Source organism: Xenopus tropicalis, chromosome 5 (assembly GCF_000004195.4).
Source record: "Xenopus tropicalis strain Nigerian chromosome 5, UCB_Xtro_10.0, whole genome shotgun sequence".
NCBI classification, from domain to species: Eukaryota; Metazoa; Chordata; class Amphibia; order Anura; family Pipidae; genus Xenopus; species Xenopus tropicalis.
This window is the reverse complement of record NC_030681.2, coordinates 147,164,927-147,309,105: the sequence shown is the minus strand read 5'-3', so window position 1 is coordinate 147,309,105 and position 144,179 is coordinate 147,164,927. Positions and strand designations below refer to the sequence as shown.

Genomic DNA, 144,179 nt, shown 5'->3' with positions numbered 1-144,179 from the left:
CCTGTGACCATTTTCAAGTCTCTCAGACCTGAACCCCAGTTCGTGAGTCTGTCTATTAAAAACCAGTCTCTTGCTCAAGTTCCTGCAGCCAAGCTTCCAGTGTCTGCTCCAGTGCCAGCTATCTCCCTGTCTGCTCCAGTGCCAGCTATCCCCCTGTCTGTTCCGGTGCCGGCTGCCCAGCTTCCAGTGTCTGCTCCAATGCTGGCTATCTCCATGCTACCTGCTCCAGGGCCGGCTGCCCAGCCTTCAGCACCTGCATATTTGTCAATTTTTCTGGTTCCTGCTCTCAGGCGGCTTGGTCCCTTGCCAGCTTTCCCACGGATTGGGTCCCTACCAGTCCTCGGGCAGTCCAGCTCTGAACATTCATCAGCTTCTGTGCCTGAACTGCAACCCTCAGCTTCTGTGCCTGAACTGCAACCCTCAGCTTCTGTGCCTGAACTGCAACCCTCAGCTTCTGTGCCTGAACTGCAACCCTCAGCTTCTGTGCCTGAACTGCAACCCTCAGCTTCTGTGCCTGAACTGCAACCCTCAGCTCCTGTGCCGGCTCCCCGAAAGCTGTCTGCTCCTGTGCCGGCTCCCCGAAAGCTGTCTGCTCCTGTGCCGGCTCCCCGAAAGCTGACTACTCCAGTGTCAGCTGACTCCCTGCCCGCTCCTGTGCCAGTCTCCGCTCCTGTGCCAGTCTCCGCTCCTGTGCCAGTCTCCGCTCCTGTGCCAGTCTCCGCTCCTGTGCCAGTCTCCGCTCCTGTGCCGGCTCCCCGAAAGCTGTCTGCTCCTGTGCCGGCTCCCCGAAAGCTGTCTGCTCCTGTGCCGGCTCCCCGAAAGCTGTCTGCTCCTGTGCCGGCTCCCCGAAAGCTGTCTGCTCCTGTGCCGGCTCCCCGAAAGCTGCTGCTGCTGTCTGCTCTAGCACCTGCTGTTAACCTGCCGGTTCCTGCATCCGCAGTCCAGTCTCCGGTTCCTGCATCCGCAGTCCAGTCTCCGGTTCCTGCATCCGCAGTCCAGTCTCCGGTTCCTGCATCCGCAGTCCAGTCTCCGGTTCCTGCATCCGCAGTCCAGTCTCCGGTTCCTGCATCCGCAGTCCAGTCTCCGGTTCCTGCATCCGCAGTCCAGTCTCCGGTGTCTGCCATCCAGCCAGTGCCCGCTCCGGTGTCTGCCATCCAGCCAGTGCCCGCTCCGGTGTCTGCCATCCAGCCAGTGCCCGCTCCGGTGTCTGCCATCCAGCCAGTGCCCGCTCCGGTGTCTGCCATCCAGCCAGTGCCCGCTCCGGTGTCTGCCATCCAGCCAGTGCCCGCTCCGGTGTCTGCCATCCAGCCAGTGCCCGCTCCGGTGTCTGCCATCCAGCCAGTGCCCGCTCCGGTGTCTGCCATCCAGCCAGTGCCCGCTCCGGTGTCTGCTACTCGGCCTGTGCCTGCACCCCGACGGCTGCCTTCTCCTGTGCCTGCACCCCGACGGCTGCCTCCTCCTGTGCCAGCAGTAAGGTCTGTACCAGCTCCAACCTCCGTGCCTGTTCTCCAGCCATCAGCTCCTGAGCCGGTTCTCCAGCCATCAGTTTCAGCTCCTGTGCCAGTGGTCCTGCCAGCTCCCATGCCAGCAGTTGTGGCTGCTCCAGCCTCTGTGCCAGCGGTCGTGCCTGTTTTCGCTTCAGTGCCTTTGTTTCTGCCACCTGCCTCTGAGGACAAAATTGCTTCCGGGCCTACCTTCCCTGCTACTAGATCTGGTGGTTCTGTTGTCACAGGCACTGCCAGTTCTGTTGCAGTGAGTGGTGGTCTTGTTGCTTCCCTGGGCATCTCTCTTCCACCTGTAGTGGGTGTGTATGATGGTGCTTCACCTGTAATGGGTGTCTATGATGGTCCTCCACCTGTAATGGGTGTGTTTGATGGTGCTTCACCTGTAATGGGTGTTTTGTGTGGCGTCTCATCCGCTGTGGCTCCTGACCCTGGCGTCTCATCCGCTGTGGCTCCTGACCCTGGCGTCTCATCCGCTGTGGCTCCTGACCCTGGCGTCTCATCCGCTGTGGCTCCTGACCCTGGCGTCTCATCCGCTGTGGCTCCTGACCCTGGCGTCTCATCCGCTGTGGCTCCTGACCCTGGCGTCTCATCCGCTGTGGCTCCTGACCCTGGCGTCTCATCCGCTGTGGCTCCTGACCCTGGCGTCTCATCCGCTGTGGCTCTCGATTCTGGCAACTTCTCTGTTCTAAATCCTGACCTTGGTGGCCTACCTTGTGTTAATGATCCTCTGGCTTCGGCTCCTGACTCTGGCAACACTCCTGTTCTGGCTCCTGGCTTTGGCGACCCTTTGGCTTCGGCTTCTGTTCCTGACGACCCTCTGGCTTCGGCTTCTGTTCCTGACGACCCTCTGGCTTCGGCTTCTGTTCCTGACGACCCTTTGGCTTCGGCTTCTGTTCCTGGCGACCCTTTGGCTTCGGCTTCTGTTCCTGGCGACCCTTTGGCTTCGGCTTCTGTTCCTGGCGACCCTTTGGCTTCGACTTCTGATGACCCTCTGATTCCGGCTTCTGTTCCTGACGACCCTCTGGCTTTGGCTTCTGATCCTGGTTCTTTTCAATTTTTTGCAGTTCTTTTGTTTTTGGTCTCTCTGGACTTGAAACTTTTGGACATTTTTTGGACTGCAAGCCTTAAGGACATTTTTGGTAGGAAAATGTTTAAAATATGTCCACCCGATCCTGGGATCGCCCAGTGGTCGATCCTCAAGGGGGGGGTAATGTCAGGATCAGCGGGATTCGAACACCACTTGTGGTGTTCCTGGCGGCATGCATTAGCCTCTGTAGCCACTGGAGGCATTTGGGCTCTGTCTGTTTCTTCCCTTGTCTCCTACTTTCTGTCTGCTCTCTTTCCTCCGCCCACCTCATTAACCTCATGTGTTTCCCATCTCCTAATCTTCACCCTTTATAAGCCTTTCCCTGACCATTGCCCCTGGCTTGGTCATTAATTGTCTTTCGTGACCCTGCCGTCCTGTTCCTGTTCCTGTGTCCTTGTTCTCGCTGGTTCCAAGCTCCAGTTCCGTGTCCTGATCCTGCCTTCTGCCTTGTTCCTGAGTCCTTTCTAGTTCTGCCTTGATTTCCCGGTTTTGACCTTGGCCTGTCCTTACTTCGCTTGACTGCCGCTTGCCCTGACCTTTTGCCTGTTTTGGATTCTGCCTCTGCCTGCCGTTCAAGATTCAGTCTGTATATCCTTTGTGTGCACTGTTAAGTCACTAGTTTATTAAAAGTTCTTCACTATCAACATGGCCTCTGACACCAGTTCTGTGACCTATGGTTACACTCCGGGTTACCCCGTCTTCAGGCTCCCACCTTCCTGGTACTCCATGGTGTCTCCTCAGGGAGATCGTGACACCCACTCTTTCCCTATAATACCCTATAAATCCCCACCCTTTCCCTGTAATACCCTATAAATCCCCACCCTTTCCCTGTAATACCCCCTCTGCCCTGCCTCATTTGCATTTCTCCGCCCACCCCACCCATTTTCCTGCCCCTTACATCATAGTCCGGCCCCCCAAACAAAGTCACAGCTAGCCCCCAACCCAAAGCTTGGTATAAATAATAAAAAGAGGCAAGTCTAGTTGTACTACGGTGGCACTGGGAAGAGGCACAAGGGAGAAAATGGCTCCAAAGGGGATATAGATAATAATTACAAAGATCTGGCCAGGTGATAGCGCTCAGAGTTGGGCCTGAGTGGCACTGAGCTCTATCACTCTATAGAACAGAATGGCACTGCTTTGGAAAGTTATGATACATTGTAAACTAGATGCAGAATGCACGGCAGTAACCGACACCTTCAACAGCAGTGCAGCCTTACTGGTGGGCTCTGGGGGGCACAACGTTTCACAGACTGGGGGGGGGGATACATTTTCCAGTCTGTGTACAGAAGAGAGCAAGTCCGGGACGTGATTGAAAGCACCAGCTCAGCGATCCTGAAACATGTCAGCCCCGAGGCCAAACAGGTTTCTGGAACATTCCATTGGGAACTGGCGGCACCAGTGGCATTATTAGGGCCCAATAAATACTCTCTGCCCAAATCAATCTGTTCCCTAAAGCAAACAAAGCTTTGTGTCCCAGAATGCAGCTGTCGTGTCCGGGTCCACAAGGACTTTGCATCGTTCCACCAGGGGCCGGTGGTGAACAGAGACCAATTAGGGAACAGCATGAAAGGACATGTAAACCCCCCACAAAAATGTATCAGTGAACAGCCTCTTTGAAACCTTTAAATAGGTTAATAGTAAGGCTGCAGCATCCCCTTAATCACTTGGGATTCCTTCTCCTCCTCTAACCCACTCAGCCCCCTCCCTCTTTTGGCTCTTGGCTACTGAGCATGCCCAGTTCTTGTCAACTCAGATTACTGAACACACCCTCCAGTCTAGCAGCCAATGAAGAGGTGATGTTGCTGGTTCTCTTTACCTCTCCTGAGCTCAGCTTAACCAGTACAGTGCTCAATCCAAGCAGAACTTTTTATCAAAATAAGTTCTGCCTGTGTAAGCCTGCATTGCATGAACTTTACAGCGCACATGTGCTGTTTGCAGATGTAAATGTCACTGATGATGTGTGAGAGGGAAAATGGCCGCCGGGTGAAAGCTGCTATTTGTTTTAGGAAAATGTGATGGTGCTGGCAAACAGAGGGGTATACGCAGTACGCATGGTGCCATTTGGGTGGGGGTATTCTTGTTTATCTGGATTATTGTGAATTGAAAGTAACACAACTGCAATATTTCAAATACATTTATTTTGTATTCATATAAGGCACCCTTACCCTTGTTAAGTACACCCAACGGGTATATTCTGGTACAAACCTCTCACATCCCTGTGCTTCGCAGGGCCATACTTACTAACAATCTGGAGCAGGGATAGGACACCTTTGGGCTGTTACAGAACCCCCAGCAGGTTCCAAACTTACCCCAAGGCTACCCGAGGCCCTATGGCAGAAGGTTGAATATTGACAGGCTCTTAGCCTATAGCAGTGTTGGCCAAAAATGATTTTAATTGAAATCCAAGGTGAATCTCTGCCTGGAAACGTACAGACATTTTGGGCCAAAATACACTGGTTCTAGTGATTTGAGGACACCAAATGAGCCTACACAAAGTGTATCATGGCAGATGTGAGCAGTTCCTGGAGCTCCTTCTCCCTATATTTCCCAGCTGACGCCCAAAGACCTTGTTGCTTTTGTTGTCTTCACTCCCCGGCCCTCTCTGCACAGTAGCAGCTTAGTGCTTGCCGGAATTATCCGCTGCCGGGGAGTCACCCTGGTGGCCGTAGCTGCTTCATGTGACCATAACCAGACAATGGTGCAGTCCCTCAGCTGCTCAGGGGCAATAGGGCAATAAACATACACCTGAGGCTCTGGTATAGGCAGATTTCACCCTGAAAATGTGCATTGGATTTCAGGCCAACACCTGCCTGTGCCACGAGCCTAAACGGGTGCCACGGAAGTTCCCCGGCTCCTTCCCTTCTCTATTTACCATTCTTTCAGCGTCTCTTTATCATCTCAGCACTTAATATCTCTCTCTTTATTTCCAACCTTTCAAAACATTTCCATCCGTCCTTTCTGATTCTCTCCATCTTCAGTTTCCATGTTACACCGAGGCTGCCGTGGGGTAAATCCAGACCAGTCTCTGCCCCCCCAGGAGTATATTAACCCCAACTAGGAGAAGCTGCTCTACCATGAATAACTCTACTATTAGAAGAAAGCATTCTCCCGGTTATTAATATTATTATTATTACTATTATTATTAAGCTTTATAGAATCACTAAGAATATACATTCCCTGTGAAATAATACATTTCATAAATCACTGATAAAGGAATCAGCTTCCAATACAAAAATACTTTATAGATAGCGCGTGTTGCCTTAAGATTTGATTGGGTGTCAGAGATATCGGGGTTTTTTTCTCATTCTGATCAACTTTTCCCTTTAAAAAATAACATAGTTCGCCACCTCTCAAGAGCAAGAAATCACGGCTTGGTTTTCAATGCAGTCGGCGGCGACGTATTTCAAAGTCACACACACAGCCGGCCTATCCAGAAGCAGAATTGTTCAACCCATTTGGTGTGTAGATGGATCCTAAGGCAACAAGGAGATCAGTCTGTGAGTGTGAGAACACTTTAGCGCCGGGGAATTTCGCTTCCAGAGCTGAATTACTTGGAGAGCCTTTTCGCCACGTCGGCGTAGGCTAGCTCTGTCTCTTTATCCGCGGCGCACGTGTTGGTAAACTCGTCTCTGGCGTAAGCGTTCTTCAGGTACCGCCAGATGCCACTCATCTCCGCTGGGATTTCATAGTTGCGGTATTTCTTTGCGACAATCTACGAAGAAAGCGTCAAAGCGTTAGAATGGGCTAGTAGAACTGGAATGAACTCTGTACTTGATTATACATTTACCCATAGTTCTCTAGCATGGCGCCATCTTTAGCTTGTTAGGGGATGGGTCTGTGCTGATGAAACCTATCATACATATCTGCCTGTGACTATAGCCTAGAAACATGCTGCCTGTTCTGCACTTATAGATTATCCAAGGTGTTGCTTAATGGGAGCTGCCATTTTGATGTCACATGGTACATACTGTATATTATGCCAAGGAGGAGGAGTATGTTTTCTTACCTTTTCTAATTATAAAGCAGTATGGGAGCACTGTTTTGCTTTTGCACTTACTACATCCTATGTCATTAGCTCTGTATAAACAACCCCTTCCTTTTAGTCCTTTTACAGATAAGCAAAAGTCAAAAACAGATTAAAAACAGATATTTCGGGATTCATGGTAAGGATATCCAGCCAGTTACTGTACAGTCCAACTGCCCCACCAATAACTGGTCTGGTGTCTGCCTGGGCTACCTGTGCTAAATGGCTATTCCCATATATATAGATAAGCTGCCCATATCACCATTCATATAAGCCATAGGTTACCCCTTTGGGCAGTATACCCGTTACCCCATCAGGCAATATACCCTGTTACACCTTCGGGCAGTATACCCGTTACCCCTTCGGGCAGTATACCCGTTACCCTTTCAGGCAGTATACCCCGTTACCCCATCAGGCAATATACCCCGTTACCTTGACAACATGGAGCTTGGGCAGGAGGTTGCAGTCAGCCAGGGTAAACTCATCCCCATCTAGAAACTTCCGCTTTGATACTTTCTCTTCCTCTCGGCTGTTGGCATCGATCTCTTCAGGCAGCGGCGAGTTCAGGTATGTGTCGAGTTTCTTCAGGGCTTTTGTCAGACCCTTCTCTAGGCCTGTGGGTACAAGAGCAGCGCTCAACTGTAACTGCCTCAGTTACATACTATAAATGTTCCTAATTGATCCCTACAATGGCTGCCTTGCACCTTTTATCCATAACTGCTCCCTGAATGAGTGCTATGCCCTTAGGGGCACCTCTGTCCAGGGTATTTATGCATTACCCTACAGACTGCCACTACACTGTATTATACATCCCTGCAAAACAGAAATAGTAATTAAAGGTGAACTCCAGCTTCTGAAGCAAAATATGTTACAGAAACCCCTAATATCCCTATCACTGTAATCTGTTTCTTCAATAAGTAGGAATAAATACCATTTTATATGCTGAAATCCAACTGCAAAACAGTTCTTCTCTTTCTGCATCATTTGAAATCCTGGCAGGGGAGGAGGGACTAAAACATTGATGTTACAGATTGTAACAACTTCTCAACAGCTTACAGACAGCATGCAGGAACTACATAACCCACAATGCATTGCACTGGGATGTTCCTTTCCTTATTGACATCACGTGTGCAGGGAATTGTGGGATTGGGAGGATGCAGGCTGAAGGCAGGCTGAGGACAGGCAACTACTATTACATTTTATTTGAGTCTCAGTACATAGTTACATAGTTACATAGGGTTGACAAAAGACCAGAGTCCATCAAGTTCAACCCTTCCAAGTAAACCCAGCACCCACACCCTATACTTACCTATCTATACCAACAAATACATAACTATATATACGTAGTTACATAGGGTTGAAAAAAGACCAGAGTCCATCAAGTTCAACCCTTCCAAGTAAACCCAGCACCCACAACCTACTTTACCAATCTATACACTCACATACATAAACTATATATACAAAGTTACATAGGGTTGAAAAAAGACCAGCCAGTAGGGAACTGTTCCAAACCATATTATTACATTAAACATCATGAAAAGGCTGCATATTTTTGACGTTTGATTAATGGTTGATTGAAATTATGTTGCGTTTGGTTGGAGTTCCCCTTTAATGGCAAGTGTATCTACATAAACTTAATGACACCTTTTTTTCCTGGGCCACAAAATGCTTCCATTCTGTGAAACTCGTGAAATTCTCACGCCTCCCACGTAACAATCGATTTATTTAGTGCGAGCTTTCATTCATGCCAGCAAATCAAGGGCCCTCGGCCAACGGCAAAACAAATAAGACAAGAATTGGAAACTTGTCAAAAGATTTCTCTTTATTCCCCATGGCTCTGCCCTATCAGGGATCCCTTTGCGCACCTCTGTATGCGGGCAGATACACGGGGCTCAATAGGCCAAGCCCTAACGCTCTGATTACAAACATCTCATTTACAGCTTTCCAGATATGCGTCGGATGAAGACGCGCCCGTTGATGACAATAATTGCCCGGGTCAGACAATGCCTACACTGTGCCTTCACACGTGCACACACAGGAGCTCAGTCTAATTACCTATAATTAGGGCTAAGCAAGGATTTTGAAGTCGCTCGCATTTTTCAAGTCTCCCGGCGCAGGCCCGCAATCATCCGCATTCTAATGGTTAGACATAATTACCCGTAATTGCGAGAGAAGGAGAATTTCAGGAGAGCAGACATACCATAAAGCAAGGGAAATGCTGCCGCGCACGTTCTATCACACGGGGAGATAAATAAACATTGTTTCGCTCCGGAGGGAACAAAAATCACCTGTTTTTTTAAAAATTTCTTTGCTGAATTGCATCCTGCCCCAAAATGGCAAACTCATAAAAAGAAGTTCAGGTTTTACAAGGCAATAAAAAGAGAGAAAATAATGACCCGTTATGGGATGTACAGCCGGATATTTCAGCCGTTTGTCTCTGTAGGTCACGGATCTTTAGATGTTATGGTAATAAGGATACGGATGTACAAAATATAGATTGTAAGCTCTACGGGGCAGGGACCTCCATCCTCTTGTGTCTTTGACTCTTATCTTATTGCAACTGTATCTTGTATTTATTTGTATTTATTGTTATACTTTGTATTTATCTATTATCTTATTAACCCCCTGTTTGTATTAATCTATTCTACTGTACAGCGCTGCGTACATAAGTAGCACTTTATAAATAAAGATATACATACATGTAGAGAATAGAGACTAGGATAATGACCCATCCACATCCACTTATTTGGGCCTGGGTTTGTGGAAAGGCCACAAAGGCCAGGGCCTAGGGCAGCAGAAAGCCGGTGATGACTCTGCCCTATTAGCATCATAACCCCACCCCCTAAATCATGGACAAGCCCCCTCATAATCCTACCCCCATCCCAGCTGGTATTATTATTAAGGTGGCAACCCTATTTGGGCCTCTGAGGTGGGGCCAGCACCATAAGTTGGGAAACACTATCTAGGGGATAGTCCCTAATGACTTTTTCAAGTCAAGCTCCCCTTTTGTGCCCAAAATCTGGACATAGTCTTTTGTAATTGTTCAGTGGGTTCCATCATATAAATATGGGGCATGACCACCAGTAACCAGCCAATAGGATCACTGCCTGGATGTCCAGTCAAAAGGGACCAAATGGCCAGAATGAAGACATGATGATGAGGAACATGGATGGAGAACATTAGGCTTGATGTCCCTGACTCACTTCTAGCTGCAACCCACGTTCTTTTGTAATTGTTCAGTGGGTTCCATCGTATAAATATGTGGCATGACCATCAGTAACCAGCCAATAGGATCACTGCCTAGATGTCCAGTCAAAAGGGACCAAATGGCCACAATGAAGACATGATGATGAGGAACATGGATGAAGAACATTAGGCTTGATGTCCCTGACTCACTTCTAGCTGCAACCAAGGGATTTTATGAGGGTTATACAGTAACATAACCAACAGCAAACAATTCCAGAATGGGGGAACCCCTTTCCTCCTGTGTCTCTGAACATGTAATTGTTTTTTTTTATTAAAATTCCGCAATTTCTACGTTAATTCCCTCTAAATTCTTGGGGAGTTTTTTGTTTTGTTATGTCGGTGGCGGAAGCAAAGTCTTTGTGCCTCGCCTTTGCTAATATTTCTCATGTTCGATACAAACAAAGTCTTCTTTTTTCCCAAAGATTACTACATTCTAGGTGTCTCCCAATATAATCCAACAGCAAATCTCAGAATCATTTAGATATTTTAGAATTATCTTGGTGGTGTTAATGGTCGATGATTCAACTTCTGAGCTCGGAATTGGCAAGAAGCACTAGGTTTCCATTTCATTCCCATCATTACCGGCGCTGATTTCACACACCCCTGAGTCAGAGACTTGGGCAACCAACAAGCTTCAAGACTGAGGGTTTGTCCCAGAAATGACTATAGTCGATGGAACATTTCTTTTGTATTGTGTAAGGGCGTATCTATGGGGTGATCAAACCTAAGAAACATATCTTATGCAACTGAGTTCATTCTGGATTCATCAGGACTGGAATTAACTTAAAGGAATACTGTCATGGGAAACCATATTTGTTACAAAACCCATCAGTTATTGGAGCTTCTCCAGCAGAATCCTATAATACTCAGCATCAGCTTCTGTGACAGACAAACCCAATTTCTGCTTGATAATTAGCAATAACCCCTAAGCTTAGATTCCCAACAGCTGCCCACTGAGCATGTGCAGAGCCACTGACACTCCTAACAGAATCCAAGCTCCAGTGACAACTGTGAAAGCCTGGATCATTCCTGCTATAGAGATGCTGAACCTTTAGACTGATGAAGTAAGTTCAGTTCAGTTTATGGCTGCCAAACGCATTTGTAACACTGGAGCTTATTTTTCTTTAACTCTACATCAGATTGGTTAAGAATATGTGCACAATATAATGATTATTATTATAGCCAAACAGTTAGAATGAAACCGACTCAGTAAAGCCCTGTACTCCCGTTTATGTTCCAGAATCCTCACAATTGGTTTATAGTCACTCGCCCCCCCCCCCCCCCATTCTGCCATTTATCATTGAGCTTTAATTATTTATACTTCCCTTGGGTTCCACCATATTTATTTTAACAACACATTGGGTCTATTGAACAATGGTTGTGTTTAACTAACACAAAAAGAAAAGCGAATGATTAGAAACACATTTGTGTGACGCCAGTGCCGCAACCCAAACCCAACGTTTCACATGATGTGACCTCAGAAAACAAGGCTGGCTGAGGATGATGGGAGTTACAGTACAGCGAGAGCTGTAGGACTCTTCATGTCATCCAGTTCCCATGCATATGGACTAGGGGGTGACTGGTTACTGCGCCCCTATACTGATACGATTTCTTCTTTTTAATTTAAGCCAGGATTTACTAACTGTAGGGAGAGTTTCCCATAGGGAGGGGTTTGTTTATCCAATAACATTACAGTGCACATATGCATTTCATCTTTAAGGCTTATGGCCCAATCAGGCTGCCTATCTTCAGCAAAACCTAAGGGTAAGATGTAGGCCAATATGATTAGGCCGTACCCCTATAATCAGCTTGCCAATAAGATTGGGTGAGATAAAAATGTAGGCCAATACAACCCAGCCCCCCCAAAAATGATTGGGCACCAAAGTTACATGGCAATATAATAAAGTTCCAATCCTGCCCACCAACATGTAAAGGTAGAGAAGTAGGCTCTTACTTTGAACCCCCCCCCCCAAAAAAAGATAAAGATTTAGTCTAATATAATTATGTCCCAGCCCTGACCCCCCAAAAATTGGTTGAGAACTGTAGGCCAATATAATCAAGTCCCAATCCTGTCCCCAAAAATGATGCGTCAAGATATTTAGACCAATATAATTAATAAACAAGCCTGCCCCCCAAAAAAGACAAATGTATCAGGTCCAAACTATGCCCCCCTCCCCCCCCAAAAAAATTGTTGAGATATTGATATAGAGCAATTTAATCATGTCCCTAATATGCCCCCCAAAAATCAATTATGTCCCAGCTGTGGACCCTATCTCTATCTATCAATCATCTATCTTTGTGTCTGTATCTATCTATTGTAATCTATTGTTCAGCCCAATAGCTGCCTTCCCGGACTAGTACCAGTAGAACATGGGTTACACTGTACTCTCTCACCCAGAATGGGCCTTCGCTAAGTGGAAGAGGAAGGTGAGGGTGTTGTGCAACTACACCTCCCTTGCTGCTATACAGAATAAACAGAGGGCGCCGGAGGTTCTTGCAAACAACAAAATGATTAGAAGTGATTAAGAGGCCAGTGGTACAGGCAACACCCCATACAGAGTGTAACCCACACTGACACTCCCCTGAGCACAGACTGGCAGGAATCTCACTGCCCCTCTGCCACACCCCGCAGTGGATCCCCTCAGGGAATTCTCTATCCTGATTCCCTAGTCACTGGGATCCCTACAGGCAAATCTGCAAGCCCTATGTTTGAGCTCAGAACTGCTCTTTCTAGCTCAGCCCTAACTGCCTTACAGCCCTAGAGGGTACTATACAGGGAGCTACACCTGCCTCTATCTAATGCCTCATTCACTGGGCCCTGTTCCCTGACTTCACTGGGCCCCAGCTCTGGGCTCACAGCAGCACCCACCCTGTCCCTCAGTTGGAAGCAAACAGGAAGGTGCCACTCCTTTCCCAGGACTATACTAAAGTGAGGCAGGAAGTGGTCACCATCCCTGCTAGCCAATAGCACACATATGTTACTGAACTCACTTAGATACATTCCCTTCCGCCCAGCAACTAAGGGAACTGAACCTGTAGGGATTTAACCCTATGGGTCCCTACACTATCTATCAATCGTCTATCTATCTGTGTGTCTGTATCTATCTATCTATTGGGGGGGGGGTTAACTCTTGACACATAATGATATTTGGCCTGAGATCATTTTTGCAGCCCGCGGATCTCCCCTTCAAGGAACGGGCCTCCCCCTGAGATTACTAGCCCCCAACAGGCAAACAAGCCTTTATGACAATTCCAATCTGGATTTCACAGCCACTTGTGTTGACACTGATCATTAAGGCTGGCAAATAATCATGATTAATAATAATTTCAAGGAACCAAAATATTTAAATTGAAGTGCTCACCTCTTTCCCGCCTCGATGACATCACTGCTCGCCTCTTCCTCACCCCATGACATCACTTCCTGCCTCTTCCCCGCCCCCATGACATCACTGCTCACCTCTTCCCCACCCTATGACATTGCTGCTCCCCTCTTCCCCGCCCCCATGACATCACTGCCTGCCTCTTCCCCGCCCCCATGACATCACTGCTCACCTCTTCCCCACCCTATGACATTGCTGCTCCCCTCTTCCCCGCCCCCATGACATCACTGCTCCCCTCTTCCCCGCCCCCATGACATCACTGCTCACCTCTTCCCCACCCCATGACATTGCTGCTCCCCTCTTCCCCGCCCCCATGACATCACTGCTTGCCTCTTCCCCGCCCCATAACATCACTGCTCCCCTCTTCCCCGCCCCATGACATCACTGTTCCCCTCTTCCCCACCCCATGACATCACTGCTCCCACTTCCCCGTCCCCATGACAACACTGCTCACCTCTTCCCCGCCCCCATGACATCACTGCTCACCTCTTCCCCGCCCCCAGGACATCACTGCTCCCCTCTTCCCCGCCCCCATGACATCGTCACCCAGAGAAAAAATCTGGCAGAATTGGCAACCCTAGTTGGGAAGGCCCATCAGGGACCCCATACACGGGCAGATAAGCTACCCAATAAGTTTGAAGGACCTGAATCACCAGGTATGGCCCCCTTAACAAGTGGAGGTAAGCAACATGGAGCTAAACCGCTGATACTGATTTAAGTTCTGTCCCTACCCTGCCAGCAAATAACATTTCCCAGAATCCCCACAGCTGGGGGACTCAACGCATTTCACTGTAAGACATTAAAGGAGAAGGAAAGGCTAATAAAGAGTTAATCTCAAGCTGCAGGCATACCTTCCAAACAGGAAGAAAAAACACTGAGCTGTGTAAAGAAAGTTCCCATAATGCCTCACTCCTGCACAGACACCCAAACCTAGTGAACATGCTCAGTTAGTAAGACTATGAGGAAGCTTCCTTCTGATTGGCTCAGATCCACATTCCTAAGGGGGGAGTGAGTTCTTAGCATTCTTGAGGGGGGGGGAGCAGGAGAGGGGAGAGAACAGAAAGCTGCGTGTCTCTGGCACAGGAATTACAGACACAACAAATCTTTTTTCAGAGGACTCAGTGCAGCGTTGCTGTGAGTGCTTATGGCTGTATCTACATAGACCTTTCTGATAAAGCTTACTTAGTTTGTACCTTTCCTTCTCCTTTAGAGCCAATTCCTGTCTCTTGAATAAACTGGAGAACAGTTTGGGGATCCCTAGGCCATTGTGTGATGTCAGTAGCCAGAACAAGGTGGTTATAGTAACAGAGAGTGACTAACTCTGGCCGCTAAGTAAGTGAGAGCTGACATGTCAATTGGAGGAAGTCTGCTCAGTCGGCGCCTTCATCTGCTTTTATTTGATACAGTATAGACATGGCTGCCGAGCTTGATAACGGGATTCTCACATCCTGGGGTTAAACTCTGGGAACTGAATTCATTGCAGAAACATCTCCATCCTATTAGTGGCCTGTTAGTGTCCTATTAGTGGTCTATTAGTGGCCCGTTAGTGGCCTATTAGTGGCCTGTTAGTGGCCTATTAGTGGCCTGTTAGTGTCCTATTAGTGGCCTGTTACTGGCCCGTTAGTGGCCTATTAGTGGCCTGTTAGTGGCCTATTAGTGGCCTATAAGTGGCCTATTAGTGACCTGTTAGTGGCCTATTAGTGGTCAAAGGTAAGGGGGCAGCAGGCAGGGCATTAGATATGATACTTGGCACACTTTACACTAGGTAATATGGGCAATGTAGTCAGGTCCTGCTTTGGGCCCATTAGTGCTACTGACAGGTTTATAGTCGGGACAACAAGTTTTCGGGTAGGGTAACCCAGACATGCATTAGCCAATCAGAATGAAGCAAGTGGATTTTATAGCTTCTCTGGGTATAAGGGAGTAACCCTGGGTACAGACACTGCCCACAGCAATGTTACCAACCACACAAAGGAACTGAAACATTGAGCTTAACCTTCCAGGATAAAATAGGGAGAACTGTAGAACAGGTATGGGATTCCTTATCTGGAAACCCATTTTCCAGAAGGCTATCTCCCATAGAGTCCATTTTAAGAAAATAATTTTTATAAATGATTTCCTGTCTCTCTGTACAACCAAAATTAAGTAGCCTGTACTTGATGGTAACTAAGCCACGTGAATCCACATTGGTGGCAACACAATCCTATTGGGTTTATTTAATGTTTCATAATGATTTTTAGCAAACTTACAGTATTGTGATCCAAATTATGGAAAGGTCCCTTATAGGGAAAACCCCAAGCACTTTGGATAATAGATCCTATTCTAGCACAACAACAGCTGGGGTATGGCCCGTTGAAAAATCCTTTTTATACATATATTTACTGTTGCTGAGCTCATCCCCATGCCGCCCTGACCTGAACCCCAGTGCAAATACAGAATTCAGATGGCAATTAGCAAACCCTCTGGCTCAGAATTGCTCTGGTCTGTGCTATTTCATGATACTCTGCTGCCCTCTAGTGTCTAAAATGACAGACTGCAGTTTGAAACACAAAGTAAGCTTCTATATTTCCTTAAATAAAACCCTCTGCTGTTACAGGTATGGGACTTATTATCCAGAATGCTCGGGACCTGGGGTTTTCCGGATAAGGGATCTTTCCGTAATTAGGATCTCCATAGCCTAAGTCTGCAAAAAAATCATTTAAAAAATGAATAAACCCAATATGATTATTTTGCCTCCAATAAGGATTGATTCTGTCTTAGTTGGGATCAAGTACAGGTACTGTTTTATTATTACAGAGAAAAGGGAATCATTTAACCATTAAATAAACCCAATAGGGCTGTTCTGCCCCAATAAGGGGTAATTATATCTTAGATGGGATCAAGTACAGGTACTGTTTTATTTTTACAGAGAAAAAGGAATCATTTAACCATTAAATAAACCCAATAGGGCTGTTCTGCCCCAATAAGGGGTAATTATATCTTAGTTGGGATCAAGTACAGGTACATAGTTACATATACATAGTTACATAGTTACATAGGGTTGAAAAAAGACCAGTGTCCATCAAGTTCAACCCATCCAAGTAAACCCAGCACCCACAACCCACACCTACCAATCTATACACTCACATACATAAACTATAAATACAACCACTAGTACTAACTGTAGATAGTTAGTACTAGGTACTGTTTTATTATTACAGAGAAAAGGGAATCATTTAACCATTAAATAAACCCAATAGGGCTGTTCTGCCCCAATAAGGGGTAATTATATCTTAGTTGGGATCAAGTACAGGTACTGTTTTATTATTACAGAGAAAAGGGAATCATTTAACCATTAAATAAACCCAATAGGGCTGTTCTGCCCCCAATAAGGGGTAATTATATCTTAGTTGGGATCAAGTACAGGTACTGTTTTATTATTACAGAGAAAAGGGAATCATTTAACCATTAAATAAACCCAATAGGGCTGTTCTGCCCCAATAAGGGGTAATTATATATTAGTTGGGATCAAGTACAGGTACTGTTTTATTATTACAGAGAAAAGGGAATCATTTAACCATTAAATAAACCCAATAGGACTGTTCTGCCCCCAATAAGGGGTAATTATATCTTAGTTGGGATCAAGTATTATAATGCTTATAATGGAGTCTATGGGAGACAGCCATTCTGTAATTCGGAACTCTCTGGATAACGGGTTTCTGGATAATGGATACCATACCTTTATTATTCTTTATTTGTATAGCAACAACATATTCCAGAGCACTTTACTGACATTGTGCATCAACAATTCTACAATCTACATTCACGTACACACTATGGCCAATTGTACTGGGGGCCAATTAACCAGCCTGTATGATTTTGGAGAAATGCAGAGAACCCCGGGGATAACACAGAAACTCCTTGCCTGGCTGGAATTGAACCCAGGAGCCCAGCAATGCTAGCTTGCTAAATATTATACCCAACTGCCCTGGTTTAAATTTCTCTGTTTGGCCACCATGTTCCCTTACAGTTATGATCCTGTATCTACATACTGCATATTGCCCAGTGAGACACAGAGAATGCCCCATTATTCCCACCAGCCCTTGCACCACTGGAGCTTACACTCTACTTTCTACTCAGTGGGATGAGATGTGTGCAAGGCCTTCAATTCCTTCTCCTTAAGGGTGAATACACACAGAGCTACTAGTAGCAGCTACTAAAACAGACAATGCTGATCATTTACTGATAATTGTCTCTATGTGTGTTTTAACAGAGGCAATTCTAAGTATTGTCTATGGCAGGGGATTTTCTGGTGTTTAGTAAGTGTGAAAAAGTAGCTGCTACTAGTAGCTCTGTGTGTCTTCACCCTAAGGGATATAACAGAGATTCCTTCAGTTATACTATCTGTTAGGGTCGTGATATTTCTGAGCGCCCCAGGTTATACCTAATGATGGAAGCTCATCACAGTTAGTTGGCAGAGTGTATCTACGCTGTCAGATAGTTTGGGGGGTGCCTGGGCCAGTATGGGCTGAATATCCGAATCCTACCCATGGCCACTGAGGAACCACAGTTAGGGAGGTGACAGACGGGGACTCCAGGAAAAATCGTAGCGACACGTATACCATCCCACCGGCGATTTACATTCTTGCTGATGATATGGCATTGGGGGGAGATTAGTCACCCACGGCAACGAAGATTTGTCATGGGGCGACTAACCTCTCCGTCTGTCACCTCTGTTGTAGGGGAAAGGAAAGTGTTGCAATACCTTGAACACTTTGCTTTATAGCTTCACTCCCCAGGGTTAAATCTAGATCCTTCTAGAGCACGGTTCCCCAACCTTTCTTACTCGTGAGCCACAGTCAGATGTAAAAAGACTTGGAGAGCAACACAAGCACCATAAAAGTTCATGGAGGAGCCAAATAAGGGCTGTGATTGGCTATTAGGGGCCTCTATGCACCCTATCAGCTTACAGGGGGCTTTATTTGGTAGGAAATCTTGTTTTTATTCAACCAAAACTTGCCCCCAAGTCAGGAATTCAAAAATAACTCCCTGGTTTGGGGGCACTGAGAGCAACACCCAAGGGGTTGGGGAGCAACATGTTCCCCCCGAGCCACTGGTTGGGGATCACTGTTCATGGGGGAGCACCCTGTGGTGGGGCCTACCTGCGCCCATAATGTGAAACTTTGGGCTTGTTGCGGCCCATTCGTGCAGGTAGGTAGGTAGGATTTTACCGACTCTCGAATGATTAGAGTATATAGTAATTGTATTATTCCTATCTGTGCAATAACGCTCCATGTCACCTTTACAGCCAATAGGAACTCACTTCATTGTGATAACTAGAAATACCTAAATCTACCCTACAATATTGGAAAAGTAATGTGTCTGTCTCTATGGAGTACGCACCCCGGCCAGGCAGCGCAATTTACCTACTAATGTAAGATTGTTAGAGCATAGGGGCGGAATCCTGCGTTTGTCTAAAGGCTGCGAACCCCCCCCCCCCCCCCATGTGGCAGTTCCCTAAGGTATCTGACATTTGTGATTCTTTCTCCCCTTTCACTTGCAATATTGTCCGGGTGGGGGGGCGGGTTTGTATAACAGTCAGAGAGCTTAGACATCCCAAACAGGTGAGCTCTAAGGGACATTTATAATAGAGTGAAATACCCCATAATGACCAGCAGGTGGTGCCCTATAGCTAAGCTACTCATGTAACCTGTTACAGGGCAGCTAAATAGGCTGAATCAGCCTTAATGAAAAAAATATTGTTTTTCTATTGTCTTGGAAATCCAGCATCTACTGGCCCCACATAACTGTCATTTATACTAGGTTATGTAACAGCCCCTTGTCTCCATTATACCTTATACTACTGTGAACACTGTCACAGTTACACACCCCTCCCTGATACCTCATGCCTTACTATACACACTGACAGTTACAGTTCCTCTCCCTGGCACCATCTTGCCTTACTATACACACTGACAGTTACACACCCCTCCCTGATACCTCATGCCTTACTATACACACTGACAGTTACAGTCCCTCTCCCTGGCACCATCTTGCCTTACTATACACACTGACAGTTACAGTTCCTCTCCCTGGCACCATCTTGCCTTACTATACACACTGACAGTTACAGTCCCTCTCCCTGGCACCATCTTGCCTTACTATACACACTGACAGTTACACACCCCTCCCTGATACCTCATGCCTTACTATACACACTGACAGTTACAGTCCCTCTCCCTGGCACCATCTTGCCTTACTATACACACTGACAGTTACACACCCCTCCCTGATACCTCATGCCTTACTATACACACTGACAGTTACAGTCCCTCTCCCTGGCACCATCTTGCCTTACTATACACACTGACAGTTACAGTTCCTCTCCCTGGCACCATCTTGCCTTACTATACACACTGACAGTTACAGTCCCTCTCCCTGGCACCATCTTGCCTTACTATACACACTGACAGTTACACACCCCTCCCTGATACCTCATGCCTTACTATACACACTGACAGTTACAGTCCCTCTCCCTGGCACCATCTTGCCTTACTATACACACTGACAGTTACAGTTCCTCTCCCTGGCACCATCTTGCCTTACTATACACACTGACAGTTACAGTCCCTCTCCCTGGCACCATCTTGCCTTACTATACACACTGTCACAGTTACAGTCCCTTCCCTGATACCTCATGCCTTACTATACACACTGACAGTTACAGTCCCTTCGCTGATACCTCATGCCTTATTATACACACTGACAGTTACACACCCCTCCCTGATACCTCATGCCTTACTATACACACTGACAGTTACACACCCCTCCCTGATACCTCTTGCCTTACTATACACACTGACAGTTACACACCCCTCCCTGATACCTCATGCCTTACTATACACACTGACAGTTACAGTCCCTCTCCCTGGCACCATCTTGCCTTACTATACACACTGACAGTTACAGTCCCTCTCCCTGGCACCATCTTGCCTTACTATACACACTGACAGTTACAGTCCCTCTCCCTGGCACCATCTTGCCTTACTATACACACTGTCACAGTTACAGTCCCTTCCCTGATACCTCATGCCTTACTATACACACTGACAGTTACAGTCCCTTCCCTGATACCTCATGCCTTACTATACACACTGACAGTTACAGTCCCTTCGCTGATACCTCATGCCTTACTATACACACTGACAGTTACAGTCCCTTCGCTGATACCTCATGCCTTACTATACACACTGACAGTTACAGTCCCTTCGCTGATACCTCATGCCTTACTATACACACTGACAGTTACAGTCCCTCTCCCTGGCACCATATTGCCTTACTATACACAGTCACAGTTACAGACCCTTCCCTGATACCATCTTGCCTTACTATACACACTACCTGCCAGTTACACTCCCTCCCCCTGGTATCATCTTGCCTTACTATACACACAACCTGACAGTTACAGTCCCGCCACCTTATATCATTTTGCCTTACTATACACACAACCTGACCCAGAGACCTGCCTGGTACAAAGATATGGAGATTGCCCTTTGCCCTGCGCTTAGTACATGACCCCTGGGCCCATGTAGCACCACTCACCCTGTACCTCCCCTATTAGTGGGGCCGACCTCTGTTTCCAACACATGCAATGGAAGCACCAGGTGCCAATCACCAGTACAGGCTGATGCTGCAGGCTACAATGGTTTAAACATGCCATTACATTCAGCCATAATTAGCTGTTCAGCATGTGGAGTCTATGGGAGGCCGTTGTTGCTATGGGGGGGTCCCTGTCAGCGCCGTGTCACTTCACACCATGCCCACCCTTATCAGCCACTGGACAAGTTCCCTGCAAACACGGAATGTTCTACACAAACACTGGCAGAGCTAAAGGAAGGGTGCGGCCTTGGGGAGAAGGAAATTCCGGCCTTTCCAGAGTGATAACTTGGTGAAACAATGTTCCCTGCACTCGGGGCCCCTGTAAACACCACAGTTGTTATAGGTCACAATTGGGCGGGTCTGTCAGAGCCAATGGAAAGCCCTGGTTTTACTGAATCCTGGTTATTATTTATACAGAGTTATGGGCCCCCCTCCTACCCATGCCAGTAACTAGGGGGGGCAGCAATAAGGTGTGCAGCCCCCAGTGCTGTCACCCACGGTGTTCCCTCAGTAGCCACTGGCACTATGGCCTGTAATTGGGTGCAGTTGTCCTTTAAAGGAGAAGAAAACCCATTAAGCTATGACAGGGGCACAGGCTTCCCCCCACCCTAACTGATAAAACCTTGCTCCCCAGAATGCCCTAGGGCAGAACTCTTAGCAACAACCATGTTCTGACTGCCAGAAAGGAGAAAGCACAATAAAAGCCAATCTAGTCGTGGCCTGTAGAGTGCAAGCTCCTGGCCGGCAACTGACACAGAACAGGCAGATGCCATAGATGCCACGTCCTACAGAAACAATGCACCATCTTGGTGTTTCCTACTCCAGCACCTTAGTTTACCTATAACACATATATCAGCCACACCCACATGGGCGGAGTTTTCATTTGGTTCTCGTCTTAATGCCCCTTTAACCCCTTACTCTTCATCCAAGCAGAGTATACAAACACAGCCAGCTCCACACAACTGTAAATGACATTAAAGGCATCATAACAAAATGCCTCTGGTACAAACTGACCCCCTTTAAAGCCAGTAAGTCACTGTGTGTGGTCACATAACACCCCTGTCACTCCTTTAGGCGGTTTCTCTGCCAGGGGAGAGAAGGCCAGCTGTGATTGGCCGAAGGTTATTGGCACAGCCCTGTTTTCCAGTCCCTGCTGTTATGTATGGTACCTACAGAGGGGGGAAAGGCAGTCCCCGCTGTTATATAATGCCAGTGCCCTGGCTGGTACCTACAGAGGGGGGAAAGGCAGTCCCCGCTGTTATATAATGCCAGTGCCCTGGCTGGTACCTACAGAGGGGGGAAAGGCAGTCCCCGCTGTTATATAATGCCAGTGCCCTGGCTGGTACCTACAGAGGGGGGAAAGGCAGTCCCCGCTGTTATATAATGCCAGTGCCCAGGCTGGTACCCACAGGGGGGGGAAGGCAGACCCCCATGCAAGAAAATGGTCCATTGTGTGTTTTGGGCCTGAGGCCCGGTGTCACTGCTCTGTGGGTGCCAGCCTGGGTGCTGCTCACCTTGCATTGCACAAAGAGCAATAATGGGTAGGTACGGGTGTTTTTCACTGGGACAGGGTGGTCAGAACCCCCCCATGTGTGCCATTGGCTCTAGGTATATAATGGCATTACAGAAGGCTAGTTCCTGTGAAACAGGCAGGGGCACCGAGCAAACCACTTACCGGCATTGTCCTGCTGCTTTGTGTTTTTAATGTAGGCTGAGAATTTGGAGAAGATATCAATCCCGGCAGTGTTGGACTCGCGATGCTTTGCAGCCAGTTTGGGGTACCTGCAAGGGTTAAACACTGTCTAAATAAACACGGCAAAGCAGTTTCCAGACATTGAGCCCAGTATAATGATTACCTTTAGCATAATGTGGTTGTTAAACTACAAATCCCAGAATCCTCCAATAAACAGCAGCTGTTGGATGATGGTGGGAGATATTCCATCAGGTTACCCATCACAAGGCTAGGGAAGGGGAAAGTGACACCCTGTGCCCCAGTGGCGGAAGTGAGCTCCCTAATTTATGATGTCATAATCACCTTGTATGATGTCAGGTGGCAGCTGCACCAATCAGTTAATAACTGACCCCCACTGCCTCTCCCATTCCTCTCTCCTCCCTTCATTCTCTCATTATTAACATCAACATGAGGAAATGCCGGCTAAGCACTGAAGCCTCATTATCTCCTGCCAGCGGCTTCCCAACCCTCACAAGTGTTTAGTTTCCCTCGCTGCGTGCCAAAAGGCTGCGTAAATAATCAAACATTAAGGGAAGGGCCAGAAGCGCTGAATAAAAGAAGCCAGGCCGAGTGATAGATTCCTATAGGCACCGGGTCCATCATTTTTCTAGTTGGCCAAATTCTCCAATAAATATTTGGCCAAAAACTGAACTCAGATTTGAGGGAATTCCCTAAGCCAGTGATCCCCAACCCCTTGGATGTTGCTCCCAGTGCCCCCAAACCAGGGAGTTATTTTTGAATTCCTGACTTGGGGGCAAGTTTTGGTTGAATAAAAACAAGTTTACTTCCAAATAAAGCCCCCTGTAAGCTGATAGGGTGCATAGAGGCCCCTAATAGCCAATCACAGCCCTTATTTGGCTCCTCCATGAACTTTTATGGTGCTTGTGTTGCTCCCCAAGTCTTTTTACATTTGACTGTGGCTCACGAGTAAGAAAGGTTGGGGACCGCTGCCCTAAAACATTGAATAAGTTAATTTCCTACAATCCTAACGGTATATAAGTGAAGTCATACACATGACTAAGCACCAGTTCCAACCCCTGACATCACTAAGGGGCTGATTTACTAACCCACGAATCCGACCCGAATTGGAAAAGTTCCGACTTGAAAACGAACATTTTGCGACTTTTTCGTATTTGTTGCGATTTTTTCAGCGTCTTTACGAATTTTTCGTTACCAATACGATTTTTGCGTAAAAACGCAAGTTTTTCGTAGCCATTACGAAAGTTGCGTAAAAAGTTGCGCTTTTTTCGTAGCGTTAAAACTTACGCGAAAAGTTGCGCCTTTTTCGTAGCGTTAAAACTTAAAAGGTGCAAAGTTTCGCGTAAGTTTTAACGCTACGAAAAAAGCGCAACTTTTTGCGCAAGTTTTAACGCTACGAAAAATCACCAGATTTTACGCAACTTTCGTAATGGCTACGAAAAACTCGCGTTTTTACGCAAAAATCGTATTGGTAACGAAAAATTCGTAAAGACGCCGAAAAAATCGCAAAAAATACGAAAAAATCGCAAAATACCGGTCATTACGAAAAAAACGCAAGCGGACTCATTTCGACCCGTTCGTGAGTAAGTAAATGGGCTCCTAAGTGTGGGGTATAATGTATATATTACAGGTAATGAATGTATTTTGTGTACAGGTATAGGACCTGTTACCCAGAATGCTCGGGACTGAGGGTATTCTAGATAAGGGGTCTTTCCGTAATTTGGATCTCCTACCTTAAGTCTACTAAAGAATCAATAAAACATTAATTAAACCCAATAGGACTGTTCTGCCTCCAATAAGGGGTAATTATATCTTAGTTGGGATCAAGTACAGGTACTGTTTTATTATTACAGAGAAAAGGGAATCATTTAACCATGAAATAAACCCAATAGGACTGTTCTGCCCCAATAAGGGGTAATTATATCTTAGTTGGGATCAAGTACAGGTACTGTTTTATTATTACAGAGAAAAGGGAATCATTTAACCATTAAATAAACCCAATAGGACTGTTCTGCCTCCAATAAGGATTATTTATATCTTAGTTGGGATCAAGTAGAAGTTGTTGTTTTATTACTACAGAGAAAAAGAAAATCAGTTTTAAAATTCTGAATTATTTGATTAAAATGGAGTCTATGGGAGACGGGCTTTCCGTAATTTGGAACTTACTGGAGGGTTTACAGATAAGGGGTCCCATGCCTGTATTACATACAGACTGTAAGGGAACTGGTCCTCTCTTTACTGCCTGCTGCTTACTTGCCTGTTCCTTGCCCCTAACTGGCGGCCCTGTGTTACATCAAGGGGTTAAAAAGCCCCCCTAATTAAATAAGCATATCATGCTCTTATGAACACTTTTTGTAATTCAATTAAATTTTGGAATTGCTGCATTTTTGAGAAATAGAGCAATGAAAAGGTGGTCTTGCCTTGGCAGCCCCTGCAGGGAAATCCCCGGCCAACTGGACCATACATTTGAGGGATGCAGAAACCTTAAGGGTAAGAACCCACTGAGCATTTTTTGGCTTTTTTGCCTTTTTGTTTGGCTGACTGTCTTATAGAAATGGATTTTTATGTGGAAGTCAGTAGGAAACTGGCCGTGGGTTTTCTGGGTGATTTATGTTTCTCTGAAGCTGCATATGGGATACTGAGGAGGGACTGCCAGCGAAATAAGGAGACAATAGTCATTATAATGACAATAATCAGGTATTATTTGCGGCACTTACTTTGATAGAAATCAACAGCACAAGTGTCAGTTCAGCTGAATACACTGCCAATGCTGCCATAAGGGGGGTTCAATGCTCAAAGGGAAATCTCAAGTGTTTCTGACTTTTCATTCTGGCTTTTCGTTCTGATTGCCTTTGTTTTCTCTATTTATGATACTGGTTTTAATAAAGAAAAAATCCCTTCACCCAGGAAAAATAGGTGACCAGTGGGCTAATTGGCGCCCTATTAATTTAGTAGTATGGGGCCCCATTATTACTAATGGCAGAAGCAACTTTACTGTAAGTGCTATTCAGATTTTTCAATGGGTTAATAGAGTTGGCTGAACTGAATGTAAGGGAGTAGTAAAAGCAAACTGCTATCTCCTACTTTCTGGGAATCAAACGCACATTGGCAAGCAGATTTATGTACATGTGGGCAACTAGCTGCCGTGCCTCTTCCAGATATTAGTTCCCAGCATCCTGTGGGAGAGGCTCTGATACAGGACCCCCCCAACTCCATCCAATAAGCCTCGGCTGCACCCCAATATACAGTAACCTACTGGGCAGGCTGAGGCACTATCAAACCTTTTGTGCTCCCCGATATCTCCTGTTCATCATCAATGTGCCCAGGTATCTAAATCTTCAGTTTTTGTGTAAAGTTTATAATTACGGTCCAAAATGAAAATTCTTGTGACTGACAGGGAGGATGAAACTAAGGTTTTTGTGCAGTGCGTGTTACTATAAGCATTTAAATAAAGAAAAAGAACATAAAATTGGAAAGTGCACAAATTATATTTCAGAAATCCCTGTTACAGCTGTATAAGGCAGCAGCCCTAACACAACCTGTGACATATAGTCAAAGCTAGAATAATGTGATTACCTTGGGGGTGCCAATGATTCCTCCAGGAACTCTTCTATCTTGTTCACGTCCGTCTTTACTTCCCCATTGAAGGTCAGGAAAGGTGGGTGAGTCCCGGGAGCTAAGTTATGGAGGTCGGCCGGTTTTCTATACAGGAAAAAACACACAACAATTACAAATTCAGCCCATAAATACAAAGGATAATTTTTGTATTGGTTCCCATTACAATTAAAAAAAAAAGGGATCTATTATCTGAAAACCCATTATCCAGAAAGCTCATACATGAGGGAATACCATTTCCCACAAGTCCTGCTTAATCAAACAATTCTTAAGCTGGCCATATGCCGAAAGATTGCTTATTTGGCCATATACAGGTATGGGATCCCTTAACTGGAAACCCGTTATCCAGAAAGCTCCGAATTACGGAAAGCCTGTCTCCCATAGACTCCATTTTAATCGAATAATTCAGAATTTTAAAACTGATTTCCTTTTTCTCTGTAATAATAAAACAGAACCTGTACTTGATCCCAACTTAGATATAATTACCCCTTATTGGGGCAGAACAGCCCTATTTGGTTTATTTCATGGTTAAATTATTCCCTTTTCTCTGTAATAATAAAACAGTACCTGTACTTGATCCCAACTAAGATATAATTACCCCTTATTGGGGCAGAACAGCCCTATTTGGTTTATTTCATGGTTAAATGATTCCCTTTTCTCTGTAATAATAAAACAGTACCTGTACTTGATCCCAACTAAGATATAATTACCCCTTATTGGGGGCAGAACAGCCCTATTGGGTTTATTTAATGGTTAAATGATTCCCTTTTCTCTGTAATAATAAAACAGTACCTGTACTTGATCCCAACTAAGATATAATTACCCCTTATTGGGGGCAGAACAGCCCTATTGGGTTTATTTCATGGTTAAATGATTCCCTTTTCTCTGTAATAATAAAACAGTACCTGTACTTGATCCCAACTAAGATATAAATAATCCTTATTGGATGCAAAACAATCCTATTGGGTTTAATTAATGTTTTATTGATTTTTTAGTAGACTTAAGGTATGGAGAGCCAAATTACGGAAGTACCCCTTATCCGGAATACCCTTGTCCCGAGCATTCTGGATAATGGGTCCTATACCTGTACCTGCCCCACAGACCAAGCTGATGGGCTCCTCACCTCGCTGGGATTTGTAAACCTGTCCAATTATCAGCTAGATATTGGGAGGTTAGGCCCGTTTTTGACTGGTTTAATATATTATTGGGGAAAAACCTCTAATTCAGAGTATGAATAAAAGGGAACTATGTGGTCTAACAACCCAGTACATTCTCTTGTTAATCATTTTCATATACTTTTTTATTTTACAGAACTGAATGCTGTAGTCCAACTCTCCCTTTGCACTAGGATAGAACAGCATGGCTGATTTAATTCCCACTCCATTCGCTATGCTGTCGGGATTGGGGGGGAGAGCAAAGTCTCTGTACTCCGCAGAGGCAGTTAGTCTAGTTAATATGATTGGAATTTGCACGCAGGGAGTCTCACTGAGTTACTGACAGATTATGAACTGTATAACTGGGCTGTGAAAAAAAGTAACTCATTTCTAGAAGTTTCCTTTAGCCATAAACTGTAATGTTTAATATCACATTAAATAACTGACTAGCCTTATGGGGGTATTATCACACTACACAAGGGCTTCTGGGAAGAGATAATAAAGGCTGCAGCAAGAAGAAAGAGAACAACTAAGTTCCTTGCAAAGCAGGTCGTGTATCAGTCCCAGAAACCACTTGCTAGTCTCCTAGGCCATATACCTGCCCCCTAGACCCGTTACCAAAACTCCAGGATTTGTATTGGTCTCCAAAACCATGTATCAGTCACATGTGTACTTGCCAAGCATGCAGTGCACCACTCCTCAGGACCACATACCAGACCCCAAGACAAGTTACCAGTACCTACATAGCCAGGCCCCAAGACAAGTTACCAGTCCCTACATAGCCAGGCCCCAAGACAAGTTACCAGTCCCTACATAGCTGGCCCCAAGACAAGTTACCAGTACCTACATAGCCAGGCCCCAAGACAAGTTACCAGTCCCTACATAGCTGGCCCCAAGACAAGTTACCAGTCCCTACATAGCTGGCCCCAAGACAAGTTACCAGTCCCTACATAGCCAGGCCCCAAGACAAGTTACCAGTCCCTACATAGCAGGCCCCAAGACAAGTTACCAGTCCCTACATAGCAGGCCCCAAGACAAGTTACCAGTACCTACATAGCAGGCCCCAAGACAAGTTACCAGTCCCTACATAGCGGGCCCCAAGACAAGTTACCAGTCCCTACATAGCAGGCCCCAAGACAAGTTACCAGTCCCTACATAGCAGGCCCCAAGACAAGTTACCAGTACCTACATAGCAGGCCCCAAGACAAGTTACCAGTCCCTACATAGCGGGCCCCAAGACAAGTTACCAGTCCCTACATAGCCAGGCCCCAAGACAAGTTACCAGTACCTACATAGCAGGCCCCAAGACAAGTTACCAGTACCTACATAGCAGGCCCCAAGACAAGTTACCAGTCCCTACATAGCAGGCCCCAAGACAAGTTACCAGTCCCTACATAGCGGGCCCCAAGACAAGTTACCAGTCCCTACATAGCAGGCCCCAAGACAAGTTACCAGTCCCTACATAGCAGGCCCCAAGACAAGTTACCAGTCCCTACATAGCAGGCCCCAAGACAAGTTACCAGTCCCTACATAGCAGGCCCCAAGACAAGTTACCAGTCCCTACATAGCGGGCCCCAAGACAAATTACCAGTCCCTACATAGCGGGCCCCAAGACAAGTTACCAGTCCCTACATAGCGGGCCCCAAGACAAGTTACCAGTCCCTACATAGCAGGCCCCAAGACAAGTTACCAGTCCCTACATAGCAGGCCCCAAGACAAGTTACCAGTCCCTACATAGCAGGCCCCAAGACAAGTTACCAGTCCCTACATAGCGGGCCCCAAGACAAGTTACCAGTCCCTACATAGCGGGCCCCAAGACAAGTTACCAGTCCCTACATAGCAGGCCCCAAGACAAGTTACCAGTCCCTACATAGCAGGCCCCAAGACAAGTTACCAGTCCCTACATAGCAGGCCCCAAGACAAGTTACCAGTCCCTACATAGCAGGCCCCAAGACAAGTTACCAGTCCCTACATAGCGGGCCCCAAGACAAGTTACCAGTCCCTACATAGCGGGCCCCAAGACAAGTTACCAGTCCCTACATAGCAGGCCCCAAGACAAGTTACCAGTCCCTACATAGCAGGCCCCAAGACAAGTTACCAGTCCCTACATAGCAGGCCCCAAGACAAGTTACCAGTCCCTACATAGCAGGCCCCAAGAAAAGTTACCAGTCCCTACATAGCAGGCCCCAAGACAAGTTACCAGTCCCTACATAGCAGGCCCCAAGACAAGTTACCAGTCCCTACATAGCAGGCCCCAAGACAAGTTACCAGTCCCTACATAGCAGGCCCCAAGACAAGTTACCAGTCCCTACATAGCAGGCCCCAAGACAAGTTACCAGTCCCTACATAGCAGGCCCCAAGACAAGTTACCAGTCCCTACATAGCAGGCCCCAAGAAAAGTTGCTGTCCCCAGCACCATGTACCAGTTCCTAAGACCATGTATCTTGCCCAAGGCCAACTGCTAGTCCCAAGGACCATGACTAAATGGCTAGAAGACAAGCTATCAGTCTCTAAGACCACATTGCAGAGCTGAAGGCCACTTGCCAATCCCCAAGACTATATACTAATCCCTAGGACCATAAACCAGTCAGCAAGACCAATGTTCTTACATGATACATACCTTTTCAGATCTACTGTGGTAACGTTGAAGACTACTCCCTTCAGCCAGAGGATCATAAACAGGCGCTGGGAGAAGGGGCAGTTCCCTATGCTCTCTCCATCGCTCCCAGCCTGAAAAAAAATCACAAGCAACAGTCATGACATTGTGCCAAATGTGCAGAGCTAAATAGGTACCCAGCTGCCAGTTAACTGTTCAAGTCAGATTTTGTATAAATTGCAAAAAGACATTTTCCTGAATTTAAATGGGAGTTATTGGATCATGGAGGGCTAACCTGAAACTCTGTAAGGGCTCATTGTTTCTCCTTGGAAAAAACTTACAGTGCCATCTGGTTGGTAAGGTAATGGGAATTGTCACTATGTGCCAACAAGGAGCACTGGCCAACATGTAAAGCTGAATAACAAAACCAAGACTAAAGCAGTAGGTTGGATGTGTAATTCATTTGAGTGTCATTGCTTTCATCTTTCAAAAATGTATTATAAGGTTTATTTGCTGAATTTGCTGACTAGACAAGGAGAAATTGTACTGGGGTACAAACATATGATCAAAAAAGTAAGCAGCGTGATTGGTGTGTGAGGCCAGGACAGACAGGGTGCGTGATTTGGGTCTGAATTTGGATTCAAAATAGGCCCTGGCATTTTAAGTACAGGTATGGGATCCATTATCCGGAAACCTGTGATCCACAAAGATTTGAAGTTTGTTATGTTTATCTGCCATTTGAATTATTTGCCTTCCTCAGCTTTGAAATGGGGGTCACTGACCCCGGAAGCCAAATACGATTGCTCTGCGAGGCTCCAGTTTTATTGTTATTGTTACTTTTTATGACTTACTTTTCTATTTAGGCCCTCCTCTATTCATATTGCTGTCTCTTATCCAAACCACTGCCTGGTTGCTAGGTTAAATGGGACCTAAGCAACCAGATAACTGCTGAAATTCCAAATCCTCTGGCATTTGCCTGAATCCACAGATTGTCAGTCGGGGCCCGGGGGTCTTTAATACATTCCCAGCTATATAAATGGAAGTGATTTGTATAAATAAAAGAATTGATGCCGTTGGGGATATTTCCTATATTAAATGTCCGGCATTTCATAAATTGTAAGTGATTTGTGCGGAGGATTAAGTATTACAAACCATCCATTCACTCTGAATAATAGGAGGATTATGTGTTTATTGTAACATATAGATAAAGTTACATCTGAACAAGTGAGCAAAGTACACACTGTTCTGTTCAGCCCCTCCCCTATTCATATACCAGTCTCTCATTCAAACCACTCTCTGGTTGCTAAGGCAATTTGGATCCTAGCAACCAGATAACTGCTAAAATTCCAAACTAAAGAGCTGCTGAACAAAAAGTAATATAACTAAAAACTACATATAATAAAAAGTCAAGACCAATTGCAAATTCTCTCAAAATATTGCTCTCTACATCATACTAAAAGTAACGTCAAAAGGTGAACAACCCCTTTTAATTTCACATGGCGACCATGGGGCATGAAGAATGATAACAGTAACTATAAGTATATTAGGGGCGACAAGAAGAGGGAGCGTTAAGGAGTGAAAATGCTGCATTGTGGGTAAAAAACATGGCGAATTGCACCAAACTGCACTTGGAGCCCTGTAGTGTATTTATTGCATATTGGGTGGGTGAGTGTTCATGTAGTTTGATACATTTGCCATGTTTGGGGCCCCTGCTCACAGTCCCAATGGTACATTCCCATGGTATGGGCTTCCGGCGTCACACACAGAACGGAGCCACTGAAAGTTAAACCTGCGCTGAAACACAAGCCGGGGCTTAATAATTCATTTAAATTCCATTAGTGGGACTTGCACAAGGCAATGCCGCCGCTGTGCCCATTACTACGGATTTCATACAGCCACGTACTGGGAACAGACTCGATGTGATGCACAAGAACAAATACGGTTTTCTATAACTTTCAGAGTTCAAAGGGCAACTAAACTCTATAATTAAAATCCTTTGAGTGTTGGGTTTAGCAGACGCTACTCTCAGATTGCCATGTGTACTAGACTAGATAACATTTTCTATTCTGGAAGAGACAGGGATTCCCCTCTACAATGGGTGAAGATACAATAATCCTGATTGCAGGCAATGTGCCAGTGTCATAAGTCTGCTACACAAGCCCACAAGTTCAGCAGCTCCACTACACTCAAGATCTGGGCCCCTAAATGCATCCCCTTTATACCAGTCACACTTTGTAAGTTGCCCATACACTGGCAGATTTAGGCTGTCTATACGGCCCATTCAGACTTATTCAGGAAGTAGTGTTCTGGCTATTATTTTAGACATCTGCCCACTCCAGCCTTTATAGATTACATTTCTGCCTAACTAACTATATTACAAATATTTTTAATTTTGCACTGAACTGTTCCTTTAAGGTACTTCTTGCATGCCTTACAAGGCTTAACCATCCACATGTTAGCAGCACAGCCCTGAATAGCAGACAACAAAAGTGTGGAACTAATGGATTTTTATCTGCACCGGCTCCGGTCCCCATAGAGAAGACTGCGGTCAGTTAACTCCTTGTCACAGCAGCTAAACACCAGAAAATACCTTGCCATAGACAATACAGAGAATTGCCTGAGAATTATCAGCATTGTCTATTTTATTAGCCACGACAAGTAGCTGCTACTAGTAGCTCTGTGTGTCTTCACCCTAAAGGCCCCCATACACGGGCCGATAGAAGCTGCCGATATCGGTCCCTTGGCCTGAAATTGGCCAGCTATCAGCCAGGTTAAAAGATTCAGTCGGATCGGGGGCCGCATCGGCTCGTTGACTGAACCGACTGCCCCATTGCCACCTACATAATCCGGTCTTTGGCCCCAGGGCGAAATGATCGGATTATTTTTTTTTTTAACTTCAAGCTCCCCGATATCGCCCACCCATAGGGCCAAGCGAGCGGATCTTACCGTGTATGGGGACCTTAAGGGCTGTGACAGACGGGGAGATTAGTCACCGTGGGTCAAATCTCCCTTATTTCGGGCGACTAATCTCCCTGCAATGCCATCCCTCTGGCTACAATGTAAATTGCCGGTGGGATGGCATACCCAGTGCGACGAAATTGCCTTGAGAGGAAACTTTGGTGATTTCGACACCGCGTATGCCATCCCACCGCCGATTTACATTCTATCCAGTGGGATGGCATTTTGTGGAGATTAGTCACCCACGACAAGGGAGATTTGATGCGCGGCGACTAATCTCCCCGTCTGTCACAGCCCTAAGAGTACTTCCAGCTGATTACAATGGTAAGATTTCCAACAGAGGTGGATGCTAAAGGTAATGCTTCGACAGTCCAGTAATTGTTGTTTGTTAATTGCAATACCTGTTCATAAAGGGATACTAACACTCTTTCAAAAAGTATGCTTTGGCAACCCCAAAACCTAATGAGGACTGAGCAGAAGCCCACCTTCCTAAAGCACCCCTTAAAGGGACAGGATAGGATTTTCAGGCTTGCACACAGCACATATGGCTGCCAAGTACCCGCTGAGCATTATGGGTAAGTTCTAGAAGTATCCCGTCCCATATTGATCTCTCCAATAACTCCGGCTAAAAACCCACGGGCAGACAATAGGCTGTCAGTAGATGGGTACAAGACTATAATTTCCAGCCCTGATACCCTATCTCATGTGTTTGAATTAAGCTTTCCATTCAGCCGGGGAGCACAGAATGAAAGCGGTAACATAATATGCAGCCAAACAGACAAAGAGGAATTAGAGTCCAGAATATACACAGGGAACAAAGGACGTCATGTGCCGCTGGCTTTGCAGCACTCGGCTTTTTGTCTGCTAACAATCCGCTACAGACAATGTACAGGTACAGTATAAGATAATATAATATATCAGTGCAGCATGGGTTTCTCTGTGTGACTTACCCAGGTATGGACTGGCATCTTAATTATTATTATTATTCAGAAGCCCAAACAGCCCCACCAGCCCAATAAATAGTGAGTGTCTATGGCATCTTACAGCAGCCCCTCTGGCATTTGCCCGAATCCACAGATTGCTAGTCTGGGCCTGGGCTTACCCCTAACTCACACAGGAATGTATCATGGGGCTGCCTGTATGTAAATGTCTGTTACCATGTCCATATTTATATTAGGGATGTGCCAAATCCACTATTTTAGGATCCGCCCGAACCCCAAATCCTTTGCAAAAGATTCAGCTGAATACCGAACCAAATCTGAATCGGAAGCCCTAAAGAGAGCCACGTGCAAAATGCGCAGTGAGAATTTTTCAACTTCCGTGTTTATGTGAAAAGAAGTCAAGTGATTTTTCGGATTCGGTTCTGCCAGAGGCACGTATATGGCCAAATCCTGCTGAAAAAGGTGGAAACTTGGCGGAATCCCAAACCGAATGCTGAATTTGGTGCATCACTAATTTATATCCAGTTAAATGTGTTTTATTATAGATATGACATACGGCCTATGATTATTCATGTTATTCATGTTTATTAAATATAAACAACATCTCTATGACACACCGTAAGAGTCAACCTTCAGCAGAATATCTGACTTAACCCTTAAAGTGCTGAATATTAGCAGTAATTCCCATATCTGTCTCCCCTGCAGGCTTAGTGGTACGTAGAGGCCCCTACAGCCTGCCTGCCTGCATATACTTCCTGTATGTTGTGAGGTAAACAGGAAGTGCAGGAAGCCCACACTGCAAAATGCTTGTCACACAGGGTTGCCATCTGGAAATATTTTAGTGGCCTTGACAATATTATAAATTTACCATCCATGACATTGTGCCCTCCCAGTGCGCCCCCAATCCAACCCCAATCCTTGCACCCCCTCTGTACCCCCGACACTTTTGTAACCTTTCCCTATTCACCAAATCCCCACAAAATCCACCATATCCGCCCTTCATGGCCCCATTCCCACACAGCCCTGTCCCATATGTAATCACACAGCCCATTTTTCCCCTATTGTCACAAAGAAATCCAAATGTAAACAACAACAGAAACAGCAGACCCAGAGGCTGCAGAGAGTCAAGAGGAAAGAGGGCTTGTCGCATTGATGTTCAGTTCCAATATGTTTGCAAAACATAAAAAAAAATCTCTAGTGATGAGTCCCTAAAAGTTATAACATAAACACCATGCCCGCTGCCCATTGCCCAGCTGCTGGTACCCGGCTTTAATGTGCATGTATATGTAGGCAAGGCCAGCCAAGTGCTGCTTGTGAGAAGCGGAAGAAGGGGAGATTTCAGGGACACACAAGCACAGCGAGCGATAGCGTGATAACTGGAGCTCCCTCTAACACCAATGTGCCAAATGTGAGACATTCATATTAAATATAAATCACATATCCGGCCCGTTTCCCAGTCATGGGATCCTGGCTCGGCACAAGCAGGGACGCCTGAGCTTCTCATCCGCTTTATGGGCCTACAGGGCAAACAGACGTTTTGCTTTTCATTAAAGATTTGTGTCATCTTGCCTAATAGCGCCGGGGCTTTATGGTGATTGGCTGAGGGAGTTTGCTGGCCATTCTGAGTGAGGGCTTCCAAGTCTTTTTTGCAGAACATCTGCTGTTCCATCTGACAGTGTGCAAATCACATTAGAAATATATACATGTTATATATATATTATATATAATTAGGAATATAGATTTATATATACAGGTATAGGACCCATTATCCAGAATGCTCAGGTCCAAGGGTATTCCGGATAAGGGGTCTTTCCGTAATTTGGATCGCCATACCTTAAGTCTACTAAAAAATTAATAAAACATTCATTAAACCTAACAGGATTGTTTTGTATCCAATAAGGATTATTTATATCTTAGTTGGGATCAATTACAAGATACTGTTTTATTAGTACAGAGGAAAGGGAATCAGTTTTAAAATTCTGAATTATTTGATTAAAATGGAGTCTATGGGAGACGGGCTTTCCGTAATTCAGAGCTTTTTGGATAATGGGTTTCCGGATAAGGGATCCCATACCTGTATATATATATATAAATATGTAAATATATATATATACATAGGGAGTAGGTTTGCCACCTTTCTGAGGAAAAAATATTGGCAAGGGTGGGGCAATAGGGGCAGAGTTATAATGCAAAAGGGGCAGGGTTATGATGCAAAATGGGAGGGGTAATGGCGTAGAAGGAAAGCACAGGACTGATGGGGCTGTTGCAGCTGAAATTTGGTGAGATGGGCAGGGGAAGAAGGAACAGGAAAAGACAGGGCCGACCTGGGAGCAGGGATTGGGGGCAGCAAGGGTCAGAACAACAGGTCAATACAGATACAGTACCTGTAAAGGTGGCCATACATGGGCCGATTTCAGCTGCCGATATGGGTCCTTTAGACCAATTTGGCAGCTTACCTGGCCGTGCATGGGCCTCCCCAACTGACATCTGGCCTGAAATTGGCCAGATCTTGATCAGGCAGGTTCGATTTTTCCATTGGATTGGGAACCGCATATAGCAGTGCTCTAACAGGAGATAAATGAGCCCCCTGTTTTTAAGATACTAAATACAAAATATCATTTATTGAAACAATACAAGATATAAAACTGCAGACAAACATGATGTTTATATTTGATCTGTATAGACGATCTAGAAGATCCCAATTAACAAAGACCTTGTCCAAAAAGAATATATGAGCATGCAGCATAACGGGATAGTGCAAATATGCAAGTAGGCCGGCCCATAAGCTGCACGGAGCACCGTGATGCCACTCACACACTGATATATCTCCTCCCTACTTACTGTGCCTTATCTGCCCATAACGTCTGCATGGAGGCTTATCTGCTGCGCTCCCTCCCTAGTAACTTCATCTCTAAAAACATAAACACAGATAATTGCAGGACAAAATCTCCTGCAAGGAAAGAAATGTGACTCTGGCCTCAGCAATATCTTCTGAGAAATCCTTGCGAGACAACTTCGGCGATTTCCCGAAATTGCGCCGCCGTTGGGATCCCCAACCTTTCCTACTCGTGAGCCACAGTCAAATGTAAAAAGACTTGGGGAGCAACACAAGCACCATAAAAGTTCATGGAGGAGCCAAATAAGGGCTGTGATTGGCTATTAGGCAGCCTCTATGCACCCTATCAGCTTACAGGGGCTTTATTTGGTAGGAAATCTTGTTTTTATTCAACCAAAACTTGCCCCCAAGTCAGGAATTCAAAAATAACTCCCTGGTTTGGGGGCACTGGGAGCAACATCCAAGGGGTTGGGGAGCAACATGTTGCCCTGAGCCACTGGTTGGGGATCACTGGCAACCTTGCGGGGGTGGGAATACACATTTATAGTGTTGTACAAATATGCATTCAGGAACACTGAGCACACAGCGAGAATTTATAACTTAACTGTGCTTTCCCTTAATTATAAACTATAGTTTATCTTTAAAGATGAACTTTAAACTTTAACAGTAAAGAAAGAAATATATACTATGTATAGTGCTCTCTTAAAGGGCCCTTGTAATCTCCAAATATCCCAGGAGAATTGGCTTTAGTACAGGGGAATTACAATGTGTAGATTTCTGGCATCTCTGTATACAGGTTGGGTCAGGGGACCCTAGGGCTCAATAAACTTAATATATTCTGGGCTTCAAACACGAGAAAATACCCACCCACAATATGTGGAAGTGGATGAAAATGCTGGGGGATTTTCCTGCTATGGAGAGTGTCATTTATGTGGCTGGCCACACCCCTTATCCTATCATACTCCGCCTCTTGTCATGTTTTATCCTTGCATCTTATGGCAAGTCTGCCAGTCAGACAAGGCTAGAACTGAGCCAGCCGGACCTCCACAGAACCACTGCAGAAATAAAGCAAACAGAAAACACATATCTATTCTAATAGGTGAAAATAATAAATAAAGGTACTGTCCCTTTAATGCAACTTATTGCATGAGTGAATGGAACAGGACAGGGATTGAGTACATTGTTAGCCGGTGGAGTAAATTGATTCTATTGTAGTTCCCTGCTCAATAAGGATCATGTTTAGTGCAAATATTTTACAAGGCGTATATTATAACACTGACTCCCATGAATAATAAAAATGTTACTAAAAATAATTTACTGCCGTGGCCCCTGTTTATAAGCTGCAAATCTGCGGGCCGGCCAACCGTACGGCTCCCTTGACCCTGCTGACCATGGCTGATGTTTTCATAGACTATTTTGGGAGCCCTTTGCCATATGACACCTGTGACATTTTAGTGCTATAAGCTGGGCAGGGTACAGACCCCCTACTCCTTTGGCACCGTCAGTGCTCTCTCGGGGGCCCATTCCCGGCACTTAGGCTCTTACCCCTATTACTCAACTGCCACTTGACATTCTGCAAATAGAAAACAAAAGATAAGGCAAGAGTAGCATCTCCAGGGGTGTAACTACAAGGGAAGCAGACCAGGGTCGGACTGTATACCTCCCAACATTTGAAAAAGAGATACAAAAAGAAATGGCACGTGTAGCGCGGAGAAAATTATTTGACCATGCCCATTTTTGTGACCACACCCCCTAAATACCACTCCTGTTTTACAAAATTTGGCAGGTTATTTAAAGTTTAAACATATTTCTGTGGGTATTGGAGTTTTGTTTTATGTGTTATTACAGTTTTGCTAATGAAGGTGAAATTGCCCTTTTAGCTGTGAGTCTCAGTTCCCCCCAAGAGACCTGTTTAGCTTATTAGTTACTATTGTATCTCAGTTCAGGTGTAGCTTGTTCACTTTTCTGGGCTCTCTGCCAAAAAAGCTACTTATTTAATTAAGTTTGAGAAACATTGTATCTTTTTTTTAGTGTTCATTGCAGGAGATTAAAGGGAAATGAGGGACTTTTCAGAAAGAATCTAAGCTGTCAAAAGCAGGACTATCCAGTGAAAATCAGGACAATTGGGAGGTATGGGACTAGGTTGTGAGAAGCCCACCAGGACTGCTACCCCACCCTCTCGCCCACCGCCAGCTCCTTCTCCCCCCCGTGTACATACCTTATACTTCGCTGTGATGGGGGAAGGGAGGGCAGCAGAGGAGTGGCAGGTGGGGATCGGGGCTGATTCGGCAGGGCCCATGAAGGCCGGGGCCAACCAGGTTTCTTCCCAGTGTCCCCCTGGCCCAGTCCGACCCTGACGCAGACCCTGGGCCCAGGAGTGTAGAGGGCCTACCAAGGCCCTAATTAATGAGCAATTTCACTATATTTTTGTAAATAAAAAATTGAATTTACAATGGGGCCCAGCAACATCTCATCACGCCACTGAGCAGCCAATCACAACGGCAGTTTAACCCAGTAAAAGGTGATCCACAACAAATACAATGATGATGATGATGGGAGGGACCCAGGGCTAATCTGATTTTGAAGACTACTAACCCATTAGCTGTTATTATACTACAACTCCCTGCACCCCAAACAGCATTCATCTGCCAATGGGGGCTGAGATTTGTATCTCATGGGCTGCAATCTCTGGTTCCCCACTGTCTCTATCTCTAATTACTCTGCCCGTCCAACCCGGCCTGAGGCAGAGAAGGGGCTTAAGGACCCAATGTGTGACCTGCCCTTGCTAATGACATAGAGGAAGGCTACTGGTGCAACTGGGATCAGTAATGACAGACAGGGAGCCGAGCCACATGGAGTCATTTAGTGCAACTACAAGGTGCCCAGCCCAGTCTGACCCACACCCAATATGGACGAGTACATTTTATCCTCAGACTGGCCAACCAGCGGGTTTCAGGCCAGCCCAAAAAAAAAAAAAAATTAGCCAGACTCTTTTAGAAGTTTAACTTTGCCCTTTAGAACAAACTAGAAGTATTTGGCCCCAGAGAAATGTTTTAGGGCACTTTCACCTCTCTAAACATTGGGTAAAAAGATCTATTATATACATGATCCAGGTCCCCCACTGGGTTCTCTATACTTTATTCCCTATTGCTACATCCCGCAAAATAAACTGCGAACTGCGATTTAGCAATCACCTGGGATGCTGGGAGTTGTAGTTTACCTATGAATGGCTACACATTCAATAAAATTCAGCAACGACTATCAATGAGTATTTGGGGAAAGTAAAATAGGGAATTGTATTAGACAGACACAAACTGCTAAGTGGCAATTACATTCACAAATAACATTTAAATCAGAGTTTTTCTATTAAATTAATATATACTGCAAAGACATAGCTGTCACTAAGGCCTGCAGAGCGACCCATTTGCCCCTCTTGTTCCATAGTATGAACTGGCATTCCTTCCCATCTCCTTATCCTGCATTCCCCCGTGCCAGTGAGGCAGCATGCATTCCCTGTGCCAATGAGGGGGGTGTACTTTCTCTGTGCCAGTGAGACGGGCATGCATTCCCTGTGCCAGTGAGGTGGTTGTACATTCCCCGTGCCAGTGAGGTGGGGGTACATTCCCCGTGCCAGTGAGGTGGGGGTACATTCCCCGTGCCAGAGAGGCGGGGGCACATTCCCCGTGCCAGTGAGGTGGGTTTACATTCCCCGTGCCATTGAGGTGGGGGTACATTCCCCATGCCAGTGAGGTGGGTGTACATTCCCCATGCCAGTGAGGTGGGTGTACATTCCCCATGCCAGTGAGGTGGGTGTACATTCCCCATGCCAGTGAGGTGGGGGTACATTCCCCATGCCAGTGAGGTGGGTTTACATTCCCCGTGCCAGTGAGGTGGGTTTACATTCCCCGTGCCATTGAGGTGGGGGTACATTCCCCGTGCCAGTGAGGTGGGTGTACATTCCCCATGCCAGTGAGGTGGGTGTACATTCCCCATGCCAGTGAGGTGGGGGTACATTCCCCATGCCAGTGAGGTGGGTGTACATTCCCCATGCCAGTGAGGTGGGTGTACATTCCCCATGCCAGTGAGGTGGGTGTACATTCCCCATGCCAGTGAGGTGGGGGTACATTCCCCATGCCAGTGAGGTGGGTGGGACATGCTGAATTCTGGAAGGGATGGGCTCTGCAGCATTGCTTCTGCATTACGCTATCCACCTCTCTCCATACCAGCTTTTAGACAGATGCCCCCCCCTAAAACTTGACACATATTACATCCACACCCTGCCCAGTCCATCAGCAAAACATTTAACTGCAGTAGACTAAACTGCATTCCAGGCTGCCATGCTGTCTTCATCTACACAAGCTGCCAACCACCAAGCATGCACTTTTCTATGCAGATTTTCGATGCTTCTATTAATTATATAAAACTTTGTGCAACAAATGTAAAAAGTTTTGAAGGAACATAAAGTGAGAAAAACAAACAAACAAAACACTAGGTAACTGCAAAAAGCTTTTTCTGCCCAAAAACACTGGCGCATTTTACACACAGGGGGCTGATACCCATGGTTCTCTAGCAGAGTCAAGATGTCTAAAAATCACCTGTCACCATTTCCACAGTAGTTCACCATAAAATAAAATTTTAATTTCATGTAGACATTGATATTCTGAAACAAATTGCAATTGGTCTTAATTGTTTTATTTTTGATGGTTTGTCAGTTATCTAGCTTTTTGTTCAGCAGCTCTCCATTGGGTCTATCAGCAGCTATCTGGTTGCTATGGCTTAATTTACCCTAGGAACCAGGCAGTGGTTTAAACGAGAGATGGGAATATGAATAGGAGAGTGCCTGCTTAGAAAGATCAGTAACAAACAATAACAGTAAAACTGTAGCCTCACAGAGCAATAGTTTTTGCCTACTGGGGTCAGTGACTCCCTCCTTTGAGAGGAGGGCAAATAATTAAAAAATTATAAAAAAAAATAAAAATAATGAAGACCAAGTGCAAAGTTGCTAGGAATAGGGTATTCTATTAAAAGTGAACCACCCCTTTAATACATCAATACAATAATGTATATATATACACATTTAAATAGATAAATAGATAGATAGATAACAGATAGATTAGATAGATAGATAGATAGATAGATAGATAGATAGATAGATAGATAGATAGATAGATAGATATAGATAGATGATAGATAGATAGATAGATAGATAGATAGATAGATAGATAGGTGATAGATAGATAGATAGATAGATAGATAGATGATAGATAGATAGATAGATAGATAGATAGATAGATAGATAGATAGAAGATAGATAGATAGATGATAGATATATAAATAGATGATAGATAGATAGATAGATAGATAGATAGATAGATAGATAGATAGATAGATAGATAGATGATAGATAGATAGAGATAGATAGATAGATAGATAGATAGATAGATGATAGATAGATAGATAGATAGATAGATAGAAGATAGATAGATGATAGATAGATAAATAGATGATAGATAGATGATAGATAGATGATAGTTAGATAAATAGATAGATAGATAGATAGATGATAGATAGATAGATAGATAGATAGATAGATAGATAGATAGAGAGAGAGATAGATAGATAGATGATAGATAGATAGATAGATGATAGATGATAGATAGATGAATAGATAGATAGATAGATAGATAGATAGAGAGATAGATAGATAGATAGATGATAGATAGATAGATAGATAGATAGATAGATAGATAGATGAATAGATAGATAGATAGATGATTGATAGATAGATAGATAGATAGATAGATAGATCCAAGAGATGGAGGGCCAAAGTTCCAGAACATGGGGCCATAGTTATATCTCTGCAAGGGCCGTGAGTGTGGGGTGTGACCCAAATAAACCCACCCAGATTCCGTTCCCTGGAGGCTGCCCACCTGCGGCCCACCGGCTGCCATTGTACAACTCGGCACAACTGGTGGCTGCCTTTGGCACATTTGTGTTTATTCACATTCAAAAAGGCACTCAGGTACAACATACAGGGATATCCTTTATGCACATAAAGCTAACATATTCTACAGAGATGATACATGATTCAATGCCCCAGAGGAGCTTGCAATCTAAGGCTTCTAACACACTCACTATATTTAAGTTTATCCAGAACCAGTTTACCTGCCTGTATGTTTTTAGAGAGTGGGAGGAAACCCAGGCAGACACAGAGAGAACACACAAACTCCTTGCAGATAGCCCCAGGCTGGAATTGAACCTGGGACACCAGTAGTACAAGCTGGCAATAGTAACCAGTGTGCCATATAGACCTTCAGTGTGCCATATAGACCTTCAGTGTGCCATATAGACCGTTAGTGTGCCATATAGACCGTTAGTGTGCCATATAGACCTTCAGTGTGCCATATAGACCGTCAGTGTGCCATATAGACCTTTAGTGTGCCATATAGACCTTCAGTGTGCCCTATAGACCTTCAGTGTGCCATATAGACCTTCGGTGTGCCATATAGACCGTCAGCTCCTATTGTCCCACTGCTGGCTCATCTGTGGGAGGAATGCTATAGTTCTGCAACATCAGGAGCACAAGGAGATGCCTCTCCGTGACCCTGTGGCACAGCAAAGGGAAGGAAACACAGAAATGCACCATGTGCCCCCACCCTTTTGTGCCACACGTGCCCGATAATTGCACCGGCTGCTGACATCATTTGCCCAGCCCCTGTAGCTGCACTGGGGCAAACACCTGTTTGTTTGTTTTTTTAAATAAAGGCTAAGGAGCCCTATTCTGTATATGTCCTATACCGTCTTACATACAGCAGTATGGCAAAATGCCCCGCAGGCAAAAGAGATCACAGGGGGCAAAGTAATGCCCACAGAATGCCACTACCCTCCATATGGGCAGTTTGTGCTCTACAGGATACCAGCCGGAATCTGTTTTCTTACTCTATTATAAGAAGCAAGTGACCCATATAGTCATGTAATATAAATAGCCTCTACCCCCCGGTCCCCTCTACACCTACTGGCTATGAGGCTTGTTGGGTGATGTAGTTGTCAATGTTTTATAAATAGACTATATGTCCCCAGTACAGTACAGCGCGGGGGCATATCTCCCTATGCACACAGCACTTTCCTTCTGCATATCTGCATTCACGCACGTGGGTGGGAGCCGTCATATTGCTTGCCTCAGCACAGGCATTCTCCATAGATGTCAAGCATACAGAAGGCTTGGTGGCCATAAATATATCACATTATCCAGTGTATGCCCGAGGGGAGTGCCATACTGGCAGAAATACTGGCAGAACAGGTGTATTTTAATGTAAAATGAGGGATATATGGGGTCAGTAAGTTATATACAGGTATGGGATCCCTTTACGGAAACCCATTATCTAGAAAGTTCCGAATTACGCTAAGGCTATCTCCCATAGACTCCATTATAAGCAAATAATTCTAATTTTTAAAAATGATTTCCTTTTTCTCTGTAATAATAAAACAGAACCTGTACTTGATCCCAACTAAGATATAATTACCCCTTATTGGGGGCAGAACAGCCCTATTGGGTTTATTTCATGGTTAAATGATTCCCTTTTCTCTGTAATAATAAAACAGTACCTGTACTTGATCCCAACTAAGATATAATTACCCCTTATTGGGGCAGAACAGCCCTATTGGGTTTATTTCATGGTTAAATGATTCCCTTTTCTCTGTAATAATAAAACAGTACCTGTACTTGATCCCAACTAAGATTAATTACCCCTTATTGGGGCAGAACAGCCCTATTGGGTTTATTTAATGGTTAAATGATTCCCTTTTCTCTGTAATAATAAAACAGTACCTGTACTTGATCCCAACTAAGATATAATTACCCCTTATTGGGGCAGAACAGCCCTATTGGGTTTATTTCATGGTTAAATGATTCCCTTTTCTCTGTAATAATAAAACAGTACCTGTACTTGATCCCAACTAAGATATAATTACCCCTTATTGGGGCAGAACAGTCCTATTGGGTTCATTCAATATTTAAATGATTTTTAGCAGACTTAAGTTATGGAGATCTAAAAATCCCTTATCCGGAAAACCCCAGGTTTTCCCATTAAATTGTGACCCCTTCACACCCAAGCTCTAGGATAGAGTTGTAGTTTGACTCCATGGTATCAGACTGTACATCCCTATATGCCCTACTCCTTACCCGCCTTTGGCCACGGCTGGGGTGACCACTGGCACCCACCTACCTTTACAAAAAGTTCTATATCCGGATCCCTTTCCTCCCCGTTAGTCGGAGCAGAGTCTGTCATTGTTTTGTTTATATTGAGGAATATTTCCTGCTTTCCGATTGGTCAAGTGCGAGAATATCCCAAAGTGCTTGGTGCAGTTTATCAGCCTCACAAGGTGCCCGGCTGGCACATAGGGCACCCTAAGGAGCAGTCCTTGGTGCTAAGGCAGCATCCTTCATGCCTGGGGGGAGTGGGCAGGTGTCAGGGCATTCCCTTCTGCGTGTTCCACACTCACACAGACAGCAGTGTCCTCCCTTGTGTCGGATCCTTATGTCACAAACACTGACAGCCTGAAATAGCCCTGGCACAGAGCAGTGAAGGCAGGGGCGGGATTATATGACAGGGGGCGGGATTATATGACAGCTCACTCCTGTCTGGGTGACAGAGGTTCCCTCCTATCAAATATTTGGCTTGCACTCAACTATTACAGGGCACTGCCACTGCATTTACCCAAAAGCATAATGAAAAAAAATATATCATTGCGAGCAACTTTCCCATATATGTTCATTCAGCAAATGTCATTGTTTTAAGTTAGTCTTGGATGTAATTGCAACTGACAACATAATGTGTTTGTCTTTTTCTGTTCTCTGTGAAGTTATCTGGCTCTAGCTACATTATTTCAGGAGTCAGAACCAGCAGTGCAGATATTATAATATATATATATATATATTTTATTTGGCTATGTAGGTTATGGTATTACTGAGCAGAAGCAAAAGATTTTATTTCAGGAGTAAGAACCAGCAGTGTAGATAATATATACACAGCTATCAGTTATTATTAACAGATAAAGACCAATGGCAAGTTTTTATTTTCTCCTGCCCATGTAGGTTATGGTATTACTGAGCAGAAGCAAAAGATTTTAATTCAGGAGTCAGAACCAGCAGTGCAGATAATATATACACAGCTATCAAATATTATTAACAGATAAAGACCAATGGCAAGTTTTAATTTTCCCCTGCCCATGTAGGTTATGGAATTACTGAGCAGAAGCAAAAGATTTTATTTCAGGAGTCAGAACCAGCAGTGCAGATAATATATACACAGCTATCAGCACAGTTATTATTAACAGATAAAGACCAATGGCAATTTTTTATTTGCCCATGTAGGTTATGGTATTACTGAGCAGAAGCAAAACATTTTATTTTCATCTCTTCGTCACCAGGGAAAGTCCACAAAATGCCCTGTTTAAAGCTAAAATGGGCATCATTTTCATATTATAAACAACCTTACTCTTGGTTTCTGTTCTAGTCTGGGGGATTCCCACCACCTGCAATCCCCTAACCCTCGTTCCTCGTTAATAGCAAAAGTTGTTGGTTAAAGGGCAAGTAAAATTTCAGTACAGCTTATATGAATGAGTCAGGGTAGCGGCACCATATTTCATCAGGGTGCCATAGTGGGGGATCCTGAATCACACTGAACAGTAATGTAGTTTTTAGGCCATCCATTTATGGAATATATATGACATATAGCTGCCCCACTCTTCTGGGTTCCGGGGACACAGTCCTCCTCATCCGAGTAAGCCCTTTGGCCAGGGAATACATGGGGAAACATGGGGCTAGCCATATTCTTCATTTCCCAGGGTGCCACAGCCATGTGACCTGTGCTCTGATAAACTCCAGTCACACTTTACTGCTGTGCTGCAAGTTGGAGTGATATCCCCCCCCCCACCACCCCCAGCAGCCGATCAGCAGAACAATGGGAAGGGAGCAAGATAGCAGCTCCCAGTAGGTATCAGAATAGCACTCAGTAGTAAGAAATCCAAGTCCGGCTTGGGACTCCTCCAGTTACATGGGAGTAGGAGAAACAATAGGTTAACTGAAAGCAGTTCTAATGTGTAGCGCTGGCTGAAAGCTCAGACTCAGGCACAATGCACTGAGATGACACCAATATTACAGCTACAAATACTGTACATTTGTTGGTTCAAGAATAAAAGTTTAAATGGCAGAGGGAATTATTTCTTCTGTAAACAGTGTCATTTAGAAATCAAAAGTGCCCCATAAAATCATCACAATATCCCTTTAATGCCTGAGGATTCTTTCTAAGGTCTTTGGATAATGTCAGACTACATGTGGAGAAAATGCCAATACCACGTGCACTTGATGCCCCATGACAGCTGGTATTCCCAGGCATTTCCCATCCAGGTACTAACCAGGCCCAGCACTGATTCACTTTTGAGTATCGTAGGCCCAATTTCATCTCATACTGAAACTGAAGCTGGTTAGTACCTGGGAGGCTGCCTGGGGAATACCAAGTGTTGTAGGCCTATAATTGAGTGCAATGGTATCCTCCTATCATTGGAATCTGCCTTTGTGCATAATAGCAGGGGGTTTTCTGCTTTTTGTTCAGCAGCTCTTCATTTTGGAATTTCAGCAGCTATCTGGTTGCTAGGGTCCAATTTTACCTAGCAACCAGTCAGTAATTTGAAAGAGAGACAGGAATATGAATAGAGGAGGGCCTAACTTGAAACATAAGTAATAAAAAGGCACAATAACAATAAAATTGTAGCCTCACAGAGCAATAGTTTTTTTTTGGCTTCCGGGGTCAGTGACCCCCATTTGAAAGCTGGAAAGAGGCAGAATGCAAATAATTACAAACATACATAATAATTACAACTATACAAAATAAAAAATGAAGACCAATTGAGAAGTTGCTAAGAATAGGTCATTACATAACATGGTCCCCGTGGAGCCCCCCATGAAGCCCTAAGAAGCTGCAAAGGTTAAAAAGCCCAGGGGCCAGTCAGTACCTTCTGCTTATATGATGCCTACCTACCTGTGCAGGTGTGCGCCACTAAAATAATAGGGTGCATTAGTGCGCTGCATTTCTTTGTGTTCTTGAGTGGAAAAACTGGAAAATGCAGAGCCGGGACAAACAGACTATTTTTAAAAATTGATAAAGAGCCGCGCTGTAACAGTGATACATAATACCCCATGCGAGCGTGACCTGAAGGGATCTTCTCTACCATTTGTTCTGCTCCTTAACCCCAGCGTGGGAGTGTAGGTGTGCCCCGTGTGTGTGTTACATAATCACTTCACATTAATTGTCTCAGAAAAGGGTTTTATGCCTTTTTAGCACAAGAGAAATGCACTTAGTGCTGCTATTAAAGGGCATAGTGCATCCAGGGGCTGATCTGGCCAATCACTGAGCAGATTGTAGGAGGGCCGGGGGGATTACAAATTTACCGGTAAGTACAGGTATGGGCCCTGTCATCCAGAATGCTCGGCACCTGGGGTTTTCCGGATAAGCGATCTTTCCGTAATTTGGATCTCCATACCTTAAGTCTGCTAAAAATCATTTAAATATTGAATAAACCCAATAGGACTGTTCTGCCCCCAATAAGGGGTAATTATATCTTAGTTGGGATCAAGTACAGGTACTGTTTTATTATTACAGAGAAAAGGGAATCATTTAACCATTAAATAAACCCAATAGGGCTGTTCTGCCCCAATAAGGGGTAATTATATCTTAGCTGGGATCAAGTACAGGTACTGTTTTATTATTACAGAGAAAAGGGAATCATTTAACCATTAAATAAACCCAATAGGGCTGTTCTGCCCCCAATAAGGGGTAATTATATCTTAGCTGGGATCAAGTACAGGTACTGTTTTATTATTACAGAGAAAAGGGAATCATTTAACCATGAAATAAACCCAATAGGGCTGTTCTGCCCCCAATAAGGGGTAATTATATCTTAGTTGGGATCAAGTACAGGTACTGTTTTATTATTACAGAGAAAAGGGAATCATTTAACCATTAAATAAACCCAATAGGGCTGTTCTGCCCCAATAAGGGGTAATTATATCTTAGTTGGGATCAAGTACAGGTACTGTTTTATTATCACAGAGAAAAAGGAAATCATTTTTAAAAATTAGAATTATTTTCTTATAATGGAGGCTATTAGAGATGGCCTTTCCGTAATTCGGAACTTTTTGGATAACAGGTTTCCTGTACTGGCAAATCTGTAACACTGGTCCTGGCCTTAGTCAGATAGTAACCCTATCCCTGTCACACCCTGCTATGCCCAGCCATGCCCGCTGTGCTTAGACCCAACTCTTTGACCCCCAACATCTCTGCAACAGCTTAGACAATAATAGAGCTTTCCCCCAACTGAAGTGACTAAATAAGGGTGAAGACACACTGAGCTACTAGTAGCAGCTACTTGTCACGGCTACTAAACTCCAGAAAATCCCCTGCCATAGACAATACTGAGAATTGCCTCTGCTAAAACACACATAGAGACAATTATCAGTAAATGATCAGCATTGTCTATTTTAGTAGCCACGACAAGTAGCTGCTACTAGTAGCTCTGTGTGTCTTCACCCTAATGTTGGCAAAATCTCAGTCAGGTCATACCCAGGATTGGTTGTGTGTATTATTACCAGCAGACTTGTATATTCTTACTTGCTACAAAGGCATCCATCGCTCTCTTGATACTATCTAATGTATCATGCAGTACAGACATGGTTACCCCAGAGCTGGACTGGGCCGGTGGGGCACCAGTAAAAAACCTGGTGGGTACCCGCTGACCCAGTCTGCTCCCTCTGGCAACTGTGGGGGCCGGTGCTTCCGGAGGGGGTTTGACCTTGCAACTGGGGTGCTGGGCCCCCAACCCTGGTTTACCCTAATATCTATCAGGATTACAGAAGTAGAAGCATTTGGATAAAAGAAGAATACACCCTGAGCAAATGGCAGCCACCTCCCATGGTTATGGCCACAGTAACCATAAACCAGAAATGTGTGCTATTTCATGGACTCTCTATGGCTGGGTGTGACTTCAGCTAGACACAGTATGCTATCAGCACTAAGTTCATCATGCCCGGATATGCGTAAAATGTTAATGGCTTTATAACTGTGTTTGAAGTTATATATATACTTGAGGGAAGGTTAGTTTACACATTGTTGTAGTCATGGCATTCTACACCTGAAATTCTACTGGTATGTGTTTAATTGCAGGTAATATTCAGTATTGAGTTCATGCAGAGCTTGCCAGATTGGGGCAACTGAGGCAGTTCTAAAAATGTGTGAAAATGTAAATGTAGATGCATTCTGCTGTCGTATGCCTATTTTTTCACAGTGAAAATTAGTCAGTGCAGGATCATAAACTCTTTGGGTCAGTTACACTGGGGAACCACTGCAGCCGTGCCCTTTGTCAGTAAGCATTGCACAGATCGACACATATTTATTGGACAGATTAGAAAATGCTATTGGGGAAGGAACACATCAGCCGAGGTTGCTGATATACAGCTCCTACTTTTCTGAGAAGGTTCCCACTAAAGCAGGGATCCCCAACCTTTTTTACCTGTGGGTCACATTCAAATGTAAAAAGAGTTGGGGAGCCCGCATAAAAAAAAAGTTCCTGGGGTGCCAAATAAGACTATTTGGTAGCCCCAATGTGGACTAGTAGCCTAAATGAGGCTCTGTTTGGCAGTACACCTGGTTCTTATGCAACCAAAACTTCAGGAGCCACTGGTTGGGGACCACTGCCCTAGAGGTTGGGATGCTGTTGGTGGGATTGAGTGCATTATTGAGATTGGGCTCTGATGTTGGGGACCAGGCTTGGCTCACAATAGGGGTTCCAGTGCCAGTACCACAGCTGTACAGTTGGCCTGAATTCAGGGCTCCAGGAGTCCAATGTTGGACTCCTTACACCACTCCAACTGATGCTTGCCATTGCACATAGTAGCCGTCTCATCATTCATGAAAACCCAACTCTCACTACAAATAGTTTTTGAGTTGACACTGCATCCAAAAGCAATGTGGAACCTAGCGGAGAATGCACTAGCATAAAAAAATGTTCCTGGGGTGCAAATAAGACTATTTGGTAGCCCCAATGAGGCTCTGTTTGGCAGTACACCTGGTTCTTATGCAACCAAAACTTCAGGAGCCACTGGTTGGGATTGTTGCTGGAATTGAGTGCATTAGTGAGATTGGGCTCTGATGTTAGGGAGCAGGCTTGGCTCACAATTGGGGTTCCAGTGCCAGTTCCACAGCTGTACAGTTGGCCTGAATTCAGGGCTCCAGGAGTCCAATGTTGGACTCCTTACACCACTCCAACTGATGCTTGCCATTGCACATAGTGGCCATCTAATCATTCATGAAAACCCAAGTTGACGCTGCATCCAGAGGCGGCGTGGAACCCAGCAGTGAATGATCCAACTGAAGTCAATTTGTCATGTTAAGGATTTGCCTCGCAGATTAACCTCAGCCCCAAACAAAACAACGACAAAAAAAGGAAATGTGCGCAGCGGAGTAGGTGAGGGCGGCTGATGACTGATAGGTACTATGCCGGTGTTACCACAACAAAGGAAATGATATATCTTCCTTCCCATCTGTGTCCCCAGCCTGGAATACAGGCACGAGTCCAACCCGGTGAGTTGTGTGTTTGTTAAAAGGGCATGACTGAGGCGGGGTTTATTAGCTGTGGAGAGCTTTACGTGTTTATGTAGAATTACTGGCATGTTCTACTCTAGAACAGAGCCGCATTACAGAAGGATCTATTTTTGACCCATGGGCCAAACTATCGGATTAACCTGATATAGTCCTTGGTTGGGCACATTGGGAAAAGCAATAACTTCCCTGATACAGACAGCAAGGTCAGTTTTATAAGGAGCCCACTGATCTTTTGGCAGCTTTGCCGTTTGGTTGCTAGGGTCTTGTTTACCTTAGCAACCAAGCAGTGGGTTGAATGACAGACTAAAATATAAACAGGAGGGGGGGCTAAATGGAAACATAAGGAATAAAAAGTAATAATAATAAAATTGAGCCTCACAGAGCATTAGCTGCCGGGGTCAGTGAGCCTGGAAAAATGTAGAAAAGGAAGGCAAATCATTCAAAAACTGTAAAAAATAAATAATGAAGACTAATTGCAAAGTTGCTACGAATAGTACATTCTACAACATATTAAATTTTAACTTAAAGTCGAACCGTGATGAGCACCCAATCCTAACCTCACCCTAATGTAGCTCCTTCATTAATTGTCCCACAATCATTAATTGATTCAGTAACACAGACAGTTTTTTATAATAATAGATTCCTGTTCAAAATAATAGCAGTGTGGAGCTCAATTAGTGAGGCCATTCATCCTGGGAAAAACAGGTGTCAATTACGGCCCTTATTTAAGCAAGGATTTGTGGATATGGTTACAGTTCATTTCTCTCTAAAAATCTGAGTAAAAGAGGGTGTTCCAGACATTGTTCAGAAGAACTGTGAACTTTTATTAAAAGTAGATTAAAGAGGGGAAAACTAATGATCTTAAATGCTTTAAAATGTCCCCAAACAATGTAGGTCTCTATATAAATATATTGCATAACCAGCTCATATGTAAAACCCTGCGTCATCTAAATAAACCATTTTCATAAAAATATACTTTTTTAGTAGTATGTGCCATTGGGTAATCCTAAATAGGAAACTGCCAAGTACTAAGGGCCGCCCCCTGGGATCATAGGATTCATGGTGCACACAAACGAGCCAAGTCACACATACATACTAGGCCCCATCAGCCAATGAATGGGCAGAGTTCTGCCTTTTACTCCCACACTACTTCCTGTTACAGTTTGGGGAGATCCTTTAATAGGTCAACATAATATAAACTGTCTGTTGGTTAAGTATTCAGTCTGGGGGTATAGTTTCCCTTTAAAATGGCAACAAAACCTGAAAGACGTGGAAGAAAACTACCATTCAAATTGATAGAAGAATAGCCAAAATGGCAAAGACTCAACCAATGATCAGCTCCAGGAGGTTCAAAGAAGGCCTAAAGTTACCTGTGAGTACTGTTACAATTAGAAGGTGCCTATGTGAAGCCAAGCTATGGGCAAGAAGCCCCCACAGAGTCCCATTGTTGAAAAAAAGAAGAACACATTGACTGGCCTAAAGAGAAACAGCACAACACTTTGTGGACTGATAAAAGCAAGATTGTTCTTTTGGGTCTAGGGGCCACAGACAGTTTGTCAGATGACCCCCAAACACTGAATGCAAGCCGCAGTACACTATGAAGCATGGTGGCACAAGCATCATGATATGGGAGGTTTCTCATAATAGGTGTTGGGCCTATTTATCGCATACCAGGGATCATGGATCAGTTTGAATACTCAAAGAGGTCATGTTGCCTTATGCCAAGGAGGAAATGCCCTTGGATTTGGTTCAGCCTGGACCATGGATTCCCGAACCGAATTCTGGATTTGGTGCATCCCTACAAGAAATGCAGAAGAATTGTGGAATGTAGTGCAAAGTTGGTCAACTCCATGCAACACAGATGCGCAGAAGTTCTCAGAAACAGTGGTTATACAAACATTAGTTCAGTGATTCAAGGGAAAGCAAAATCTTGAAACATTTTTCAGTTTATCCAGTAAATGTTTGTAAAGAAGAATGCAGACACTACTGTAAAAGAATGACACATTTTTCCTTATAATGATATTGAGCTTTATTCACACACGCTGCTATTATTCCGAAGACAACACTACCTAGCATGGTCTCCAGTTACTGGTTAAACTTTCCCTTTGTGGTTCAGGGACCGGATTAAACCAAGCCCTATACCTACTGTACATAAAATTGTAGTTAAATCCTTTGCCGGGGTGTAGTTACTAGGATGTCATTTACAATCCATATGATAAATAAGGAATCAGTTTGATAGTTACTAAGACAAAGGCAAAGGCAGTGATGGTTCAAAGCAAGAAAATATCATTTGGAGATTAGGGGATTCATTTACTATAAGAGGACACTTATTTCTAGGGATTAGGGATTAAGCAGGAGAGACTGTCTCTATTTAATGGTGCTGAGAAAGTGAAAGAGACTTTGCTTTGTCTTGTAAAGGCCATACACGGGCCGATAAAGGCTGCTGATTTGCTCCTTCCCAATCAGACAGGTTTAATAATCCCATCAGAGCAAGGACTGTATTAGTTCCTAGATATGGTCCTTGCCCGATGGCCTGCAGTTACTGTTGCTGTTATCCCATAAGTGGATCTTTAAATGTATGGCCAGATTAAGGCCTTTCGCTAAGTGCAACAAAGACTTCTCTACCGAGACCAGCCAGGAGGAAAACACTTTGGTACCAGGGTTGCAAGTCCTAGAGTGTTACAGAGTGCAAAACTACTCCCCTTACAACTAATGCATGGAGCACTTGGGCACATGAGTTTTCTACTTGCAGCCCAAAGCACTCACTAACTTGTGGGTCTAAATAATGGCCATGTTCCTCCCACCTTCCCTCTGGTAGGCAGTGCTGGATTTGGAGAGACTCTTTGTGTAGTGCAAAGGCATAACTCCCAACATTTGAAAAATGAAAAGAGGGACAAAAAGATTTGGCGTGCGCAGCGTGGCAATTTTTTTGACCACGCCCACTGTTGTGGCCATGCCCCAATTACCACACCCCATTTTAAAAAAAATACTCCTTTTATATAGATGAAATGGCGGGATCAGACGCAAATGTACTATACCCTCATACTGTACTACCTAAGGAAAACAATATAGCAACTCCTACATATAAAATACAAATATAGAGAGAAGGCATTTAGTTATAAGTGAGTTATAACTATGTACCAGTTTTGCCCCCCCATACACAGTACCCCCATACACAGTAGTCCCCCATACACAGTAGCCCCCCATACACAGTAGCCCCCATACACAGTACCCCCATACACAGTGCCCCCCATACACAGTAGCCCCCATACACAGTAGCCCCCATACACAGTGCCCCCCATACACAGTGCCCCCCATACACAGTAGCCCCCCATACATAGTAGCCCCCCCATACACAGTAGCCCCCCCATACACAGTAGCCCCCCATACATAGTAGCCCCCATACACAGTGCCCCCCATACACAGTAGCCCCCCCATACACAGTAGCCCCCCCATACACAGTAGCTCCCCATACACAGTAACCCCCTATACACAGTACCCCCCATACACAGTACCCCCCTATACACAGTACCCCCTCCATACACAGTACCCCCCCATACACAGTAGCCCCCTATACACAGTAGCCCCCATCCACAGTAGCCCCCATCCACAGTACCCCCCCCCATCCACAGTACCCCCCCCATACACAGTGCCCCCCATACACAGTAGCCCCCCCATACACAGTAGCCCCCATACACAGTGCCCCCCATACACAGTAGCCCCCCCATACACAGTAGCCCCCCCATACACAGTAGCCCCCCATACACAGTAGCCCCCCCATACACAGTAGCCCCCCATACACAGTAGCCCCCCATACACAGTAGCCCCCCCATACACAGTGCCCCCCATACACAGTAGCCCCCATACACAGTAGCCCCCCATATACAGTATCCCCCCATACACAGTAACCCCCTATACACAGTACCCCCCATACACAGTACCCCCCTATACACAGTACCTCCCCCATACACAGTACCCCCCCATACACAGTAGCCCCCATACACAGTAGCCCCCCCATACACAGTATCCCCCCATACACAGTAACCCCCTATACACAGTACCCCCCATACACAGTACCCCCTATACACAGTACCCCCCCCCATACACAGTACCCCCCATACACAGTAACCCCCTATACACAGTAGCCCCCATCCACAGTACCCCCCATAGGGCTCCGCCTTCGTCTTCTCTCCTTATGCGGCTCCTTGTGCGGCGGCAACAGGCCTTTTTATAAGGTACCCAGTGGCACAACCTTATAAAAGGGCCTGTCGTGCTGTATAAGGAGCCGCATAAGGTGAGAAGCCGCAGGAGAAGTCGGAATGTCCGGCTCCAGCCAGCGCATCCCGCTGTGCTGGATAGTTCAATGAATGTCCCGCAATGTGGGATGCGCCATTAAAATCGGGACTGTCCCGCGAAAAGCGGAACAGTTGGGGGCTATGCAAAGGCCTGAGCCCTAAGGTGGCCATACACTGTAAGCAGATCTTTCCCCAATATGCCCACCGAAGATGGGTAATATCGGAGTAATCTGACCATTTGGTCCTTGGGAAGCTGGACAGGACAACAATGAACTAGTCCCTAACTAAAAGGGAAAATCAAACCTGTCTGATCAACACCGGGCCTTTTTTTCAGCCAGATATTGATCGGGTAGGCCCATTAGGGGTCCAGATAAGCAGCCCAATCAGTCTAAATCTGTCCACGTATGGCCACCTTTAAGGGCACACATTGGCCAAAGTGTAGAATTAAATCCAGGATGACAGCAGGGAAAGGTGGGAACTGATTTGCATGATAATAATTATAACATAGTTAAATATAAAAAATATACCAAAAAATCGCAAAATACCGATCATTACGAAAAAAACGCAATCGGACTCATTTCGACCCGTTCGTGGGTAAGTAAATCAGCCCCATAGTCTATTGGGCAGATTTATCAAAATGTGAGTTTAGAGCTTAATATAAAAAAAACTCACCCACGTTCTATTCATTCCTATGGGATTTTTAGAAGTGTATTTGTCAATGGGTGAAAGTTAGAACTCACCATTTGATAAATATGCTTCTAAAAATCCCATAGGAATGAATAGAACGTGGGTGAGTTTTTTTTATATTAAGCTCTAAACTCACATTTTGATAAATGTCTCCATCTAGTGGCCACAACAGGCATTTTCTAAAAAGTATTTACTTCACTTCTAATAATATAACATTCTAGTCTGCCGGGGAATAGAAGTAAGGAAATATTCCGTGTTCTCTCCACTTTGCACATAGGGTTATCACGTTTTTGCCATATAATACCAGCCTTCGGATATGGTGCAGGAGGTGGTGTCACTGAGGGCAGAAATGGGGGGGGGGGGGTGCTTAGAAGGGGTAATTGGGTAATGGTCTCTATAAATGGTCCCGGCTGCATCTAAAGACTGGCTCTATTCAGGGTTCTGGGCATAATTAGCATCAGTCAGCAATGGACTCAGGTTGGGTCCCCAATAACCACTAAAGGTTAAGAGAGAAGGCGCTATACTATAGATGGCATGCTGATGGCGGATAAGCAAAAGGGTTGCCACCTTTTTTGCTTTAGAATACCGGCCTTCGGGTTTGGGGGATGGGTAGTGATGTCACTTGGGGGCAGAAGTTGATGTCATGGGACAATGAAATGGGTGGTCTAGGGGGAGCATGGGCATATGGGGTGGGGAAATGGGCATATGGGGTGGGAAATGGGCCAGGCACTGTCTCTATTTAATATGGCTGAGCGGCCATGGAGTCAGGGAAGGGTGGGATTTATAGGTAGGATGCCAGCCTTACACATTTACCGGCATGTATATTTGCAGGTAAACTTGTAATACCGGCCCTAGCTGGCAAACTTCCGGCAAGACCAGTCAAATACAGGCTGGGTGGCAATCCTAATCAGGAACAGCCTTGATTATTTAGTAATAGAATTCATATCATATTTACAGTCTCCCTTTATACTCTCACATCTCACCAGGATTTTATTATCAGGAGGATTGTTGGTTTTACTGTTATGTTAACCTTATCCTCTGAGTTCTTAGCAGCCCTCCCCTTGGCCCAAGAGCTGCTCTTTGTACGGGAAGCTGCACAGCACTCGGTTACTCAGCCGCTCCCTCACCGGTAAATCAGCAGCCGGTATATTATAGCAGCCACCAACCATTCTAGGGTTTGGGCCACTAATGTTTATTGTACTAAGTCTCTGCTACTTTTAAAGGGGATTTTCACCTTTGAGTTACCTTTTAGTATTATGTAGAGAGTGATATTCTGAGACACTTTGCAATTGATCTTCATTTTTTATTACTTTTTTTTTTTAGTTATTTCATTTTCAGTTCAGGAGCTCTCCAGGTTGGAGTTTAAACAGCTATTTGGTTGCTAGGGTCCAAGTTACCTTAGCAACCAGGAAGTGGTCTGGATAAGAGACAAAGTTGCTTAGAATAGAACATTCTATAACATACTAAAAGTTAATATAAAGGTGATCCACCCCGGAGAACTGGAGGGCATGGTATTGTTGCCGGCCTTTTCATGCTTAACATAGATCAGACACCAGCAGCTTTCTGTGTTCTCCAGAGTGCCAGTGATTTCCTCTTGTATCCTTCTTGTGATCTCTGATCGGCACAGCAACTTTTTCCAGTCTATTAGAGCCAGGGTTGCCATGTTTGGGGTAGATATTTACCGTACAATCTTGAAAAAAAAAGGTGGTGCCATGTTATGCAGGGGCGTGGCAATGACACAGCAGAGGCGGGGATAGGGCGAGTCATGGGCAGGTTGGGAACAGCTGCCATGTCAGGAATGTGTTTTGGGCTGATTTAGGAAAATCAAGGGGAATTGGGGGGAAGAAGGGTGAATACAAATTTAGCTGCAAAAACATTGTTACTATATATTAATGCCACCCTTGGGCTCTTCTGGTGATTTACCTGTTGGCCTGTGCATTACCAGCCGGCTTTTATAGGTAGAGCAGAGCAAAGCAGGCAGGACATCCACCGAGCATTTAGAGTTTAGCACCGCCCACATGCAGCACACAAAGCTTAAGCCCCACCTCCTTTCACTTGACACTCTAGACCAGTGATCCCCAACCAGTGGCTCGGGGGCAACATGTTGCTCTCCAACCCCTTGGATGTTGCTCCCAGTGGCCTCAAAGTAGGTGCTTATTTTTTATGTAGTCTTCCAGTCTTTGGGGGTGCCAAATAAGGGCTGTTATTGGCTATTTGATAGACCCTACTATCAAATAGCCAATAACAGCCCTTATTTGGCACCCCCAGGAACATGTTTTATGCTTGTGTTGTTCCCCATGTCTTTTTACATTTGAATGTGGCTCACGAGTAAAAAAGGTTGGGGATCCTTGCTCTGGAGCAGCAGTTCTCAACCTGTGGGTCGGGGCCCCTTTGGGGGTTGAACAACCTTTCACAGGGATCGCCTAAGACCATCTGAAAACACATATTTCCGATGGTCTTAGGAATAATTTTATGGTTGGGGGTCACCACAACATGAGGAACTGTATTAAAGGGTCGCGGCATTAGGAAGGTTGAGAACCACTGCATTAGAACTGCGCTGTCCAATTTATTACATGTAATGTAATAGAGCATTAAAACAATGAAGTCAGACTGCTATGAGCAGACCGGGGGGGCCAGAAAAATCATTTGGAGGGCTTTATCCAGCCCACACATCCCCAGTCAGACTGCCCTGCGAATAGCATTGAGTAGTCACTATTTTGAAGGCAAACACCTTTTGTCTCCCAGCTCAGGGCTGCTATAAGTGGAAAACACTAAAGCAGCACTATAGCCAAATATATATATATTTTATATAAAGCACAAATGAAAAGTTGCTTAGGGCTATATTCCTTCTTTAAACTCACGCCTAACTGCTGTGATCCCTAATTTCCCGTGACTGCCCTTAATGAAATGAGTGTGCAGAAGATTATCAGGGAGCCGTGTAAGGGAAAGGAAAGTCTGAGACATGTTTTTAGAAAGTGGATGTTCCCTTGGCCGGGCAGGCTTTATACTGCTGCTATTAATATCTTTATTACGGCATGGCAGGGCTCAGCCAATAGGAGCTGCCCCTCAGAGAACTTTTACCCTTATGTTCCTCAGATTACACTGCTCTGATTTACTGCTGGAGATACCGGGAGTCACACCTTCCCATGGAAGAAACGTAACAGGTACACACAATTATTTCTTGAGTGATATATAATGTGCAGGGAGTATGAATATACAGGGGATATACCTCCCACAGCTAACAGCCTCCCCAGAGAACAAATGTCGTTTACCCAGAGACCATTGTTTGAGGGTTGATATACCATAACATCCGCTTGTTATCTTTCCACCGATATAGCCACTTAAGGTAGGTGATATGGCATATCCGCGGGCCAATCCATCAATGTACAACGATGGGAATAGAGCTTATTTATGCGGCCCCGCTCCGACGGGAAATCAAACCTACCCGATTACTACCTGGTCATTTTTAGGCCAAATATCCGTCAGGTTGGCCCGTCGGGACCCACATACATGGGCAGATAAGCTGCCGAATAGGTCTGAAGTACCCGAAATTGGCAGCTGAAATCTGCCCATGTATGGCCACCTCCATTGGGCACAAATATAAGCACAACCACCACACTGAACATTATAGTTCTCATCAGGTCACAGGGCTAATCATGGAGACAGCACGGCCATCTTACTTGGGGAAGATTTACAGATCAATCACTTTTGAAAAAGATGATGATGAGCGCAGGAAAGCAGCCTCCTCCACCTCATCTGCTATTAAGGAGGCTATACACGCTAAGATCCACTCGCTTGGTGGGCGATACCGGGCTAATTCAGGCTAATTCAGGTATAGGCGCAGTCAGTTCCGGGACCGCATCAACGAGCCAATGCAGTCCTTGATCCAACTAAATTTTTAAACCTGCCTGATCGAGATCTGCCCAATTTTAGGCCAGATGTCGGTCGGGCAGGCCCCTCGTTAGTGCCCATACACGGGCCGATAAGCTGCTGAATCGGTCTAAGGGACTGATATCAGCAGCTAGAATCGGCCCGTATATGGCCAGGGTGAAGACACACTGAGCTACTAGTAGCAGCTACTTGTCACAGCTACAGAAACAGACTATGCTGATCATTTACTGATAACTGTCTCTACATGTGTTTTAGTAGGAGCAATTCTCAGTATTGTCTATGGCAGGGTATTTTCCGGATTTTAGCAGCCGTGACAAGTAGCTGCTACTAAGTAGCTCTGTGTGTCTTCACCCTTACAGCAGGTTGGCTGTGTTCAGCTTCACAAGGAGAAATGAAACCAAGATTGACCTTTGTTCCCGGCCCTCAGATATACAGTTGCCACTTCATCCATATAAAACCAGACACATATCGAATCTGAATCTGGCACAGCTATTTAGCAAATAAATCTGATGTATGCTGAAGGCTGCACTGATAACAATGCGCCATGCAGCATGCATCTACATTTAAAGCCAAAATAAGCCTTGATTCACCTAATAGTCAGGCAATAGTGCCGCTTCCACAACTAGCAGCTGTACAACATTGAGGATAGAGCCTACCTACACTCTGGGTGCCTGCCAATGGCTTACCATATATTGGCACCCTTGTCTGACTGTAGAGTCCTGCCCAGACCCACAACTGCCTTATCCTCAACCTGACAGAAAGTGCTGTTGCTTCATCAGAAGTGGGTGGGTGTAGAAAAAATGTTCACAGTAGTAAAATATAGCTAATATAGGTAACATAATAAAAGATAAGAAATATGGATAAGACTTGCAACCCAACCCACGACCTGCCAAATTGCATCTATACCCCCAACTGAAAATCATACCCGCAACCCGCAGGGTACCCACTTTTCTACCCATGGGTACCCACCTCGCCGCAGGACTCTACCTGACTGTTCCTTTCAATAAGGGGGACATGGGTTAATTTTAAAAAATCTAATAAGTTTAAATTGGAACATTTACAAGGTGAATGAGTTGGTGCAATATATAAGGGTTGTGTTTTTTCCATAACTATATTAAAATAGAGTACAGGACTGCTATTTAACTTCCCACAGATGGAACCCTATTCCTTAATAAATAAAGCAATATTGAAGTGGAACTTTAGTTGCCCTTTAATCACAGTGTAGATGTTTATATGTGGGGTACAGAGGCAGAAGCCCCAGGATCTATGGAATCAGTATGAATTTCAGAAGCAGTTCCCCTGTGTGGGAGCACAAACTGCACACGAGTGACACGGATACCATGGAGAGGGAAAGACAAGAGCCCTTCAGGTTGCCGTCCTGTATTCAAACTGATGTGCCCGTGATTGGCGGCAGCCCAATTTCCCACAGATAATACCAGGAGCTCAATCATCTCATTACATGTTGGACACAAAGGCCTCAATCCCACTTTGGTAATTCGGATCTCCATGGAGATGTGTAGGTCGTGATCACTTTACCTCTTGCTCTGAACCTCAAGAGGGTTTGATGGGATTTCTACTTTTTTTATCATGTTACACCTATAACAGAACCCCCGCTGCTCCAGAAACTGTACTGTATATGTGCTGCAACCAGATAGTAACAAGGCTTTACAGAAAGGAGATTATTTTACTGCTGCAGCAGATTAGACAGCTGTGGCGTTAGCAGTATTGCCCCTTCTGGCATGGTCTTGCCTGTGAATCATGCAGCAACCCATGGAATAGTAGGTCAGGCACCCATGGAATAGTAGGTCGGGCACCCATGGAATAGTAGGTCGGGTACCCATGGAATAGTAGGTCGGGCACCCATGGAATAGTAGGTCGGGTACCCATGGAATAGTAGGTCGGGTACCCATGGAATAGTAGGTCAGGCACCCATGGAATAGAAGGTCGGGTACCCATGGAATAGTAGGTCGGGCACCCATGGAATAGTAGGTCGGGCACCCATGGAATAGTAGGTCGGGCACCCATGGAATAGTAGGTCGGGCACCCATGGAATAGTAGGTCGGGCAGCCATGGAATAGTAGGTCTGGCACCAATGGAATAGTAGGTCGGGTACCCATAGAATATGGGTTGATCCCCCAATACCTGGTTGATCCTCCTCGGGAGGGACATCAGGTCCATGGAGATGTCACTTCCAGTCCCAGGGTTGGGTAGTAGGTAACCCTATTGTGGGTGCATTTGGGTAGCGGGTCTGAGTAGGGGACATAGCGGGGTGGTGTGGCTTGGGTTGCAGGTCAGCAGGTCCGAGTCAGGAACAGGCCTTCCCAACCAGCGCAGGACTCTACTTTAGCTTACTGCCACATGGGGCTGATTCTTAGTCTGCGGATAAAAGCAGGCTGAGAATCAGCCGATAGAGTAGCTTTCACTTTATCCTTAGTCTTTGTCACTGAGGTAGCCCAGGTGCAAACACATGGAGCAGATTTTGGCACCAAAACCCATGAGTATGCATTTTTCTGCCAAAATCTGCTTTGTGTGTCTGCACCCTGGCTGACACACAGAGCACACAGCATAGGGGCTAATTCATGGCCTGCCGATAAACACAGGCAGAGAATTAGCCCCATGTGGCAGTAGCCTTAGGGCCAACGCTTGATTCATTCTGTTGGCCTAGACCTGTTAAGCACAAGTGCAGTAGGAGCCCTGTACTAAATATGAGGCAAGACAGGGCTCCCTTGTTCCCAAGCATCCCTTAGGGTGAAGACACACGGAGCTACTAATAGCAGCTACTTTTTCACGGCTACTAAACTCCAGAAAATCCCCTGCCATAGACAATACTGAGAATTGCCTCTGCTTAAATACACATAGAGACAATTATCTGTAAATGATCAGCATTGTCTATTTTAGGGTGAAGACACACAGAGCTACTAGTAGCAGATACTTGTTGTGGCTACTAAAATAGATCATAATTGTCTCTATGTGTGTTTTAGCAGAGGCAGTTCTCAGTATTGTCTATGGCAGGGGATTTTCTGACATTTAGTAGCTGTGATAAGTAGCTGCTACTAGTAGCTCTGTTTAATTGTGCCAACAGTCATTCCACTCTCCCACATATCAACAATGCAGCTTTTTTTTTGCCAAAATGACCATGACAATGCAGGCGCCTGTTAAACAGCGTGTAGCCATAAGCCCAGGGCTCCCTGGCCCGCTGTACTTTGCACTTGTGCGTTTCTCCCCATAGTGGGTTGATCAAGCGCATTGGCACGCCACACAGGTTGTGAATTATGCTTAGTATACAGACTTCTCAGGAACACTGAGTGCTGATAGGGTTGCCAGCATTTAATTGGGGACACTGGGCTGAACCCATCCCTTCTCCATGCTACAACCCATAGACTCTTATCGTGACACCCATTGCTGGCAAGTCTCCTTCCATAGCCGTAAATAAGTTCATTTTAATCATCTTGGCCTTGATTATAAAATAAATACCATCTTATTTTCTCCTGAGCGTGTTACAGCTTGCATGAATTGCACCATCAAAGCCTTCGGTTTTATTGTTTACAGGACACTTGATAATAGATATTTACTTTAACTGATATGTGGCATGTGTACACAAAATGCGCTTTTGTATAAAGACGCGTTTCACAGCGACATAATTACTACCTTTGTTTCTACTTTCCACATTTCTTTTCTGATGACATTCTACATAAAGCTATACAGCAGTGCTGACCAGGGCCGCCATTAATCATTGTGTCCAATTAAAAACATTTGTATGCATGTTCACTTCGCTAATGACCCAGTCATGTCCTATTATGCGCAAGGGGACCCTGGAATCAGAGCCAGGCCAAACTTTTCAAGTGCCTTAAGGTCCCCAAGGGACCGATTTGGCAGCTTATCGGCCTGTGTAGGGGCAGACAGCCCTGCTCGTCATATTCCCCCTGCTTCCACTCTCTAATGGTGGCCATACCCGATATTCCCACCTAAAGATGGCTGATATCAGGCTAATTTGGTAGAATTAGACTGGCAGGCGTAGGCATAGGACATAGGCCGATATGACAGAAAATCAAACCTGCCTGATCAAGATCTGGCAAATTTTAGGCCAGATGTGTGTTGGGTAGGCCCATCGGGGGTTCCCATACACGAGCAGATAAGCTGCCAAATTGATCTAAAGGACCCAAATCGGCAGCTGAAATCTGCCCGTGTATGGCCACCTTACCAGTGCTCATTAAATGTCTCCTATATTCTTCCTACTTAATGAGCAGGGATTGGGGGCCAGGGGAGGAGTGACAGCTACAGAGAGGACAGAAGGGCCACAACTCAGGGTTGGCAGGCAGTAAATGTACATCTGGCACCCCCCAACTTTTGTTCCCTAGATATGTGCCTCGTCTTCCTACCCCTAGTTGTGACCCTGCTTGAGCTGCAAGTGGGACTGCCATCGGGGGGAGAGGGGTTACTGTTGTGCCATGCCCGGTGAAATCTGCTTTGGAAGGGGGCCAAATTGTAAAAGGTATGTACCTAAAAAAATGTACCTAAAAACCCAACATTAATTCTCAATTTTACCTATTTATATAGACTGCTTATTATAGAGTAACATTAGCTGTTTATATTGAGAGCTATCTACTGAATTATATCAGCGTCTCCAAGCTTTCAGCAGTGGTTTGACTGGTTATTGGGCCCCACAGCAATCATTGGGCCCCAGCGCTTATGCAATGTACATAAAGTTTGCAAAACTTTCAAATAACGAATAAACTCCACTAACTTCCAATTAAAAGACTGAACTATTAGCACATTATTTTGACTATTGTAATGATCAACTACTGACGAGTCATTCGGCCCCAACACACGACCAGCACTGGAAGGGCAATGACACGCAGGAAGACTTGTTGCCTGCAGTAGTGAATTTTTAACACAGGCAACAAATCTCCCTGTGGGTCATTGCCCTGAGGCCATGGAACAGAATAAGGAGCTGACTATGATATCAACATCACTTCATACATTTCGTCTGAGCAGGGTGAAACCGGCAATTTGTAGACTGCAGCAAATGCCAAAGGTGCCATAAACAGTCACTATTTTCTACTACTTTGGGCCTCTGTGTACTAGAAATGCCAGAGCATATTAGGAACATCAGTTCCAGACCTGCAACTTAAGGTGGATATACATAGGCAGATTTAAGCTGCTGATTTGGGCCCTTCAGACCGGATCGGTATCTTATCTGCATGGGGCCCTCTGACAGGCCTCTCCGACCGATATCTGGTCAAAAATTCGACAAATATTGATCGGGCAGGCTTTATTTTTCTGTAAGATCAAGGACTGCTCGTTGATGTGCTCCTCGATCTGACTTTTTAGATCCCCTTCATTGCAATGCGATTGTTGGCCCTAGGGCCATTCCATCACATTAGTGTGACATTGCCCACCCAAGGTGGGGATGTGGGGAAAAGATTGCAACCTCACAAAAAAAAAAGCCAATCTTACCATGTATGGCCACCTTTAGTCCAAAGAAGGGAACAATATTCTATCCCATTCCTGGCTACCATGGCACAGAGTTATATTACTGTGCCAAAATGTATTGGCAATACAAAGAAGAAAACAACAAGGACAAGAGGAAGGAGGAAACTTTGCACGACGAAGCGATGCAAAGGGCTTTGTACCAGCGACTCCTATTGCTGTATTTTGGAGCGGTTAGTCAACCATGATAGGTGAAATCTATTGCAGGCAACTAAACTGCTCCGTGGGCCCATAGCCTAAATGCCAGAAAATCCCCTGCCATAGACAATACTGAGAACTAACTCTGTTAAAACACACATAGAGATAATTATCAGTAAATGATCAGCATTGTCTATTTTAGTAGCAGTAACAAGTAGCTGCTACTATTAGCTCCGTGTGGCTTCATTCTAAGGGTAAAGACACACAGAGGTACTAGTAGTGTCTACTAAAATAGACAATGCTGATCATTTACTGATAATTGTCCCTACGTGTGTTTTAGCAGAGGCAATTCTCAGTATTGTCTATGGCAGGGGATTTTCTGGCATGTGAGTAGCTGTGACAAGTAGCTGCTAGCAATTAGCTCTGTGTGTCTTCACCCTTTACTTCACCATTAACCCTTCACTTTAAAGTCAGAAATCTGGAGGGGGAGACAATGGGTGAAGACACACGGAGCTATTAGTAGCAGTTACTTGTTGTGACTACTAAAAAAAACAATGCTGATCATTTACTGATAACTGTCTCTATGTGTGTTTTAGCTGAGGCAATTCTCAGTATTGTCTATGGCAGGGTATTTTCTGGAGTCTAGTAGCTTTGAAAAAGTAGCTGCTACTAGTAGCCCAGTGTGTCTTCACCCTATGGTTTATGTTTGCAAAGAGAAGGCTGATACAAGGGATACAGAGGGCAGACAACTCAGATAACACTACTACCTACCTGCTGTCAGTGTTCAACATTCCCATCAAATCAGTCATCCAAGAAAAGGCTGATACCAGGGATACAGAGGGCAAATGACTGAGATAACATAACTAACTACCTACTGTCAATGTTCATCAAACTTATCATATCAGCTATCCAGATTGATAGGGAAAGTATGCATCATGCCATAAGAAGCCAAAACAGCAGGGAGGGCGCAGCAAAGGGACTCAGTACACAGGTAAAGGCAGAAGTTGGTAACATAGGGGCAAGATATAATGAAAATAGTACAGTTACAGCTACTATTAGCTTTGCACTCCATGAGGTGACTCTGAAACGGGAATGCTCTTGGAATGTTGTTTGGTTCCTGTGTCACCCAGTTCTACTATTAATATATCTGCTGGGTGCATGCATCACAATACAACAGTGGCATAAAAACTAGACATATACACATTTTAACCATTTAAGTAACTAGCCCCACTAATGAGTGCAAAACATTTATTCAGTAATACTGCTATCAATATCTTGCTTGTCTTATTCTATGTCTTTACATACTTTGCCTTTATACATACCTTGATATAGATGGCTATGTCTGGTTCTTCTGTCTCATTGTCAACTGCATCCTCATATTGTGTGTTATTGTTCAGTTGTCCAGACGGGTCTAGCAGGCGAGTGTGGAGCCCCAGGGGAGCTATGTACTCACGGGGAGATGATGGGTTTGAAGATTGTCTGAAATAGTTGGTGAGTGGAGATTTCGGGGTGCCGGGGGAGGTTGGAGTGGTAGAATAGACAGGTGATGGTAAGTCATCATTCAACTGCATTTGGCCAAGAGGTAATGGTGGTCTTGCATTCAAACCATTTTCCTTCACCCCATCTTCATCTTCTGCCCCAAGCTGAGAGGATGGTGTTGCTGATGATGCTCCGCTCCGGGGTGTTTCTGGACTCGTGTCCATACTGTCTGGACTGCTAAGATTGGAGTAGTTGGCCTCGCCTGCCCACTCTGTGGGAAAGGTGGATTCATAAATGGACTCCTCCATGGTTTAAAGGTGTAGGTAGAAACCCAGAGGCAGCGAGTGAGGATACCTGAGGCAGAGAATAAAGCAGGTGATTGCTGCAGTTAATAGTTAATTGACACAACAGAGACGGTGTAGCAGGCTACAAATGTGATAGAACCCAAAAAATGTGCAGCAAAGGTCTCCCAGAGTTACCTTGGTTATTCTGTAAGCAGAAGGAATAATAATTCACCAGCCGTGCCTACAGCAGCAGAGATCAGTGGGGAGAAAGGGCAGCAAGCAGAGCTCAATACAGACTATGCCCAGGGGTGGGGACTCCACCAAGAGGTGTGGTGCTGACAAATAACACTTTGCATAGGAGCTGTGTGGCTCTCCAGCATTACTGAACCTGTCCCTTACCTGCGTGGCAAATATATATATATATAAATATATACTTAAATGAGTGGTGCTTCTTTATTACACACTATGGTGCTTATTGGCTCATGTAGGGCTGTATGTGACGGGGTACCCTCCCACCCACTCCGCTCCACAGGCAGGGGAATTTTTCAGCATTTCTCTTATATATATATATATACACAGGTATTGGACCTGTTATCCAGAATGCTCGGGACCTGGGGCTTTCCGGATAAGGGATCTTTCCATAATTTGGATCTCCATACCTTAAGTCTGCTAAAAAAAATAATTTAAACATGAATTAAAACCAATTGCCTCCAATAAGGATGAATTATTTCTTAGTTTGAAACAAGTACAGGTACTGTGTTATTATTACAGAGAAAAGGGAATCATTTAACCATTAAATAAACCCAATAGGATTGTTCTGCCCCCAATAAGGGGTAATTATATCTTAGTTGGGATCAAGTACAGGTACTGTTTTATTATTACAGAGAAAAGGGAATCATTTAACCATGAAATAAACCCAATAGGGCTGTTCTGCCCCCAATAAGGGGTAATTATATCTTAGTTGGGATCAAGTACAGGTATTGTTTTATTATTACAGAGAAAAGGGAATCATTTAACCATTAAATAAACCCAATAGGGCTGTTCTGCCCCAATATGGGGTAATTATATCTTAGTTGGGATCAAGTACAGGTACTGTTTTATTATTACAGAGAAAAGGGAATCATTTAACCATTAAATAAACCCAATAGGGCGGTTCTGCCCCAATAAGGGGTAATTATATCTTAGTTGGGATCAAGTACAGGTACTGTTTTATTATTACAGGGAAAAAGGAAATCATTTTTAAAAATTATAATCTTTTGCTTATAATGGAGTCTATGGGAGATGGGCTTTCCGTAATTCGGAACTTTCTGAATAATGGGTTTCCGGATAACAGATCCCATACCTGTATATATATATATAGCCACCTATAGGATGCTGCCCTAAAGCTGCCACCCTAGGCACTGGCATAAGGGTTTTCCCTATACACGGCCCTGGGCTCATACTCCAGTTAGACCGTGGCGTTGATTAATAAAATACTATACTTTGATATTTTTTTTCCCAATAAATCAATACATTTGTCAACTTTGATTCGTGTGTCAGTTTTTAGAATGAGTTTGACTGATCTGAGCTAATATTATTCTGCTCTTTGTGCTAAAAGTGCTCAGTGTAGATCAATAGCAGCGCCGGTCACTATTCAAATCCCTGCTGCCCGATGCAAATTGCATATGGGGGAAAGGATTATCCGCATTAGATATTAGGGCTATGACACACAGAGCTACTTAGTAGCAGCTACTTTCCACGGCTACTAAACACCATAAAATCCCCTGCCATAGACAATACTGAGAATTGCCCCTGCTAAAACACATGTAGAGACAATTATCAGTAAAAGATCGGCACTGTCAATTTTAGTAGCTGTGCCAAGTAGCTCTGTGTGTCTTCACCCTCAAGGTCCCCATACACGGTCCAATTCTAGCTGCCGATATCGGTCCCTTAGACTGTTTCGGCAGCTTATCGGCCTGTGTAGGGGCACCAACGGGCCTGCCCGACCGACATCTGGCCTGAAATGGGCCAGATATCAATCGGGCAGTTTAAAAACTCGGGGATCACATCGGCTCATTGATTCAGTCGCCAAACCGACTGCGTCCCTTACGTCGTTTTAATTTGATTGTTTGGACCCAGGGCCAAATGACCGAATTAGCCTAAATTCGCCCACCCGTAGGTGGGGATATCGGGAGAAGATCCGTTCGCTTGGCGACCTCGCCAAGCGAGCGGATCTTAATGTGTATGGGCACCTTAAATGTCAGAAAATACCCTGCCATAGACAATACTGAGAACTGTCAATGCTACAGTACACATAGAGACAATTATCAGTTTTGTCCATTTTGTAGCTGCAACAAGAAACTGGCTACAAGTATCTCCGTGTGTCATTGCCCTTAGATCTCGATGGCTCTGTAACATTTACTGAACTATGTCGAACCCCCACCAGGTGTAATCTGTGGCTCACAGCACGAGCGTGTTGGCTACAGCACAAACAAATAAATTGATAAATATATTAGCAACTCCAAGAAATAATAACAAAAAGCATTTCTGAAATATAGTGAATTGTTTTAATAGCAGCAGTGTGCATTAAATGGCAGTTAGTTAAAGGGCAAGGAAAGTGAGAAATCACTGTCACTGACAATGACAAGGAGGTGCTGAAGGAAATGATTACATGTGATCACTGACCCCCTGTTCCTACACCCTAGGCACGTGGGGTGACTGGTGAAAACTGCTGGTGCAAAGGCTTCATTGCCCTCACCCAGGGCCAAAGCTAGAGGTAGGCAGATAGAAGAGGTAGGTGCTTAGCGCCACCCCCATTGCTGTACCCAAGCACATACCTTTTCTGCCTACCCCTAAGTCCGGCCCTGCAGATTTTGTTCACCTACCTGGTGCTCCTCTTCATTGCTAACTTTAATGACCCACCATATTTAGCCGCTTTCCAATAGGTCTTTTGACAGACTAGGTGGCATTGGAGAGGGCCATTGGGAATTGGGAAGCAGCTGAAGATGAGTTTGCTGCTCTGTTCCTCCAGACCCACCAATCTGAGAAACAAGGCAAATCTTCACGTGTATGGGCACCTTTAGGTCGCAGGCAGGGAGGTCAAGCAGAAGAGCTCAACCCAAACCCACCCATGACCCGAAAATGTTGTGCAGAGGTCAGACCAAACCCGCCCAACCTGTGGGTAAACCTGGCCCACACATTACTACTGGGCAGGGTGCCTGGCAAATAGGTGATTTTCACTTTTCTTTACCTTTAATTCCTAAGAATTTACAAATAAAACATGAATTAGTAAGTAATTATAAAATATTTGTGTTTGAATGGGAAAGGTACTGCAGTTGCCAGCATCGAGACCAGCAGGTTTCTCCGATTACTCGGGTAGAACCGACACCAATGCCAATGATTTAGCATTTTATGTATCACCGATTCCAGGCCGGTCAGCCTATCTGGAGAAGTTCCAATGCCAATGCAACTGGAATGTGATAGTCAACAAATCTGTTAGATGCAGTGATTTGCGCAAACAGATACCCTGGGAAAGTCATTGATTTTATAGTCTTTGTGATAATAAAAACAGGTGTATAATAATGTTGCAGGATGATAAACGCCTAATTTGGTGCCATATTAGATTAGGTATCATTGCAGATAGGTAAAATGAAACAAAAGCACTTGTTAGAAATGTTTAAATAAAACTCATTAGTTCATTATTAGACTGCAATTAATGCTCCACCTGCCCTGGCTGTCCAACACTACTACACGTAAACGTGCCATTACACCTTCAGATCCGCTCACTTGGCTTAGCTGCCAAATCGGTCTAAGAGACCCATATCGGCAGCTAGAATCGGCCCATGTATGGGAACCTTAACAGCAGTGACCCCCAACCAGTGGCACCATGTTGCTCCCCAACCCCTTGGGTGTTGCTCTCAGTGTCCCCAAACCAGGGAGTTATTTTTGAATTCCTGACTTGGGGGCAAGTTTTGGTTGAATAAAAACAAGATTACTCCCAAATAAAGCCCCTGTAAGCTGATAGGGTGCATAGAGGCTGCCTAATAGCCAATCACAGCCCTTTTTGGCACCTCTATGAAGTATTTTTACATTTGACTGTTGCTAATGAGTAAGAAAGGTTGGGGACCCCTGTGTTACCGAAATCATGGGCAAAAACATGGGAGCTGAAGTCATGTAAATCAAACCCAAATCCAACGTTTTGGGTCTGGAATGGTTATCCCCTATATATAGAAACACTGTTAGAGAGCCTTTTGAAATTATCTGGTTATCTGGTTGCTAGGATCCAAATTACCTTAGCAACTGGAAAGTGGTTTGAATGAGAGACTGGTATATGAATAGGGGAGGACCTGAACAAAAAAATAAATGATAAAGAGTGACATGAACAATAAAACTGTAGCCTCACAGAGCAATAGTTTTCTGGCTGCCGGGGTCAGTGACCCCCATTTGAAAGCTGCAAAAAGTCAGCAGAAGAAGGAAATAAAAAAAAAAGAAAAAAATTAACTAAAGAAGACTAACTGAAAAGTTGCTTAGAACTGCCCATTCTATAACATACTAAATGTAAACTTAAATGTGAACCACCCCTTTAAATTAAATATCTATTCAGGCTTGACCTTCAAGGTGTTGGAAACTACAACTCCCAGCATCCTCAGTGAATGGATGGCTGAGGCTCACCAGAAGAAATCTGGGGACTGCTGTACCTGTGTGACTTTTGTTGCGTATTGATATCCTTAAGTGTAACTTAACAGTTCATGATAACAATCTCTAGTCATGAAACCTCTTATGGACCTTGGAACCACATTATGTTTAATTATTGCTATTATGCAGCAATGGAATAAATATACAACTCCCTGTTGTTGTTATGCCAATGTTCCCGACCTTGAATACTGCTAATCTTCAAAATAAGAAACTGGTTAAATAGTAATAGCCTCAAGCAGCTCAGCCTTAGCAAACACCAAAGCCTCTGTTATCAGTCTTATATAAAAATATTAGGCATAATAATGTAAATGAAAGAAGACGTTTAGGAGAGAGACCCAGTTCATCAAGTTTAAATTCTTTAAACTGCTACACATTATGTGAGTTGACATATGGCTTTTAAATTCAGCCTTTCCAAACACCCATAAATGAGCCCAGAGGTGAACTGACAGATTCAACAGAAGAGCTTCCACTTAGTACAGGTATAGGAATCTCTTATCCAGAAACCAGTTATCCAGAAAGCTCCCTTTAGATTTATTTCCCTTTTCTCTGTAATAATAAAACAGTACCTGTACTTGATCCCAACTAAGATATAATTACCCCTTATTGGGGGCAGAACAGCCCTATTGGGTTTATTTAATGGTTAAATGATTCCCTTTTCTCTGTAATAATAAAACAGTATCTGTACTTGATCCCAACTAAGATATAATTACCCCTTATTGGGGGCAGAACAGCCCTATTGGGTTTATTTCATGGTTAAATGATTCCCTTTTCTCTGTAATAATAAAACAGTACCTGTACTTGATCCCAACTAAGATATAATTACCCCTTATTGGGGGCAGAACAGCCCTATTGGGTTTATTTAATGGTTAAATGATTCCCTTTTCTCTGTAATAATAAAACAGTACCTGTACTTGACCCCAACTAAGATATAATTACCCCTTATTGGGGCAGAACAGCCCTATTGGGTTTATTTAATGGTTAAATGATTCCCTTTTCTCTGTAATAATAAAACAGTACCTGTACTTGACCCCAACTAAGATATAATTACCCCTTATTGGGGGCAGAACAATCCTACTGGAAATCATTTTTAAAAATTTGAATTATTTGCTTATAATGGATTCTATGGGAGATGGCCTTTCCGTAATTCGGAACTTTCTGGATAATGGGTTTCCGGATAAGTGATCCCATACCTGTACATACATACACCTGTCTGGTTTTGAACCAGAGAGTCTAGTTTTTAAATGGGCTGTCCAAAACTGCCTATCCTGGTTTCATAGGTCTGAAACCTAAACCAAACCCTGCAACACTTAAAATGAAGCCAATCAATGCCTAACATATCACAACAATGGCCTCTGATGCCATCAATCAGCCCCCCCAATTGTCATCACCCCCCCCCCCAACATCACCAGCTCCTCTTCTGACATTATTTATCCCACCCCTGTCCGGATCATTATTCACCTAATTTCAATCAGTAATCTGCTTCACTTTTTGGATCCAGTAAGTATTTGTTGACTTGAATAAAGTGTCCTAAAAAGGTTCAACTCAACTTATGCTCTAGCCCAGTGATCCCCAACCAGTGGCTCGGGGCCCCATGTTGCTCACCAACCCCTTGGATGTTGCTCCCAGTGCCCCCAAACCAGGTAATTCGGAGGCTTGGTTGAATAAAAATAAGACTTCCTACCAAACAAAGCCCCCTGTAAGCTGATAGTGTGCATAGAGGCCCCTAATAGCCAATCACAGCCCTTATTTGTCTCCTCCATTAACTTTTATGGTGCTTGTGTTGCTCTCCAGGTCTTTATACACTTGACTGTGGCTCACGAGTAAAGGCCCCCATACACGGGCCGATAGTAGCTGCTGATATGGGTCCCTTGGACCGACTCGGCAGCTTATCTGCCCGTGTAGGGGCAGAAACGAGCGGGCTGGCTGACCGATATCTGGCCTGAAATTGGCCAGATATCGATCGGCCAGGTTAAAAGATTTAGTTGGATCGGGGGCCGCATCGGCTCGTTGATGCGGTCCCCGAACCGACTGCCCCATTGCCGCCTACATAATGGGACAAATGACCGGATTATTTTTTTTTCTAACTTCAAGCTCCCCGATATCGCCCACCCGTAGGTGGGGATATCGGGGGAAGATCCGCTCGCTTGGCGATCTCGCCAAGCGAGCGGATCTTACCGTGTATGGGGACCTTAAGAAAGGTTGGGGATCCCTGCTCTAGCCTCACTTACTAAGTTACTATTTTGATAAAAGAAGGATCTTAGCCCTTCAATATCAGTCATCTCACAATTTGTTTACAATAGTTTAACCCCCATTTGTCCCTCTATGCTGCCTTCATCAGAATTACACACACTCTATTACATGACACAGCCATCACTTCTTTTGGTCTCTATAGTAATCAATATGTCCACAAATTAACACTCTGAGCTTCCCTTAAGGCACATACTGGGACTTAAACAATAGAGCCCCCATTAGGTGGGGGGAAAACATTTCCAATGGTCAAACTGGCCAAAATGATGAAAAAGAATAAAGAAGGACCGTGCCTGTTTCACTGAGGAGCAATGAAGTGAGGTGATGTCCCGACAGAAAACCATCCTTAGTCAATAATCAAACTGCTTTGTGGTGCCTTAAACCATATGCCCTTCGCTGACTTCTGTTTAACGTATAACCTGCCCTGCTTGGCCTCATTATCTCCCTTACTGGATCGGAGTCGCAAGAAAAGGATTAACCAAACTATCTGAAGCCTGTGCTGGCTAATCATTTCCCTACTGGGAGCTTCTAGTCACTATCAGCAGAAATACAGTCATTAATATGTGAAGGTGCTGAGTTAATGTACAAGACATTTACACACTTGGGGCAATTCCACACAGTGTGGTATCAGGAGTTTTACCTGTGCATTTTTGGAAGAGATTTGCATGAAACTAGAGGGGTTATTTACAACCATAAGTGCAAAGTGCAATTTCAGACACAACTGCCCTGGTTTTAACCCAGAATGCTGAGTTTTCCCAGACACAACTGCACTGAAAATGTTAGTAGTGCCATCGGTCTTGACCGGTGAGTCGACCGATATCAGCAGCTTCCTGAGATATCGGTCGACTTGCCGACTTGCCATACACGCACCGAATATCGTACGAAACGAGGTTTCGTACGATATTATCGGTGCATGTATGGCCAGCTTTAGTCTGCTACATGGCAGCTAGCAGAGGGAACCTTGGAGCTACCGCCATCTTCAATGTAGTACTAGTTCCAGGGCCCCCTTGCATCCGCAAGGAGGCAGAAGGGATATACTGAAAAATTCAACCCAACCTGATGCTCCCAACCCGAACCCAACCTGGCTTCTGCCCTGTATTTATAGACCCATGCCCGACCTGCCCCACAATGACGTCACAAAAGGGGCATGGCAGGCACGCACCTATAAATTCAGAAGGCGCAGGCCGGCAGTGTTAAGTTGTGGGCGGGGAGGGTGAGTGGAAGCGGTCAACCCGAACCCGCCCGCGAATCGCAAATGATGTGCCGAGGTCAGCACAAACCCGCCCAACCCGCAGGTATCGGGCCAGCTTACATATCACTAACACACTGGTGCTGAACAGCACTATACAGAAGTACATGTGTTTTTGGACAAAGTACCATTAATAAATGGCTTTATATGTACAACGGCTGCATCCATTTTTTGTACAACCACAATTGCAGTTGCACTCGTAAATGAGCCCTTAGAAGTTATTCCCAGCTGGAGCATGAAAATCACAGAGATCCCACCTAGCCAATGCCCCCGAGCTTGTTTTTTTGCCAAATCCCAGGATTTTATACAGATTCTGATAAAAGATAATTATTCAGCTGAACCAGTTGCAAACTATTCACATCTCTGGATAACTGAATTTGATATTTTTTTCTTTTTAGAGATGATACTTTTTTCAAATCTGAATATACAAATTAGGTACAGGTATGGGACCCCTTATCCAGAAACCGATTATCCAGAAAGTTCCAAATTATGGAAAGGCCATCTCCCATAGACTACACTGTAATCAAATAATTCAGATTTTTAAAAATGGTTACCTTTTTCTCTGTAATAACAAAACGTTGCCTTGTACTTGATCCCAACTAAGATATAATTACCCCTAATTGGGGGCAGAACAACCCTATTGGGTTTATTTCATGGTTAAATGATTCCCTTTTCTCTGTAATAATAAAACAGTACCTGTACTTGATCCCAACTAAGATATAATGGCCCCTTATTGGGGGCAGAACAGCCCTATTGGGTTTATTTAATGGTTAAATGATTCCCTTTTCTCTGTAATAATAAAACAGTACCTGTACTTGATCCCAACTAAGATATAATGGCCCCTTATTGGGGGCAGAACAGCCCTATTGGGTTTATTTAATGGTTAAATGATTCCCTTTTCTCTGTAATAATAAAACAGTACCTGTACTTGATCCCAACTAAGATATAATTACCCCTTATTGGGGGCAGAACAACCCTATTGGGTTTTTTAATGGTTAAATGATTCCCTTTTCTCTGTAATAATAAAACAGTACCTGTACTTGATCCCAACTAAGATATAATTACCCCTTATTGGGGGCAGAACAGTCCTATTGGGTTTAATTAATGGTTAAATGATTGCCTTTTCTCTGTAATAATAAAACAGTACCTGTACTTGATCCCATCTAAGATATAATTACCCCTTATTGGGGGCAGAACAGCCCTATTGGGTTTATTTAATGGTTAAATGATTCCCTTTTCTCTGTAATAATAAAACAGTACCTGTACTTGATCCCAACTAAGATATAATTACCCCTTATTGGGGACAGAACAGCCCTATTGGGTTTATTTAATGGTTAAATGATTCCCTTTTCTCTGTAATAATAAAACAGTACCTGTACTTGATCCCAACTAAGATATAATTACCCCTTATTGGGGGCAGAACAGCCCTATTGGGTTTATTTAATGGTTAAATGATTCCCTTTTCTCTGTAATAATAAAACAGTACCTGTACTTGATCCCAACTAAGATATAATTACCCCTTATTGAAGGCAAAAAAATACTATTGGGTTTAATTACTGTTTAGACTGAAGGTAGGAGATCCGAATTACAGAAAGACCCTTTATCCGGAAAACCCCAGGTCCCGAGCATTCTGGATAACGGGTCCCATACCTGTATAGGTATTAGGTATACAAATCAGTATTTGCCCAAATCTAGGAATTTGTATCCCTACTACATATATGTGAGTCAGGTGACTGTACTTTGCACTGGGGATTCCGCACAATTATCTGCTGCAATGGAAATGCCACATAGAGCAGTGTTTCTACTTATCTCTTTAAAGAGATACTGTCATGAGTTTTATGGTATACTTTTTATTTCTAAATGACACTGTTTACATAGCAAACAGTGTCATATTCTTGAACCAACAAATGTATTTGTAGCTGTAATATTGGTGTGTAGGCGCCATCTCAGTGCATTGTGCCTGAGTCTGAGCTTTCAGCCAGTGCTACTCATTAGAACTGCTTTCAGCTAACCTATTGTTTCTCCTACTCCCATGTAACTGGAGGAGTCCCAAGCCGGACCTTGATTTCTTACTATTGAGTGCTATTCTGATACCTACTGGGAGCTGCTATCTTGCTCCCTTCCCGTTGTTCTGCTGATCGGCTGCTGGGGGTGAGGGGGGGGGATATCATTCCAACTTGCAGCGCAGCAGTAAAGTGTGCCTGAAGTTTATCAGAGCACAGGTCACATGGCTGTGGCACCCTGAGAAATGAAGAATATGGCTAGCCCCATGGGAAAACAGATTACAATGCAGGATTCTGCTGGAGAAGCTCTTTTAACTGATGTTTTCCCATGACAGTGTTCCTTTAACTACATGTCCTGAACCTACACAGAGTAGCAGTAAGCAGAGTTAGGTACCCACAAGAGCTGTCATTAATAGGATGCAGTTAATGTATTCACATGGGGAAGATGAAAGGAGAACCAATCAAAGGAATGGTAATATGATGGGAACACACAGCATTTTGGTCTGTGGATTTGTATTATAAAGGATCCACTCCAGAACATCAATCTTGTTTATTAAACAGAAGATGTTTTACCATTTCAAATCAGATAAAACAGTTATGGAAACAATAAATAATGCACATTAAAGGGATCCAAGCACTATTTCTAACAAAAATATGTATCTCATCACCACGACTCAGTTGCCGGGGAGTGACCACTGTCTTCTCAAAACTGCAGATTGTTGGCAGCACAAACCAGGGTTACTTATATGCACTGGAAGCTGAGTTGCTGCTGTAACTAATACAAGCAAGCTAAGCCCTCCTATGCATCTCAGTTGGGTTCAACTTAAAGTTTTGACTTGGCATTTGTAAAATTTCTTGTGGAAGGAGAAAACTACTATAGGCACCATCTCTCCCTACTATACCTGCTATCCCACAGCCCCAGTCCCTTCCCAGAGGCTATTATCCCCCCACTGCTACTATAGGCACCATCTCTCCCTACTATACATGCTATCCCACAGCCCCAGTCCCTTCCCAGAGGCTATTATCCCCCCACTGCTACTATAGGCACCATCTCTCCCTACTATACCTGCTATCCACAGCCCCAGTCCCTTCCCAGAGGCTATTATCCCCCCACTGCTACTATAGGCACCATCTCTCCCTACTATACCTGCTATCCCACAGCCCCAGTCCCTTCCCAGAGGCTATTATCCCCCCACTGCTACTATAGGCACCATCTCTCCCTACTATACCTGCTATCCCACAGCCCCAGTCCCTTCCCAGAGGCTATTATCCCACTGCTACTATAGGCACCATCTCTCCCTACTATACCTGCTATCCCACAGCCCCAGTCCCTTCCCAGAGGCTATTATCCCCCCACTGCTACTATAGGCACCATCTCTCCCTACTATACCTGCTATCCCACAGCCCCAGTCCCTTCCCACAGGCTATTATCCCACTGCTACTATAGGCACCATCTCTCCCTACTATACCTGCTATCCCACAGCCCCAGCCCCTCCCCAGAGGCTATTATCCCCCCACTGCTACTATAGGCACCATCTCTCCCTACTATACCTGCTATCCCACAGCCCCAGTCCCTTCCCAGAGGCTATTATCCCCCCACTGCTACTATAGGCACCATCTCTCCCTACTATACCTACTGTCACCTTTGGAAGCCCTTTTAGGGGGCAGCAAACGAGCACCTATAGATAAATAATTTTAATGCTCTGACTGGGATAAGGGGACAGCATCATCTCATTTGAAAGAGACAAATTTCCTGCAACTGATCCATTATTTCAGCTCTTAAAAGATACTAGAGCAGCTTAGTAACCTGCCACAGACTGCCGCCCAAGGCAACATTTCCATCTTGTCTGAGAGCAGAAGCAGCAGTTTTCAATTGCCCCATTAACTTTACCTTAAATGCAAACTATGGGTTACAGAGGACTGGGCTGTTGTTGCCAAAAACTGACCAGACCCACAAACCCTGGTGCTAAATGGCAGTCACAACGCACCACTAGGCAAGCACACACCAACCGCCTTTACATTTATTAAAATTGGAGACAAACGCCTCCGGAGATGTTGCACATAGTAATGAATCAGAGCTTTGCTTTTGTTTTCTAAATAGTAGGTGACCACTCAAATCTAATTGCTGATTGGTTGCTGTGGGCAACATTAGCGGTGATGTTTGTCTCCAATGTTAATAAATACACCCCTACAACAATTCCACACACCACTGTGCCCCATTGGAAGGGAGGTCTTGGTGCTGCCACTGGTGCTGCTAAAATGGAATTACCCAAATATTCTCTGACAACCTTACTGACAATCCAAGCAGACTGGGGTCCTTATCTTGGGGTTAAATAAAAATACCTACCTGCAACTTCCACATCCACTGTTACTAGTGGGGCTTTTCCAAACCAAATATCCTTTCTGGCGCCCCCTAATGGCCACCATGCTGGTACCTTCCATGTAATGAGAGCTGACAAATGGGAAGCAGAATAGCGCTTATGTTTTCAGCCACTAGGGGGCGCAGATTCCGCCTGCCTGCGCGTCACTTACGTTGAACTTTCCCTCATAGGAGGCTGCCATTTTGGCTCCATTATTTAACGTGGGAGCTCTTAGGGTCCCTTGGGTTCTGTATTCAGTAATTGCCGCGCTTCGGCCAGGTGTGAGGGTCCATTGGCAGGTGTGAGGGTCCATTGGCAGGTGTGAGGGTCCATTGGCAGGTGTGAAGGCTCAGCTTTTTATTGGCCTTTCCGAGCATGGCTTCCCGGAGCAGCCAGGAGAGCAAGCACGGTGCCCCCCATACTGTGACCGGCCGTGGGGAGGGGATGGGGGAGCGCTCGGAAGGGGAACTGCCGGAGGCAAAGGACGAGTTGGTAAAGATCGGCAGTGTCTATCCCTGCAAGAAAGGCAGCGGCACCCTGCGTGAGTATCGCTATATAATAATGATCATGAACCATACATGTACTCGGAAATGTGATCTCAATTGTCTCTCACTCACTGAAACTGTGTTTGATAAACTATAATGTATTGACAGGGTACAGTATAAGGATATTATAAATAAGCCGTTCCTGCAGCCTTGTGCCTTTATATGGGCACAGAACCCCTCAGTGACTGCTAATATCCTTATCATTTACAGTAGGGGGTACATTATCCCTTATAATACATGAGTGATACTCAGAGTTCCCTGTATAACTCAGCCTGCAGCCTTGTGCCTTTATATGGGCACAGAACCCCTCAGTGACTGCTAATATCCTTATCATTTACAGTAGGGGGTACATTATCCCTTATAATACATGAGTGATACTCAGAGTTCCCTGTATAACTCAGCCTGCAGCCTTGTGCCTTTATATGGGCACAGAACCCCTCAGTGACTGCTAATATCCTTATCATTTACAGTAGGGGGTACATTATCCCTTATAATACATGAGTGATACTCAGAGTTCCCTGTATAACTCAGCCTGCAGCCTTGTGCCTTTATATGGTCACAGAACCCCTCAATGACTTCAAAGTTTACATAACAGATAAGCTCTGTAAAACACAATTGTACTCTACAGAGATGCATGGCTACACAGCAGCTCATTTACCGTATATAAACTGAAGTAGTTTTTCTGAGGCAAACACTTCAAAACTTTTTCCAGTTACATTATTTTTAATTAATTTTGAACAAGAGGATTAAATGAAAAAGCTCTGTCCAGGCTTTTAACAAGTAAAAGGAGAATGAGCATCTGGTAAACAAAATACTTCTAAAGACCTCTTCGTGCTACCTGTAATCATGTCGTTCCCTAATGAATTTAATCTAAATTAGTTTTTTAATTTTAGTTTGCATGGACCAAGAGAGATGACAGGTTTAACTGTATTTGAGTTTAAGCACAGCCATCTTTATTATAGGTACTGAGAAACGTTGCTCCAACCTTTTATACCAGTGAGCCATATTTAAATGGAAAAAGTGTTGGGAAGCAATACAAGCATGGAAAAGTTTCCTGGGGGTGACAGTAAGAGATTTTATTGGCTACTTAATCGCCCCTGTGTGGACTTCAGGAGGCTCTGTTTGGCATTATACTTGGTTTTTATGCAACCAAAACTTCCCTTCTTACCAGAAATTCAAAAATAAGCACCTGCTCTGAGGCCACTGAGAGCAACATCCAAGGGATTGGGGATCACTGCTTTAGAATAAAGGTGGCCATACACGGGGTGATTCTAGCTGCCGATATGGGTCCTTTAGACTGATTCGGCAGCTTATCTGTCCGTGTATGGGCACGAACAACGGACCTGCCCGACCGACATCTGGCCTGAAATCAGCCAGATCGCGTTCAGGCAAGATGTATTTTTCGATGCTGTTCTAACGAGGGCCAAATGACCGAATTAGCCTGATATTGCTTACCTGTATGTGGGGATATCGGGAGAAGATCTTGCCATGTATGGCCACCTTTATATGTTGTAGGCATCTGAAGGAGGGATTATTTCTAAAGGTGGCCCTACACATACCAGTTTTGATCTTTCCTGCGACCATTGGTCGTTCGTTCCCTCCATTGATGTTCCGGGCTGAACCATCAGATATGGAGGTAAAAACAATAGGGATTCTACCTCCACCTGACAATTCAGCCCTAAACGCAGATTTTGCTCGGGTGCCGACCGTTATCCAAAGCTTTTGTTATATAGGTTGTCTCATCAATCCGCCATACACACACTGAATATCATACAAAACGAGGTTTCGAACGATAATATTGGTGCGTGTATAGCTCGCTTAGGAGAATCCATTTTGTGCAGATACTGATTGGTTCTTTGTATAACACTAGGTATGAATGTGAACTGCTCAGGCAGTTATATCATGCTTGCCAGACGTGCCTACTGAAGTTATTATGTTTTTTAATTTTTTTTACTGTAGGTGATGCAAAGATAATGAATATCAGATCAAACGAGCAAACTGGCAATCAAGAATACTATGTACATTATGTGGGCTGTAAGTAATATGATTTCCTATGGAAATATTACCTCCAAGATAGCGGTTTGTTGGAAGGCCGATAACTGTGGTGGGAATATGCAGAACGGGATAGAAATATATATTTATTCCACAACTACCTTGCATTTTTAAAATATCCACTTTGATTTTTATATCGTGACCTGTGTGATTTATATATGTGGCCATGGGTGGACTGGGCCGCCGGGACACTGGGAAAAATCTCGGTGGGCCCCGGCGGCCCAGACCCGACCCTTACCAGCACTCCCCCTCCCGACCTCTCCTCCCCTGACGCGTCAAATTTGCGCGCTTGGGGGAGGATGTCGGATGGGGGGGGTTAGGGGACGTGCTCGGCTGGGGGCACCTGTAGGGCCCCTGGGACGGGAGCCCGGGTGGGCCCTTCACCCCCCAGTCCGACCCTGTATGTGGCACGCCTTAAGATGGCCATACACTATAACAGGGGTGGGAAAACTATGGCCCGCTGGCCATGTCCGGCCCATTCAGCTTTTTAAGCTGAACGGGCCGCAAGTCTCATCACGCGAGACTTGAACTGACGAGCAGAGATGGCGTAATGCTGGCTCGTCTGTTGGCCCCTGAGCCAAAAAGTTTGCCCACCCCTGCACTATAAGTTCCACTTGTTTTGTGAGGTCACCAAATGAGTGGCTCTTTCCACCGAAATGCCCACCTAAGGTGGCCGATATCAGGGTAATCTGATCGCTTAGCCCTCAGGCTAAACAATTGAATTAGAATACCGGGCATAGGATTGCAAGGATTGCATCAATGAGCCAATGTTGTTTCCAATCTGATTGAAAAATCACACCTGCCAGATCGATATCTGGACAGTTATAGGCCAAATATCAGTCGGGGAGGCCCAGTAGGGGTCCCTCTACACGGGCAAATAAGCTGCTTAAATCTGCCCATGTATGGCCACCTTTAGTTTGCCTTATTTTGTCCTTTCTTCCCTCACACATGTAAACTGTTAAAAAAAAAAAAATGGCATTACCCCATTTCCTTTCTCACTGCCAGCTGCTTGCCTTTTGGGTAAGTGGGAAAGAACAAGCTTTTTTTTTTCCCTTTAGGCTAATACCACATGGAGCGTATGACGCATATTTCCTGCAAGCCGAAACACTTGCAGAGAATACGTTCCGTACGCATGAAACTCCCCTACCCGTGCCTGCACCCGAATAAATTGAAAACACTCAGGTGCAGGTACATGTAGCTCTGTGTGGCATTTAGTCTTAAACCGGTGAAGCTCAGTAAAGATATCACTCTGGATTCGTAAGTGGAAGTGGGAGTGTGTGTTAGATCAGCTGTTTGTATTTCAGCAGAACTGGAAGAAAATGTTGACAGGGTGGTGTTTTCTTTTAACATTGTGTTCCTTGAACGGACCATGACCATTTTTTTCCCCGTACAAAGCACAGAATAGAAAAAAAATATGCAGCAAAAGTTTGCTTGTCAAATAGGTGAATACTGAATCCATCATGAAATATTTGGCCTTAAAAACTAAACTAAATCCAAAATATAATTTGTAGTAAAATTTGTAATAATGCACAATTTAGAGTTCATGACGGGTGCCGATACGGGTTTCAGTTAGGCCATTACTTCTGCTAAAGCGTATGATATGGGGGTGCAGCAAATCCTGCATTGAGTGCATTCCTATATTTTAAAGTCTTCCCTGGGGTATGTGGTTAGTTTTAAGCTGAACATTCATGAATAGATCCTCTCATTTAATTAGGTCGCCAAACAAGCCAGTCTGTGACCATTAGACCACCCATGTGCTGGGCCAAATTCGTCTGATGTGATTGCTTGCACTTGGGACTAAAATGGGATCCTAATTTGGGCCTATGTAGACCCATTAATAGAGTAGCGCATCACTATGTCGATACTGTCCTCGCCCAATCAGTTTTTAGCCAGATATATGTTGGGAGGCTTTTGACAAGATGCTGATTTGGTCTCTAAGGTAGCAGCATTTATCTCCTTATGTATGGTCACTTTTATCCATCTAATCAACAATGTTCAACTAAATGAATATACAAATGGAAAGCACAAAAGTAGGGCCTGTCAGGCCGGTTGGGGTTAAGGGAACACAGGGTTCTTAGAGATGTGCCATGTTATTAAACATTTGTATTGTATGTATGGCCTATCTGCTTGCTAAGGGAAGTTTGTCACCTTCTTGCTAAGTAGTGATTGCAGCTTTATAAACAGCAGGTTATTTCTGTGGTTGTGTGCTTGTAAATGGCAATGGTTGGGAAGCAGCCAATGGAAAATGATATTGTGTGTATGTACAATCATCGCCAAAAATATTGGCACCTTTGCACTTTTTCCCAATAATGCACCAGCGGTGGCAGCAAATTGCTGCTTTGGTGTTCACTTATTTCACTCTTAGCAATGGAACAAAACAAGAAAAAATGTGATTTGTAATAGTTTGTCATACATTAATCACACATCCAACCAGATTGAATTGTTTGCACTACACCAAACACAGAGGAAAAAAATGAAAAGCAGAAAACTGCCTGAATAGGTGAGACAGATAATTATTCAAAAACGTAGACAGTCTCAAGTCCATTGCCAGAGACCTCCAGAAATTGCGGTGTTATGATTCTTCAGCTTGTGGTGAAGGAATCTCTATCAACTGCCAGACTGGTTCAAGCTGACATTCAGACACAAGGTACGGCAGTTTCAGCTTGCAACTTCTGTTACCAACTCGGTGAAAAGGGACCTTTATGGTGGGAGACCCAGGAAGATCCCCCTTTTGACAGAGAAACATATATCCTGGGAGAAGTTCATCAAAACATCTCTGGAAGAATGTCCTGTGAACAGCTGATGTTGCTCCTCTTCCCCTGGCATGGGGTGACTGGAGTTTGCATGTTGCATAATAAAATCAAGAAATTACAAAGGTGTTTTGAAGTACGACATTAAACCCAGTTCAAAGCAAAACGATTGAGTGTTTTGACGTTTTCAACAATGAGACCTAAATCCCAATGAACACTTGTGGAGATCTGGAAACTGCAGTCAGGAGAAGGCATCCTTTACATTTGGAAGAACTGAAAGAGTGTCTACGAGTGTTCCAGCCTGTCAGCAGAGACCTGTAGAAAGTGCGTTCATGGATCTAAGAAGCTGCTGATTTCTGTTATTTTTGCCAAATGGTGCAACAACTACTTGGCTATCCGTAATGTCAACAGTGTTATTTTTCTGAATAAGATAAAATAATTGTGGAAACCGTTTTTTTTTTCCAACTTTAAAATAAACTGATCTACTGATAAATGTTTGGAGTAATTTAAAAGAAGTGCAGAGGTGCCAGTTACTTTTGAGCACGATTGTAGACTGAAGCAAAAATCAGTCGTTCTCAGGACTATCCAGCAGGTAACATTAACAGGTTATGTCACTGAGTGCAGTGTTTGGATCACTTGTCTTTTCAATAATTGGCAATGATCCTTCTGTGACTGAATTTGAGAAATATTTGTTTCCCATACTGTTCTAAGTGTATTGTTATAGTTTAATGTATCCATTTTGGCACACAGTATGATGGTAAGTGAGCATTTTAGATTAAACTGTTTTATTTTGATACTTCCTTTCCATCATTAATTTGTGTGGAAATGTGTAAGATGACTTTTTCTGCAGTGAACCAACGTCAAGATGAGTGGGTGGACAGATCACGCTTGTTGTTGCCTGAACCACTGACAGTAAAGGAAGAGAAGAATGATGCAGAAAGTCAGAATGGAACAAATCCAGAACAGAACAGTAGTACCACTGAGCCGATGGATTATGAAACTCCTCTATCCCCAAAACGGAAATTTGAGGAGCCTGAGCCTGAACCCAAGGTAACAGGGGGATAAGTCCTACTGAAATCAGTTCGGCCACAACTCTGCGTATTGTATATTAACCTGTCTGTAATGTCTCTGTAAATGGTTTGTAATTATCCTTCTATCCTATCTCTGTGATGTGAGAGCACCACATCTAGTAGGCCTATCTTTTTGTTATTGAGCCACTTACGAAGAATGCAGTTTCGGAGTTAAGTTGAGTGGTATTTGCACGCATTAAGGGTGTAATTCTGTAGGGTTTAAAGGGTATAAAGGAGAGTGCTTGGGGAATGTTGCTGGAAGTTGCGAGAAGTTTAGAGTGCAGGCAAAGGATGTAAGATTTGGTTTAGATGCAGTCGAAGGTAGTGTCAATTGAGAAAGCTGGTTGGAGGATGGGGTGAAAATAGTAATAATGATTAATAAATGTTTTAGTAGATATTACGTGGTATAAGCTGTAGGGCTAGGTTTGCTTATCTTAGCTTCTTTAGCTTGGTGATTGGTGACCACACTACCAGGGAGTATACAGAGCAGCAAGGCATTTGATACCTATGGCAAAAAGAGCAGGGGTTAGAGTATACTGAGGCTTACAGAGCAGTGACATACACCATCTAGGGGCATTTGGAGCATATGTTAGGGGCATACATAGCAGTATATTGGGACAGACAGCAGTAATGCCTGCAATACTCTGGACATACAATACCTTGCACTAGTATAGTTGGAAAGCGCATAATACACAGCAGTGAGATACACCTTGCAAGGGCTACTCTTGTTGCAAATGTGTGTTGGCTCCATACAGAGCAGTGAGGCACAGCATTTTTGGAGCATGCAGAGCAGTGAGGCACAGCATTTTTGGAGCATGCAGAGCAGTGAGGCACAGCATTTTTGGAGCATGCAGAGCAGTGAGGCACAGCATATTTGGAGCATGCAGAGCAGTGAGGCACAGCATATTTGGAGCATGCAGAGCAGTGAGGATTGCCATGCTGATGACACAAAGAGCCATGAAGTACATGATACAGGAGGGATGCAAAGATGGAGCATAGCATACAGAAAGGCCTGTCATACTGAGGGTATAAAGAGCAATGAGATACAGAGGGCATTCTGAGCTGCAAGGGAACATGCAGTATGTAGTAACATACATAGCAGCATATTGGGGCAAAGTGTGCAGTGAGTGAGGCATGTCGTATAGAGGGTATTCAGAGCAGTAAAGGGCACATACTGCAGCATGCAGGGCAGTTAGACACTGCACCTGGGCTATACACTCCAGTGAGGTAAGGAGCATTATTCAGGAAAAGTGAGATAAACCATACAGGGGCCATACAGAAGCCTGAAGCATATATTGGATGCACACATAGCAGGAGAAACAGTGCAATGAGGCATGGCATATCCTGGCACACAGAACAGTAAGGCATGGCATACAGAACTATCAAGCACATTGTACTGGGGCATATAGAGCAATGAGGTACATTATTCACCGCATTAGAGGTATGCTATATTTAAGCATACCCATACTAGTCAAGTCAGGCACATTACTCCGTGAAGTAGAGTGCAAATATTTAATGCAAGGACATACTAAGCAATAAGGAATCCTATACTGAGTGTACAGAGTAGTATTATAAAGCATACAGGGGTCATCCTGAGAGCATATGGATATTGGGGGGTAAACATAGCAGCCTATTGGGCATGCAGTCCCGGGGACATAGAGAAGCAATGAGGCATTTTCTTTTGGGGCATACAGGGCAGGGAGGCACATCCTATTGAGGCATTCAGAACAGTGTGATACGCCATACTAGGGCATACAGAGCAGTGAGGCATGTCATACTGGGGACATACAGAATAGTAGAATGTTATACTGGGCACACAGAGCAGTGAGGCCTACCATGTTTGAGCTTCCAAAGCAAAGCCCAACGGGGGCATTGATGCAATGAGGTATGGTAAGATTTGGGCATACAGAGCAGTGAGGAAAGCCATACCTGAGCATCCTGTACTAGGGTTATTGGGGGCAGTGAGGTAAGCTTTGGGCATAAATGAAAGCAAGACACAGCATAACCAGGCAACAACTGAAATGGTGTAGAAGTTTCACTTGCTTTATCTGTGTTGTCAACAGCCCTAGGTTAAAAAGTTGTATATTAATGTTTTCAAATGTTGCTGAATTTTCAGTTGGGAAACTTACTAAAAATGGTTAATAGTAGAAGAGAGAAGTTGCAGTGACAAAAAGTATATGACGAAGCTCTTGTGCGTACAGAACATTACAGCTATGAATTACTTTTAAGACCATTACTTGGTAGACCAGTATCCAATTAGTAAGCGAAAATGACAGTGGTTGGGGGTATAAATGGAAATGGGGATTACAGAAGAAGTGTAAATCAAAGACCAAGAGTCCTTAAGTGTTATAGGCAGGTAAGCAAGTCTGTACACACTATTCCTATGGATTAGCAGAAGCTGAAGTTCAGATAGAATGTCTTACTTGGATTGGACACCTTTTTAAATGAATAGCGTGTGGGCTCTTGGCACTCATTATAGCATGAATCCCCTGGGGAACACGTTGGCTTATTTTGCCTAGATTGAGTAGTGGGATTAAGCAATACCAACCATTGGCAATGTGCTTTTGTGATCCTGTTATTTTGTGCTGGAGTATAACTAGCCTACATAGCTGATAATGCAGGGAAGACCTTTGTAGCCACTTCCAGACTTTTGTTTAAGTGATGGCCAGAATTCCACAATAAACTGATATCAATCAAATTTATCAAAATGCGTGTTTTTCTTATCCACTAACTCATGGCAGAAGTGCCTACAAGTGATCAAATCTATAATGAAACAACTCCATCTAGGGTTTTGTCTGCAAACATTAAAGTTTTAATAAATGGCAATTTCAATAAACTTTCTGTGAATTGTGCTGTAGACTCCTAGTCGTATGTCAAGGCAATTTGCTAAAATTATACAGGACACAGTGTTGTGTGATTTTTCCATACTCAAATGCTGACCGATATCAATTGGTTCGTCATGTTGGAAGATCTCATCTACTGATGCACAATATCTGCAGTGTACGGAGCATCTACAGGTGAAGAAGTGAAGCTCCTACTGTACAACGTTTGGACTATCAGTGTGAGCAAGCGTTTGGATAATTCTGGATCAAGGATTATCTGTTCTATCAACCAAGGCGACTGGAACAATAGAAAAATGCCAACTCATGTTATTCATCTGTTCAGCACAGTGTCGGACTGGCCCACCAGGATACCAGGAAAACTCCCGGTGGGCCCAGGTGTCAGTGGGCCCCCCTACTCCTGATATTTTGGCCTTTTTCATAGTCATTCCCTATTTCTAAATGGAAAGAAAGAGGAAAAATAGATGGAAGAATAGATGCTAGCATGTAAATAAAAGAGACTGGGAGAATAAAGAGGTTGGGTGAGGAAAGGAGGAAAAATAGTTTGGAAAGTGGGCCTAGGATCTAAGGTTTTCTGGTGGGCCCCTGGGTTCCCAGTCCGACACTGGTTCAGCATGCAGTCCAGTTAGTCAGGTTACCACCTTTTAAAGGGGGCTTTCAACCAGATATAAAGCTGTATAATTCCATGAAACATGAAGCATACATGGTAGACAGCTCTGACCAGCTTTCTTTTCAAATTGCAAGGAAGGCTCAGTATACTAAAGGTGGCAGAGCTTCACACTAGGTAAGGAAACGGAAAAGGTTAAGCTTCTCTCTTAGTCTAAAGATACACAGAGCTACTTAGTAGCAGCTACTTGTCATGTCTAGTAAAATACCCTGCCATAGACAATACTGAGAATTGCCTCTGGTAAAACACAGGTAGAGACAGTTATCAGTAAATGATCAGCATTGTCTATTTCTGTAGCCATGACAAGTAGTTGCTACTAGTCGCTCCGTGTGTCTTCACCCTTAGAAAGGACACCAGACTCAATGTAGGGAAAAGAAAGACATGTCATTTTGGGGGCTGTTTGCATTGCCTACTGTGATGGTCTGGGGATTGTGCCCTGAACCCCACGTTATTTGCAATGAGTGTACTCCAGTCTGCTGATTCTATTCTATGTATACTTCTTCAGTCTGCCTGGCACCTTTAGATTCTTAGGGACCCAGTAATCTTTGGGAAGTACTCTTGATTTACTTTACTACTGTGATTTCTCAAGTTTCTTCCTTGAGACTTCTGCAAGTGAGAAATTACAAGCAAGAGGACCAATGAGCGCAACCTTGGACTCAACTGTAAGTGAGCCTGCTGTGCTTACTGAATGGGCTTGTTACAAATAAAAGTGCTGCTATGCAATGTAGTCTTCAAAAGATACTATAGACTTAAAAATTAAGTTACTATGGGGTAAAGATTAAATAGTAGAGTACTAAATTAAAGTAATATCATAAAATATGATTGTTATACTTTTATAAAATATTTTGTTAGTCTGTATTAGCTGCTTTGCAGCCAGTTAAGACCTTAATATTTATGTAGCCTAAATATCTATCTATGAATAGTCCAAGTTAATTCCAAGTAAGATCATATGCATTCATTTTTAGATGTCATAACAGAATGAAATCATTATTAACATACAGAGGAATCATTTTAATAAGAGAGAATATATTTTCATGCCTTCATTTTGCCCTTTTCTTCAGAAAATAAAGTTGGAGCCTCCAGAATCTCCAAAAAATGAGCTGCCTCTAGCACCGGCTAAGGATCTTGCTGAAGAATTGACCTGCCCTTTGTGCCTTGAGCTATTTAAGGAACCCGTTATGGTGGAGTGTAGCCACAATTTCTGCAAAAGTTGCATAGAGAATGCCTGGGAAGTCCGGAATTCTGTTTCCTGTCCTGAATGTGAAGAGCCCTTGCCTGAAAAGAGTTTTATCATCAACCGAACACTTGAAAAACTAGTGATGAAAACGCTTAGCCGTAGTGGGTTATATACAGAGAATAAAGAACTGCTGGGAATGTGCGCCAAACACGATGAGAAAGTAAAGCTCTATTGCAAAGATGATGGCTTGCTAGGCTGTGTCATATGTCGTGACTCCTTAGAGCACAGTTGTCATAGCTTCCTGCCCCTCATGGATGCTCTGGATGTATACAGGGTAAGTGGACCTCAAATCTCATAACTGAATGCCTGGCAACTAGTAAGGAGGAGGAAGATAATGTTTAAGGAGTAAAAGTGTAATGCAAACCTATTTGGGGACTCCACCCGTTTTAGTTCAGCAAAAAAATTCTGTTGCACAATATAGTTGCCAAATTCATTATCCATTGTAAACAGACCACACCATAAAATATTTACTTTTGAAAGCTCTCAAAGAGTCCAAGTAAACATATAAAATACATTTTAGAGTTCAGGTTTTGAAAGGATATTGCCATCACGTAATTGCCCCATTTTTTAATTCCGTTTGATTTTCATCTGTTTTTGGACGAGAATCATCAGGCCATTTCTGTTAAGCAGTTGCCACTGAGGCAATTCTAAGTTTATTTTGGCTTCCATGTTAGGTCAAGCATGCAAAACACAAAAATTCACCCAGTGTGCCATTGGTCAGCAGGTACATGTGGTTAGAAGCCACCTTGTGTGACCTTAGCCCCTGCTGTGTTTTTTAGCCAGTTGAGAGCCTGATTGTGACATAGCCCTAAGAACCGAACTTTAACTGCCTTGACAATGCATATTGTTATTCTAGTACAGGTATCCGACCCCTTATCCAGAAACCCATTATCCAGAAAGTTCTGAATTACAGAAAGGCCATCACCCATAGACTCCATTTTAATCACATAATTCACATTTTTAAAAATGGTTTCCTTTTTCTCAGTAATAATAAAACAGTACCTGTACTTGATCCCAACTAAGATATAAATACCCCTTATTGGGGCAGAACAGCCCTATTGGGTTTATTTCATGGTTAAATGATTCCCCTTTCTCAGTAATAATAAAACAGTACCTGTACTTGATCCCAACTAAGATATAATTACCCCTTATTGGGGGCAGAACAGCCCTATTGGGTTTATTTAATGGTTAAATGATTCCCTTTTCTCTGTAATAATAAAACAGTACCTGTACTTGATCCCAACTAAGATATAATTACCCCTTATTGGGGGCAGAACAGCCCTATTGGGTTTATTTAATGGTTAAATGATTCCCTTTTCTCTGTAATAATAAAACAGTACCTGTACTTGATCCCAACTAAGATATAATTACCCCTTATTGGGGGCAGAACAGCCATATTGGGTTTATTTCATGGTTAAATGATTCCCCTTTCTCTGTAATAATAAAACAGTACCTGTACTTGATCCCAACTAAGATATAATTAATACTTATTGGAGCCAAAACACTCCTATTGGGTTTAATTACTGTTTAAATATTTTTTTAATAGACTTAAGGTAGGAGATCTGAATTATGGAAGAGCAGATTGGGGTCCTTGTCTTGACAGGATTTTTAAAACTGCCTGATCGGCATCTGGCCAATTTTTAGCTAGATATTGGTCGGGCAGGCCTACAGGAGGGCCCTATACGCAGGCAGATAAGCTTCCAACATGGCCTGAATGGGCCAAATCAGCAGCTTAAATCTGCCTGCATATAGCCACATTTATACTGTGTTCTTTGCCTTTATTTCAGATCAGTTTTACAAAAATAAACACCCAGTCATGCTGACAGCTGTCATGCTTATTGTGTTCTGGAAAGTCCATATTTGACACTAGGACAAAAAAGTGAAAACTAAAGTATAATTTTATGGGGGTTGGTTTTTCTTCTCTACAGGAAGAGCTTTCTGCCATGTTGTATCCGCTGGATGTTTCGCTAAAAGCTTCTGAAGAATTAATTAGCCAACAGACAGAGAAAATTGTAGTGCATAAGGTGAGGATCCTCAAATCTTCTTCTATTCGGATGATTATCTGTCCATGAGATGGAATGGTGGTGACCATTTTCTCTGGCCAGGACATATGAATGAATGGTAATGATTCGGAATGGTGTATTGCTTGCCTGCATAGCTGCAAAATGTTTCAGCAGCAAAACACACAAACTAAGTTAAATAGCTTTAACAGGAAATCTACTTCAATACATTTTCAGTCTGTTTTTTGGCTACAACCTTTTTGTACTTTTTAAGGAAAAGATGATTGATTATAAACAACACATTACATCTGAATTTGAGAAGATGCACAAATTCTTGGAAGAACGTGAAAAGAAGCTCCTGGATCAGTTGCAAAAGCAGGGGGATGATCTGTTAAAGGAAATGGAAAGTAATCTCATCAAGTTGGAGAATGATATCGAAGACATTAAGAAAGCAATCGACAGGGCCAAAGAGAAGTTAGAAGAAACGGATGCCTTACCCTTCCTAAAGGTTAGTGCGGGCAGTAACATCATCAAGATGTATATTTCCTGGCATCTGATATAATGGGTAGGCTGGTTATGGCCAGAATACTTACAAATGCCCCCAAGCGTGGTCATAGCTTGTACAGGGAGAAAAGCATCTAGTGCCTTCCTTTGTTTCTACGTGACAGCATTACACATATTTTGAGGCTAATGTGCCTTCAGGATCCCTGTCTTTTATCTATGGAAGCATCAAAAAGTTTCTGGTTTATTTGGTGAACCAGATGACTCTAATGGCCTTGGTATGTGTATTAGAAACCTGGGATTTATAGAAGGAACTTTGAAGTAGAAAAGTAGAATAATCTTGTGGAATTTTAGCTTTAGGAATAAGGGGCCTTATTATAATGGTGTGTAAAATAGTGCTGTTAGTATATGTCGCCTCTTTAACACCATTAAACACTGAATAAAATCACTTTTATTCAACTTATTTATAAGCTCTACCTAAGCTGATCAGAAAACCCTGCACTACACTGATGAACTCCAAGAAGGGTGAAACCGGTCTGTAGTTGGGAATCTGATCAGCTATTATCCTGGCTTCTGCTTTAAACCCAGTGGGAGAGCTTTAGCCTATAGGATAAACCCACGTAAATGGGATTTTCTTGGAGCCCTTTGGAATTCATTTTGTTTGTTAAGCCTATTTAATAAACCTGTAGAGTTCAGGTGTGAATGGTTTAGCTTGAAGAGTAGTAGAAGCTGAAGAGTTTATCCCCTACCTATATTTGTCTCTTGACTTTTTATTGGGTTACTCCAGGTCACAGGCATAAAATAATGATGTATATTTCTGGAATAAATTAAAATACAAACCAGTGCAAACATTGTAAGGATTAACAATAGCCTCGGATACTCTGCTTGTTCCAGAACTCACCCAGGCCCCTCTTATAGGCACTAACAGAATCTGCCATTACGGCATCACTAGGAAGGGCATTCCCCCCCCCCCCAAAAAAAAACCCTACGCTGCTTCGAATGAAAGTTCCATTCCGCTAATCCAGTGCTGTCCAACTGGCGGCCCCTCTGTGTGGCCCCCCACCTGTCTGGCTGCTTTGATGGCTTACCTTTGAGTAAGCATTAAATGGTATCAGTACTGAGATTATCTGGCCCCCTGCATGGTTCTCACCTCAGATTCAGGCTGTAATCCCTCTGTATTGTTTAAAAATGTAATCCCCTGTGTTTTTCACACCTTTTAATCTCTGCATTGTTCACCCCCTGCAGTGTTCAAACCTCAGGCTCAGACTGTAATCACTCCCATTGTTCACTTCTTCACACCTCAGACATAGGTACTGTAGGCAGAGTATGGCACATACAGCCAGCATAGGGCAGGTAGAGTATGGCACATACAGCCAGCATAGGGCAGGGAGGGTATGGCACACACAGGAAGGGTAGGGCAGGCAGAGTATGGCACACACAGTCAGGGTAGGGCAGGCAGAGTATGGCACACACAGTCAGGGTAGGGCAGGCAGAGTATGGCACACACAGTCAGGGTAGGGCAGGCAGAGTATGGCACACACAGTCAGGGTAGGGCAGGCAGAGTATGGCACACACAGGCAGGGTAGGGCAGGCAGAGTATGGCACACAGAGGCAGCATAAGGAAGGCAGAGTATGGCACACACAGGCAGGGTAGTCAGGCAGAGTATGGCACACACAGACAGCATAGGACAGGCAGAGTGCTGCCTGTGTGTGCCATACTCTGCTTGCCCTATGCTGCTTGTGGGAGGTGAACCTGGCAGGGGTTTGTTGTGGGAGTTTGTTAGCAGTTGGAAATAGCCATTAAATGGTCCCTAAGGTGTGTGATTATGTACTGGGGGTTGCTCTGCTATCCACAGGGGAGGAGGAGGCATATGGAATTTAACGGTATCTTAATATGACATAATTCTTTCACATATGAATGATGGTTGATATCCCCACAGTAAGGACCAAGCATTTGGGATTTTGCTGTGCTACCACCATTGTGATAAAATAGGTGTGGTTTGAAGTGGGTGTAGTTTCAAAAAGGGGAGTGGTCAAAACTGGCTTCCATTAGCGGCCCTCCACCATGTATGCTAGAGAAATTCCGGCCCTCGGCACCGCAGAAGTTGGACAGCACTGCGCTAATCTAAAGGGGGGGCCTCTGTTTTGTTGATCTTTTCTATGGGAAAAAGTGTTTCAAAGTGTGTTTTTTTTTTTTTTTTTTCTTCTGCAGGATATCAGGAGCTTCATTGATGAGTAAGTATTTAAAGATGGTAACGATGGAAATTAAATATAGGGCATGGAGATTATATATATTTATAAAAATGTAGTGGTGTACACATTTACTACCCAAACAAGAACTGTAAATATTGGGAAATAGGTCATTACCCCAAGCCTACAACATACTGTCTAGCCACTAGAATGCCATAAAGTAGATTTTGGTCAGTAACAACCAAACAAATGGAGACCAGATAGTCCTTATTGGTTTGCTTGTATTTTACAGGGATGTTCCAGATTCAGCCAAAGCTTTGCACTTTTTTCAGGAGTAGGCTGATTTTTTTATGAACAGCTTGGTATTTGGCTGAATTAAAAAGTGATGGATTCTGTGTATCCCTAGTACAGGTATTGAAACCCGATATCCAGAAAGCTCAGAATTACGGAAAGCACATCTCCCATAGACTCCATTTTAATCAAATAATTCAGAATTTTAAAACTGATTTCCTTTTTCTCTGTAGTACTAAAACAGTACCTGTAATTGATCCCAACTAAGATATAATTACCCCTTATTGGGGGCAGAACAGCCCTATTGGGTTTATTTCATGGTTTAAATCATTCCCTTTTCTCTGTAATAATAAAACAGTACCTGTACTTGATCCCAACTAAGATATAATTACCCCTTATTGGGGGCAGAACAGCCCTATTGGGTTTATTTCATGGTTTAAATCATTCCCTTTTCTCTGTAATAATAAAACAGTACCTGTACTTGATCCCAACTAAGATATAATTACCCCTTATTGGGGGCAGAACAGCCCTATTGGGTTTATTTAATGGTTAAATGATTCCCTTTTCTCTGTAATAATAAAACAGTACCTGTACTTGATCCCAACTAAGATATAATTACCCCTTATTGGGGGCAGAACAGCCCTATTGGGTTTATTTAATGGTTAAATGATTCCCTTTTCTCTGTAATAATAAAACAGTACCTGTAATTGATCCCAACTAAGATATAAATAATCCTTATTGAATGCAAAACAATCCAATTGGGGTTAATTAATGTTTTAGTAGACTTAAGGTATGGAGATCCAAAATACAGAAAGACCCCTTATTCTGAATACTCTTGGTCCCGAGCATTCTGGATAATGGGTCCTATACCTGTATTTCAGCTTGCAATGTTCAAGTCTTTCCCCATTGTATTTTTAGGTGCCAGAAGCAAAAGACTGCCATTGAATCCACTGAAAGAAGTGTGGTTTCAAAGGAACTTTGTCAGGCAACATTTAAAGGACCTATCCAGTATTTTGTTTGGAGTAAGATGAAACACTTTCTCGTTCCAAGTGAGTTTTTATTTACTAACTTGTGTTTTTTGCATCTCACAGGCCTTTGACACAAAGTTTATACTGCTGGTGTGCTGTAAAGGAGAATTGCTGTGTGATTATATTGTGATTATATTGCCTTTCCTGTCTGTCACTGTTACACATTCATAGGAAACTGTACTGCCTATTGCAGATGCTGGTGTTATCAGACAGGGTTTTAAAAATGGAGGTTTTCCACGAATTTCCCACCACAACCTGTATCTGCTATCAACAGTGCATTTCCCATACATTGGGCTGCTCTGTTCCTCCCTGAGCTGTTGCAGCCAAAACACCTAGGGGGCTGATTTACTAATCCATGAATCCGAATGAGAACAATTCGGATTGGAAAACGAACATTTTTTGCGATTTTTTTCGTCGCTGTTACAACTTTTCCATAAATTGTAATGACTTTTTCATAAACGTTACGACTTGCGCGAATTGTCGCGACTTTTTCATAGCCATTACAAATTTTGTGAATTGTCGCGACTTTTTCATAGCCATTATGACTTTCGTGAATTGTTGCGACTTTTTCATTGCCATTATGACTTTCGTGAATTGTCGCGACTTTTTCATTGCCATTATGACTTTCTTGAATTGTCGCGACTTTTGCATAGGCATTACGACTTTCGCGAATTGTTGCAACTTTCGTATTGAGAGCTCGAAAAAGTCGCGACAATTCACGAAAAAGTCGCAAAGTACCGATCATTACGAAAAAAACGCATTCGGACGCTTTTCGGACGTTTGTGGATTAGTAAATGTGCCCCCTAGTGTAAAAAGCAAAGTAAAACCTTACTGATGATGTTGCTCATAGCAGCCATTCAGATGCTTTGCTTTGGTTTTCCAACTGTTTGAATCTAATTGCTTTAAAAAAAAAACATTATAATGCAGGATTCTGCTGGAGAAGCTCTATTAACGGATGGGTTTTGAAAAAAACATGTTTTCCCATGACAGTGTTCCTTTTAAACTCCTCGTTTAAAGGGAAAATATACCAGAAATAGAAATAATGTCCTTTTTTTTTTTTTTTTTGTTATAACAAACATCCTTGATTTAAACAGATTGAAAGAAAAGCATGATTGTATTATCTGTGCTTGGAGGGACCAGTTCCCCACCCTTCTTTAGCCTCACCTTTTCCCTTTGGAATGAGATGGGCTTTAGAACTTAATGTCCCTCTGCTCTGCGTAGTGAGTGTTGCATAGACTGAACGCTTGCGTTGCTATGTGGTGAAGCACATGATGATAAACTACAACATGTCAAACAATGCTCTATTGAGCACCTGTACACTCACTAAAATACAGTTACCAGATCACTTGAGAATTCAGGGACAAATCTAGAAAATCCAGCTAGAAGGGCTGCACTGATTGCAATAAGAGTTAAATACAATCAGTGCAGCCCTGCAACATGCATATAAGGTGTCCCTGAATTCTCAACTGATCTGGTAACCTTACACTAAAAAACTTCACTAGTTGAATATATTTATTCAGTCAGCAAGCCAATCAAAACCCAAAAAGCATCCATAATTAGAGCAATACACACACATTGAACAGTGAATACAGAATAATAGCTCTCCATATGTACTGTCCTTAAAGGTTAGTTCATCTTTATATTACTTTCTGTATGCTGTAGACCAGTGATCCCCAACCAGTGGCTCAGGGGTAACATGTTGCTCCCCAACCCCTTGGATGTTGCTCTCAGTGCCCCCAAACCAGGGAGTTATTTTTGAATTCCTGACTTGGGGGCAAGTTTTGGTTGAATAAAAACAAGATTTCCTACCAAATAAAGCCCCTGTAAGCTGATAGGGTGCATAGAGGCTGCCTAATAGCCAATCACAGCCCTTATTTGGCACCTCCATTAACTTTTATGGTGCTTGTGTTGCTCCCCAAGTCTTTTTACATTTGACTGTGGCTCACGAGTAAGAAAGGCTGGGGACCCCTGCTGTAGACAGTGATGCTTTGAGACTATTAGCAGTTGGTCTTCATTTTTTATATTGGTTTTAATAATTTAGGTTTTTTTTCAACATCTCTCCGGTTTTTAGTAGTTTCAAAGACAGACTAGTAGGTGAATAATGGGGGCCTGAATTCAAGAAGAAGAAATACAATAAACTTGTAGTCTCTCAGAGCAAAAGTTGTTTTGGATGCCAGGGTCACTGATCCCTATTTAACAGCTAAAAAAAGAAGCAGAATACCGTAAATAATTAAAAACTATAAAAATCAAAGCACAGTGAAAAAGTTGAATAGGGCATTGTAAAACATACTAAAAGTTTACTTAAAAGAGTAATACCCCTTTAACTGGAAACCTGTAAAGACAGAATGCAGGGGCTTAAATCACATACATTACATTATCCTAGTCTCATCCTCCCACCGCCTGCTATCCCACACTTTAACCCAGGCTACATGCTTACTTTAACCCCTCAACTACTTGCTTGCCAGTCTTTCAGGGTTCCCTGTGCCAGGCTCTCATCAGTGATCCCCTTACGGTCAGACTGGGGGGTGCAGGGCCCACCAGGGTTTCCGCCCCAGGGGCCCTGCAGGTGCCCCCACCGGCTGCTTGCCCTGCACCCCCTAACCTCCCGCTGAGCCTCTATAACCCCCCGCAGGGTCCCCCACCCAATGTCCTCCCCTGAGCGCACATAAGTTTAATGCGCCAGGGGAGGAACGGTTGGCCGGGGGAGCACCGGCAAGGGTCAGGTCAGGGCCGCCGGGGCCCACCAGGTTTTTTTCCAGTGTCCCGGCAGCCCAGCCCAACCCTGGATCCCCTGTTGTATTTGTTGGGCTCCTCCTGTTTTCTTTTGTACCTATCATCCTGACTTGTTTCACTGTGCTTGGAAACTACCCACCATTCCCTGCTGGAGAGCCTATTGATGGGTTTATTTGAATGCTCAGGATTGTGCTCGACTATATAAAAGCTTTTGTCTTTTTTTCTTTTTGTTAGTGCTGGAACAAGTAACGGCAGATCCAAACACGGCTCATCCCAATCTGCTTCTGTCTTATGGGCTGACCACAATCAGGTATAAAGAGAAAAGGAGTAAAATTTTCGACTCAGTGGTGCGCTTTAATCAGAACACTTTTGTGTTGGGAAAGAATGGATTTCATTCGGGCCGGCACTACTGGTTGGTAAACGTTGGGGTCAAAACTGATTGGGACATTGGGATGACTAGAGACTCGAGCAATCGCAAAGGCACGCTAAGCCTTATTCCTGCAAATGGGTACTGGATCCTCCAGCTGAGAAATCGCAACGATTACATAGCTATTGAATCTCCTGCCGTAAAACTCCGTTTGGCCGGCAAGCCTCGCAGGATAGGCGTGTATTTGGACTATGAAGGAGGCATGATATCATTTTATGATGGTGATGAAATGACCCACATTTACACATTTAAAGATGTTTTTACAGATAAATTATACCCATGCCTTTCACCACACGTGACTTTTAACAAGAGGAACAGTGAACCTTTACAGCTCGAGCACTATTAGCCATTCAAAATGAACACGGAGATGGTACAAACAGGCTAAAAGTGTCTGAAGCTGTCAGTGTTGCCCTTGTGTCTTTTTCTAACAAAAGAGTCAAAATACAAACCCCCATATGTAATAAAAGGCACTATGCTTGCCCAGGAACAGTACCCATAGCAACCAATAAAATTTTAAGAGCAGACAGGTGACCAGTCAATGCTACCTGTTGATTGGTTGCTATGGGTTACTGCTCCTAGGCAAACATTGTGCCTTTTATTATTTAACCCCCCCAAATCTGCCTGTGTATAGACACCCTAAAGGAATCCTATCTTCCCCCAGTGACCGTAATTACATCTGTGTGCGTTCAGACTAGTTCACTCCCCATAAGGAAATCTTTAGAAGTCGTTCATGGGGCACCTGGGAGCCTTAGGAAAGATGGTGGTGTATGCATTTTTAATAAGAGAGAGCAGAGGCCTAGGGTAGGAGGTAAGTGGTCACTTGTGGGTTCCTAACAAATTGGTGCCAAGCACAAAACGGCGCCCTTCCTGATTAGTATTTTATAGGGGCCTTGCTAGATATTGATAAATTTGGGCATGGATGGCATCCATGGGCATCATATCTGCCCCAGTGTGATCTGGTCCTTGAGCCAATCAGGTGGTCGTATCTAGTAAAGCTTATTTTGCAGTTGGACCACATGAGCAGATCCAGACTTGCATAGCCAACTTTAGGTGCCAAAGTTCCTGCCCTTGGGCATCTATAAACACAAGCAAACAGCCATGCCACTGAGTATCCAGAAAATATGACTTAATTAACTGGTTATTTTATTAATATATCTGTTTAGTATGTGTGTGAGTTTCCAGTGTGTCTCTCTATCTACTTGAAATTTTATAAAATTGGTAACTTAATAAATTCAGTACACAGGTGTCCATGTGAAGGAGTTCTACTTTAGTTCTGTTGTGATAAATCTACACTAATCGTTTCACTTCTGGAAATAAACATTTTTTCTCACAGCAAAGTCCGTTCTACTGCATCTTTTTTTTTTTTTTTTACCTCTTAGGGAAATGCCTGAGCCGGGCCAAGAGGCACTTGTGCCCAAAGCAAGTATCTTGTGTCCTACTGTCTGGCACCGGGCATTTGTCACTCGCTTTGGCAGCTCTAACACACACTGCACACCACTCCAGTGTCATTGCGCCCCCACATATTGCACCCTAGGCAGCTGCCTGTTCTGCCTACTCCTAGTTACTGTCCTGGGAAATGCAGTGAATTTGTCAGAGTGAAAGCCATTTATTGATTATATATATATATTATAATTGACACAAGTATAAAAATACATGATTTAGTTGCTAATGTAAAATGCAAACCATACATCTCCCTGGTGTATGGGACATAGTTAAATGAGAAAGAAACGCTAATAAAGAGTTAATCTCAAGCTGCAAGCATACTTTCAGTTCTCTCAATAGTGCCCCTAAGTCTCCCCATATTTCTCCCGTTCAGATGATCAGAAGCCTCATAGGAAATAAAACGCTGAGCTGTGTAAAGAAAGTACCCATAATGCCTTGCTCCTGCACCGAGACCAAGACTGGTGTGTGAACAAGCTCAGTTTGTACGACTATAAGGAAGCTTCCTGCTGTTTGGCTCAGCTCCACATTCCTTAGGGGGGGGGGAGTGAGTTCTTGGGATTCTTGAGAGAGAGGAGAGAGCTGCGTGTCTCTGGCACAGGAAAACAAAGACACCAAATCTTTTGACAGAGGACTCAGTGCAGCGTTTCTGTGAGTGATTTACACCTGTGCAGCACATTTATCATTTTTCTGCAGACAGTAAGGGGGACAAACAGATAGCATTTTAAGCTAGAAAAAGAATGAAAAAGCTGAAAGTCAAGGGCCACAAGTAGAAGATGAGTTATAAATCTCCACACAAGGCCTCATTTAAAAAGGACTGGGCAGGGTCCCCCATTGCACTCATGGAGCACAACGAACTGTGCTTCTCTGGGCAAAATTTACTAGCCAGCAAGTTAGGCTGATGATGTCATAGGTATGGGGCAAGGATGTAAGGAGGCGGGAACTACAAATTTGTAATACAGGTATAGGACCCATTATCCAGAATGCTCGGGACCAAGGGTATTCCGGATAAAGGGTCTTTCTGTAATTTGGATCTCCATGCCTTTTATTATTACAGAGAAAAAGAAATCATTTAACCATTAAATAAACCCAATAGGGCTGTTCTGCCCCCAATAAGGGGTAATTATATCTTAGTTGGGATCAAGTACAGGTACTGTTTTATTATTACAGAGAAAAGGGAATCATTTAACCATTAAATAAACCCAATAGGGCTGTTCTGCCCCCAATAAGGGGTAATTATATCTTAGTTGGGATCAAGTACAGGTACTGTTTTATTATTACAGAGAAAAGGGAATCATTTAACCATTAAATAAACCCAATAGGGCTGTTCTGCCCCCAATAAGGGGTAATTATATCTTAGTTGGGATCAAGTACAGGTACTGTTTTATTATTACAGAGAAAAGGGAAATCCGTTTTAAAATTCTGAATTATTTGCTTATAATGGAGTCTATGGGAGATGGGCTTTCTGGATAATGGGTTTTCGGATAAGGAATCCCATACCTGTTCCAGCCAGGCCCTACAGCAAATAATTCCCTCTACCATTTAACATTTTATTCTTGAACCAACAAATGTATTTGTAGCTGTAATATTGGTGTGTAGGCGCCATCTCAGTGCATTGTGCCTGAGTCTGAGCTTTCAGCCAGCGCTACACATTAGAACTGCTTTCAGCTAACCTATTGTTTCTCCTACTCCCATGTAACTGGGGGAGTCCCAAGCCGGACTTGGATTTCTTACTATTGAGTGCTATTCTGATACCTACTGGGAGCTGCTATCTTGCTCCCTTCCCATTGTTCTGCTGATCGGCTGCTGGGGGTGAGGATATCACTCCAACTTGCAGCGCAGCAGTAAAGTGTGCCTGAGTCTGAGCTTTCAGAAGGAGCCAGCGCTACACATTAGAACTGCTTTCAGCTAACCTATTGTTTCTCCTACTCCCATGTAACTGGAGGAGTCCCAAGCCGGACTTGGATTTCTTACTATTGAGTGCTATTCTGATACCTACTGGGAGCTGCTATCTTGCTCCCTTCCCATTGTTCTGCTGATCGGCTGCTGGGGGAGAGGGGTAATATTGTTCCAACTTGCAGCGCAGCAGTAAAGTGTGAGTGAAGTTTATCAGAGCACAGGTCACATGGCTGTGGCACCCTGGGAAATGAAGAATATGGCTAGCCCCATGTGAAATTTATAAATTTAATATAAAATAAATATATATGTAGGATTCTACTGAAGAAGCTTTATTAACTGCTGTGTTTTGGAAAAAAAAACATTTTTCTCATGACAGTATTCCTTTAAGCAAAGCACAGTCATTCAGGTCACTAAACATGGAAAGGAATAGAGGATCAGGCGGCCTTGTTCTGGTCAGGTGGTCTTTTTCATCCAATAAACGCGGCGCTACAGGCCCCGCCTCCGCCCGTTCGTTTCGATTGTGCTGCTTCTGACCCTGCGCAGTGGTTCTGTGCGGAGGCTTTTTGTCCCGCAGGGCTGTGGTGCGATTGATAACCCTCTCAGCTTCCTTCAGAAATCCCTTTGTTATTGCAAATACTTACTCCTTGTTATACTACAACCTGTTACCTCTTGGCGCCGCGCATTAATCTCAAGGCGCCAAACTAAATAGCCTCCTTGGTACCACAGCTTTCATTGGTTTGTAGGCGGGGATACTGTGGGAAAAGGCTGCAGTATCTACCCACAGGCAGGTGTTACAATGGCCGCAACTACTTCCAACGAGCCCGAAAAGAAAGAGGACATGGTGTGTGAGGAGGCGGATAGTAACCAAGAGGATAGCACGGCGGGGGATGAGGCGGACGGATCTGTAAATGTGCAGAATAAAGCGGAGGAAGACGAAGCGGTAAACGTGGGCAGCACCTATCAGTGCAAGAAAGCCGACGGCTCTCTGCGTAAGTACCAGCGAGTGGTGATGCGCCGGGGTATTGGCCATGCTGGGTAATATAGGTATGGTTTAATACCGCCCTTATTCCACGCCCCGCTACAGTAAAGGGGCGGGGCCAAGATTTGCCCTCAGGTGGGTTGAATGAATATATGGGCTGCTGTAGGTTAAAGGTAGAACTAAAGGTGTAATTACAAGGGTAGGTGCTCCCCAGTAATTCTAATTGCTTACCTCATACCCCCGGCCCATGCTCCTGTTTGCTGGCCTGGGGTTAGGGTTGCCCCCGCCTGGTATTACACTGGCCTAGCCAATAAAACACCTGCTGGGGCAAATATTGCAGATTTATGTTATATCTTAAACTTCAGCTCCCGGCCCACCCCCATAACCCTCAATATGCCCAGAAACTGCCCCAAACTTACCTTCCTTCTTCTCCTTCCCTGAACCTACTCGAATGTCTGTGATCTCATATCCCTGCCCCTTTTGTCACTACCCCGCCCCCTCCTACATCAAAGCCTGCCCCTTTTGTCACTACCCCGCCCCCTCCTACATCAAAGCCTGCCCCTTTTGTCACTACCCCGCCCCCTCCTACATCAAAGCCTGCCCATTTTGTCAGTGCCCCTCTCCCTCATACATCAAAGCCTGCCCCTTTTGTCACTAACCCACCCCTTTTACATCAAAGCCTGCCCCTTTTTTCACTGCCCCGCCCCCTTCTACATTAAAGCCTGCCACTTTTGTCCCTGCTACTCTCCCTCATACATCAAAGCTTGCCCCTTTGTCGCTACCCCACCCCCTTTTACATCAAAGCCTGCCCCTTTTGTTACTGCCCCACCCCCTCCTACATCAAAGCCTGCCCCTTTTGTCACTAACCCACCCCCTACATCAAAGCCTGCCCCTTTTGTCACTGCCCCTCTCCCTCATACATCAAAGCCTGCCCCTTTTGTCACTGCCCCTCTCCCTCATACATCAAAGCCTGCCCCTTTTGTCACTAACCCACCCCTTTTACATCAAAGCCTGCCCCTTTTGTCACTGCCCCTCTCCCTCATACATCAAAGCCTGCCCCTTTTGTCACTAACCCACCCCTTTTACATCAAAGCCTGCCACTTTTGTCACTGCCCCACCCCTCCTACATCAAAGCCTGCCCCTTTTGTCGCTGCCCCTCTCCCTCATACATCAAAGCCTGCCCCCTTTGTCACTACCCCACCCCCTTTTACATCAAAGCCTTCCCCTTTTATTACTGCCCCACCCCCTCCTACATCAAAGCCTGCCCCTTTTGTCACTAACCCACCCCCTACATCAAAGCCTGCCTCTTTTGTCACTACCCCACCCCCTACATCAAAGCCTGCCCCTTTTGTCACTACCCCACCCCCTACATCAAAGCCTGCCCCTTTTGTTCCTTCCCCCCTCCTGCTGGCCAGTAAATCCATATTGAAAAGGTGCCAACCCTACCTGGGATATTTCTGCAGAAGATCCTTGTTGGCATTGCCACTGTAGAGTGGAAGCTGGGCCTAAAAACAAAAATCTGGCTTTTTCGCTTAATTGTTCATGTCCTGCCGGAACGAAGAGAAGATAGAAAAACTTCTGAAGATGGCAACAAGGAGCTTCTTCAGAAATATCCAGGGTCACTGCAGTTTTGAGCAGACAGGAGCACCAGCCCGGGTTATCGGGTAAGTGATTATAATCTTGGGGGGTGTCTGACATTCAGGTAAGTGACAGCAGCACAGAGTATGGGCAGGGAATCAGCAGAAAAGAAGATGGGGGGCTACTGGGGCATATTCTGAGGCACATTCTGAGGCACTGATCTTCCCTGCTAAAGGGCTGTGGTGGCCTTGGACTGGTACAGAAGTCTAGACTAGAGCTGGCTGTACACACGCAGATTTAGGCTGCCAGATCAGCCCCTTCAGACAGAGTCGACAGTCAGTATAGGGACCGACCCATATCTGGCTGTGAATTGGGGTCCTCACCCCAAAGGCCAGCATTTACCTTTGTTGTGATCTGATAGTTTGGTCCATGTGATCTTTGTGATCGTTTGGCCCAGTATGCCCATTTCACGTGTATGGCCAGCTTAATTTTGTGTTGAGCTTTACTTCTCCTTTAAATTACTGCCAGAATGTAGCCACAAGAAAGACTTTCTTCTGAAGGCACATTTAGGTTAGACTAGATCACTGGGTTGTCCTTGGTAACTGACCTTGACTGGCCTGAATGCTCTGACAGGAACAGCCTAAGCAAGGATCCTTTTAGCCTGTTGCACTGGATACAGTTTGTGGTCTTTGGCATATAGATTTATTTTGACTTAAAGGGCAACTAAAGACTGGAAGTCAGTTCCACAGTATATTATAAAGCCCATTAACCTTTTCCTGATCTCCAACTTTGTTGTGTATAATTCTTTTGTCTCCCGCAGTGCATTAAGCAAATAATTGATATTATACTTCTTTCGTGGCCGCCATGTTAGTGACATATTTACCATGGCCACACTGAAGTGAACGGTTTTGCCTACAGTGTGGCAATTAAAATGAAAAAGAGCTTCATTTAAATGGGAATGAAAATAACAATATTATTGGTCTAGCTTTTAATTGAGGTTAACACTTTCCTACCCTTTCCTTTCCTTGTCCTTTAAGTTGGTAATACTGACTATTTAGCAATGCTCCTTTCGTAAATATTTATTTTCAAAGAGAGCACTTACCAGCCAAAGGGGCAAGCGTTCTGTACCAGATGGAAGTCAGGGCAGCGGGAACTGGGCATCTTTGAAAAGTTCAGTTTTTGTGAAATGGCTTTTAATATTTATTACTAACAGAACTAGCTACTAGTCTGGTAGTGTCTTCTCCTTTGAAAGGACCACCTTGTATCTGTCCTCTCTGAGAATTAAGGTGGCCATACAAAGATAAAATCTACACTAAAGGTGGCCATGTATGGGGTCCCCTGACGGGCCTTCCCAATCAATATCTAGCCGAAAATTGGCCAGGTATGAATTGTTAGGATTGATTTTCCTGTCAGATCGGTGATTGCATCGGCCCATTGATGTGGTTTTTGTTTTGACGGCTCACGATGTGTCCATTGTTGTTGTTCGACCGTTTTGGACCAATATCTCCCATTTTAGGTAGGTGGATCTTAAATTAACATGTATGGCCCTGTAGATCTAACCACTTTCTCTCCACTGTGATTTTTACCACGTGGCACTTAATTGTTTTATACTTGTTTATTTTTTTTATAATTGCTTCCCCGTGTGTACTTTTCTAGATGGTAAAATTTTACAGCACTGTGTATCCTAGTAGCTTTTCATAAATGTATACAAACATGCATACCAACTGAGCCCCTCCAGACCAGTGTATAGGTGGCAACACACAGTGTGATTCGCTTGTTTGGCAAGGTCATTAAATGAGCAGATCATCTCCTGATATGTCCATCTACGGTGGGCAATATCTGGCTAATTTGATCGTTTTGCCCTAGGGCCAATGATCAAATTAAAACGGCGGGTATATGGGTGGGAAAATCAAACCTGCCCATTCAAGATCTGGCTGATTTTAGGACAGATATCGGTAGGGTAGTCTGGTCTGTAGGGCCCATACACAGGCAGATAAGCTGCCGAATCAGTCTGAAGAACCCATGTATGGGCACCTTCCACTTGCTTGTCCAACTGATGTATGGCCAGATAGCTATTGGGCAAGAAAATTCTATCTGGCGAGGGCCTCAATGGTGTGTTGATGTGGTCTTCTCCCAATAATTCTGCATTAGCCTGTATTACGCTCCAGTTGTTGAGCCTGGGTATCCAGCTGATTGGCCCAGCAACATTCCAAACAATTCAAAAGCAAGAAGTGGAGAGCTGCTGCGGCTCTTCACTATCTGCCAACGCACCAACCGGCATGGTGCATCAGCAGTTAGCGGTGAGGATAGTCAGGCCAGTGTACTCGTACCAAAAACGTGGTACTTAAGGGGGAAATAATTTTCATTATTGAAATACAAACTAAGGGGTGTGGGGGTGTAAGATTAATAATACCTCCCTTAGGAAAGTAAAAATACATTTTCCCATATAGACATAAAATGCTAAAAAGAAGACAAACATTGCTATAGAGATGATAGCGGTTCTGTAATATTCATAAACAATTCAGAGCTTTCTGGGCATGAGGTTTCCGTATAAAAGATTTCAGGTCAAGATACAGCAGAACTTTTTTAATGACTATAATTACCAACGAAATAATGTAAAATGTGAGGACAATCAAAATCAAGGCAGTATAATTAAAATAAAAATGAAACTTTATTAGAACATATCTGAGCCAAAACTATGTCCTAATAAAGTTTCATTTTTTAGGTTAATAATAACTTTTTACTGCCTTGATTTTGATGAGCAGAATATATGTGCACACCTAAGTTTATTTTCTCTATAATTATCCTGATAAACACTATTATTTCTCTTGCTGCAGATGATGCTGAGGTTGTGAAGACCAGAATAAATAAGCAGCTTGGCAAAGAAGAGTACTATGTGCATTATATCGGCTGTAAGTAATATTGGTCACTGTGTGAATAATCCTGAGACCATTTTTCTAGCATTGGTCTCTCTTAAACCTATTTCTATTGCTTAAAACTTATAACATTTGTCCTGCAATATTTTCAATATTATCCACTTCTTGTTCACCAAGAATCCTTATATTCTAATTATTTTGGAGCAGTGAATACAGAATATAAATGTTATTATTGTTAATAACCTTCTGTTACATTTCAGAAGGTTCAGACTGAGATAATTATAGGCTTTGCCTGTTCAAGTAACTTTGCCCCTTGCAGTTTCACCATTCTATATTTGCAAGGTGTGAAATGATATTACTGAAGTATGTAGAAATCTGTGATGTTATCAGTTATCTGTTTCAATACATTACATCTATTAATCTGTACAGAAAAAAGTATATTTATTGTACAGTGTTGCTGATAATGTTGGCACTTTTTAAACACATGTAAATAATGTGTTATGGATGAGGACTTATGTTAGATATGTGACTGATGCTTCAGGCTACATGGGAAAATTTAGCCTGCAAGTGAATTCCAATTAGTGGTGACATCCCAATCATTGTTTTATCCAGATTCCATCTCTAACCAAATGTTTCTCATATGTCTGAGCTGGCCTGACATGGTGTGTTGTCCAACTACTGGCCAACCATGGCTGTGGAGGATGCCCTGCTGTGAGTCACTTCTCTGATTGGGTTCTTTTAGGGCTGATAACACTGTTAGATGATTAGGGCGAAGACACACAGAGCTACTAGTAGCAGCTACTTGTCATGGCTACAAAAATAGACAATACTGATCATTTACTGATAATTGTCTCTACATGTGTTTTAGCAGAGGCAATTCTCAGTATTGTCTATGGCAGGGGATTTACTGGTGTATAATAGCCGTGACAAGTAGCTGCTACTAAGTAGGTCTGTATGTCTTCACCCTAAAACCTCTGAGGGTGAAGACGCACGGAGCTGCTACTAGTAGCAGCTACTTGTCACGGCTGCTAAAACAGACAATGCTGATTATTTACTGATAATTGTCTCTATGTGTGTTTTAGCAGAGGCAATTCTCAGTATTGTCTATGGCAGGGTATTTTCTGGTGTTTAGTAGTTGTGGCAAGTAGCTGCTACTAAGTAGCTCCATGTGTCTTCACCCTGACACGCTCAGCATTTTAATAGTACATGTGAGCTTTTCAGTTGACAAGAAACTCTGTGGGCCACCCTGTGTCCATTGACTGACCAATCAGATTGCAGTGCATTTTAAGCATCAACATGTGTTTACAAGTACTCATGTACTAAATAAAGATTTTGTTCAGTCCAATGCAATGCAGCCATTTGTCCCATGAGTCCCCGGTCAGTGTTTCTGACCACAGTGTTTGCTGCGTTTTGACCCAAGCTAAGGAAAGCGGATCTGCTGTTGTTTCCAACAGCTTTTGTTTTATATAAAGAAAAATCCGTGCCAAACCAGTGAGTATGGTCAGCCTGAGCTTCTGTGTAATTAAAAGCTCTTGATTTCTACAGCCTGTTCTAATGTAAGTGCTTGTTAATTCAATAATTGCCCGAAATGGTGAACAGATCTCAGACCAGTAGCAAATCTCAGTGTACCGATTGGCCTTATGCCTTCTGGGATTTGGCAGAAATAGATTTCATTCAGCTTCTAATTCACATATGCTCAGGTAGGTAATATATGGGACTCTGGCTCATTAAAGATCCCATGTAAGTGGCTTAAGGTCCCCATTCACGGGCCGATTCTAGCTGCCGATATGGGTCCCTTAGACCGATTTGGCAGCTAATTGGCCTGTGTATGGGCACTACCGACGTGCCTGCCCGACTGATATCTGGCCTGAAATCGGCCAGATATCGATCGGGCAGGTTAAAAAATCTAGTCGGATTGGGGACTTCATCGGCTCGTTGATGCGTTCCCCGAACCAACTTTGCCTATACCCGCCGTTATGGCCCTGGGGCCAAACGATCGAATTAGCCTGGATCTCCTGATATCACCCACCCGTAGGTGGGGAATATCGGGAGAAGATCCGCTCGCTTGGTGACATCGCCAAGCGAGCAGATCTGAAGGTGTATGGGCACCTTTACTCTGCTCCACAGTGCTGCACCAGATTTTTTTTTTTTTTAAAGGAGATTTTAGATCTGCTCCCCTGGAAATATATTTACTAAGGCTGGTCTGACAATTAAAAAAGACTGACCCCCGCAGCTGTCTGTTTAAATCAAACACTCCCACGAGTAAGTCAAGTAAGGTATACAATCTCAGGCTTCAGATGTGGTGCTGCCACAAAACCTGCATCAATTGTGCCTTCTCTCTACGCTTCAGTTTGTTTTCATTCACAATGCACCTACATTAGACTGTAAGCTCTACAGGGCAGGGACTTAAAATAAGTGTGAATGATAAATACTGTAGTTTAAAGTGACAGCCCTACAAATGAAGCCTGACTTATTAGTCTTATTGGCAAGTATTCAAGTGACAATGAATGTGTGTGCTGGGAGATGCAGAGGTCAGTGTTTAACTGTTATACTGTTTTTAGGGGATACCCCTAGGGCTATATGTGCAGCCCCATGTAAACTGCTAGGGTTTTTTTTCCATGGGAGCAGGTCTACAATGGAATTCACATAGCTGCTAGTAACAAATGGTCCTTAAAAATATATGCAGCTAAATTAAAGCATTACCAGAAGTAACATGTGTGGCTTTGTTGTTGATTTGTCTTAGCAACTTCCCTCTTGAAATGGCTTCAAAACACTGTGAAGAACTGTTGAATAATTGCCTTATCAATGGAAATTATGTTTTCATGTGGCACAAAGGCACAATTATTAGCCCTAGAATATGATCAGAATTGTTTTGTGCATTAAAGGAGAAATAAAGAAATAACCCCTGAATATCCATTTATCAATCACACCCTACAGAAGACACCCAGCCACCTCCCCAACCAAACCGTTACTCACTATTAAAGTCCCTGGATCCCCCTTGCCATGCCTTCCTGCCGGCTTGTTATATCCAGTTTCTGCCTCCCTGGCAGTCTTTCTTGAGCAGGAACATTTGTAGTGGAAGCCAGGGCCAGATGGGCCATTATCCTGGTTGGTTATTCCTGCCAAGGGGGCCTAACTGCGCAGCTTTGCAGTCACAGACCCTGTATGGGAGGCCCAAGGACTTTCAGGGGCAAGCAATTACGCATTTAGGAAGGTGGAGAATCCTTTTGTCACAGTGGGAGGTTTACTTCTCCTTTAATTGCACCCATGTGCCATATATGTTGGTGGGTTCCTGTGATTATTATCAGCCTTACACTGTTGTAAAAACGTCCTGCTTTGTGGAGACGTAAAATAAACATAACATTTCTGTAACATGATTTCTTTTACAAATCAGTTTTGGACTCTTCTGTCTTGTTCTCTTTGTGTTGACACCATGCATATGCCATAGGCGTTTATGGGCAGATAACATAAGATCGTGTTGAATGTTTCTTTGATTGAATAAAGGCAAACTTGGGTCTATATTTGGCTTTTTATGCATTATAATTTTTAAAAAAAGGTATCTGCCCTTATTCTGCCTACATCCCAAAATTTTTGCAGTTTTTTTTCCATGATGCTTAAATCAAACATAAAACGGGGACGCAGCGGATGGAGTTTAAATAATCTGTTTTGTGTAATGGCTAAATTATAAGGTATTGCTTAGTATCCAATGGTCAGGGGCTCAACCATATCTGATGCTGATGACACAAGGAGATTAGTGCGATTGGTCTCCTCTAGCGATGGGAACTAATCTCCTCGAATGCTTTTCTACTGGCAAGAATGTAAATCGCTGGTAGAAAAACATGTGTTGCTTCGGCTTTCTGAAGTTGCCTCGCTTTCTCAGTATATTAACGAGTTTGAGCTGGATAGGGGGTTTTAAATAAACCAGGATCAATCTTGGGTTGCTCTTAAAAAGAAAAAAAGCTGCAAGTTTTTAGGATTTTTGTAGCCTGGGATATGCTCTGGTGAGAGCTTTGTCTTGAAATGTGTTTGGGTTTCCATTTTTGTCCCTTGCCATCCTGGCTTGCTGTGGAAATGTTGTAAGATCGCTTTTCCTGCAGTGAATCGTCGCCAAAATGAGTGGGTGGACAAAACACGTTTGGTGTTGACCAAAGCAGAAGCAAAGGAAGAAGCAAAGGACGAGGCAAGCGGAAATGATCAGGAGATAACCGATGCCGTGGAACCGGCCAATGGAAAGACTCCCCAAGGACAAAAGAGGAAACTTGAGGAACAGGAGCCTGAAACAAAGGTAACTTAAGGTTAATTCCTGCCAGATTTCGACCATCGTTCGTCGTTCAGTAACAATCCGCTTTGTTATACTAAACAAGTGCTTTACCAATTCATTTGTTCCGAGCCTCAAAATTCTGCTGGTTTTTGTTTTATGGGAGCAAAGGAAATGTCGCAACACATTTGCTTGAAATTAAATATTTTGGTAGACTTTGTAGTGATTATTCATATTTTTTTGTGGTTTTCCCACTTGACTGTTTTTGATTCATTTTGTTGCATTTCTTTTAATCCTGCACCCCCAGGATTATGACCACATTCTCCTTAGCAGTGTTTATCATGGTCCAGATATGCTGCTTTGGGGTTTCTTCAGCATTTGACTGAAGCATAATGTTTCCATTGGAAGTCATTGAGCTTCAGATTCAAAGAGGGTGAAACGGATAGAAATTACTCCTTTCCCATAATTGTTTGTCGATATGCCATTTGTGTATTTATTTATAATACTGTTGGCTTTGTTGTGTAAAGCCTTCTGTCCGCATCCAGTTGTATCGCTGCTGGCCCAGCATAAATCTGTTTCTGTGACAATTGTGGTTGTCCCCAACCTTTTTTTACCCATATTTAAATGTAAAAAGAGTTGGGGAGCAACGCAAGCATAAAAAAATGTACCTGGGGGTACCAAATAAGGGCTGTGATTGGTTATTTGGTAGCCCTATGTGGACTGGCAGCCTACATGATACTCTGTTTGGTAGTACACATGTTTTTATGCAACCAAAACTTGCCCCCAAGCCAGGAATTCAAAAATAAGCCCCCTTTTTGAGGCCATTGGGAGCAACATTCAAGGGGTTGGTGAGCAACATGTTGCCCCCAAGCCACTGGTTAGGGATCACTGATTTAAAGGGTCAATAACCTGAAGTCAGTAAGCTTTATGTGCTTTGAAATATCTTTACTTTCCACTGTTTCAAAAGTTCTAATTTCCTAATGCAGGGCTGTCCTACTGTTTTCATATATTGGACAGGTAATTACGTTGTTATATGATGTGTTTATCACCCAAAGATGTCTGTGGAGCTCTTGAGCAGTCTGGAGGCCGTATAAATCTTTGGAGTGCCACATCTTAAGGTGGACATACACGGGCAGATTTCACCTGCCCTTCAGACCAATTCGATAGCTTATCTGGCTGTATACCCGACCGACATCTGGCCTAAAGTTGGCCAGATCTCGATTGGACAGCGCCTGTGCCCACCATTTTAATTGGATTGTTTAGCCCAAGGGCCAAGCAATCCAATTAGCTTGATAATGCCCACCTTAGGTGGGCAAATTGGGTGAAAATCCACTCGTTTGGCAACCTTGCCAAACAAGTGGATCACAACTTGTATGGCCATCTTTAGTCACAGGCCTAAAGTTGGACAGTGCTGTCTTAATGCATCCCGTGCCATGGGAGCGTAGGGAGTCATGACTTTCCTGTTGTTGTGTTAAATAGATGTTGTTTTGCCTGATGTAACACATCACAACCACTAGTAGTGGGAAGGACCAAATTGCAACTATCCAACCCAGTCCAGTGCAATGCTATTCAATGGTCAGTTACTTCTTGGCTCACATAGTATTCACAGATCCATGTGAACGCCTAGGATTGTATTTGCAGTTGGGTATATAGCCAGAGGTGCAAAATATACTTCCATACTATAAGGCTGTACAACTTACTGTCCCTTTGTATCAGTTGTGTATATATTTGTGCATATATATATTTGGCTTCCCAAAGGCTGATTCTTCTTAAGGTGAAGACACATGGGGTGATTAGTCGCTGGGACTTTTTAAACATTTATGTTGACTAATCGGCATGCCGCAAAGGGAACACGATTGGTTGCGGTGACTTGTATAGTAACCTAAGGCGGCTGCTAATTGCCCACTGTGTATTTGCCCTTAGAAAGTGATTATGTTCTCTCAGGTACCCTTAGCAAATTCCTCCAGGCTTCATTGTATAGTAGATAAAAGCTGACTCTCGCACCTCTCAGAACTTATTGCCCTGTTTGACCTGTTCTTGCTTATTTTCTTGTTCTGTTTCATTAAACAAACTAGTTATGTCTTAATGTTTTGTTTTTTTTATAATGATGTAATTTTTGTTCTTTTTTTTTTTCTTTTCAGTCTGTTCTCAGAAGCTCAGTTTACTACTGTAATACCTCAGTTGCTAATGCTTTCTTAAGGGCTTTGACACATGGAGCTACTTGTCGTGGCTACAAAACGCCAGAAAATACCCTGCCATAGAAAATACTGAGAATTGTCTCTGGTAAAACACACGTAGAGACAGTTATCAGTATTTTCTATTTTGTAGTTGTGACAAATAGCTCAGTGTGTCATTGCCCTAGGGGCAAATTGTAAATCTGCTGAGAATGGAGTGCAAAGAAGTCCAGCTGTATCTTAATGCATCAAATTGAAGTTTTAAATGAGGTATACACTTAATGATCTTGTTTGGTTGAGGTTGCCAAACAAGAATCAAAATTGTCCATCAACTACTGGACCAAATTGTGCTGATCCAGTCATATGGGCCCTCAGACCAATACTTGTAATACAATGGAATGGTGTAGCAGGCCTGTTTGGATAAGATCGTATTAATGGGGTTGCACCCATCTTTGTCTGAACCAGATCTGGCCTATTTGCTGTCAGGTATCTGCACATATGATCCCAGTTTAGCCACACACACATGCTGTACCAAATTGGGCTGTGGGCTAAAGATCATCCAGTGGGGCCTGTAGGATGAGGAGCATATCTGCATGTTTATGTAGCCCTCATCCAGTGGGATTTTTAAACCTGCCAAATATGTGTTGCACAGGCCTGTCAGTGACCCTTTACATTGGCCAAGGAGTTGCCGACTTGTTCAGGGGGAGCTGGGCCTGCAGCTTATGTATGGCCACCTATACACAGGGCAGAAAGCTGATGACTTACCGTATCACCAGCTTATATCAGTCCTTGTTTGGCCAGAGGTCAAACGGTAGTACGTTTAAATGCAAGGATCTGAAACTAACATTCCGACTGAAATGGTAGGATAAAGCCGTTAAAGGAGAACTACACCGAAATGCTGCCTTAACTGGCCTGCCTCGAATCCCCCCCCCCCCACACACACACCTCTCCCTTATTGCGTAGTCTGTAGCTTAAAAAACTGCCCCTATAGAGAACCCAAACCTAAGAGAGCAGAGCAGCACAGCAGTGTACCTGGCCGCCATCTTCCGTTAAGATGGCGGCCAGGTACACTGCTGCTCTGCTCTCTTAGGTTTGGGTTCTCTATAGGGGCAGTTTTTTAAGCTACAGACTATGCAATAAGGGAGAGGTGGGGGGGTGTAGTTCTCCTTTTAATATACAAATCGGAGAAAGTTCTAAACATGAAATAGTTGTCGGATACCAATCGTACGAAAATTACTTTCATTGTTGGCCCCCCAAGGATATCGTCTGTTACACATGCAAACGATTTTATCTCTATTGGACCAAAATTTTATAACCTGTCCGATCGACTAAATGACCGATCGCCATGGTACGAAACTTATTGGGATGAAACGGTCACACGGTCTGAAAATCGTTAAAAACTAGTTTACAAAGATTTAATCTTACATGTATGGACAGCTTTGTACATCGTCCCTTAATTCAGAGGGTTTTTTTGTTTGTTTTAAATAATTAACAGTAACAACTGATTACTTGGCAAATAATGTTATTAAATAACGACTACTGGGCACTTGAAGAGGGGGTTTGGTTTAAAAATTGGCTCAAATCTGACTTCTTTTTAAAGAAATATTATTTGGTCACCAAATATAAGACCAGTTGAATCCTAATAGAATATGAAAGAAAGAAGGACAGATGTGACTTGCACAAAATGCTTTGGTAGGCTACTGCATTAGTAATGTACAGTGACCCAAACCAGCTTGTACTTCTGCCATGATTTATAAACCTCCATCTGGTCCATCCCCAGTGGGTAAGGAATAACGTCACTGGAGGGGCTTAGACAGGTGAGTGATGTCAATGGGCAGCCTTACACCAGTGACTTGCCAGAGGAATAGTCTCTTGGGAACCCATGGGTGATGCTGATTTTGGGCCAGCCTGCTCACCACTATTCCACATAGAAGATTCTCATTGCTTTGTAAGTTGGTTTGATGGTGTTTAAAGGGCACCTATCCCAAACATTTTGTTTCCCCCATTGGAGATGCATGCTAACATAGCCTGCTCTTCTGGTGCAAGAAACAATGATATTTTTTTAAGTTTAGGTTCCCATTCAGTGCTGTGCCCACTGCTGTTTTGGATGGGCCATGCTGGAGTACACACAAACAATCCTGGCTCAGTCAAATGTATATGACATGGAATTGAGCAATGTGCGTATTGAGCAGTCGGTGACACTTACTTTTTTTGTGCTTGCATGCTCCCCAGGATTGACTCTAGCATGGAGGGCACAGTACTCAGTTTGGGGTAATAGTATTTTTTTAAGTATACCCCTTAACAGTAACAGTGATATTATGTTATTAAAATCAAAAGCTGCTAAGGCAGGAAATCTTGTTTGCTGAGTTCCTAATAAATTCTATGACTTTGCTTTCATGATCATGCTGCTAGACTTGTTCTATTCTGCTAACAAACGGTAGGTTTGCTCATATACATCTGTTTTTATCCGCATAGAAAACCAAAGTGGAAGTTACGGATGCTGCGCCCAACTCTGCACTGGTGGGGTCAGCTGGAGATTTTGCAGAGGAGCTGACGTGTCGCTTGTGTGTTGAGCTTTTCAAAGACCCAGTGATGGTGGAATGCGGCCACAATTTCTGTAAGGCCTGCATTGAGAAGGCTTGGGCTGGCCGGGATTCCTTTTCCTGCCCTGAATGCAAGGAGGTGATCAATGACAAGAAATATACCATCAACAGAGCCCTGGCCAACCTGGTGAAGAAGACCGCAGCAGCACCTGTGATTTCAATAGAGAAAAAGGAGAAACCACTGGAGAACTGTGCTGAGCATGACGAGAGGCTTAAGCTTTATTGTAAAGATGATGGCACCCTTGGGTGCATTATATGCCGCGACTCTCTCAAACACGCCAGCCACAACTTCCTGCCCATTTTAGATGCAGTGGCTGTGTACAGGGTAAGCCAGCGGAGCATTGTTGTAAGAGTGAATTGCTTTCTATTATGGGATAGTTTGCATGTAAACCTGTATGTTACTAGAGTGTTGGCAGATGTTCAGGGCTATATATGTATAAGGTGGTACTACATGGCATTGCACATACTTTACCTTCACACACTCATGGGCCTGTATATTACGTACTACTGCATTGCATACATATCCACCTTCCACACAATTGCTTCAGTTACTGTGATCATTTCTGCTCTGCTCTGATGACCGGCTTTCTATTTGTAGGAGCAGCTTGCTGCCATTGTTGCCCCATTGGAAGCATCGCTGAAAGTGAGTGAACAGGTTGTAGGCCAGCAAAACGAGAAGATTGTGCAGCACAAGGTGAGAATTTTAAACTGCAATTCATAAACCCTGTCTTCCCCTTTGTAGTGTTTAGGATAGAATCGGATAGCCTCAGAATTTGGTTTGTGTATTTTTATCTTACAATTAGAACTAACTGTAGATCAGGGGTCGCCAACTTTCTTTCCTTGTGAGCAACAGTGAAATGTAAACGTAGAGAGCAACACAAGCATCATAAACTTTCAAATAAGGGCAGTGATTGGCTACTTGGGTAGACTCTGTGCAGACTATCAGCTTACAGGAGGCTTTGTTTGGAAACATATCTTGTCTCTTCAACCAAAACTTGCCGCCAAGCTAGGAATTAAAAAATCCACCTGCTTTAGGGACACTGGGGGCAAAATTCAAGATCTTGGTGAGCAACATGACTGGTTGGGAATCACTGCAAGTATGGATTTCTAATGTGCGCATAGATGTGACTGTTTTCTTCCAGCTCCTCCGTACAGAACAATGAGGTCTGCTTGGATGATAATTTTAAGATTTCACTTGGAAGGACTACAGTCCAGTTTGCAGTTAGTGGTTTAGGCCTGCGCTTAAATCAAGGTCTACACTTCCCAGTGGATCCCTGAGTTATGCAGTTGGTCAGGGCCAGTAGCCAAATTCATGTGTTCTGGCTTTTTACCTGTGTGGCCAGTACATGCAGGAAATGGTCCATGTGCTGCCATTTGTTCCTAAAAAAAATATATGGCTGCGAATTACTTGGTCTCTTAAGTGCCCCATACTGTAGTAGAACCCAGATATTACATTTCCCAGGGGACTGTGTCAAAACGGCATAAATTTCAGGGAACCGTAAAATTGAGGTTCTCCTTTATATGCCTTTCTGGCATAAAATTGCTTTTGAAAAACAATTAGAAAAAATTAGAGTGGCTTTGCTAGTAGGTTCCCAAAAGCCTCTTTCTCTCCCCCCCCCCCCCCCCCCCACGCTCCATATTTCAGTTTACTGTTTAGGTCTTTTCCATACTTATAAGGGGGAAGACAGACGAAAGACAGGGTACTTAATCCCCACAACTTTTAAAATTCAGTCACTACAACTAATCGCCACAGCTAAACATAGCGGCAACTTTGCTGCAATATATTTTGCACGGAGGTTTGTCGCTGTGTTTTTAGACAGGCCGAGACAGACAGGGCAATTAGTCACTGCGACTTTTAAGAAAACCCAGTCGCTGCGACTAATTGCCCTGTCTGTCTTCGCCTTAAAAGCAGTCCAGAGCATTTTACTGTTCAACTGAATCTGCTAACACACCACGTTGAACAGAACAATGGCCATGCCCACTTATGACTACCTATATAGTATGTCTGGGTCGGGTCAGATACCAGGGAGCATTGATCAGTTCATATCCACCTTATAAAAACATTCAACTGCGGGGCTAAAAGTGCAGATGATGTATATCTCTTCTATGTCTTCGTCTGCCCCTTAGAACAACATATGTGAATACAAAGACCACATTGCAGCAGAATTTGAGAGGATGCATGAGTTCTTGGATGAGCGGGAGAAGGCTCTTCTAGAGCAGCTTCAACAACAAGGAGACGGCTTGCTCAAGGAAATGGAGCAAAACATGGTGAAAATGCAAGAGAATATAGATGGCATTAAAAAAACTATTGCTGTGGCTAAGGACCGCGTGGATGAGACAGACTCTATTTCTTTCCTCACGGTAAGAATAGATCTCATAGTTGTTCTGCTAGTGTGTGTAAATATTTGACTAAGGCTGTTCTTACATTAAGAAAACCAAGTACTAAACAAAGAAATTATAAACATCTTCCCAGTTATTAAGCCTTGCGGCTGAATGGGACCAGTTTATTCCACGTGGATCTTGTATAATTTGACACATGAAACTCCTCACTGCTGTAGATGCCTGTGGTTACAAGGTATCTAAAACCTGCCTAGTACAAATCATGTTACAAGCTGTTCAGTTATCACCATGAAAACCTGCTTATCACATAGCATTGTTTAGTACATGTAGCCACAAGCACAGGCTTTAATTAAACCATTAAATCCATATAGCAATCAGCATATTGTGAAATGAGCACTGTGGCCTTATACATTCCTCTGTTCGTTCATAGAGGACTCTTCAGTAATGGTTTGAGGGAAATGTTTATCAAGAACTGAACAGGGTTCCATTTCACAGCACTGAGTGTCATTGCAATTGGCCTTTATTATTTTCCAAGTCTTGTTGCAGAGATTGCAGGATGGAGTGAGATACATGTATATTAAATTCTCACTGGTTTTTCATTTATTCTTTCAGGACATTAAAGCCTTCATTGACAAGTAAGTCTTAAAAATGTATTTTTCCCAGTTTGGGAAAAGTTTATTTAAGTTTATTTGAGTTTATTTAAAATTACTTGCAACTTTGATAAAGGCCTCACCCTTAAATTATTATTGGAATAAATTTTCTCTCTCTCGTGAAGGGATATCAATAATCCTATCAGTCAACAAAGTTGTGTGTTTGTGTATGGATTAGGTGCCGCTCACACAGGACTTAAGGATCATTTTAGTATTTTATTTATCAAACCACTATACTATAAAATACTAAAATGATCCTTAAGTCCTGTTTGAGTGACACCTAATCCTTGGAACATGTTTACTTCATATCTTCGGGGTCTGCACCCAGGCGAAATATACCGATTTTACGTGAGTGCTGGCTTCTTATGCTGTTTTATTTGTCACATCCTAGGTGTCTTGAACAGCAGCGGGAGGTGGTATCCTCATCTGGGAATACATTACTATCCAAAGAACTGTGTCAAGGAACCTTTAAAGGCCCCATCCAGTTTATTTTGTGGAAGGAAATGAAGAAATCCATTGTTCCAAGTAAGTGCTTCCAAGCTTATGTTTTATAGCAGTATTTTTCTGCCTTATATCTGTATTTAGATTTTGCAAGTAGAAAATATATAAGTAGAAAAAATGCACTTTGTGTTTGATCTTATTAGAAAAACCCTGTATTCACAAGTATTTGTGAAAGCTGCCAGCTGATTCTGTAACCCAAACAAGTGTATAAGCAAAAATAAAACAAAAACCGTGCCTCATTTGGGCTCTAATACACAGGGTATATTACCTCTCTAAAGGTCCCCATATACAGGCAGATCCGATCGCTTGGCGATGTCTACCCATACTCTACCTGTCCTACCCTGCCTGTGTATGCCAAACTCTGCCTTCCCTATGCTGCCTCTGTGTGCCATACTCTGCCTGCCCTACCCTGCCTGTGTGCGCCATACTCTGCCTGCCCTACCCTGACTGTTTGTGCCATACTCTGCCTGCCCTACCCTTCCTGTGTGTGCCATACCCTCCCTGACCTATGCTGCCTGTGTGTGCCATACTCTACCTGCCCTATGCTGGCTGTATGTGCCATACTCTGCCTACAGTACCTATGTCTGAGGTGTGAAGAAGTGAACAATGGGGGTGATTACAGTCTGAGCCTGAGGTGTGAACACTGCAGGGGGTGAACAATGCAGAGATTAAAAGGTGTGAACAACACAGGGGATTACATTTTTAAACAATACAGAGGGATTACAGCCTGAATCTGAGGTGAGAACCATGCAGGGGGCCAGTTAATCTCAGTACTGATACCATTTAATGCTTACTCAAAGGTAAGCCATCAAAGCAGCCAGACAGGTGGGGGGCCACACAGGGCCGCCAGTTGGACAGCACTGCATTAGATGCATACTTGTAAAGTACGCTGAAACCAAGGCAGCCCGAGGGTACTTGTCACGGCTACTAAAATACACAAATGCTGATCTTTTACTGATAATTGTCTCTGTGTGTGTTTTAGCAGAGGCAATTCTCAGTATTGTCTATGGCAGGGGATTTTCTGGGGTTTAGTATCCGTGACAAGTAGCTGCTACTTAGTAGCTTTATGTATCTTCACCTTGAATTTGAATTGCTAAATAGCCATGGAGCATGTGGATTTCATTTTTATCTGGTTTTATAGGGAGATGTAAGATTGCAACTCCGCACTAAACATGTGAGCAAAATTGTACTTAGTTTGGTTTGTTTCTTGGCAACCCAATGTAACAGGTACACAGTATACTCGGTGCAGGATTGTTTCATATCTCTTGTTTTGTGTTGATTTAATATTTGTTGCCTTCTGCAGTAAATGCAGATATAGTGCTTTCTAAATGCATTGATAGCATTGGTCAGCTATTCTGGAAAGTTTTAAAATGGTTGTACACCTTCCAGTTAACAACAGTGTTATTCTAAGACAAATTGCCGTTGGTCTTTAATTTTTTATTTTTTTTTTAATTCAAATATTAATCAGTTTTCCGTTTCAACAATTCAACAGCTATCTGGTTGCTAGGATCTAATTTACCTTAGCAAGCAGGTGGTGGCTTGAATAAGAGTAGAAGATGAATAAAGGAGGAGGTTGAGCAGATGTTAAACTGGTGCGTTGCTAATAACTTGTCTCTTAAGCCGGCCTTAAGCATGGTCCAATAATATCGTATGAAACCTTGTTTCGTGCGATATTCAGTGCGTGTATGGCGGCTCGCCGAGGCGACCGATATCGCAAAAGGCTCTGGATATAGGTCGATCAGCCAGGTTAAAAGGTTTTGACCGGGTGCCATTGAAGGCGCCCAAGCAAAATCTACACTCAGGGCTGAATCGGCAGAGGGAGGTAGAATTTCTGTTGTTTCTACCTCCATATCTGACGATTCAGCCCTGAACGTCTGTGAGGGGTGGCAATGGTAGCACGAAATGGTAGTGAAATTAAAGAGAGTTGAAATAGAAAAATAAGTAATACATTTGTAGCTCATTGAGAAATAAATCTTCTTTGTTTTTTTTTTTTTGTTTTTTTTGCTGGCAGGTCAGTGACCCCTGTCTAAAAGCTGGACAGGAACCAGGCAAATTCAAAAACAAAAAAAAAAAACATTTTAAACTAATTGAAAAGCTTTAAAAATATAGTCCATTCTAGCAACTACAGAAAATTAACTTAAAGGTTATCTATCACTTTTGAGTCTGTTTTGTATACATTACTTGGTAGGCCATAGGGCTGTGTTGGTAAAATACATTGGATGGGAGCAACTTTAGTGCTTTATTGTGGCGTTAATTTACTTCTGTTTTAAACTTAAATGTTGACTTCTGCTCTAGATCTTTCAACAATGTTGCTGGACCCAAGCACAGCTCACCCAAACCTGATCCTGTCAGATGGACTGACCAGCGTCAAGTATGGCGATAGTAAGCTCTCTGTCCCTGATAACCCCAAGCGCTTTAGTCAGTGTATTCTTGTCCTGGGATCAGAGGGATTCGATTCTGGGCGCCACTACTGGGAAGTCGATGTGGGAGACAAAACCGCGTGGGATGTGGGAATGGCAAGCGAATCCAGCAACCGGAAAGGGAAGATCAAGCTTAACCCCAAGAATGGCTACTGGGCAATCTGGCTGAGAAATGGGAATGCTTACAAGGCTCTTGAGTCCCCCTCCAAGACTCTTGTCTTGGCATCCAAGCCCCGCAGAATTGGAGTTTATGTGGACTATGAGGGGGGTATGATATCTTTCTATAATGCAGACAACATGACCCCCATTTACACTTTCAATGCTACCTTCACTGAGAAGTTGTACCCTTACCTTTCTCCATTCCTGCATGATTCTGGCAGAAACGTGGAGTCTCTTCGTCTGGTCCATAATTAATTTCCCAAAAAAGCCCATTAGCATAATGATTTCTGTGCCTACAGTTTTCCGTATGAGATTTAAACTGGCAAATGTAAGCTATGTTGTTTGGTCTTCACATTTATGAGAACGGTTAGATTGGCATCCTTGGTCTGCTGTTTCAAATAGGTCTGCTGTTTCAATTAGTTACTGTGTTGCATCTTTTTTTTTTTTTTTTTAAAGTTAGGGCTGTGACAGACGGGGAGATTAGTCGCCAGGCGACAAATCGCCCTTGCCACGGGCGACTAATCTCCCCGAAATGCCATCCCACCGGCGATGTACCGCCGGTGGGATGGCATATGCTGAGACGAAATCGCCGAAGTTTCCTCTCAAGGCAACTTAGGCGATTTCAGCAAATCGCTGCGCCACGTATGCCATCCCACCAGCGATTTACATTCTCGCCGGTGGAATGGCATTTTGGGGAGATTAGTTGCCCGCGATAAGGGAGATTTGTTGCGGGCGACTAATCTCCCCATCTGTCACAGCCCTTAGAATATGTGTTATCTGTGAATTAATTGGAATTAATTTATGGAGATTTTTACACCACAGTGCTTGCCTGGCAACTATAGGGTAATGTTTGGGAAAGCCCAAAAGGTGCAAGATGGTTACGGTAATAACCCAGTGTTTTAAACGGTTATAATCACATTTCCCCACAAACTTTGTCTTTAAAATACATAAACCTTTTGTTTGCATCAGAAGGCCCGGTACAGCTTTAGGGCGGACAGTGCTAAAACATTTGTTGGCACAAAAATGGATGAGGTGCTTTATCCAACATTCCCTAGCACATACTGAATTTTTGTGGGCAGGATTGTATTATAAAGATGGCATGGAAAGGATTTTGTGAAGCCTGTGGGTAGGTGTCCATTACAGGGCACATCTGATGTCTTTAGGATAGCCCTGAGTCTTATTTTCAATACTGTTAAAATATTTCTCTCTGTCTTCAAACTGTATTTCTACAGGGTATTACATCTCTAGCTCTTGTGTTTTGAGAATGTAGAATTGTATGTTAGCCACTGGCTGTATCAAACATAAATTGTCACTGTGATTCGGTAAGTTTTGGCGAGGCTGCCCTGGGTGGGCTCTGGTTATGGTTAGGACACTTAGTACTACACTATTTTTCCTGTGTATTCAGTAAGAGTTAATATGGAATAAAGATGTGGTCCTGTTTAATGACGTGTATCTTTATTTCAACCATTTTCATGTTACACTGTTACCTGTGGCGACTTCCAAATTGCACATACACTTTGCTCATCATTACTCCAAGTACAGGAGAAATCAGCAGGGCAGGAAGATTAGACCATAGGCACCTGTTCCATTCTTCCAGGAGCTTCTTGCAGGAGGGCAACAAACCTCTTGGACTAACTCTCTGTTAATTCTAATGCTGTGGGTGCATTCAAAGGACAGGCGATTGTTGCTTGAAAGCACTGGATAATGCATTTATTAGCTTTCTCAGCCCCCTCGACTGGATACAAAGACAGGTTAAGATGGCACCGCTGCACAGTTCTGCAGATTTAGGGCTGGATCGGACACGGAAACTTTTTGAACTGAATAGATGTTGCTTGGAGGGGGCCCAATGGAGAAGGAGTTAAGGATGAGCTAGGGTTTAGTTCTCCTTTAGGTGCTCATCTCTGAGATATGTGGGTGACTTGCTCCAATGTGGATGCTGCACTCTCCACTGCATATATTGCTATGGTGAGCTGGTGATGGACCATGTCCCAATCGTCCTGTGAGTTGCTAGCGGTGGCTTGAAGGTAGGCATCGGCAAGGCCTGGGAAAGTGGCTACGCCGGAACTGCGTGGTGCCCAGATGATGTGGCTAAAGCAGACACAAATACAGGTAATCTGTTGATATATGTGTAATTTTGCTTTTCTAATGAAAATTTCCTTTTGAAACGGGTGTGAGAACTTACTATTAAATTCCTCATCTGTAACAGACTGGGGAAGTGGGCGGTGGTTAAAAAAATCTTTTAGCCAATGGCAACATTAGAATGTCCTAATGGGTGGATGCAAGAACTGGACACACCTTCACACTGCTGATAGAGGATCTTACCCTTCTAACCATGTGTATAAGGAGTGAAAATATTTTTTTTTACTTTTCCCCATGAATGACTGGGAGGCTATGGACTAAACACAGATTCATATCTACTATAGAAATCTCAGTGGTTAATGGGTGCCATTATTGTCTGCACTGTTGCACTTCCACCACTGAGGGGGGTTGTTGCGATGCTACTAGGTTTTGTACCATAGTATGGCTAATGATTCACGCCAGTCCCTTGCTCCGCTGCAGCTTACAGTTAAATTCCCTAATGCATGCACATACATACTGTGCCAGATGTAGCAATTCAGCCTGCCTTCAGCTGCCCAGTGGGTTGCTGGGAGTTGCAGCTTGCCCAATCCTGCAGTTAGGATCAGTTTCATTAGATGCCATTTACCCCAATGTATATTTTTTTAACTGAAGGCAGAAACTTATAAAATACTTAATGTTTCACCTAAAACACACACACATACTGGAATTGTAGCCACTGATTTGCTAACCAGTAACAGCCCCAGATTTGGATTTAGCTTTGGCAAGAACTGTGTGTGCAAAATGGGCTCACAGGAATGAGGGTAGGGCAAGTAATTAGGGTGGAACCTTACCTGTAATATAACTGCTCAGGGAAAGCCATGTGGTTAATGAAAGTTCTTTCCAGCAGCATTAATTGGTCATTAATCATGCGGATTTTAAGTGGTCTGTTGAGAAAAGAAAGTCACATGGAACTGCACGGCTGTGGAATGATAGTACAGGTATGGGATCCGTTATCCAAAAAGTACCAAATTACAGAAAGGCCATCTCCCATAGACTCAATTATAAGCAAATAATTCTAAATTGGGGGCAGAACAGTCCTATTGGGTTTATTTAATGGTTAAATGATTCCCTTTTCTCTGTAATAATAAAACAGTACCTGTACTTGATCCCAACTAAGATATAATTACCCCTTATTGGGGGCAGAACAGCCCTATTGGGTTTATTTAATGGTTAAATGATTCCCTTTTCTCTGTAATAATAAAACAGTACCTGTACTTGATCCCAACTAAGATATAATTACCCCTTATTGGGGCAGAACAGCCCTATTGGGTTTATTTCATGGTTAAATGATTCCCTTTTCTCTGTAATAATAAAACTGTACCTGTACTTGATCCCAACTAAGATATAATTACCCCTTATTGGGGCAGAACAGCCCTATTGGGTTTATTTAATGGTTAAATGATTCCTTTTTCTCTGTAATAATAAAACAGTACCTGTACTTGATCCCAACTAAGATATAATTACCCCTTATTGGGGCAGAACAGCCCTATTGGGTTTATTTAATGGTTAAATGATTCCCTTTTCTCTGTAATAATAAAACAGTACCTGTACTTGATCCCAACTAAGATATAATTACCCCTTATTGGGGGCAGAACAGCCCTATTGGGCTTATTTCATGGTTAAATGATTCCCTTTTCTCTGTAATAATAAAATAGTACCTGTACTTGATCCCAACTAAGATATAATTACCCCTTATTGGGGGCAGAACAGCCCTATTGGGTTTATTTCATGGTTAAATGATTCCCTTTTCTCTGTAATAATAAAATAGTTTGTGGCCATTTGAAAGCTGAAAAGAGTCAGAAAGGGAAGGCAAATAATTCAAAAACTATGAAGACCAATGGAAAAGTTGTTAAGAAGAGGCCATTCTCTACTGTACTAAAAGTTAACCTGAAGGTAAACCACCCCTTTAAAGAAGAGGGATTACTTTGGTTGGGGGGTCTGTTACTGTGTATAATGGCAAAAGCCAAGTACCCTATGTTACTCACACACATATATAATAACATTCATTTTAGTGGTTTAATGATATCTCAGTTTCACTCACGTCTCCTTCGTTTCTTTCAGCTCTTTTATGGTTTCCTCCAAAGCCTCGCATGCCTTCTTGTATCTATTTATTGCCATTTTCAGGGGTGCTGGAAGAGAGAGCATGCTGGGAAATGACACAAGACAAGCTAACTGCCTCTATGTACCTACAGGTGATTAGTCTCAATAATGTACAGTACTGTGTATACCTGCGGCACTAAAAAAGTAATAATATGCATATACATTAAGGATAATTTGCAGCGTATCAAAGTGTTTCTTCACGTCTAGAGAAGTACAAATATCAGTCTACGTAGCCTGAAACAGGCCTGGGCAAGAGAGTGCTATGGGGGTATGTGTGGCCTTCCAAAGGGTTTGTCTGGGGGAGTCTAAAAGGGGCTGTTCACCTTTGAGTTAACGTTTTGCATGATGTAGAGATTGATATTCTGAGACAATTTGCAATTGGTCTTGATTTTTCATTATTTGTTCAGCAACTTTCCAGTTTGGAATTTCAGCTATCTGGTTGCTAGGGTCCAAATTGCTTAGCAACCAGGGACTTGATAAGGGAAAGTTGCAATGAGAGACTGAATTATGAATAGGAGAGTCTGAATAGAATGATAAGTAATAAAAAGTAACAATAAGAGTAAAACTGCAGCCTCACAGAGCAATAGTTTTGTAGCTGCCGGGTCAGTGACCCCCATTTGAAAGCTGCAAAGAGTCTGAAGAAGAAGGAAAATAATTCAAAATTCACATACATGTCCTACCATGTATGTGTGCCTTGGCTTGTTTGTGTGCACTGTGAATCCTATGATCCCAGGGGGCGGCCCTTAGTACTTACAATGGCAGTTTTCTATTTAGGATTACCCAATGGCACATACTACTAATAAAGTATATTTATATGAAAATGGTTTATTTAGATGACACAGGGTTTTACATATGAGCTGTTTTATGTGATATATTTTTATATAGACCTACACTGTTTGGGGGTATAGTTTCCCTTTAAACATACCCAGTGCCTATGCTTTAGCGCTAGTAATCACTCCATACACACAGCCTACCTACCCAGAGAGATGTTTTTGCTGACCAGGTTGGACTGAAAGCTTTGCTCTGCCCTGTTGTAATAATCTTCCAGCGTCTCCGCGTAATCTCTCACGCCAAGCGGAAGGATAAGGCTGTCAGCCAATCGTAGCAGCACGTTGCCGGCGGTGCGCCCTACCATTTGGTGGCTGGTGAAACCTGCATAACCATAACATATATTACTGGTTCTTACAAAAGCAAACACTTTCAGCTATATATGCACTGTCATTCTGCATATCAGTATTATTAATTTGTTACAGTGTTAGCTGAAATACCTGGGTCAATAAACTTAGATGCATAATCAAAAGTGTCAAAGGCTGTATGGTAGGCAGGATATATTCTGGCTGAGGTTACTCTCTGTAAGGATGAAAAGAGACAGTTGGGATTGGAATAAGCTTTTTTGCATTGTGAGCAGTGTTTAGGGAAAATATGACGGATTCAAAATTCACCATGTATTCAAGTAAAGCTGGCTATATACCTCACTAAATTATATATATATATATAATTTTTTTACATCCTTTATTGGCTTACACAGGAGTGGGCATGGTTCCTCCTGAAAGTTCAGGCCCAAATATGGTTTCGTAAAATTCTATTACCATTTAGTCGTGATTGTTACGTTCTTTGCTGTCAGGTCCCTTGATGTTTTGTATTTTGACCAGTAGATGGCACTGTTTATAAATGTTTAAAAGGAACGCACACACTTGCTGTTCGTTAGCCTTTGATTAAGGGTTTTTCCTGAAACGCGTCGTCTGTTTGCTTCCCAGCAACTATCTGTGTTTTTATACCTAATGGACCTTTTTTTTTAGCAGAAAGGAGTGTGGCATTTTTCTTTTTTTAATGGTGTTATGGCCAGCACCCATCTCTAATCCTTTCCTTGGATACTGTGAGAGCATATAAGAAGGGGTCTGTGCAGACATATAAAAACTTCTTTTGCTTTTTTCAATATCAAGGAAAAGATCCACTCTTTTGGTGACCTTGTCAAACAAGCAGATCTTTAGGTGTATGCCACATCCCTATTCCCTAATAAACACCCTTATCTCACAATACATTGTATATTACTGAGCCAGGTATATGCTTCACTGTAAGAAAACATGGAGATAGCCTAGAGCAGTGCTTCCCAAACTGTGGGGCATGCCTCACTGGGGGGACCTGGAACAGAGGAAGGGATTGGAGGATAATGATGATTTGCTCCTAAATACCCCAGGAACAACTATAAAGTCAGGTTAGGATGAGATTTGCACTAAACACCTATTTACTAGATATTCATGGAACTATGGATGAACTGCCAAAGGGTAAATGGGGGCTATTATGAGTTTTATAGAAACTGGTTCAGGGAAAAAGAGGAAAAGTATGACCAAATAATTGCACCACCCCTTCCATAAAATCCAATATAATACTGAGGCCCAAATTTAAGATGTAACTTTTATTAAAATAAACGGATAAAGGAAAGAAAGTGTCAGACTGTTTTAACCCAGAATGCGCCCATTTCCAATTCACCAGCCCACAATCACACCCATTAGCCAAGTATCTACCAATTGAGTGAGGCATAGTTTCTAGAATAAGTGGGTTCCCTTTGCATTGGGTTTCCTTAGTATGTGGGCAGTAACTTACCCTGTCATATGTGTATGCAATGTCCATACAGGTGATTCCCAAATAATGCAGAAATGGAGCATAATCACTTCCAGATCCCAATGCACCCATTCTGCAGAAGAAACATTACAGAATAAATATGAATACCCTTGTACTGATAGAAAGGCAATATTACATTTTATTTCTATTTCCATTCTTCTAAAGGCACCATGCTTTACTATAATAACTGTCTGGCAATAGAGCCTCCAGCTATGAACCTCAGTGGCACAGAGCATGGGCCCATAGCAAGTGCCCTGACTCCCTCTGCCTATAGCGTATAAAGGGTCATTTATCAAAACAGTGCAGTGTGCAAAGTGCAAATAACCATTTTTCTACCCACAATGCAGCATTTATTTCCCCGCAGGATAGGTTGCCCACAATGCATCCATTATGTCACCCTGAGGTCTACGGCGTGGTAGCTCCAGGTTTCCCCATCATTAGTAGGCACCCACTGTGTCCCTTTTCATCCCAATTCTGTACCAAACAAGCATTCAATTGTATCATGAATCTTCAAGGTAGCATGTACCAATATACAGGTATGGGATCCATTATCTGGAAACCCCTTACAGGGTCGGATTGGGCCAACGGGACACTGGGAAAAAACCCGGTGGGCCCCAGCGGCCCAGACCCAATGCCTGTTGCCGCTTCCCCGGCCGCAGGTGTCCTCCCCTGACCCTTAATTCACTTAGGCGCGCTCAGGGGGGTTAGCGGGGCTCGTCAGGGGCAACTTGGGGGGGGTGTGACCCCGGTGGGCACTGCACCCCCCAGTCTGACTGTGATAATAAAACAGTATGTGTGTGTGTATAGAAGGATAAAGGCCCTTACTGGGGGATGAGTCCATACTGAGGGCTGGTCCTGTTGTAGTTACTTTTCCAGTTCTCATAAACAGTAGTGCCTTGTGGTGTCTTCACCTATGCAGTATGGGAATGGTAAAAGCATCTAGACATTACGAGTGTAGCAGTTGAACATGAAAATATCTACAATTCAATAAAGTGTACAAACTGCCAATATGCTGATATAGCAGCACCCCGCTCATACTCAAGATAGCTGCCCCGTTCATACCCTCTGGGCTTCTCATACACTTAACTCTTCCTATAGAAAACCTACAATGAGAAATTGTGGCTCAAAACATTGCTCTGTTCCGCTTACTTCAAATAAAGGCATTTTTTAAAGTCCACCATGATTGGTATATATTATACACTGAACTGTTCGAGCAACTCTTGAATTGGCTTTCATTACATTGTTTTCAAATTGTCAGGATCTCCAGTTTGATTATTTCCAGCGTGCAAGTGAAAATGCCAATCTGACCCCCAGGGACCTAAAAATACATAATGCTTTATCCAGGGGCGCAAGTAGTAGAGCACTCAGGGGCACAGGAGCACCTACACCTATAAAAAATTGCCCCTATAAAAAATATATAGCACCTATAAATATTAATATAGCACCTATAAAAAATATATAGCTCCTATAAATATTAATATAGCTCTTATAAAAATATATAGCACCTATAAATATTAATTAAGCACCTATAAAAATATATAGCTCCTATAAAAATATATAGCACCTTTAAATATTAATATAGCACCTATAAATATTAATATAGCACCTATAAAAATATATAGCACCTATAAATATTAATATAGCATCTCTAAAAAATATATAGCACCTATAAATATTAATATACTACCTATAAAAAAAATATAGCACATATAAATATAGCACCTATAAAAAATATATAGCACCTATAAATATTAATATAGCACCCATAAAAAAATATATAGCACCTATAAATATTAATATAGCACCCATAAAAAATATATAGCACCTATAAAAAATATTTAGCACCTATAAAAAATTGCAAAAAGCCTTTGTCTACCTCAGATACCCAAACCATACTGTACCTGTTTGGATGCCTCAAAGATCACGCTCTGAGCCGGAGCTGTTCCCTGAGCCCTCAGTGATGCATTAGCTAAAATAATTTCAATATATCAAATAAATAATGTGCAAAGTAGCTCAGGTAAAGTGTTTATTAGTGCTATAAACCCCATATACAGCATGAATCAGTACACACTCACCAAAGACAGAGATGTCCACGTTGATGTAAGCCACGGTTCTGTCTTTCAGCTTGCTGTAGTACTCCTACACGTGGGAGGATAATGACATACCCATAACTGTACCCATTGTACACTGAGATAGAACCATCATTTCCATGATATTATTTTGGATTGAAGAGCATTTCTATGATATTACCTCGGCAAATTCTGTCGAACCAACCAAGCCAAACTCTTCTGCACCCCAGCTGCCAAAAATGATGGATCTTCGAGGCCGCCACTTACCTTAAATAAATGTGATAGGGAGGATAATTGTGTTAGTTGTGAAGTTATGGCTAATAAAAAGTTGAAGGACAGCAAGTCTGACATGCCTTCTTTATAAGTATGGAGGCTGCATTAGCCATGGGCATCCTGTACAATGTAGTGTAAGGTACACTAACCTAGTAATCTGTGCTAAACCATGAGCTAGTCTGTTCACTCAGTGGCTGCAGTTATGGGAGGGCCTGATGTTCAACCTGAGCCAGTGCCAGCTTCCCTGCAACCTGAGCCAGTGCCAGCTTCCCTGCAACCTGAGCCAGTGCCAGCTTTTGTACAACCTGAGCCAGTGCCAGCTTCCCTGCAACCTGAGCCAGTGCCAGCTTTTGTGCAACCTGAGCCAGTGCCAGCTTCCCTGCAACCTGAGCCAGTGCCAGCTTCCCTGCAACTTGAGCCAGTGCCAGCTTTTGTGCAACCTGAGCCAGTGCCAGCTTCCCTGCAACCTGAGCCAGTGCCAGCTTTTGTGCAACCTGAGCCAGTGCCAGCTTCCCTGCAACCTGAGCCAGTGCCAGCTTCCCTGCAACTTGAGCCAGTGCCAGCTTTTGTGCAACCTGAGCCAGTGCCAGCTTCCCTGCAACCTGAGCCAGTGCCAGCTTCCCTGCAACCTGAGCCAGTGCCAGCTTCCCTGCAACCTGAGCCAGTGCCAGCTTTTGTGCAACCTGAGCCAGTGCCAGCTTTTGTGCAACCTGAGCCAGTGCCAGCTTCCGTGCAACCTGAACCAGTGCCAGCTTCCCTGCAACCTGAGCCAGTCCCAGCTTTTGCCTGAATTTGCCATGATTTTTGCCAAGCAAGCGGATCTGAAGGTGAATGGCAACCTTTACAAGTGCTATTTTAGACTAAAGCAATTAACCTTATACTGTAGGTACATAAACCCATCTCATGTCCCCAGGTGGTTTATCAGTTACCTTGCTTGAGCTTAGTCCCAAGGACTCTGGTTATTTCCATCATTACTGCTGTTCCACTGCTTGGATCGATGGCTCCATGTACCCAGCTGTCCCTGTGGTTCCCATACATCACATACCTGTCTGTTAAGGAAAGCATATGAGCACATTATACCCAAGCTGCATTATTATGTATGTCTGTCAGGATTATAGGATTTATTACACTGTTAATTAAAAATAATAAAATCAGCATTCTTTATCCTCACCTGGTTCCACAGAGCCGTGGATGATGCCCATCACATTGGCTGAAGACTTAATTGTTCTTTTATTATACACATTCACCTCCACATCACTAGGACACAAATGTTAGCGTTGTCAGTGCCATTCTTACAGTTTTCCCAACCACAAGGTTATATTAACTGCCAGTTAATCATTGGGTGATAGTAAAGGTCTATTATTGTTTATTTAGTGCCATTGTTCTTCAAAACACTTTACAGAGAAGGGGGTACAAATACAAGACCTATGTTACATATACAGACATTTCACCAGCAGCGAATCACAGTTACAAATAGATCTTGTTTGGAGAAAATAGGGGGGGACCTGCCTAAAAGAGCTTACAATCTTAAGGGCCAATTGTAGCTGCCAAGGTCCCTTAGACTGATTTGTCAGCTAATCGGCCCGTGTATGGGCACTACCTGAAATTGTCCAGATATCGATCGGGCAGGTTAAAAAATCTAGTCGGATCGAGGACCGCATTGGCTCGTTGATGGGTCCCCGAACCGACTTTGCCAAACGATCGAATTAGCCTGGATTCTCCTGATATCGCCCACCCATAGGTGAGAGAGGTTAAGAGAGAGAAAGTGAAGTGAGGGAAACCAGTATGATTGTAGAATTCCTAACGGTTAGGATAGTAATGGTGAGTGCACAAGTGAGCAAATATGGGTGGAAGATGAGGAATGAGAAGGAATAGGATCACAAGAGCAGGTCCTAAGATGGGAATTAAAGAGAAGAGAGACGGTTGTCTCTGTCAATGTGGGGAATGATGCGAGTGCAGCAGTAGTACTGTCTTTTGGTGCAGCTTCAGCTTCATTTCTTTGCAGATTTTTAAAACTTTTGTGTAGGAAATAACTAACAAAGTCCTCTGAAGCAATAGAGGAGGCAGGAGGTTGGGTGGGTGGATGTTGCATGGAGTTGAAAGAATTGAACAGTTGCTTGGGATTGTGAGACTGCTTGGATATGGGAGTATAAACATAGGGCATATTTGCAGGGGACAAAGCATCCCTAATTTTTGTATAGTGGTTATTGTCCGAGGTTAGTGTTGGACTGGTGTTGATTTTTGGTCCAGCAGTGTTCTGGCCTGATGGTATAAGTATAAGGACATGGTGGGCACAGAGAGGGAAAGGAGAGTTAAGGGGTAAGTCAAAGAGCAGAGGTGAGTAAAGACTACACAAACACTGAGGCGATATTGCCCCCTCCAATATTCTTTTTGTACATTTGTCGTGTCAGTAGGCATGGCACTACTGTACTTGTTCACATTAAAATTCACATGGGGAGGACAATTAATATCAGCATTTCAATTGGAAATCTCAAGTACGAAATGATTCATATTTGCAATTTTTTTACGCAATTTTGTGGCACTCCAACAAATACCAGAATCTGAGTTTGAATACATTTGCCCCAAGGTATGGTGTAGGCAGCATCATTTGTTATTGGTTTTCATTTTTTGTCATTTTATTTAAATATTTACATATATGGTTCTGCAGCAATCGTTTGGTTGCTAGGAACAAGGGATTCCAGTTTTAAAATGGAATATGAATAGTATAGAGCTTGGAAAGAAAATGAAATAGGGATAGAGAAATAACTGAAGGCATATAATAAATCTGTTCAGCTGGCAGGGTCAGGACTAGGGTTGCCACCTGTCTGCTTTTTACCCCTTCCAAAAACAAGACTGTTCGGGTCAAAACTGCCCAATTTGGAACACCATGCAGGTGTTGACGAGGCAATTAGCCAATCGCTGATCGCCACGTCATAACCCCATTTGACATGTTCCGCCCACTGACCATTGGCAAACCTAGTCAGGACCCCCAAAAACCTTAGAGAGAGAACTCTTGTAGCACTAAGAATCAGAGATTATGAAGCCTTTGTAGGTTAATACAGTATATAGTTCATATAAAGTATGTACCATACCTGTTGATGAACTCACTGCTTGGCTGGAAGCCTGGGCCTATGTTATAGATGCAACCCAGTGACCCCTGCCAACTATCAATAGCTGGGGGGCCTTGAAGATTACTGTAGAAAGATAATGAGATCAGTCCTGAGGATGCTAATAGCCCCAATTAACCAAAGCTGTGTCACGTAACATAATACAAGTTATAGGAAACAAACTTTGTACTGAAATACTTTGAGGTCATAACATCATATTTTATTAGCCTATTGTAATGCTGTTTGTAGTTACCCGAGTATAAACAAATACGGCACAACTAGGGGATATACTATTTCAATCCATAGTAACCAACATAGCAAAATGGATTCTGTGCCAGGTGGGGAGAAGTAAAGGGAGGAGAGCAGCTTTTTAAAAAATAAACATAATTTCAAGCAATTTTGCAATATACATCAATTAAAAATATGCTGCCTATTCATGATATTTAATGTAATAATATGGTTTGGAACAGTTCCCTAAGCCCACTCATGATTGGAGGATATGGGTAACTATATTTGGAGCAAGTGTTTTGCCGGATATGGCATTTACCCCATCCATTCGTAAATTCAGTTCTCTACTCAAACCAACAGCAAAAAAAGTTTTATAAATCACCATATTAGGGACTTCGCATCTTCAAAACCTATTGGCTGTGCTGGGATGGGAGATAATCCTTTGATTTCCGATTCCTTGATTCTGTAGGTAGAGTCTGCAAAGGTAGAAGCAGCATTAATATAACATGACAATCAGGACACAGGTATCAGCAAGATATAGAAAAAGACTAATAAATTAATTAGTAAAAATAGGAAATGGAAGCAGTAAGAGTAAAAAAGAGAAAGAAAATGTGTATTTACTTTTAGCCGGATAGTACGGTGTGAGTTGGTCACCAAAATTTTCTTTGAACGAGCCCCGTTCTACTCCAGAAGGAGGCAAATACCAAGAGTTAGGGTAGGTTTCACTTGCACTGGACTTTCCATCATTGATATCTTTGGGGTCAGTGTAAATAATGACTCCTATGACTCCAAATTGGGCTGCATTGATTGCCTAGGAGATGGAAACATTTTAGAAGATGTAACTAAACGGATTTGATCCCTAAAAAGACCAGTTAGAAATGAATGGATGCCAACTACATTCAGTTATTACCATATAATGATATAGTTATTCAGTCTGTCCCTCAATTGGCAGGGATTGCAAATGAGCCCCAACCCATTTTGAAGTTAATGTTCTGGTTTTCAGGGTGATGTTGGACATTTTTGTGAAATGTAATTGGCTGCTGAAGGAATACAAACAACATCAACATACTGTATACTGGGTCATGTGGGGCAACAGAAACCCAGGGGATGCTCTAGGAACCCTGGCTTGGCACGATCTTCAGCCTATAGCTGCCAGCAGACTTTGAGTCTGACCCTTGGTTACTCAGCTGCCCCCAGGGGTTCTCAGAGCAGGTACAAGGGTGACAAGGGTGCCAGATTTATACGGCTGGATGAGGTGAAAGAGCAGTACAGGAAAGGAAGAATAACAAGAGCAGCTAACGGATATACCAAGGCCAAGACAGAGACATAACTCCAGGCAACAAACAAGCAAAAGGAGCCAGAAGAGCAGGAGCCCGAGGGAGGAAAACAATCCAGGATAAGAATCTGATTTGGACCAAGAATGCAGCAGGAACAGAGTCTGGCAGGAATTTATAGACACCCAGTACAGCCAGGAACTGACAGAATAAGGTGAATAACAGGCAATAGCTGGTGTAAGGTAATGAGCCGCTATAACTGATACACACAACCTGGAGCTGGAACGCAGGCTCGTGTCACAAGGGGAGAATTTTCTGCCAGAATTCAAATAAGAGTGGAATGAACAAAAACCCATTGTGGTCTTTAATATTTGTAAGCCCACTGACTGACTAGGCCCCCTGTGCGGTGGACCTATCTAAGTGGAATAAAAAAAAAAAAACCTATAGAGCATCCTTAACCACATCAAATGCAATAGCCCACCCTACACAATCCCACAAGCTTTGGGTTTTGTAACAAACATGTTTTCCCACGACAGTATTCCTTTAATGGTTTGTGAGTGGTAAGGTGGGCAGGCAAGCAGGCTTCCCCTTGGGCAAACACAGCTATTACTACTACCAGTGACAGGGACAGAATACGTTTCTCACCTTGTTAACTCTGCCTGTTCCCCCATATCGGACAATGGCGATGGTTCCCGTCAGATTGATCTTTTCAGAGAGATGCTGGAAATCACTTACTTTCCCTTCATTAGCATAGACTAATTTCCCCTGAGAAACATAAGAGACATAACAAATCGGTGTATAAGAACGCACAAGAGTCAACTATTTAAAAAAACAATTAAAATCATCATTTAATATTTGGCCACACAAGTAGAGCCCTGTCCCAATCAAATGCATGACCCAATTACTGCAATGCAGCAGCCTAACCATTCCCCACCATACCTTTAGTGCAGCAACCAATTACCCTAGGGTAGGTCAGACCCGGGTATATTGCCCCACAGATGCCATAAAGTTCACTTCATGATTTATTAATACTATAATTCAATGGGAAGCAGCAGCCTGCAGGTCCCAGTATAACTTAGATAGAATTAGCTTAACCCACTCGTAGCTTTTACCTTGGCAGTTCCATTTGGAGCGAATGCCAGATACGGCTGCAGAATATCAGGGTCTCTCTGGTCTGTGGTGGTCTCATTCTCTGCACGTTTCGATGTGAATTTAACTGTTCCTTCAGGCGTCACTGTGCAATGATAGGGAATAGGTGTGACAGTAAAGCTGCCCATACACATGGCCAAGCGAGCGGATCTTCACCCGAGATTGAGCGATATCGTGTAACAAGTAGGCAAACGATCGAATTCTAACGGTGGCAATGGGGCAGTCGGTTCGGGGACCGCATCAACGAGCCGATGTGGTCCCCGATCCAACTGAATTTTCTATCCTAGGCGATCGATATCTGGCCAATTTCAGGCCAGATGTTGGTCGGGCAGGCCCCTCGTTTCTGCCCCTAGACAGGCCGATAAGCTGCTGTGAATCTGTCCAAGGGACCTATATCGGCAGCTACAATCGGCCCGTGTATGGGGACCTTAAGACTATTCTGTAGGTTATCCTACCTACTAGGGATGCACCAAACCCACTTTTTTGGGTTCGGCCGAACCTCCGAACCCACCTGGCAGGATTCGGCCGAATCCTGATCCGAATCCTAATTAGTATATGCTGATTAGGATCGGAAAGGGGTTAAAAATCGCTGCCGTAAATTTTTTTTCACTGCCCATTAAACCCTTTCTGAATTCTAATTAGCATATGCTAATTTATGCTAATTAGGATTTGGATTCCGTTCGGCTGGGACCGCAGATCTGCCCGAAACCGAATCCTTAAAAAAACGCCGGGATTCGGTGCATCCCTACTACCTACCTTCCACTCGGGGAGACACTTACCCACTTTGACATTGTTGGGGTTATTTTTATCTGGGAATGACAAAAATACATCATATCTAAATTCCTGAGCATCATCTAGGCCGGAGTTTGCATCTTTCCAGTGAGACAGGATGGTTTGTACCAACTCTTCGTCAGCCGGTGTTGTGGCCACGTGCGGTTTCAGCGACAGGCGTCTTCAGAGGGAAAACGAAATGTCCCACATTAATGACCAAATGCAATATTTATTATCACTTTCCTAACTATATTCCTGTTCAGTTGTTCACCTGTTCATATCCCATTCTCTCATTCAACCCACTGCCTGGTTGCTAGGCTAAATAAGACCCTAGCAACCAGATAGCTGCTAAAATACCAAACTGGAGAGCTAGTGAAGAAAAATATAACTACCCCTTTAAGCCAAAACTAAAGCTTGTTGATCAGAAGCCTCAGATGCCCTTCCCCATCTCCTTCCTGAGCAGAGCACAGAAACTGAAAAAAAAAATTTAATGTAAATTGCAAGAGTGCTAAGAAAATGTTTACTTATCCTTTAATTAGAAGTCCGTTAACCTGCCTGATGAAACCAAAGTACCCAATGCAAACCCCCAAGGGGAGAACATACAAACTCATTGCAGACACAACCCAGAACTCAGAATTAAACTCCAGATCCCGTAATGCTTAGAAAAGCACATTGAGTAATTTTATATTAAATTTTAATGTTTTTAAGGTTTAATTATCCTATAAATTAACCCTGGCCTGTCTGAATTCAATAGGAACTGTAATTTCCACTAGGGGCACAGAATGATGTGGTCTGAGGAACATATAAAAAAGCAAAATAATATAAACAATAATGCAATTAGTACTAATCTACATGAACAGAGCAGGATATATTCCTATTGCCTCTCCTATTGGGTGAGACCAGAAGGACCATAGCCTCGGTAACGAACAACCGGCACCCATTGCCTGCAAGGGCAGCGAGTCAAACCTTCTTCCTCTTTGTTATCTCGCACAGTGATAAGAATGGAGGAAGTCTCTCACCGTAAGTTATCTTCAATTCTCTTAGTATCCACCTCTTTCATGAACTCTTGGATGAACTCTTCATCAACATCTCTGGAAAGTGCCGTTGCCCACTTGGGTTCTGTATTCTTTGAAATCCCAAAGTGGCCAATTAAGAGCCCAGCGGCTAATATGACCGCACCCCCCAGAACACCACCGATAACCTTCCACCAGTTCATCTCCGCCTGCCACTGAAACTGTAGGCAAACCTTCCCTGAGCCAGCCCTTATACCCCAGAACGCAAGGAACGGCCTTGGTACAGATGCCCTGGGAGATAAGATATGGATTTTAGTACTTCAATTGCTCAGTTAAACATTACTATGATGAGGATTGCCAGTCATCTTTCCTGGCATTCATCTAGTGTTCTGGGTTAATTAATGCACATTAATGGGTTGTTGGGCCTGAAAACAATGTTGGGTAATTAATTTACAATAATTGATGGCAGGGCGAGTCCTATCTATATATAGTACATGGAGTTTGGCGTTTTGGGGAATTTGGTTTTAGTGATAACTGGTATTTAGTGCCCAGGTAAGGCTCATGAGGGGTTAGGGTTGGTACCATTGCATGGGGGTAACCTTATGTCTAGGCCTATAAGTATCATTTGTTATTAACCATATAGAGCAGTTTTTGCCCATATGCACTGTACACTTTTGGCTAGGGTCATCCGGCCTATCTGGGAAAACACCATCTAGAGCCAATACCAGTATTACAAGTTTACCTTCAATGTACTTGCCAGTAAATTTGTAATACCTTATAAATCCCACCCTTTCTTCATCTTCTCTGCCGCCGGATTCCCCTTATGCGAACAGGCCCACTTCCACTCCACCCATTTCCCACCCCACCAGCCCATTCCCTGCCCTAACTGCCCATTTCCCTGACATATCATCATCACCCTGCTCCTCAAGTGCCGTCACTGATGCCCCCAACCGAAGGCCGGTATAATGCTGGCCAAAAGGTGGCAAACCTACTTATGGTTCCATCACACCTAGTAAATAAAGGGAAAGGTGGTGCAGTTCTGTCTTTGGGCATAGAGGTCAACTGACCCAAAATTTGTGGTCACATGGATTTAAACCCCCCTCAGTCAGCCACAGGGTCACCCCTTTGCATAATTGCAACCAATCAGTAGGCAGCATTACTGGGTCACCTGTTTATTGCATATGGGGGCAAGCCAACTATTTCCAGAGCTACACTCTCGCGAACAGCAAACAGTGGGCACATTGAGAAATGTTACAACCTCCTGGTTTACAGCCACTGTGACCTACAAGATACATTATCCACTTGTACAGAGTCCAGAATGTGATACAGAAGGTGATTGTCCCAAGTAGAAAAACCAGTCCAACGACATGCTGGCTGAGACTAACACTTATTAATGAGTTACATAGAATGCGTCAATCACTGGATTTTTTAAATAGCAAAATAACAACACCATACACAAGGAATTATTATTATTATTATTATTAACATTTATTTATAAAGCGCCAACATATCCCGCAGTGCTGTACAATAAGTGGGTTTCATACATTGGACATACAGAGTAACATATAAAGCAATCAATAACCGATACAAGAGGTGAAGAGAGCCCTGCCCAAAAGAGCTTACACTCTACAAGGAGACATACAGAGTAACATATAAAGCAATCAATAACCGATACAAGAGGGGAAGAGAGCCCTGCCCAAAAGAGCTTACAATCTACAAGGAGACATACAGAGTAACATATAAAGCAATCAATAACCGATACAAGAGGTGAAGGGAGCCCTGCCCAAAAGAGCTTACAATCTACAAGGAGACATACAGAGTAACATATAAAGCAATCAATAACCGATACAAGAGGGGAAGAGAGCCCTGCCCAAAAGAGCTTACAATCTACAAGGAGACATACAGAGTAACATATAAAGCAACCAATAACCGATACAAGAGGGGAAGAGAGCCCTGCCCAAAAGAGCTTACAATCTACAAGGAGACATACAGAGTAACATATAAAGCAATCAATAACCGATACAAGAGGGGAAGAGAGCCCTGCCCAAAAGAGCTTACAATCTACAAGTAGACATACAGAGTAACATATAAAGCAACCAATAACCGATACAAGAGGTGAAGAGGGACCTGCCCAAAAGAGCTTACAATCTACAAGGAGACATACAGAGTAACATATAAAGCAATCAATAACCGATACAAGAGGTGAAGAGGGACCTGCCCAAAAGAGCTTACAATCTACAAGGAGACATACAGAGTAACATATAAAGCAATCAGTAACCGATACAAGAGGTGAAGAGGGCCCTGCCCAAAAGAGCTTACAATCTACAAGGAGACATACAGAGTAACATATAAAGCAACCAATAACCGATACAAGAGGGGAAGAGAGCCCTGCCCAAAAGAGCTTACAATCTACAAGGAGACATACAGAGTAACATATAAAGCAATCAATAACCGATACAAGAGGGGAAGAGAGCCCTGCCCAAAAGAGCCTACAATCTACAAGGAGAAAGGGTTGAGACACAAGGTGTGGGAATGGGCATGACCAGAGTTGTGAGGCACAGGGTGTTGCTAAACTAGATATGGGTAAGCTTCTCTAAATAAATGTGTTTTTAGAGATCTCTTGAAGGCAGAGAGATTGGGAGAAAGTCTGACAGTTTGTGGGAGCGAATTCCAGAGAAGGAATAGGTGTTCTGGGCAGATGGACAACTCCCAGAACAACTTCTGAATAAGGAAGGAGCACTCCAGCACGCCGGCAAATGCCTTTAATCCATTTATTGCAGACTGTTTTAAATAGCAAAATAACAACACCATACACAAGGAATTATTATTATTATTATTATTAACATTTATTTATAAAGCGCCAACATATCCCGCAGTGCTGTACAATAAGTGGGTTCCATACATTGGGCATACAGAGTAACATATAAAGCAATCAATAACCGATACAAGAGGTGAAGAGGGCCCTGCCCAAAAGAGCTTACAATCTACAAGGAGACATACAGAGTAACATATAAAGCAACCAATAACCAATACAAGAGGGGAAGAGAGCCCTGCCCAAAAGAGCTTACAATCTACAAGGAGACATACAGAGTAACATATAAA

General features: G+C 43.6%; 4 protein-coding genes across 6 annotated transcripts; 2 read left to right on the top strand and 2 right to left on the bottom strand.

Moving 5' to 3' along the window:
- Positions 1–4,710: 4,710 nt before the first annotated feature.
- clic5 (chloride intracellular channel 5) lies at positions 4,711–67,882 on the bottom strand. 2 transcript variants are annotated; one of them, XM_012970309.2, is made up of 7 exons: positions 67,808–67,882; positions 67,172–67,682; positions 29,981–30,090; positions 26,168–26,293; positions 22,556–22,662; positions 7,049–7,230; positions 4,712–6,304 (listed from the first exon to the last, which is right to left on the bottom strand). In XM_012970309.2, exons 2-7 carry the CDS (start codon positions 67,634–67,636, stop codon positions 6,140–6,142), a joined length of 1,155 nt encoding a protein of 384 aa, XP_012825763.1. In that variant the 5' UTR covers positions 67,637–67,682; positions 67,808–67,882; the 3' UTR covers positions 4,712–6,139. The 2 variants fall into 2 exon arrangements, with proteins under 2 accessions (NP_001006831.1, XP_012825763.1); NM_001006830.1 differs by lacking the exons at positions 67,172–67,682; positions 67,808–67,882 and adding an exon at positions 44,917–45,239 and having other exon boundaries at positions 4,711–6,304.
- A 12,426-nt stretch (positions 67,883–80,308) lies between these two features.
- On the top strand, positions 80,309–101,813 carry trim69.2 (tripartite motif containing 69). 2 transcript variants are annotated; one of them, NM_001045751.1, is given in 10 exon segments: positions 80,413–80,424; positions 80,465–80,686; positions 82,650–82,724; positions 86,343–86,542; positions 91,131–91,580; positions 93,235–93,330; positions 93,581–93,814; positions 96,020–96,042; positions 97,207–97,337; positions 100,284–101,813. In NM_001045751.1, coding segments are annotated over 9 exon segments (1,914 nt in total). In that variant the 5' UTR covers positions 80,413–80,424; positions 80,465–80,520; the 3' UTR covers positions 100,823–101,813.
- A 2,504-nt stretch (positions 101,814–104,317) lies between these two features.
- Positions 104,318–124,689, top strand: trim69.1 (tripartite motif-containing 69, gene 1). The gene is made up of 9 exons (XM_002937948.5): positions 104,318–104,804; positions 109,210–109,284; positions 113,346–113,533; positions 118,156–118,608; positions 118,882–118,977; positions 120,411–120,644; positions 121,236–121,258; positions 121,665–121,798; positions 124,070–124,689. Exons 1-9 carry the CDS (start codon positions 104,612–104,614, stop codon positions 124,606–124,608), a joined length of 1,935 nt encoding a protein of 644 aa, XP_002937994.2. The 5' UTR covers positions 104,318–104,611; the 3' UTR covers positions 124,609–124,689.
- A 1,102-nt stretch (positions 124,690–125,791) lies between these two features.
- Positions 125,792–141,540, bottom strand: LOC100487005 (aminopeptidase NAALADL1). The gene is made up of 19 exons (XM_004918180.4): positions 141,084–141,540; positions 140,073–140,245; positions 139,257–139,378; positions 138,790–138,909; positions 137,492–137,681; positions 137,253–137,346; positions 136,628–136,729; positions 134,707–134,792; positions 134,465–134,584; positions 133,444–133,529; positions 133,269–133,332; positions 133,095–133,162; positions 132,019–132,104; positions 131,176–131,266; positions 129,840–129,921; positions 129,550–129,723; positions 128,513–128,600; positions 127,263–127,355; positions 125,792–126,441 (listed from the first exon to the last, which is right to left on the bottom strand). Exons 1-19 carry the CDS (start codon positions 141,278–141,280, stop codon positions 126,249–126,251), a joined length of 2,229 nt encoding a protein of 742 aa, XP_004918237.2. The 5' UTR covers positions 141,281–141,540; the 3' UTR covers positions 125,792–126,248.
- Positions 141,541–144,179: the final 2,639 nt, after the last annotated feature.

What these genes read in the sequence shown, in the direction of transcription:
- clic5 (XM_012970309.2), bottom strand. Translation starts at nt 67,636, where the DNA reads ATGGAGGAGTCCATTTATGAATCCACCTTTCCCACAGAGTGGGCAGGC. An exon ending in ACATAGCCATCTATATCAAG is followed by an intron (nt 30,091 to 67,171) that starts GTATGTATAAAG and finishes ATTTTTTTTCAG; the next exon opens with GCTGGGAGCGATGGAGAGAG. An exon ending in CCAAGCTCCATGTTGTCAAG is followed by an intron (nt 6,305 to 7,048) that starts GTAACGGGGTAT and finishes CTTTCTTCGTAG; the next exon opens with ATTGTCGCAAAGAAATACCG.
- trim69.2 (XM_031901769.1), top strand. Translation starts at nt 80,521, where the DNA reads ATGGCTTCCCGGAGCAGCCAGGAGAGCAAGCACGGTGCCCCCCATACT. An exon ending in AGCCTGAGCCTGAACCCAAG is followed by an intron (nt 86,543 to 91,130) that starts GTAACAGGGGGA and finishes CCTTTTCTTCAG; the next exon opens with AAAATAAAGTTGGAGCCTCC. An exon ending in AGAAAATTGTAGTGCATAAG is followed by an intron (nt 93,331 to 93,580) that starts GTGAGGATCCTC and finishes GTACTTTTTAAG; the next exon opens with GAAAAGATGATTGATTATAA.
- trim69.1 (XM_002937948.5), top strand. Translation starts at nt 104,612, where the DNA reads ATGGCCGCAACTACTTCCAACGAGCCCGAAAAGAAAGAGGACATGGTG. An exon ending in AGAAGATTGTGCAGCACAAG is followed by an intron (nt 118,978 to 120,410) that starts GTGAGAATTTTA and finishes TCTGCCCCTTAG; the next exon opens with AACAACATATGTGAATACAA. An exon ending in ATTAAAGCCTTCATTGACAA is followed by an intron (nt 121,259 to 121,664) that starts GTAAGTCTTAAA and finishes GTCACATCCTAG; the next exon opens with GTGTCTTGAACAGCAGCGGG.
- LOC100487005 (XM_004918180.4), bottom strand. Translation starts at nt 141,280, where the DNA reads ATGAACTGGTGGAAGGTTATCGGTGGTGTTCTGGGGGGTGCGGTCATA. An exon ending in GAACAGGCAGAGTTAACAAG is followed by an intron (nt 137,682 to 138,789) that starts GTGAGAAACGTA and finishes TCCATCTCCTAG; the next exon opens with GCAATCAATGCAGCCCAATT. An exon ending in CCTGAGCAGTTATATTACAG is followed by an intron (nt 126,442 to 127,262) that starts GTAAGGTTCCAC and finishes TGTCTGCTTTAG; the next exon opens with CCACATCATCTGGGCACCAC.